The sequence below is a fragment of the Gavia stellata genome, chromosome 7 (assembly GCF_030936135.1).
Source record: "Gavia stellata isolate bGavSte3 chromosome 7, bGavSte3.hap2, whole genome shotgun sequence".
Taxonomy (NCBI): domain Eukaryota; kingdom Metazoa; phylum Chordata; class Aves; order Gaviiformes; family Gaviidae; genus Gavia; species Gavia stellata.
Window position 1 is genome coordinate 6,131,738 of NC_082600.1, and position 125,410 is coordinate 6,257,147.

Consider the following 125,410-nt stretch of genomic DNA (forward strand, 5'->3'; position numbering starts at 1 on the left):
ACGCCTGGCTATATGTAAAGATGAGCAGTGTAAACATGTCAGTGTTTGGGCTTGTTACAACTACTGGACACCCAGCTGAGGGAATTTAGGATGTTACTCATCACAGCCTACGGCCGACACCTACCTCCAGGTAAATGATACCCAAAACATCCCAGGCTGAGGCTCCCCACTGCTTGTATTGCCCCTGCAAGCCCAGCATGGGTCCTTGCACCAACCACCCAGCATGGAGAAAGAAATGCAGCCCTTGAGTCCTCCAAGCAATCGCTTCACAGCTTTCCTGAGAGACAGTGAATGCCATGAACCACAGACCAGGGAGACGAGGTGCTTAACGTCAGATATGATGGACAGCTTTTTATTTCCCAATGTTTTAATTTAACAAAGTGCTACATTCCATAGTTACAGTATGAGGAGTTCTTCTTGTCCGAAATAGAAAACCACAAGAAAGCATGAGGACTGCTAATATCATTCTGTGGAAGCAGTGCAGTCCAGAGAAACCTCACCTAGGGTGAACATCTGGCATAGGAGACACCTTAAAAAATCAGCAGCTGTAGAGTGCAGGTGCATTTCATCAGGGCAAGAGCTGCATGTCAGGCAGGCTGGTTCCTCTCATTAGAAATGGGACTGTAGATGCCGAAGTGGTTGTATGGTGCCTACGATAAATTCTGGCTTGTGCTATCAGGAAAACCCAACACAGAGGTGAGCGACTCGTTTTGTGCCGAGTCAAGAGATTATTATTGCTGCAGCAAAGTCGCCATCGCAGCTGTGCCTTCGCATGGGGCCAAGGCTGCGTTAGCAGTGTCACGATCCAGCTCTACATTCAGGGGCTTGCAGTTCACCTAGCATGGAGGATGAGGAGGGCACTTCTTGGCTGTTTTCCTTGTCCTCTCTCTTTCAAAAGAATCTGCTTGTTTGGCAATGCAGAGGTATAGATTAAATGAGTAGAGCGTTAAGAGATTGAAGACTTGAGCTCCCACCTGAAACCCTCCTCCCCTTCCTGCCTGCAATCTGTTCATTTCAAACTCCAGGAGTTGTATAGAGAATATTTTTAAGAGCCCAATCCAAAGTCTACTAGCCCTGGATGAAAAGGGAAAGAGCTGAATGATGCTTGTGCTTTAAGGACCTGCAGAAATTGTACTGATATTAGGGGCACTGCAGAAAACCCTGTCTGTGCTCCAAAGGATCCTACAGCTTTCACTGCGACCCGAGGCTGGTTTTGACTCCCTCTTGCTTCCACACTAAGAAGAACTAAGCTGAAGACATGGGGAGCCTCCAGGCTCTGGGGCAGGTGCCTAACCAAAACCAACTATTCAACAAACACCTCCACTTCAGATGGACATCAGTTGGGATCTCTGCACTGCTGAGTGGCTCAGTAAGTTGGCCAAAAGTAGTCTTCTACCACCCAGCAGCTCCCAACCAAGGCACCTTGGGTGGTGGTGTTCAGAGCCGGAGACAGGCCTGGGAATGAAGATGGACCACAAGTGAAATTTTTGGGCAGCCCTTCTAGCCCATAAGTCTGGCTCCAGCACAGACCAGAGAGCCAACACTGAACTGTGCATTCAGCTGGACCTCCCTTTTGGCTACAACTCTCCTGCTTGCCCAATTTGTCCCGCCATACCTGCTGTATATCAGCTCCGATATTTGCAATCATTTGTCAGCCCCGCTTACAGCACCGCTGATTTCCAGCATCCCAGCCACCCACTCCATGTCCTCGCTGAGCGAAGCCTGGTTCTTGAGGACACGAGCCAATGCACTAAAACACTGCCTTCGTCATTCTGACCGGGAGCGTTGCCTTTAATTTCTGAAGTTCATTATGTTGGGGAGAGAGAAGAAGAGAGACAGTGAACTGATTGCCACTGTAGAAAGTCAGTGTTTCCCAAACTGTGGATTTATTAGCACAACAGAAGGCTATGGCACCTCCCCGCCAGCCTTCCCAAACCATCAAATTGACAACCCATCCATAAAGTTCTTCCTGTGCAGCTGGAGCTGAGGTACTCACACTTAGACCAGCAGCCTCGCTCAGCCATCCCTCCTCCGACCGACTGACCAGGAGCTCTGCATTTTATCAGTTACTTAACACAACTTGTGCCGTTATCACACACTGCGCAGGCACAGTACCATTAACAGGAAAGCAAGAGGAGCCTGTCCTTCTCAGGCTGCTATCACACAAAACCCTGCTGATCCCCAGCTCTTTGGGTCTTGCTGGTACATCTGCGCTGTTCTGCAGTATCGCTGGCAGCTCCTCTTTTCCAGTGTTATCTCGGGGCTCTCTTTCAGGCTACAGTTGCATGCAAAGGACTCAGCCAGTCCAGCTACCGTCCTTTCTGCTCCAAGATAGGCTCCCTCTTGCGAGAGGCCAATGCCCTTTGTCACTGCTTATTCTCCATGCCTCCCCAGCTGGACCAGGATAAAGCATTTCAAGAACACCTTGCAGCTGCCTAGGTAGTCTTGTTCCCAGCCTGCCTGGCGCTGTACTTAAAAGACAAGCCTTTCTGGAGATGATCTCAAGCAAACTGGAATGGAGGAGAAGTCATTCCACCTTGCAACCCTCATCAAGCCTTGCCAGGAACAAATCAAAGAGCCCAAGGGACAATATTTCCCAATTCCCAAAACTGCAAGACAGACAGCAACGCTCAACTGGACTGTTAACGCCTCCCCACCACCTCCAAGCTCCAAGAGACTTAGGAATGAGAAGGAAATAGGGAGAGATCAGTCCAGAAGGAAAAGTTCTTCTTAGCTTGGACTGATCATTTGTTATGGAAGAAAGAGGTTTTAATTTTGGGTAGGGGCACCTGGACTTAACAGTGGGTTGCCAGTCAGTGCCTGTTAAAGACATGGGGCTGCTTTTAGCAAGGCAAAATTCTCCTGGTCAAAGTTTCAGGAATAAAAAGGGAGAGATACAAGCACTGTGGAGCCCTGGCTGGGAAAGCCTGTCCTAGAGGGATTAGGGTATGAAGACTCCCCAACATGTTGACGGACCGGGTTTTACGGTGCCTCCCCCAACCTGCTTCCCATGCACTCAGCAGGATGAATGTGTGAGGGACCATGCACAGCTCTTAGACTGGAAGACTACCATCAGTAGCAGCATTTTCAAGACAGGTTGTCCTTCGTCAGGTGACTCAGTAGATGTGTGGGTAAGGCCTACAGGAAAGTACCTGGGCTCTGAAGAGCGCTACTTGTTCAGAGATGAACATCCCATCTAATGACCTAATGTCCAGAGGAGGCCCAGACCCTCTTAAGAGAGAACTGAGCTTCAGGAGGGTCTTCTGAATGTCCTCTCTACCTTGCAAACCCACTCACATGCCCACAAGACATTTGCTTACCATCATCTACATCTACCCTTTGCAAACTGACAGGCCTTTTTACCTTTACAAGGAATGAAATCCTGCATGTGGCCCTCAAACTCTCCTCCATTCCACTTCTTCGAAGACTCAGTGGGATTTAGTCTCAGTAGACGTGCGGTCTAGCCTTATTTGTCTAATCAGGTCTCCTCTGGCAACAGTCACTGTTCCTTGTATGAAGGATGATTCCTAACAGAACAGTGATTCCCACCTCAGAAACATGGATGTTTTGCATAAATGTCAGATTGAAGTAATTTCACAACCAGAAGCAAAGACAAAGTAACACAGCCCTTTTTCTAGCTATTTTGACAGCATTTCTGTGCAAAGCAACATTAGTTTCCCCTGCTCGGTTTCCATAACATCTCAGACACTGGCTGTCTCCCTATGCAACCCGGTGCTAGCAGCCCAGGCAGCACAGCAGCTTGCCCTCACCCCATGCCACCCTTGGGCTTCACCTCCACAACCCTCCGCAGCCATCTGTCCTACAGCTTCACCTTCTCCCCCATAGCCAAGGGTTCCCCGTGTGACCATTTCACCTCCCCACAGCAGAAATCTCTCCAGCTGTGGCTGCTGCTGCTTTCCAACTCTTAGCCACAAATCCCTCAACACCGACAGTCACCCGCTCCGCAACCTTTGCCGCCTTTCTGCATTCGGTGGTCTGGAGACAAGACCCATCCAGATCTCCCAAAGGTGCTGCCATTCACGCAGCCTTCAGGGGCTGAAAATGCAATTTCCAGTGGGTAAAGGAGACAGATGCTCCGCTTTCATCTCTATGTGAATGCAGCCTTGTGAAAGAGATGAACCAATAACTACTGTCCTTCAAACAGGAGGCAGAAGCTGAAGAAACCTCTGACCTGCCTCCTCTCTTACCTACTTGCACACCAAACGAAAGCTAAGAGATCCATGCACAACTATCCATCAGTAGGTGAGCGCTGGTATTTATTGTGCTGTAACAGACAGTGCTGGTTGAAAATGGACTAGGATTTTTGTTGTGAATCAAGTGTTGAGGCCATTCCTGTGTGTCTCCAAGAAGTGTGGAGCAGAGCTGAAGGAAGAAAGAAGGGGTGAGAGTGGGGGAATTGAGTGCAGAAATGTGCTTCAAACTGTATCAACAACACTGTACGTGGGCACTTCTCAGGTGGCAAGGGATACAGTTCAAGTGTATAACTCATTAATTAAGCACAGCAGCTAATCTTAGCACTAATGAACTCTAGATCAGGTAATGTAACATTTAAAATTAACAAATTGGACTGAAGTCATTCACAGTAAAGATTTCCATTCCCGGGTTAGGTGAGAGCTATTGTTATGATTAGATTACTGCCAGCCAGGACCAAAACAGTACACCAGGATAATAGGAAAATAATCATCCATATGGATCAGCTCCAGCTGTAACAAGACGCGCTGTGGATCTGAATGAGGCGCCGGGTGCGAATGTGAAATCTCACTACTGTATCAAAACAAACATCACTGCGCGGTACACGTAGAGCATAGCATGCCGTTTCGCCGGGGTGGTACCGACCACTGCTCGGTGGCTCGGGGCGGCGGAGAGCAGCGATGCAGCAGAAAGTCGCTTGTTCTTTCTCTCCCCCTCCCTCTTTTTAAAAGTCACGGGCTATCTCAAGGGCACTGCAGTTCGATTCAAAATTCATCTTCAGAGCTGTCAGCTAAGAGCATGACTCGGTCTTGCATGCTGTTAAATTCCCTCTGCTAGGGGAAGAAAAGAAACATTGAAGAGTTCCACATGCAAAAAGGAAACGATGAGCATTTGGACACCCCCCCCCCCCCCCCCATACTCTAACCGAGAGGTCCCAGGCACTTCAACCCAGACAAAGGATAACCACAACCAGGCTGCGCTCGCTTTACAGCCACAATGGTTAACAGGAGAGTGGGTGGGACTGGGGTTTTCCTTTGCAGTTGCCGTACCTTTCTTTTATGTCTCTTTGAGCCATTTCTCCTTCGGCGATTCATAATCTTAATGCTGTAGAGTGCTCCTAGGATAAAGAGGGCTCCGGCTATTCCGACTCCTACAGGAACCAGCATCCCCGACATGTATCCTGCCTATGTGGAAAAGACAGAAGCAGAGCAGCACTCACAAGACCATTCTTTCAGAGTCATCTTCCACCAGTCTAGGACTGCGATATATCCCTATGCTGCTTTCATCAAAGTTTGTTGTCTTTGAGTCCCTATCACCCGCCTGCATAGGATGAGCCCTGCTTCCAGGATGGCTAAGCAAGCCCCCAACCAGCCCCACTCCAGGACCAAGCTGGTAACCACCACGGCTCACTCACCATCAGCTTTTGCTAACAGACACTGCCTTGTGATAGCTAAGACACTGCAGTGGTTGCCTGCCTTTAGGAGAGGAAACAATTTTGGTGCAGAGTTGCAAGTGCTGGGGTGAAATGTCTGTTAATAAGGGTGCACATGTGAAGGAAAACCTCACCCGCCAAGGGCAGGCAATCCCGAGCCACAGCGAAGACCTGCGAACACCCAAACAGCTTCACTACATACTGTGTAAAGTAGGCTGAGTGCTACTCCGAGCTCCCCCGGTACCGCCAGCACGAATCGAGGCACAGATATATGTCTGGCCATGCTCAGCAGAGCTCAACCCAGACAGCCGAGAGCTGCCGTTACGCTTTTTGTCATGAATCCGGACTAGCAACGTGGCACCAAGTGGTGCGGTGACGAGTGCCTTGGCACCGCGCTGCCCACAGCCCTCTGCACCGTCCCACAGCCCTCCAGGCGGCAGGAGCAGGCAGAGGAGAGCGCAGCGCGGGCAGAGGAACCAGTGTGTAAAAGCCACCAGGCGAGACGGCGGGCACCAGCCGGGGAGATGGCAGAACGGGCGAGGAGCTGCTTTTGGAGAAAGGCTGAGCTGCGAACCAGGGGCACTGACCTCCGTCATGGGAGGTGGATGGGAAGGGGACCCTACATCCTCCTGGCTAGCTCTGATTGCTGGAGCGTGTCTTACAGTGGCCAAACTGCTAAATATACCTCTAGTAAAGGGTATTACACAGCTCCTGTGCTTCCCGGAGGCATGCCGGCATGGGAAAGCAAGTGCCCTGGGACACTAGTGCCATATCTCAGCATGAGGACGGCAGAACCTGCTGCCAGCCGCAGCTGGGTCTCTGAAGGAGCTGAAATGCAAAGCCAGGCTGTGTTCCCTTTTGCAGGAAGAAGCAGCAGTTTGCCCTCTCCCTGCCTAGCCCAGCCTGAGCCTCCTCGGCTTTGTACTCAAAAACTTTGAACCAAAAGCTTTCGCTTTGCATGGGAAGGGGTCACTTGCATGAGCAGGACAGTGACGTAGAGGGAGGGCACGCACACCTTCAGCTGGCCTTAAGGGAAGCACAGCAAACGTAAATCAGCTCTAATTCAATAGCTGTGATCCGTATGTTTGCGTTGCCCAGCAAAAAAATATTAAGCATGAGTAATTTAAACTTACACATTTAAAAATCTGAAATTACACATGTAAACATTTAAAATCCTTTGGAAAATATTCCCAAGTGCTTGTTATTTTATATTTTACTGTTTGAAATTAAAATTAACCCAAGTTTTAAAGTGTCAAATTGCTTCAGCATCCTATTCAGCATCCTCACCTAATTCAGGCTGGGGGGCTCAATGCAGTAAGGGAGGCAGGTACAGCCTGGCTCCCCCTTGTTAGCACTGCCTTCGTTCACGCTGCAGCAACAGTCTTCTCTGTGGCACTGCAGCTTTACCCTTCACCATCTACACCCCCTAAAATAGATTTTAGACCTGCCAAGGGACACATGCACAATTCAGAGCACTATCAGACAGCTCTTAGCAAGCCTCAGTCCATTGCTTACAACCACTCATCTTCATCTGCATTCCCAAACTCCAACACAACTTAACAACACATGCTTACATTGTAATTGCTTTTCTGCCAGAATCCTCTGAGTGCGGGGGAAAAAAAAGCTATTCAGTGTGTGCTGCCCTGGCTTCGTACACTACCTGGAGAATGAAAATAACTGCTTTCATCTAGGGCAGATACAATGCTAACAAGGGCTGTTTTGCTCTCCAAACCCCTCCAGATCCTGCTTGGTGCTTTAAATAGTAACAACTTTGTGCCTGGATCCCAAGGCTTAAGGGATCTTCACTTGCATCATGCAGGTTCCCTGAATGCCGTCCCAGAAAACCCAGCCCCACTCAGCACACGCGCTTGGAGGGGGGCTGTGTGCCTGCACCCCAGTTCCAGAAAAAGGAGGTTAGTGAGAACACAGGTAAGAGAGTGTATCTCTGCAAGGCAATTAAGGTGCCTTAATTGGGTGACCTAATTAATGCAGCGTGGGTTTTTCTATTTCTGGAACTTTGCTGCTGGCGCAGACAGAGCGGGGAGACTGGAAATGGCTTTTTAGCTGCTGCCCAGCTGAGTTTCCGTATCAGAAATCACTGGTTTTAATACGGTGAACTCTCTAGCCCATCACAAGCCTTTATCACGCCTGGCCAGCTCATGCCCTTTTACAGGCTTCCCCCAACAGCTGGACCAATGATTTCGACCCCAAAAGCCTGCAATGTGAAGCAGATCCAGGACTTGTTCTCCCTTCTGTGTCACGCAGCCCAACCCGTGAGGGCTTCTGCACTTGCTTGATAGCAAACCCCATTTCACAGGCAGCTCCGGAGCCGCTTTTTTACCCCTTGCCCATGGGGAAGATGCAGCATCTGTACAGATCCTAGGGATGCTTTTAATACAGCCAATCCATGACCGTGATGTTCCTGGCTCTGCTGGACTTCGAGATAACAGCCACAGAGGACTCAGAGGAACCTCATGTCCATTATTCGGCATGCCAAATGCAACATTTGCACAGTGTTTGCAGAAGACCGGGCATAAATCTGTCCCTGACCCACGCTCCCTGCACCCTTCCCTCTCCCAGCAGGGCAGCCCTGATGGACACAGGACACGTCTCTTAGGGATGGGGCCGTCATGTGCTGGGATCCTCTCCTGGATGGAGGGATTGTAAAATAGAGAGGACAGGGCTTTGCCAAGAGCAAATGAGAGGGGCACATATTATGACTGGTGCTGATAAACTCAACAAGGAAGAGGAAGAAACATGGTGAGCAGGTTTATTTGGGAGTGATTTGCTTCGCCAGCATTTGGTTGGGTGTGGGGGAGTGGTTTTTGTTGGGCTTTTCTAAGGGAAAATGTGAGCAAGGTGAAAGATCTGTTTCCATACATCTGCCTTTCCCCAAAGGAGGGAGGTGGCTCAGGGCTGAGTCTCTCTTTTAAGCGGACGCTAGCAGATCCCTGGTTATACCAATGCTTGTGCTGGGCACTGCCATGCAGTCCGACATCTACCCGCAAGAGGTTCAGACCCTACAGAGCAACTCTGTTGGAGACCAGACCATGCACCCCCGCCTCTGCAATGGGGAAGGACAGAGGTAGCCAACAAGGTGCCAAGAGGAAGGAAGTGAAAACTATGGCTTCAGTGAGAAGACACCTGATGCCCCTGAGCTTGTGTTGTGCCGGCTGGGGTAGGTCTGGCATGAGCAGGTGACCCCTGCATGCTACATTCACTCCAGGCACTCAACCAGTCTTGGTGTCTGCTTTTTACCTTCGTTGGGAAAACCATTCTCTGTCCTTTCAGCATTCGCTCTGGCTGAATCCCAGGCCAAGGTGCTCTGCTATGAGCATAGATGGTACTAGACATGCCTCCTTCCTATTGTGGGCAGAAAAGCAACTCAACAAGGGCTGGGCAGAAACCCACCTTAACCCTTCCACTCCCCAGTCCTGGAAAACAGATACCCAGACCCCATCTCTCTGTTCAGACTTGATGGTAAGGTGCTGCTGAAATTTGGTGGGGATCACGTGGGAAGGCTGGGCTCATTCGGTGACAATCTGCTCAAGTTTAGAGATGTATTTTCAGGGGCTGGAGTTTCCTATCGAGTCATTGTTCCTTGTGGTGGGTTTTTTCTATACTAACTCTGATCATGTTCAAGAATTTGCAAGCCCTCTTGAGTCACAAAATGTTCTTGTCTTAAAACACTACTGTCACCTCATTTCTAGCTTCATGGCTTTGCCGTCATCAACACAACATTTGAAAGGTTTCACAACAGTTTCAAAATGTTAATATTTGCCCTAGGGCAGCAGAGCCTAAAAAGCCATCACTGCCGGTGGCTGGCACGACTCTTGATTTCATGTACCACCACCCTGTAACGCCAGGGAGAAAAGATCAAGGTCTGTTATCTTTTCAGTCTTCCTGTGTTTGCTCTTTTTCCTTCCAGGAATTTGCAGCTCTTCTTGCATGTGGAGGCAGGAAAGGTCTCGTCCAGAGGCTGTGGTGTGGCACAAAGCCTCTCACCAGAAAGGATCACCAGATCTTCTTGACTTGGATCTAGAACCAAGCTTAGGACTTAGAGAAAAGGGGTGGAGGTAAGTTAGAGGGCAATATAAAAAAGTAACTTGGGTGGTTTGAAGAGAAGGCAATTTTCTAATGCAAAGAAGTCTACCAAATAGCCCTCTCCCTCCTCTGCTCTTAGTCACTGCTCATCAGAGATGCACTGTGGGTTTACACCACTATATACAACAGCAGCATCCGGTTCATTTGCCTCCCAGAGAAAATGTTAAGCCCTTTCTCAATTGTCTTTGTAGAGATAATGAACTGCACTGACAAGAGTTTATTTATTCCTGCAAGTAAAAATGTTTTTCCTTTTAAAGTAATTGAAACACTGAGCCTCCTACCTTATCTTTCAGCTTCTCCATCCAGCTTCTCACTGAAAAAAAAGACAAAAAAGCTGTAATCATGTTACTTATGTTTTATTAAATAGTAACGAATGATAATGATAGTATTAAAATAGACACTAATTAACTTGACAAGCTGATAACACTTTCCATTAGATTTCCTCTCTTCTCATTCATGAAAAAGAGCAAATATCACCACGAGAAACTCTTCAAGCGAGTTGGCAGGCAAGAAGCTCACTTTTGCCTGTGCAATTCACATCTTCAGAGTGATTAAAAAAGGAAGATAAAAACAGTATTTCACGTTGTGGGTTTTTAACCAGCACTTCTCATACACACACTGGGATGTCTGAGAAGGAGAAAAACGTTCGGTGTGGCTATCCCCTTCCACTGGCCTCCTCCACGTAGATATTCTTCCCTCTATTTGGCATAGCCTGTAACGACGCCTAAAAAAGTATTATTCCCTGCCTTTTATTCCTCTACTTTTCTGGAAGCAGCCACTGCCTGCTCTGCGAAGTCACCAGATAATATCTGAGGACTGGGTTAGCACTGGAGGTGCTAAATTACTAAACCAAGTAAATTTATACTGCCATCACAGAGACTTTCATTTCTTAACAGTTAATGTAAGTCCCAAGAAATATGACAGCCAAGAATTAAAAGTCTTTCATGGCATGTACTTTGGGATGAAATATTCAGCTAATCTCAAAGAACTGCAAGTGCTTAGCAGCAGGCACACGACTCATTAACTCCGCAGGCGAATGGATGCGTCTGCACTGCACCGAAGACAAAATGCTCAGCCTTTTTGAGATCCACTGGTGTTTTAACAAATTCCTGCTCACAGGTAAGAGGCAAGCAAACAGTTAAATGTTGGGGTTTTTTCAGGGTTCGGCAACTGTGTTTTAAGCCCTGGTCAAGGATCCCCATTTCTCCAGGAGGACAGTGCTACAGTCCCCCTACAAGGGGACTCTTGGATGCACCAACGTCTTTCGGAGGCATATTTCTCCCAGGATGCATTAGATCCCAAATGTAACACACCGTTTATGGAGTGAGACCCTCTTTCCAAGCCTGTTTTCTTAGAGAAGCTCCCTTCAAAGCTTGCATTAGCAGGATTGGAGTCTGCACATGCACATATACCACCCAGGCTAACTGTCCTTCTGAAATGAGAGCCTTACCATGAGTGGGGAGGGTGCAGCAGTCGGGCCATCAGTAAATGACCTTTCTATGTCTCAGATACAATACAGAGAAGCACAGCAGCTAGAAAATAGTAAGACTCAGCCCAGATGTCAGCATCACTGAATTAAACTGCATCATTTTAACAAGTTCGAAGTGATTTGAATACTCCCTTTTTAACTATTAGTAACATAACACTTTCCAAAGAGAAGGATCCCAAATTACCTAGAGGTGAAAAAAGTGTGAAACAGGCACAGGAGCGTACACGTAAACTCACTTATCTCTGATGGGTAGCTAAGAAATAAAATGAGTTACTCAGATGCCCACAGCACGAGAAGAGGACAAGAGGTCTACTTTTATCAACTCTTCCCACCATTAGTCCTGACCCACATGGACAAAGCCGTAGTAAACTCAATTGATGAAGTCACCATCGTCCTCTGCCAGTCCAAGACTGCATGTCTTCAATTTCTGGTATTTCACTCCTGGGGAATACCAGAGAGGAAGGAAACGCATGGTTCCCCTGGGCTAGGTTTCTCAGCTGGGTTTCTAGGTTTAATACTAAAACATTGGGTGTAAACACAGACTTTCAGGGAGAGCCCCTACACCGTTGCCTTGCTGACAGGCATGGGAGAGACCAAACACCCAGAAAATTCCCCTTAAAACCACAAATACTGCAAACCAAAGGAATTCCTCCCAAAATTCTTGCCAAAGAGCCTTCTCATGACTCTTGTGTTTAAAGATCCTAGCGTGTTTTATTTAAGGCTCCCAGGAGGACTGGTGACGGTGACTCCCAGTCGCACAGTAACAGCCACAGCTTCAAAAGCACAGCGCACATTTTGAAGCTTTGGACAGATGTCCTCCTCCATGCACATGCAGACAGCTACACGTGTACACATGGTGTGTGCACACAGCCGGTTAAAGCCGCTGTGCTGCTCGGTTGGCCCCAATGCAAGCTAAGCACAAAGCCTATTTTTACATGTCTATCACAATTATTATATGGGATCAGTGATCTCATCAATAGTCGACCCACTTGCAGCTGAACAACAACGGTACCTCTAAAGCAGCAATGAACTCTGGAGTACTTCTGACAAGTCATAGTCAGGGGCTAATCTAGTAATATCCTACTACCTACTTCCAACGAACACAAATTCTGGCTTCGTTCCCCTCTGATCCACAAAACAACAGCAGCACATCCCTTGGGACCCCAAACACTACAGTTCAAATCTTTATTTGCTATTTATACAATTGCTTATTATTAAATCTGTCCATGTTTTCAGCCATGTAGAGCACATGTCAGACGCCTTCATGAATCAGCCTAAGCCACAGAAAAAACAACACATGATTCTTCCCAGACTGGACACCTCTCCGAGAGATGCTCTAACACAGCCACAAGCTGGCTGGCTGGATGAAAGCTCCTGACCTGTGCCAGAGGAAAATAACGGTCCCAGATTCAAGAGGTTAAGGCAGCAGGAGTTCTGCAGCCGGTCAGGCTGGGGCCATGACAAGTCAAGGAGCACTGGATTACCATGAATTACAAACGCTTTTAATGCCACTAATGCACAAAACTGTTCTAACACCTTTGAGGAAATGACAAGGCACTGTGTCATTAAAACTGAGCGCTTACTGCTCCGATTATTTACCCGTATACGGACACTGAGGGGTGTGGGTAGGAGATAAAGCACTTTTTCAAGTTAGAATTGATATCTATGCTAAATGGCTACCATCAACTAATTCTGGACTTCAGACTCTAATTATGTATCATTATCCATAATTAATATTCTGAACTTGGTCTTGGAGGAGGAACATTGTGGATGGCACCTTCTCATAAAAATGCAACACTCTCTGAGAACACTAGGTGACTTGCCAATGAGACCAAGCAAAGAATTAGTAACAAATACTCTAATCCCTGGTTTTTTCCATCATATCCCTTTTTTTCCTTCCCTGATCGCTCAATGTCCTGAACAAATGACAACAGCCTCTGGGTGTGAAATTACTAACAAGCGTCTGTAGTGCTGGCTCATCTTCCATGGCATTTTAAGGATAGTGACTAGTCCAAACTCTCCGCCTCGGCTTCATTTTGATCCCTTGGTTCCACGGGGATCTGAGTTAGATGAGTGTGGAGCACTTCTGAAAATTACATACATAATCTGACATTTCCTCAGTGATTTATATAATGTCTGCATCTCTGAAAATTAATTTTAAATAACATACAGCTTAAGATTAAGCAGGTCAGGAGCACGGAGGAGGAACACGGTTGTCTGGCATTGGCGTCAGAGCAGCCCAGGATGAATTCAGACAGTTACAGATGCGCCGTGCTATTTTTAGTCATTTTTACCCACCTTTCCCCTTGAAAATGTGCAGCCAGCTATTAAGAAGCCACGGTGCCAACTAAAGAAGTTAGGCTAATTTGCAGAGGTAAGCAGCAGCCCGCGGTGCCTGCCTGGCTCCTCCTTGGAGGAACCTGGTCCTAAAGGAGAGTCAAAAAACCCCATGAGCAAAAACTTTCTGAAGTTTGGGTTTTGCCAGATGCAGGCTGAAGGCTCAGGAGAGGGGCAATAGGTGACATTTGAGGGTCTTAGGTATATGGCACTGGATGGCCCAACATCTTTCACCACTGAACTCTTCAATGCTATAAATCCAAACTAACCCTCATGGGAGACGGCTCTTGTGTTCCCATCCCTCTCCTTTCCACTGTGTCCTACAGCTTTGCATTCCCTACAAGAATAGATTCAGTCAGCTTACCCAAGCTGCTCATTCATTTTTTGCGGAGCTCCTCTTTACAAAGGGGGTGATCAGATATAATTTACAAAGGAGAATCAAAGTAAAAGAGATTTGGAAGCTGCCTCCAAGTTCAGCTGGAAACACCCTCTGACAATGAAGCGTTTGCATGATTTACATCAGGAGAAAATCCAGTATTTGTCACTTCCGACCAAAGAAAATGAAATTAAGGTAGCGTGATAGACCATATTCGCTGCAAGTCTAAACCACAGTCTGACACTGTCCTTCTAGGGAAGAGTCTGACCTCTTGGTGCTCTGCTCAGGGATCTCGCAGCATCCTCAGCTCAGGGCCCTGCAAAGTCTTGCTACAAACAACTCACCTGAAAGGAGAGGGGATGTTAACTGAGGACAAAGATCTGGAAAAAGCACACAAAACATTTACTACACAGTAACTCCCATGGCTACCGTGCATCCTCACCATGGAAAAAAGTGGGTCCACATGTACTGTTATTAACTGCTCTCCTTCCTTGCACCCTTATCGGGGGCCTTCACTCATAATCTCACTTTTTGTTCTCTTCAGAGGACTGTCCACCTTCGGATAAGTTCTTCTTTATTGGTCAGGTCTCCTGAACTCCCTTTTGCTCTGGAAGCTGCAGGGTGCTGGGTGCCACAGCCAGGATCTGCCTTTAAGCCTCACCATAATGCACCGTCAAACAATCTCCAAAGGTTTTTCCCCACTTCCCTCACCACCCGCCTCTGAAATCAGCAGCACAAGTCCTCTGGGCTTCATGCTTTGCCAAATTTTAATAATCCTAATTGCCTAATTATCCACTCCAATGCGATGATAAAGCTGCTTAATAATTCTGTTCACTTCTCGTTCATTCTCGCCCTTCCCAGATAAGAAAACGCAAAGACTTTACCTTCTGGTGGAGATTTCAATCAATAATTCATGCCCTCCTGCCATCAGTTCCGTCTCCCCCTTCCCCTCTTGGATCCCTGCCGCTTTATCTTGTCACTTTAGTTTCATCTTATCAGCTTGTTTTAATCATACTCCCTTTTTCAATCATCTAAAGCAATTCTGGTTTTCCACAGCAAAACCAGCACACTATTCCTCTGCCCTGTGCATCTCACTGTATTTTCAAATCCAGCATTTACACCTTCATTCCAGAACTTCATCTTGATACTGATGAAGGTACATCCAGCACCTTCTCTTTTAATACTTCTCCACCACGACCACCAAAACAGCAGTGAAAATGTGGCACCCAAGCTCCTATACACTCCCCAAAGGGCAGAGAAAAGGGCTGAAGGATGGTTTTATTGTTAAGCTGGAGCTCAGGTAACCTGACCCGACGATTACATCTGTAATTCCTTAAATGCAATAGACTGAGAGAGCTGCAGCAAGCTTCATTCTGAGAAATCAGAAAATATCAGTCACCTCAATACGCTCGGGGCATGAAAAGATTTTGATTTAACAGCTACTGTTAATTTGCTTTCACGTCTGCCTGAAATCAGACATCCCTACCTCAGGAACCAGAGAAGCTGTTTAAGGACAAGGCCCCCACTGCAGCAGATGACAGTCCCCACCCCAAGTCACAGAATCACAGAATCACTAAGGTTGGAAAAGACCTGTAAGATCATCAAGTCCAACCATTAAAACAAAACAAAACAAAACAAAACAAAACAAAACCAAAACAAACAAAAAAAACCCCAAAACCCACCCACAAACCACAAACCACACCACAACCCACACCAAAACAACCCACCCACACCACACAGCACCATGCCCATCAAGCCACATCCCACAATGCCACGTCCACACGTTCCTTGAACACCTCCAGGGATGGTGACTCCACCACCTCCCTGGGCAGCCTCTTCCAATGCTTCACCACTCTCTCAGTAAAGACATTTCTCCTAATATCCAGCCTAAACCTCCCCTGGTGCAACTTGAGGCCATTCCCTCTCATTCTATCACTTGTCACTTGGGAGAAGAGGCCAACACCCACCTCCCCACAACCCCCTTTCAGGCAGTTGTAGAGAGCGATGAGGTCTCCCCTCAGCCTCCTCTTCTCCAGACTGAACAACCCCAGCTCCCTCAGCCGCTCCTCATCAGACTTGTGCTCCAGACCCCTCACCAGCTCCGTCGCCCTTCTCTGGACACGCTCCAGCACCTCCATGTCCTTGTAGTGAGGGGCCCAAAACTGAACACAGTATTCGAGGTGTGGCCTCGAAGTCATCCCTGTGTCAGACAAGATGCAGGAGGCAAAGCCGGATGGAGCCAAGGAGCAAAGAGAGCAGCTCTTCTTGAGCACCAGCAATGCCTGCCGTGGATGTTGGGTTTGCTCTGCCTTCCTCCGGCCAGGACAAGGTCTTCATCCCACCCACGGCTACGGTTGTCGTAAGGCAGGAAAAGGCCGGTTTAGTGTATTTGCAAGAGTGTGGAAATTGTAAATACGTAGTGAGGTGGCTTTGTGTGTGTCATGGTACAGTGAAACGTAACTGCACCTTGCAGCTGATGCAGCTCAGCACAGCTTTGCCATCACCTTTTTCCCAAGAACAATTTGCCCAAGAACAATTTATTCACCTCTTTCATGCCTGGCTGCTACCCTGCTCTCCCCGTTCCCTGTCAGGAAATGGCTGGGGTTTGGCGTTCTTTCTGGCTGAGGCTAACGACTGGTGCTAGTCAGGAGGAGTGAACTTCATCCTTGATGGTTAAACTTTGCTAGAAACCCCGCTGCCAGAGCAACTACCTGTGTAAGCCTCTGCAGCGAGAAAATGGGACGTTACTGCCTTCTAAAGCGCCTGGTTCAACCTCCGTTACACACATTAGAGCAAGAGATTTGCTAAAGTTAGTTCTCCTCTTCCTCCACTTACATGCACAATTTCCAAGCTGTGTTCCTCATTCAAGCAAAGGAGAGCTGGTTAAAGTGTAAAAAATAAAGAAAATATCGATTACTTCAAATCAGTCTATCTACACCAAGCAATCTGCCCCATTACATTAAAGATTTCATCCCTTTCTCTTGGAGGTAAGACTTTCTTTTAAATGAGACTAGCGAGAACAATTTTGCAGAAATTGTCCATGCTTCATCTGCTCAGCTCTGACAAGTTAATGGCACAAGGCTGCATCGGCTCCTTTTCCTTAAAAAACACAATTGCCAATTTACTTACTAGCACAAATAAATAATACAGAAAATGGTATTTGGCTGGAAGGCAGTGTATTTTTAATTCCAGAAGAGAAACTATTTCTGCTCGATGGGAATTTTGATGAATGCATTCCCCCCCATGCCCAACTCAGGAAGACTTGAACAGCCGGATAATCAAACAAACGTCAAACTGACAATTACCATTTAGTTTTCAGAAGAAAATTTTGCTTGGGCAAACGTTGAATTAACCAAGTGAACTTTAACAGTTACCATGCAACTGTCTGGTTTATTAACTGTACAGACTACAGTCTCTTCCCTGTCCGCCCAGCTGCAACCCAAGCCTGGCTGCACACTGCCGCCTGCCACGACCTACCCAAACCTCTTCAGAGGGAAAGGGAGGTGGGGAGGACAATTCACCACACTCACCCAGAAAGCAGAAGCTAAAACAGACTTCTTAACTCCTTCCCTGACCTTATCAATCCTTCTGACGCTGCCTTCCCCATGGCATTAGGTCAGGTTTCTCCTCTTTCTTTTCCCTTGCACTTTTTAAGCTGTTTTCCACTTTGATCTGCCCACTGGTACCGAGTAGCCACTTGCTAAGCTTCTGCCTTTGCATTTCTCTGTAAACTCAGTTCTTCTGCAGTGCCTTGAAAATAATTGTTGGTATAGACAAACTACTTGTTTCTCTGTAAGTGATCCCAGACAGGCACAAGATGTTAAAACAAAGCCAAGGCAGAAAACCTCTTGGTACCCTAAGAGTAAAAGGCATCAGCAGGATGTTGCTGTGAATTGGCTGTTGCAATTTGTTGTATGATTAAACATTTACTGGATCACACCGTGTCCGAAAGCTGCGTGCGCTCTGGGAGAGGAAATGCAAACCTTGCTTATGGAAATGGCGATGTCTCTGCCAGAGCACACGCTGGACCAGGTTCTCCACCGCTCTGCCCTGGCACAGCTCCTAGAGCAACGCACGGACTTACCAGCAGTAAGAGTCCACCCTGCTTTAGGTAATGGGTTTTCTTCTGTGCTGAAAATGTTCATATTCACCAGCTTTCATTCATGATGTGGTCACAGTGCCCATATTGGGAATATAAAGCAGTCCTAAAAATTGAATTGGGATGCCTTAGCAGCTGACCGGCACTGCCACTTGTAGCTAGCCCTCCTCCTCTGTAAAAGGCATGTCATCACCTGAGGGGGAAAAGCTCTTTGCAAGACTTAAGGTATATCCCAGCAAACTTCGGGCACTTATGCAAGGCACCCGAATAAAAAGCCTATCTACCTTCAACTCCCAGAGCCACCGAGGGAGAGACCAGCACCTGCACAATGTCATCCACCCCACACCAGGTCTGATTTTTCCACTGAAGAAGCCCTTCTGCTGGATACAGACATATGAGCAACTCTGATGCTTCACTTAGAGGGGAGGCTCCTGCACCAAATTGCCTGGATGTTTTCAAACGGAAAGTTTCCCTCGGGAGAAGTGCAAAGCATAGAGAGGAGATGGGTGAGGGTGAAGGAGGAAAGGTGGTGAAGCTAGCGGACCTGGAGCAGAGCACATACAATACTGTTATTGACACGTATTGTGATTTATTGCACACAGAAGCTGCCTGATTCCTGCTGACTGTGATACTATCTTCTGTCCTTCCAGACAGAAGGGAGGCCAGCCTCCATACCATTAGCCTTACTGAACCAAGGAGAGAAAGAGAAATACCTTAAAACCTCCTAAAAAGACCTCAAATGCAACAACCACTCTACAACATAAATGTGCCACGGCTGCAAGATCTAATATCCTGAGCCTAAAGGCAAATACAGCATGGTCTCATAGGCAATGGTGAAAATCTCCATTCAAAACTCCAACCCCTAGGTTCCCTTGGCTGAGTCACGACAGAGAGCAAACCCTGATTTGGGTCTCAAGGGCTTCCAAGCCTGCCAGAAGGTCTGCGCGCTGCATTTCTTCTCCAGCTCCTCTCCAAGGGAAGCAGCACCCACAAAGCAGGGTAGCACTTTCACGGCAGTTTTGGGTTCATCTTGTGGCTCTTCGGAGATTTTTAATCCGTTCTCTGGGTCACAGGAGCCCGGGTCAATACCACTCACCTGGTCCTTGCAGCGAGCAATGAGGGCACAAGTCCATCCCAGCCCAGCGTGATTTGGGCTGGGGAAGGGGGAGCCACAGGGGGACTTCAGCTGGGTGGCAGAGGAAAACATCTGTACAGCAAAATTTTACATGAATTCAGAGTGCAGGGATTAGCAAAAGCTCTGAAACGGATATATTAGTGCCCTGAAAAAAGCACTGAAAAAGCACATGAAGGCTTTCTTTCATAGGACACATGGTTCTTCAACTGCTGCTTTTATGTAGTAATATTTGGATAGTGGTACATAAATAAATGACACACAAGACCTATCTTAGAATGGGTATTAAAGCTGCAAAGTCAAGACTCATGAGTAAACAAACACTCCATTTTGCATATTCAGCAGGCTACCGCTTCTAACTGCCCAATATTTTTTTCTCAGAGGATTCCAGTAAAAAAATTATTGATGGTTTATTTTTTTGCCCTCTCTTCATCCACTGGAGCAGGTAAACTCCTCAAGCTCAAAGTTTCTCAAAAAGTCTGGGGCAAGCAGCATGGAAAATTTTGGTCCAAACAGTTAAAATTTGGCAAAGTTATCAAGAACTAGAATATAACAGGAAACATCCGACAAATTTAATGATTGGCACGGCTGTTATCGCCAGGCAAGCCAGACGCATGTGCAGATTTACATGGCAATGCTTTATGGGGGAAGCATTACCCTTCCATAGCAAGCACATCTCAACTTTAATGACAGGTTTTTTAAAATGCCTTAAGGTATGTTGGGATCCTTAGCTGGCCGTTTCCTGATTTACAGCAGCTGAGGACGCGGCCCTAGAACATAAATTCTTCCTACTGTCAATGGGCTCTGTGTTGTGTTTGCAGTCTGCCCAAGTCATCCTGGGGATTAGAGAACACAAAGCGTGATAAATAACGGCGCGGAGCTGCGCCGTGGCGGTTGGGAAGCTGTGCCATCTGACGCCACCGACGCCGAGAGCCAAGCTGCAGAAATGGTTCGGGGATCTTTGTACTTACATTAAGCCAATCTTTTAGCTCTTTCTGGCACCAAGTCGCCCCGAAATTGCCAGTGGTTTTGCCTGAGCTACGACTGTAGGATTTGACCCCCTATATTTGTAGAAAAAGAACATGAAATGGAAATTGGTCCCATGCTACCTTTTAATGCCCATTTTTCAACAAGCCTATTTTCCGCTCCGTAACCCAGCACCCTTTCCCTTAATCTGGGAAAGACAGATACATTTTTGCAAATTAAAACTGAATGTCAAGTCGCTGTGATGGGGGGAGCGAAAAAGGTGGAGAGGCTGCAGATGAAAAACGCCTCACGCATCCCTCTGCTCTAACGGCATCTCATTTCTGCTGCAGGACGGCAGCTAAACAACGGTCGCTGTTATTTGACTAAATACCTTCCAAATCTCCAGCTGAATGAAGGATTTGCCTGCAGCAAGCAAGGCTGAAATAGGGTATTTTCCATTTTTTGTATTTAAGAAAAAGGATGTATTTTTCTTATTTCAAGTTTTGGCCTTTATTTTGGCTGGCAACATGCAGCACTCTTCATGAAATGACATAAAGATCAATAAAGTACTAAATGGTTGGAAATGAAAATGATGGAGTTGACCTTTAAAGGAAAAAAAATAGATATTGAACTGTGTTTTCAGCAAACAATTATTCTAATAATTAAACCACAAAGCCCTGAGCATCGATTAGATGCTAGAAATAAAATCCAATTATCTCAGATACTCATTTTCATGCAAATGCTTAGGAATATGAGCAGACTGAGCACTGCCCAGTGTTAGTTGCAAAAGGAAAATGCACTTGCTTATATTTGGTAACAGGAGTCCGATCCCACGTTCCTCTTGCATCAAGAACTGACCATCGATTCCCACTGTGTTTCGATGCTCTTGTGATGAAACACCAAATGGGCACTTAAGGTTCCTGACGCTGGTTCAATAGCCTTGCAATTGACTTCTTGTATAACCACAGGCAAGTAAATTAATCTCTGTTATTCCATTTCCCATCCTTACCATGGGAATATTAAGGGTATAACACATAATATTTAGTCTGTCTTTTCTGTTTCTCTTGTGAGTTGCTTGTGTCAGAACCTCTTCCTACATATTTTAATAGCCCCTACTGTAACACCTCCATCTGGATGTGATGCTCTAGAAGCTAATACAGTACATATATTAAATCAGAGTAAATGGCTTTATTCAGAAACAAATGCTCTTTAGGAAGCCATTATTTTAAGTATCAAAGTATCTAGGGTGCTAAGGAAAAACAAATATATCCTCTTTTCCCTACCCTCATTAGCATCCACTCAAACTGTATTACCTGTTCTTGAAGACAGGACATGCAGAGAAGTCTTTAACAAACGTTTGCAGGGAGAAGCAAATTGCCAAACAAATATAGGATCAAAGAGGGAAGAACTCTGCTGCTCAGAAAGCTGCTCTGAGCACGTATTTGGGACAGCAATTGAACCTGATCTTACTCCTGCTCCAGGAAGGAACATGAAATGTGGGACTCAGCCTTTCCCTGCATGCTGAAACTCCACTAACTTCAGCAGAGTTCCACCGTTTCTACCAGAAGACGTGCCCTGCCCAGGCACGCTACCACATTATACGCCTGCAGTGTCCACTGATACCATTAATAACATAAGGAAAATCGTGCATGCTGCCAGGAGAAGCCCGGCTCCAGGGGGGAGGCGATACCCAACTGCTACTCATAAACCTGTGCCTGCCTGGACTTCATACTCGGTGCTAATGAAGGGTCCATGAAAAGACGCTGTTTCATTTAATTCACATAAGGCTTTACCTACTGTCCACTAAGGTCAACATGAACCTGGCCAAAGCCTCAGACACACTATATATTAAGCCCAAAATGGTCAATACCCATCTCCACTCACGGTAAAATTCACACCTGTGAAGGCTGAATATCCGTGGAGCAAAGCATCCTTATCCAGCCGGGGAAGAAGAGAAGAAAAATGAAATAGTTTCATTAGGCAGGTGAAGAAAGTGAATGGGTTTTCCCAAAACCTCTCCCAACTACCTGTAATGTTCACAGTAGACCTAGGGGAACAGGCCCTAGGGAAATCACAAAGAGGGGAAAGGGAATGAGCAAAGGGCAAAGCAAACCAGTTGGGAGAGAACATGGTAGGATCTCACCAGGAGTACAGTGATTTTCCAGTGTGCTTACACTTCTCAGTGATTTATTCCTGCTGTTTACAAATGGCCTCTGTCACTGGCAGATTTTATCCCCTAAAAACCAGAAAAACTCCAGAAATTATGGCACGCTTTGGAGGGCAGGTCGCTGAGAATGTCACAGGAGAGCCGGGTACCAGGAGCCTGTTGAGTAGACTCCGAGCTCCAGGAAAGCAATGGCACAAAAATACTTCATGCCTGGAAGTGAGGCAGACAGGGAGGTAATGACAACGCAGCATCATGCCAAGGCAGTGTGAATGATGCCTTCTACTTGCTGTAATGCATTTTGAATGAACATCACCACCCTAAATTTATGGCGTATGAAGTAGGGGAGGGAAGTCCTCTGTGTACACCCCATGAAGTCACGTAAGACCAGGCTAAACTAGAAGCCAAGCGACAGGATCTGATGCGTCAGAAAGTGTTACTACAGCACTGACTAAAACAAAATATAAATCAGAAACATAATTTTCGTCGTACCAGGCCGCTTGGTGCCTACAGGAACTAGGGTGACCGTGGGCAATCATCCATCCACAGGAACCAGGGTGATGGATCCATTCGCAGCAGAAATCAGCCCCTCCAGTGGGAACGTGCTCTGCTCCCCGCTGCTGGCAAGTCCCACACGGAGTCTGGCAGCTGTCTTAAAATGATTTCCCAGTGGAAGGGGCTCAGGTTAAGGAACATTTTGAGGAGATTTCGGAGTTGAACGGTCCCTTCCCGGGTGAAGGCTTTCTGGCTCATTGTACGCTATGCCCAACACTGCAGCAGCCTGAACACCAGACAAGCAGAGTGCCTGGGACGGGATGAAGGTCAGCACTACAAGTCCCATTTTTTTTTGGCATTGTGACATCTGGTAGCTCTTTTCTGACTGGGGACTGCTGTCTCCATGGGACACTATGCTCTTTGGTCTTTTGTCACAACATGGCCTTCACATGAGCGTGGGCTCATGCCATGCCAGTGGTGTGGCGTCAGATCAGATGCTGTGCAGCCTCCCCTGGTCAGAAACCTCTGTCTTCTGATTTATAACTCCAAACCTTGGAAACTGTGCAAGGGAAAAGGCAGCTCCTGGGACATCAGAGGCCTGACTTGCTTGGAGAGTCAGTGCTTGGCAGCAGCGAGATACATTTGTAAAGTGCCACCACATTATAACAGGAATCACATCGCTGCTCCAACAGGCCAAGGCACAGGACAGTATGGTGGGAGGATGCCGAAGGCTGGCTGAGCTTTCATTAGAGCCAACTTTAGCAGCCTCAATGATTCACGTCATATCACCACCTCCCCTTTAGATGCTGTCTTTGGGCCGGAGGAGGGTTGCAGACACCACACTCTTGAGGAGCCAACCTGAGCACACCACGGTGTGCTTGGGGAGATGCATGTCCAGCCGGCTGGCTGGTCCACCCCACCAGACCTCAGACAGCCACTGGATGGACAGTCCCTCTGGGGATGCACGTATTTGGTGAGCCTCAACACACATCCAGTACAGGTCGTCCACTGCAACTAAAGCAGTTTTGTTTCCCAGCACTCTGATCCAAATCTTAGCTCAAGACACCCTGTGAGTTATGATGGACCACATTCCTCATCCACATCGTAAGGCTGGAGTTAAATATAAGGGATTCGTAGTGAAGTGATAGCAAATCCTGATTTGATCCATCACCCACCTTCCCCTGAGATCGACAAGCTCTGAACGAGCAGCAGGTCCACCTCCCACTCCGCAGAGTGAGCTTGCGAGCTGTTTGGCTGATCCTACCAGGCAAACAGTCTGGGAACGGTGAAGCAACAGCATGTTGGGGGGTGGTGTTTCAGACATGGCAGTGTCTAGCTTTGCTTCTTCTGCACTATATTTTTATTGTTGCCCTTTGATAGAATCATAGAATCATTTAGGTTGCAAAATACCTTCAAGATCATCGAGTCCAACCGTAAACCTAACCCTGCCAAGTCCACCACTAAACCAGGTCCCTAAGCACCTCATCCACACGTCTTTTAAACACCTCCAGAGATGGTGACTCAACCACCTCCCTGGGCAGCCTGTTCCAGTGTCTGACAGCCCTTTCAGTGAAGATATTTTTCCTAATATCCAATCTAAACCTCCCCTGGTGCAACTTGAGGCCATTCCCTCTCATTCTATAACTTGTCACTGGGGAGAAGAGACCAACACCCACCTCACTGCAACCCCCTTTCAGGTAGTTGTAGAGAGCGATAAGATCTCCCCTCAGCCTCCTCTTCTCCAGGCTAACCAGAGCGCTCGAAAACATAATACTGACATGCTGCATTGCTAGAGGTTTAGGAATCTGCACTTTCCTTCTGTTTCTCAGCCCTGCACGAGCCGTGGCCAGCAGTGGAGTGAGCACAGGGAAAAGTGGACAGTACTTCTCCGTCAAGGCTCTTGACCATGCTGTGGTTTGCTGGTGAATGCAAACTCACAACTTTATCGAGAGGATGATGCAGTAAGGAAGAAGAACCTGCAATGGGGAGAAAAGGCTCTCAGTGACAGCATGGGGGGCTACGGGGACATGCTGGGGGGAGGGAAGAGGCTGCTCTGATTGTCCCCAAGCACTCGTACAGTGAGGTCCCACTCTCAGCTGGCTCCTAGGTGCTACCACACTGCCAAAGAGTACAAAGGGAGAAGACTTCTTCCTGTTCTTCTCCAGGCTGGGCTGGCCATAGCACAGGTCTCCTCAGCGGACAACTCCACCGAGGCACTTAGGGATGTTCCCATCCAACACTAGGTGGATGTAAGGAAAGATCTGGTCCCAGAAAAGCTGAAAAGCTGATAAACCCTAAATACAGTCTTTCTAAGCTCACCACACTGACATGAGTGGCAATGCTTTCAATTTTGCCAGCTTAAAACTAGCAGCCCAGGACATCTTGTGTTAGACTGAAAAGGCTGAAGTTGCTCTAAGCAATAGCTGCAGAAGCTGCTCGAGGATTTCAGCAATGGCATGCCGGCAGAAGCGCGCTTCAGTGCGCTCCTCCAGCTTCCTCCTCTGCGCTCAGCCTCCCCAAATCAGGGTAGCTGGAGCTGTCCCAGGCAGCGCAGGCAGGGATCGCTGCTTATGGCAGGCACTGTGCTGATGTCTGTCTGCAGATTAGCGTTAATGCTCTGGCAGTGCTCACGCCTTGTCAGTCCTGCCATATTTCACAGGCTGCCTTGTGCAGCGAACAAGCTTGGGTTGGGATAATTGAAAGCGGTGCCCACTGGTTTATTCCACTTCGAACACATTACAAGCCATCCCCTGGGCCCTAAGCACAGTCTATGAAAGGGAGGAACTCAGAGTATGGAGAGGAGTGAAAAAGAAACAGTTTTCCCTGTTTTGAGAGGTTGGAGGAAGGTGAATCTCTAATTTCTGATATATCCTAACACAGAGGATCATAGTCTCATACTCAGCACTAGAACATCTGTCTGTCCCCAAAGCTTAGCACGTGTCTCTGGCCCAGACTACTTACCAGACCCTTAAGATATTTGTAAAGCACCTCCCCATTGCTGGTTTTTTCTCTGAGTTGCATCCACCTTCCCTGACAGGTAATGAAAAGCCACATATAGGAGATGTTCACAACAGACGTGCTCAAACTGTCTCAGTGCTAGGATGCAAAAGCAGAAACTACCTTCAAAAGAAAAGCAAAAGATGCTTGGCTCATTCAGCTATAGCAAAGGCTGAAAGGGAGCAGCACTGCACTCTGTAAGCACGCTCTGGCATGCAAGCACCGGGACAGGAAGAAGAGCTACGGAGAAGAGGTAGTTAAATTAAATAACCACATTGCTCCAGGGACAAAGGGACCATGGACACTTGAGACTGGAAAGCCAAAGCCTTCTCATTATCAGAGCAGCAAGGCTCTTTTCATAGCATTGGCCAAACCTCTAAGTAGCTCTGAGATGGAGCTTGCCGGTGGAGGAGGATGGTATCGTACAGCTGCCCATCACAGAGAAGCGGCGTGTCCACCAGCATCTCAAGTCAATGCGCTAGGACCCCTCCCTCCTACTGCTATGCATCAAACCTTCTCAAAATTGCCTTTTGCTACCCCACGGAGAGCAGCCCACGTTGGGCCACCCCTGTCGTTGGACAGGGCAGGACAACAGGAAGGGATGTAGCTAAAATGCAGAATCGGGAACTATCACGTCTATCAAGGCAACGGAAATCCACAATCACAGCGGGCAGGGGAACTCACAAATATTACACTGCTTTGTTCCAAAACAGCAGTTATGGGCTTCCTATCATTCCAGAACTTTCCAGGCCTTAGATGAGATACTCTTAGAAACCCATGAAACTCTCCCATCGCCACCCACGCGAGTCAAACCCAGCCTTGATCAAGGAAAATCTCTGCAGTATGCCAGTGAATGGGGCTTGGGGATCACCTCCCTGACTATGATAACTAGGACAAATCAGGAAACTTAGTGCCAACCAAAACGGTGGCTCTGGATGTCTTTTGCGTTGTGAGAGTGATGAAGAGAAGATGCTGTCCAGAAGGGATCCGGGTACCAGGAAGGAGCCCTGCCGAGTGCCCTGGGGAAGTTACTTCATGTCTCAGAGTCTCAGCTCCCCAAATGCAGAAAAGGGTTAATGAGATCAGCTGCCTTGGAGAAGCATCTTGCACAAGACCTGGTCTGCAGAGGGAGCTGGACACTATTATTCGTAGAGCCTACCCTGGAGCGGCACAACGAGGATAATTATTCATCTCTTCTATTTCTAAAGAAGCCGGTGCTTCGCAAGCATTGAAAAATGATAATGTGTTGTTTGCCATAAATGCAGTAATTATATCCAAAACTCTTCATTAACATGGAAATGACAAATAACAAATTAGAATCAAGCATCTACAATTAGGCTAAAAAGCCATGGCAATTTATTATTCTTTGCAAGAAATCATTTTTCACATCATTTACTGTGAATGAGGTCTCATTATGTAATGATATTTAGCTCTTGCACTACTTTTCAGCTTTGCAGCTTTATTAATTGCATTCACAACAGTTCTCTAATACGAGCAAGCAATGCTATCTTCATCTATTGACCGGGAATCCAAACCTGAAAGCATCGACGGGATGTATTTACAGCCAAATGGAGGCAGGAAGACCCAAAGCCAGGGGAGAAAGCAAGGACAAAAGCTGCAAATACCTCCAGCACAGATACGATTCTGTTCCAGCTGAGAAGAGGAATTTGCATTTCATCACAAAGAGGTTCAGACCAGCGCTGAGTTCTTCTGCCAATCTCACCCAAAGTCCTATTTTACTGTCATAACAAAAAATATCTACATGACACTTTTCATTCACTTAATAGCAAAGCTTCTTATTGAAAGTTGGGCCATGAGGCAACGAGCGTTCAAAGCCAGTGGGTATTTCTCAGTAATAAGAACTCAGACACCTGAAGGCAATCGAACCAAAATGGTTTCACTAAGTCTCTACTGACTGAGGAGAAAGAGTTTAACAGACAAAAACTCTCCTAGGAGGCAGAACGTGACAGTCTGATACTGGGCTATCCAAACGAAGGAGCCACAAATATATTTGGTGGACAAAAGGTGGAGAAGGCAGCTCCCTTTTTAGCTTGCATAGGGGGAAATGGCTGATCTCAAACACTTAAACACTGAAAAGTCTCTGAAGAGAAATGCTGTGAAGGAGAGGAGCAATTTTGGTTACCGGCTAGATTGGCAACTTCAGTGTATAAGTGTCGTGGTTTAAGCCCAGCCGGACTAATCACCACACAGCTTCTCACTCACTCCCCTTCCTCAGCTGGACAGGGGAGAGAAAATATGAGGAAAAGGCTCGTAGGTCGAGATAAGGACATAGGGAGATCACTCACCAATTACCATCATGGGCAAAATAGACTTGACTTGGGGAAATTAGTTTAATTTATTACCAATCAAAATCAGAGTAGGATAATGAGAAGTAAAACCAAATCTTAAAAAGCAACACCTTCCCCCCACCCCTCCCTTCTTCCCGGGCTCAACTTCACTCCTGAACCTCTTCCCCCCCCCGAGCGGCGCAGGGGGACGGGGAATGGGGGTTGCGGTCAGTTCATCACACGCTGTTTCTGCCGCTCCTTCCTCCTCACACTCTTCCCCTGCTCCAGCGTGGGGTCCCTCCCACAGGAGACAGTTCTCCACGAACTTCTCCAACATGGGTTCTTCCCACGGGCTACAGTTCTTCACGAACTGCTCCAGCATGGGTCCGTTCCACGGGGTGCAGTCCTTCAGGAACAGACTGCTCCAATGTGGGTCCCCCACGGGATCGCAAGTCCTGCCAGCAAACCTGCTCCAGCGTGGGCTCCTCTCTCCACGGCTCCACAGGTCCTGCCAGGAGCCTGCTCCAGCATGGGCTTCCCACAGGACCACAGCCTCCTTCAGGCATCCACCTGCTCCAGCGTGGGGTCCTCCACGGGCTGCAGGTGGATATCTGCTCCACCATGGACCTCCATGGGCTGCAGGGGCACAACCTGCTTCACCATGGTCTTCACCACGGGCTGCAGGGGAATCTCTGCTCCGGCGCCTGGAGCCTCTCCTCCCCCTCCTTCTTCACTGACCTTGGTGTCTGCAGAGTTGTTTCTCTCACATATTCTCACTCCTCTCTTCTCCGGCTGCCTCCTCCTGGTTTTTCAGCCCTTCTTAAATATGTTATCACAGAGGCGCTACCACTGTTGCTGATTAGCTCAGCCTTAGCCAGTGGCAGATCCGTCTTGGAGTCGGCTGGCATTGGCTCTATCAGACATAGGAGAAGCTTCTAGCAGCTTCTCGCAGAAGCCACCCCTGTAGCCCCCCCGCTACCGAAACGCTGCCACGCAAACCCAATACAATAAGCCATGGTAGGACCTAGCTTTTTATGTTCTGCATGAGGCCAAATTCAACCCCCTGCCAGGCAGACCGGGCTCTATGGGGCTGATGGTGTAAAACCGTACCGGTGGGACTCAGCGCTGCGCAGCAACCTGGTATAGTGCCTGGCCATCACCCGGACCCCGCAACTCCTGGTTCCTCCTCAGATTTCATCTACACCCTGGAGAGGTGCCCCTGGCTTGAAAGAGTAAACTCCGAACCAAGCACCAGCCCTACCTCCACATCCCTCTGGCCTTGTACCTTCAACCTGGGTCCTCATACATTAAGTTTAATTGCTGTGGAGTGGCTATTCCAGGGGCTGCAGAGAAGCAAAACCTCTCTTTCCTCTGCAGCGCCTATTACCAATTATAAGTGAGGCTTTGCAGACAAATTAATATCCCAAAATCTTGGTGAAGTTTGCTGCCACCCACTGAACCTTGTACAATCATCATCACCTCCCAGACAGCTCTGCACGGCCCTGCAAGTGAAAGGGTTAATTCATCCTCAGATCGTCTGTTATTTGCATTTTCCATTTATTTCACATATGGCACAGAGCAGTTCCTGCCAGATTAACGTCTGCGTGACTTCAGTCTCCACGGGGTTTGCTGCTGCTGCGCCCAAGCACCCGCGCCTGGTGCTGTGGCATTCTCCATCCCAATCCTCAGGAGTGAATGGATCCGGTGTTTCTCCAAGCAGATTAAGGTAATCTGTAACAATTTGCTTACACTGAAAGGGCATTACCCTGATTGGAACTGGTCAGAGACCACTCTCTGATTAGGATAGTGATATGATGTGGCTCTAAGAAGAAGTTTTGGAATATGAATGTCTCTGAATGAGCTCCTGATTTTGCTGCCATCATCTGTTCAAATAACGAAGAAATGATTTGACATGCGAGAACCTTCCCAAAATTATCTGGATAAAGCTTCAGAGCTTAATCCGCTTTCAAAGCAGCAGCAAATATTTATTATCTAAATGCTGATGGCCACTCTCTACTGCTCAGCTTCCAAAGCTCTTGAAATGCGCCGGAAAGTTTTCTGTTGACTTGACAAGTGTTGTATCAGGTCCTCTGGGAAGACAAGCTCTGCAGAGACAGACATATAAAGAAGGCACTGACAAGCCCCAAGGAAGGAATAAACAGAGGACACTTTTTAAGCTTATTTTTGTAGTGGCCTGATTGCACCGTAGTCTTAAAGGAGATTAGATACACTGAAGAAACGAATTCACATGTCTACTGGGTTTGCGTGCAAGGTTTCGGTAGCAGGGGGAGCTACAGGGGTGGCTTCTGTGAGAAGCTGCTAGAAACTTCCCCTATGTCCGACAGAGCCAATGCCAGCCGGATCCAAGATGGACCTGTCACTGGCCAGGGCCGAGCCCATCAGCGACGGCAGTAGCGCCTCTGGGATAACATAGTTAAGAAGGGGAAAAAAAGAAACCCTGCACAACAGCAGCAGCAATCAGAAGAGAGAGGAGTAAGAACACGTGTGAGAAACAACTCTGCAGACACCAAGGTCAGTGAAGAAGGAGGGGAGGAGGTGCTCCAGGCGCTGGAGCAGAGATTCCCTGGAAGTCCCTGGTGAAGACCGTGGTGAGGCAGGCTGTGCCCCTGCAGCCCATGGAGGTCCACAGAGGAGCAGATATCCCCCTGCAGCCCATGGAGGACCCCACGCCAGAGCAGGTGGATGCCTGAAGGAGGCTGTGATCCTGTGGGAAGCCCATGCTGGAGCAGGCTCCTGGCAGGACCTGTGGAGCCGTGGAGAGAGGAGCCCACGCTGGAGCAGGTTTGCTGGTGGGACTTGCGATCCCGCGGGGACCCACATTGGAGCAGTCTGTTCCTGAAGGACTGCACCCCGTGGAACGGACCCATGCTGGAGCAGTTCGTAAAGAACTGTAGCCCGTGGGAAGGACCCACGTTGGAGAAGTTCGTGGAGAACTGTCTCCCGTGGGAGGGACCCCACGCTGGGGCAGGGGAAGAGTGTGAGGAGGAAGGAGCGGCAGAGACAATGTGTGATGAACTGACTGCAACCCCCATTCCCTGTCCTGTTCTCCTGTGCCCCTCGGGGGGAGGAGGTAGAGAAAATTGGGAGTGCAGTTGAGCCTGGGAAGAAGGGGGGGGGGGGAGAAGGGAGGGGTGGGGGGAAGAAGGGAGGGGTGGGGGGAAGGTGTTTTAAGATTTGGTTTTATTTCTTGCTATCCTACTCTGATTTTGATTCGTGATAAATTAAACTAATTTCCCCAAGTCGAGTCTGTTTTGCCAGTGATGGTAATGGTGAGGGATCTCCCTATCCTTATCTCGACCCATGAGCTTTTCACAGAATCACTAAGGTTGGAAAAGACCTGTAAGATCATCAAGTCCAACCATTACAAAAAAAAAAAGAACCACCGCACAAAAAACACACCACACAAAAAAAACCCACCCACACCACACAACACCATGCCCATCAAGCCACGTCCCACAGTGCCACGTCCACACGCTCCTTGAATACCTCCAGGGAGGGTGACTCCACCACCTCCCTGGGCAGCCTATTCCAGTGTGATACCACTCTCTCAGTAAAGAAATTTTTCCTAATATCCAGTCTGTATCTCCCCTGGTGCAACTTGAGGCCATTTCCTCTTGTCCTGTCCCTCATATTTTCTCTCCCCTGTCCTGGTGAGGAGGGGAGGGATAGAGAAGCTTTGGTGGGCACCTGGCATTCAGCCAGGGTCAGCCCACCACAACATGTAAAGACTTTCCAACCATAAACAACCTGATTTCTTCTTGATGACCACCTCCCCAACATGACTTGATCTTTACATGTCAGCAGATGATTGCATGAGGCTCTCTCCTCCTCCGTGGCCCCACACACCAGGCAGGAGTCATTCACCCCGTACTGACCAGCTGCTTTGTGCCCACCAGGTGAGACACACAACAGGGTCAGAGCTCAAAGAGAGCCTCCCTCAAGGCCCATGCCCAGCTGTGGGGCAGCCACTCCTGAGACCTCTGGGTTCTTGTCAGATGGTGGGATGCATCACACAGAGTCTCATTTGCACCCCAAGCAAATAGGGAGATGGGAGATCTTTGGCCAAACTCACCACAGGTGACTCTCACCTCCAGTCTGGAAGGTTTGTAGGACACAGCATCACCCACAAGGTAGGGGATGCAAGAAAGGTCAAAAAAGACAAGAAGCAGCAGCAGGAGAAGGCACGATGAAATATTTAGAGACCTTTGCCAGGATTTTATATGTCCCAGCGTGCAGATAAATCTCCACATTACACGCTGAAAGTAATCAGCCTGGAGGAAGACACAGGCATCTCATCAGACTTCAAGCAGGGGGCTGGTTGCTTAGCTTCCAACAGGTCTTGCAAAATCTTGCAAACAAGTCAGTGAGCAAGCTCTAATCTCAAAGGCAATGTTAATAGCCTTCCCTGAGAAGGAAATTGTTACCCAACAGCATATTTCAGAAATACACAAAGCCAAGAAAAGGTTGGGAACCAGAAGTTTCTTTTGGCTCTTTCAAAAGTATCACAGTCCATCGGTCAGGAGAGCGCTGTGCCTGAATAAGCTGCATTTTTTTTAGTTTATAACTGCAAATATTCTGCACAGGGAATTCCCTGGGGAAAGGCTGCCTTTTCCACCACACAAACAAAACCTCTACGGGCCACCTAAAATCTACAATTTTTGTAGGTACAGAAAACAGTGAAACTGCAGAGTACTTCCAAAATTTAGTCCTAAACGTGTAAGATAAATTACTGGCCTTATCCTATACTGTTGTGAATCGGTTGACAGATTTAGGCAATTACTGATCAAGCCTAGTTAGGAGTTTGATCGATGGACCAGATGAACTATTGACTCAAACCAGTTCATCACAACCACCCAATTTATATCCTGATTTATAAATCTGTGCCTTGACTGAGAAATGCTATTTGTCCACATTTACTTGATGGGATACAGGAGCTTAAGTTTCATTTTCAAAGTCCATTTCTAAGAGATAACAAACAGATCTACCAACGCCAAAGGAGCAACAAACCATGCATTTCCATATGAGCTGTTGGACCCATAACCCAGGCAGCTTTGGGAATCTACAGCCAATTTGTGCATACAAGAACATTTCCATTCCAGAATCCGTGAACAGCCAACAAGACCCTGTGAAACAGAGCAGAGCAAACCTATCTGGTGCCTTGCTGAAAATGCCGTTACTTTCTATGCTATGCACCAGCTTTTCTGCATTGAGGACTTGAGAGAAGAGCCTGCCTGTGCTGCAAGAGGGAAATTAACTCAACCCAACAGTGACAACAACTGCAGGGCAGACCGACCGCAAAAGAAAATGTGCAGAGTCCTCAGCAAGGGAAGGGGACAATGTAAACTTACACTGCTGTCCGTACTCAGCTGCATGTCTTTGGTCCCTGAGCTAAATTATCAACAGGGTCCCACCTCTGATTTCAGCATAAAAATGTTTTATGTGGAACCTGGTGAACCTGAAAGACACTGCTCAGATAAGCACCTTGGAAGGTACTTTGACTTACTGAGTCACACCTCCCTGCCAGTGCCCAAAACCAGACGGTTTCTGGGGTTTCTGTCCCTGGCATATGGTTAAGGGCTGTGGGGGGAAAGCTTGTGCTGAAGGAAGAGAATGTAAGAATGGCTATACTGGATCAGCTTAGCCCTGCGTCTCATCTCTGAAGGCAGATGCTCACAGAAAAGCCTAAATGCAGGGCAAACACACAGTTGATACTTCCCTGCCTCACTCTCCAGCCTGCGGCAATTACTGATCCAGAGGTCCCAGCTTTCCTCTTTAGCAGGCTTCAATAGGTATTTTTGTCTCAGCAACTGTCAACATTTTGTTCATGAGCAAAATATAATACAGGGAGGAAGGGAAGGAATTTCTTGTGAATTATTTCTGTTACTGCAACAGCTGAAAGCCCATCTGAGATGACACACTCATGGGATAGATGCCTTACAAACATGTAAAGAGAGACAGTATCTGCCCAAAAGAACCTAAACGAATAAACCACCACAAAAGCACCAATATTGTCCCATCTGTGAACACCAGGACTCAGGCACAGGATGGGTAAGTGATTTGCTCAAGGACACATAAGAAAAAAGCAGCACTGTCAGGAATTAAACAGATGAGGAGACCAGGCTCTGCTTACAGCCAGTCTAGGTCAGACCAAAGGTCTGGCTGGCTTAGTAAGGCTGACAGTGGCCAACAGTGACCATCTAGAAAATGCTTATGAACAGGACAATCACAGAGCGATGCTCCCCTCACACACCCCTGGGCACCCGGTGCTCTGCGGCTCAGAGACCCATGGAGCCAGATGCCAGGATTCAGCATTTGAAAGACTGGGATGGATTTTTCCTCTGTGAAATTGCCTACACAAACAGAAAAGCAAAAGCGCAAACTGTGGGCATCCTCAGCATCCTGCGGATAGGTGTTCTTGCACGGTTAGCAATGCACCGAGCGACGTCTCCCATAATTTGTTATGAACCTGCCTCCTCCTGCCTGTTTCATGTGATGCTCCCCAGGTCTGGTATCAGGGGACAGTCACTCGCTGTTCCCCTGCTCAACACCCCTTCTGATTTTACCTGCCTCAGTCAAGGTCTGTGTAGCCATTCCTTGCACAGAATCCCATTTATCCTCAGGTTATTCTTGTTCCTTTATCCTTTTGGTTGTTCTTTGGTTATCCTCCTTCTTCCACACACCTTTTCCAGCTCTGCCGTACCCTTTTTGAGATGGGCAGAATGGCACTGAATATTTACAGTCAAAATGATGGTTGTTATTTTTCTCTCTGTTCCTTTGTTCCCGCACACCCCACCAGATCACTATTCCTAATGTATCATCCTCTCCTTCCTCTCAGAAGGATTTGGAGCAGAGGATTTGCTTTAATTTCTTCTCTTTGTCAACAGACTCCCCAAATTACCATCCAAACTCATTCTCTTGCGGTGATAGGACTAAAAAAAAAAAGACCAAATCTCAGCCTAAATTTCCCCCTGGAATATGAGTGTCCCTAGGATTTCCTCCAGGATCTCTTTCAGAAACATTATCTACGCTTTCCTACTCACCCAGGCATAAATAAGTCCTATTTTCTTCCATGACTCAGCAGGGATATTTACTCTGAGTGTTAACACCCACCCACCCCAAGCTCAGGGTGACTGTAGACAAATCTTCTACATCACTGCCTGGGGCCTGGGACAGGGCAGGATGGTCCAGTACTCACCTGGGAACCCTATTAGTAAAGTCTGGTTTTAAGCACTGCAGAACAGAGGAGGGAAGCACGAAAGCAACTGAGCTGGCAGCCGTGAGGAGGGACTCCAGCACCCTCAGCAGCACCCCAGGTAGCTGCAGACCTCTCCTGGCTCATCCCGAGGGGGTGAGGACAAGGGGACTCTCCTGCCCACCCATGCTATGTAATATATCCAGAGTCACTGTTGGCAGGAACTTGAAGCAGATTCAGAATATATTAAGAATTAAGAGCCCCACTGTTTTTTAAACCCTCATATTCATCTTCAGAGCCCACACAGTAGTGACTAATCAAACCTTAATAACTAATCATCACTGCTGTCGGTTAGTACCGTTGAAGCGTGCTTTCCCTACAGCAGATGACTCGGATTCAGGGATGCCAGCTCTGGTTTGGAGGGATGTCGTTGTAGTACGTGTGCCGGTCCATGTTCATGCACTGTCCCAGGAGCTCCCACCAGCTGCAGTGACGGCTCCGGGAGACATCCCTGGGGACAGGATCCCCTGCAGCACCCTGGGAAGGAGCCATGCAGATGCATCCCAAACCCCACTCTGCTTCTTGAAGGCATTTCTGTGTGCTTGGTGCTGTCAGAGCCCGCCTGCAGCCAGGCCATTACCTCCTCTTGCACAGAGGTGATCTAGCATGGTTTGAGACATTAAACCTGGGCCAAGTTTAACCACTGTGGCTTTTGCTCCGAGCTTGTCAGGATGCAAAGTTTGAAGTCAAACATGAGGGGCCAGTGACATAGCCTTGCTAAGCATGAAACAAAATGGTACACAGTCCCAGATAAGGGTCTTCACAGCTATAGCAGCTCCAAGGCTGTGGGACAAGAGCCTCCACTGGAGCAGTCACAAGGACAATGCTCAGTTTTGCTAGCTGGGATTCTGACTTTATCTGCTCCATTAAGATATGTGCCTTAGCAAAAAAAGCTCCTGGCTTGCCTCTCTCTAGTAGAAGTTAAATTAACTCTCTTTCTCTCCTGCTCCGTGCTGCAATTGTACTAGAGCATGCAACGTGTGGCTGAACAGGGTTGACTCACCATGGAGTCACCGCAAACTGTGACTTAAGAGGTCATCACAAAATACCTGAGCCACATAGACAAGCCACAGGCACATTCCCAGCTGATGGGAAACGTAAGGTGCTCTGACCTAGCTCAGCTCATCTCGCTGTGGCCAGGCGATGGCATGTCGCCTTGAGGTCGCTGCAGACTAAGCCCACGTGCAGAAGCAGCTACCATGCTTCAGCTGATGCTCTGTAACTTGACACAAGCCTGAGGCACAAGACCACGCGAGTCTCCCAGGAAGGCTGCAATCAGGAACGCGTTTGCTGGCTACAGTAAAGACAGCAAAGGATGCAGAAATATGCAGCTGCGTTTTGTCTGGCAAAGAAACCCACCTCCAGCCTAGACATTACACAACTGTACCCATTTACAGGCAGTAGATGTCTACTGGAGGACTATATCCTTGCCTGATAAACCCCAAACCATCTTCTGAATCTATAGCATACTATTTGCACTTAATAAAATCTAGCCTTCATAAACAGAATGCACAGGAACATGTTCTGGCTATGGGAGAGCACATATAACCAGAAAGCATTGCTTCATCGAGGCTATTCATTTGGTCTAATGTTATACTCAACCCTCTACCCAACACCCCCTGCAACTGAAAAATTGAAAGAGACTGTATTTAATCAATTCTTACAGATACAGAAAACAACAAAACACAAGAGGAAGGTATTTTCCTGACAGGATATTTATTCTCAATCCTATCTTATAATTTTCCAAAACTTCCTTACAGACAGTTGCAAGGAAAGCCAGAACTGAGCAGAGCAAAGCAACCACCCCACAAGTCTTGCTCACAGGCAGAAACAGCTTCTGCCCAGACTGGAAGGGCAGATGCTGAGATCTCTCCTCAATCCTAAACCAAAGCAAACGCTCAAGTCTGGGTTTTGGGACAGCTGTGTTAAAAGGAAACAAAATCAGGGCCACTCAAGGGGGGCAATCCCATGCCGGATCGATGGGACGGTATGGGGAGAGAGAAGCCATCGGGGGCCCTTTCAAATCCTCCACTGGCATTAGACCTGTCCTCAAGCGTGCAAAGAGAAATGTCAGCTCAACTTGCATGTGCAGCAAAAGTGCAGAAGGACCATCACGATGCCACGTCTGCCAGGGCCGGGTTCCCGATGGGAACCTCGGAGCAGCATTTGGATCGCCTCGGCATGGGCATCCATAAGCTGGTACGATGGATGCAACAGCATATCCAACTTACGGGGACAGCGACAGGAACACAGTACGTGACACTGCTAAACAAATGGGGGGGTCCCCCAGGGACACACATTGTGGCCGCAGAACGGGCGGCCAAGAAGACAGAGCTCAGCCCCAGTGACTGCATCGAGCTTCTTGCTAAAAACAAGCATAAGCCTCAGCATCCACTACTGCAAAACCGGACTGTGCAAAAGCCTGAGTGAGAAAGTCAGCCTGAGCGGTCAGAGGGAAATGGGGGGGTGTGGGGAAAGCAACCTAGAAAAGGAATAAAACTGGAGAAACTCTTGGCCTCGCTTCATATTACTGAAGCCTCAAGCACAGATGGCTTTGCCGGTATATTAAAATAAATGATAGGCTATCAGGGAGCAGCCTTGCTGAAATCCTTTATTATATCCCAGGTTTGGATGAGGCTGTGATTAGAGTTATTCAAAGACAAGGCAAAAAAAAAAGAAAGCAAAAGCCTCTAGTAATTCCCACCGTATTGACCCCTCTTCTGCGATGAATGCTGATACCCAGCATTTTTGCAAAACAACAATTGCTTGAGGTTTGAGGTAATTACTTATTGTCAGTCAAAATCTAAGCAATTCACTTATTTCCAATACATGTTTGTAACTCACTCTCAGGCAGGGCAGGATTTATATATCTATCAAGAGAGCATCCTTCCAGGAAGGAACCTGGATCTTCTTTGATCCTCAAGTGGTCTTAATTTGAGCAAACACCAGAGGGGAGGAAGGTTTAGCATCAATCATTTGTGGTTTGCACTGCCCAAGCAGAGGGAAAACGTATCTACAGTCTCATTAGAAAGGAATATTTTAAAACCATCTTCTTAATAAAATACCCTCTCTCTCCCTGCTACTTGTCACAATGAGCTCTTCTCCTCTATTTTTCTCTTAGATGCTCTGCAATGGAGCCAACATTTTAACCCAAAAGATCAGCCTCTGACGCAAACCCCCAGAAGGACAGAGGCAATTCAAGGCCGATGAACCTTCGCATTCCCTCTCTCCATTTTTTTTTTTTGAAGGGCTGAAATGCCATGAAAACAGACAGATCTTTTGCACCATAGCATAGATCACTATTAGAAAATAAATGTGATTTCTCCAACATAAGGACAAGTCTCTTTTTACAAGGCAAAGGCCACCCAGACTAGCACGTAAAGGAAAAATTAATAACTCTCACCCAGGGAAAGCTACTGCCCTGCCTGTGTTCTTCAATCAAGCTAAGTGATTAATAAAATCCAAAGGGAGAGAGGGCTGAAAACCATCTCCTCTGTCTAAATGGAGCCAAGTTTTCTGACATGTATAAACTGAAGGATAAAAGAAGAGGCAAAGCACACTGAGATGTGACACAGGCATACACTGAAATTGCAGACATGAGAAAAAAAAAGGATTACTGCAGATTAAAAAGACAGCGAAGACACTACGATTTATATTACATTAGGGCTGACGGACAAGGGGACAGACAGACAGAGCCAAGGCAGCTGACAGTCTAGAAGGATGCCCGCCTCACCACGCTGTGCAGAAACCCAGATGGTGCTTGGTTAGCAGATGCAGTCCAGCCTTTGCAGCACAGAGCTCTGCACAGGCTAATGGACCCTATCCTTTAATCCAGGCGAAAAAACAAGATAAATTACTCGGAGCAGCAAACGCCAAGCCATGCTCCAAGGTAGACACATCCTAAGTCTAAAGGCTGTAGCAAATGGACGGATAGAGCCAGACAGCTGGAGAAGGTCAAAAACGTTCAGCCATGTGCTTGAGTTTTCCAACATTGCTTTCTTGGGCCAACAAGAGCGACTGGAGGTGCAGGCAGAAAGCCTGTTAGGAGGAGGCCTCCTGTGCTGGAAAAGCCCAGGAGCTTGGTGCCGCTGCAGGCTGCCTTTCCGTGCTCCCCACCAAGCCACGAAGGGTGAATTTGCTCAGCTATGGTCTGCCAGGCAAACTGTAGGCAACCAGTGGCCCCGACTTCAATTCCCTTCAGCAAAGCTTTCCTAACACTCTCTACACACAGACGTTACCCAAGGCTCCCCTGCCCCAACCTGGGGAGACAGCCGTTTCCACCACAGAAGCCGTCGCTCCCTCCTTGAGGGTATGTCGGGAGATTTTTGCACGGCAGGGTAGCGAGGACTAGGGCAGGCAGGAGTGACAGCAGCCCTCAGGCTTGGGTTCACCCATGCCTCTCACCATCCATTAGAAACACTCCCTGGTCAGCCAGACCTCAGCTGGGACCTCTCATACCGACCATGTCAGCTACAGTGACCAATGTCCCCTCTCTCCTCCCACGAACCAGCAGACGATTTCTCCGTGGCTTCACACCGCCTCACTTCAAACCGAAGAAAAAGAGGCAGAAATGCTGTGGATGGACACGACCTCTCAATTCCCCCCAGCAATAGCCAGTAACTCCAGTTTAACACCTTGTCAGATGGGATCCCATCTTCTTTGCGGGCAGGGAGAGGGAAGGCAGAGCCAAACCTGAGCAAACACCTCTAAATCCACCCCCAGCTCCTGGAAGTAGCACTTAAGGGCTGGTAACAAATGGGCTTAGCCAGTCTTCCTCCGACATAAGTTTAACTAGATGCATAAACCTCGTGGAAGGGTGCTATTTCAAAGGAATATATCCGAGGATGTTATAGTGCTGCTGTTTCTCAATATACTCCACCAAAAATGTCAAGCTAAAATATCAGCCCAAGTCTTCTGCTGGAGGTTTCCATGTAGAAAGGTCCTTGCTCTCTTCCCCTTCCCTTATGAGAGATTGCAAGCACACACATTTTTTTTTTATGGCAAGCAACAGCTTTATTTCACCTATTTCTGACAGCTGCTTGCTTTCAGAGCTGGGTATCACCAAAACATCCTCCAATCTTCTGTTTTACTCATTGCTCTTCCCTTCTCTCAGTCTTGATTTCTGCTTCAAGGACAAGAGTTGAGGTGCTTCGAAGAGGAAGGACATGGCTCCAACCCACTAGCGGTTCATGCTCCGTGGCTGGGAACTCCTCATCCCAGTTCACCGCAGATCAGACACACTCTCAGCTTCTCCCATTTAAAATGCACGGGCCTCGTTCGTGGGGGCACGGCAGTCTTGTGCTGGATGGAGGAAGGGAAGAGCAGGGTGGTAGGTCAGGACCACGGGGCTCGGACTTGTCCAGTTTTGCGTCTCCCGGAAGGTCCCATTTTCCAAGGTCCCAGCGCGAGGCATGGGGCTGCTTCTCACCACGCCACTGAGCACCACGCTGCAGAGCGTGTGCAGGACGGGTCTGCAAGGCTCATTATCTCAGCTGGCTTCAGAGCAGAAGTAGGAGCAACTCAGGTCAAAGAAAGAAGCAATATTCAAGACGGGAAAGAGACACAGTCCCCAAAACACCTTGGGATAAAATTTGACGGAAAGAAAAAGCCATCTCTGATGCGAATTGTTCCCTCCTGGGAGCTACTCTGTCATCACAACAGCGTATGTCACACCAAGCTGGCAGAGAGGATCGTTATTGTTTACAGGTATGCAGATGCAAAATTTCCTCTGACAAGGCAAACCTGATTAAATATGAGTCTGCTCCAGGATTAAGACGCAACCATGAACAATCTCTTAAAACAGTTAAAGAAATGATTCCAAACAGAGTACACATCCCTCACGAGGAACAGAGACTTGATTTAGGCACAGATAGATGATGGGAGCTTTATTCTGCTTGGGAGAGGGAAGGGGAGCTAGCAAGGAACATATGGAACTGTATAAATTACTTGGAGCACCCAGAAAGACAGGAAAAATAACCATCTATATTTCTGAGACTGCTCTTTTCAGTCTGCAGCCATCTGGAACACAGACCTTGCACGGCCAACGCTTCGTGCGACAAAACTCCCATAAACACATACGGGGCAGAGCTTCAGAGGGCAGGATTGCTGCAGGCAGCTGCACTTCGAACACATCGGGAAGAAAAAATTGCTGGCTGATCCTGGCTGCTGCCAGCCTCTCTCACCTGGGATTTCTATGGACTCAGTCCCTTCCATTGGGGCGGTGGTTTTTTGTGCGATCCTTCGCACCTTTTCCAGGGAGAAACGCAGGTGCACGTCCTTCCTCCAGCAAGAGAAAGGAAATGCCCAAGCACTAACTTAATTCACCTCGTTTGAATCCCTACCCTGCTAAAGGCTCCCTCATGAAACAGATGGGGTCACTTAGCCTCTCTGTGTTTTTGCTTACCACCTGAAAAACACGGATACCCATTCCAGAGTAATTAACAAGACAAATGCATTAAAGATTAAAAGGCACTCTGATGTTCCAATAACGCGAGCTGTAAGAATACTTAAAATAGATCCATTTTGGGCAGCAATTAAAGAACATACTACTAACTTCTGAGTCTCAGCTTCTGTCTTCCTAATGCTGGTTATTTTTGCCCATAAAAGCATTAATCCAAGCTTCCTCTAAAAACGACATTTCAAATATTCGTCATCTTCCACTACTCTGCCTCTGCTACTCTGCCTTACCACCATTAACCAGTGGCATCCGTTATATGGTTTATGCAGTATAATTTGCAACCACAGATCTGCAATACAGCTAGAGCTATTTTCTGTGAAAGTAATTACTCAGAGCTCCAAATATTTTTTATCCATTAAAAAAAACCACATTCCAAAAGTGTGTTTATTATGCAAGTGCTTTGTCATTACCTAAGTGAGAGAGTTATATGACCTTCCATTATTGTAAGAACTAAGATCCTACACACAAAAATACATGAAACGCAGACATGGTATATCTCTTGGAAACTGCATGTTGAGAATTACATTGTCACACTTCGTAACTTCTTTCTAACCTGTCATTTTATCTTTTTTTATCTTTAATTCCCATCTACAGGGATGGTCAAAACTCCAGTGTGTACAATACCTCCATGGGTAGATAGAAACCTATAACCTAATAGAATGCTGTGGAACCAGCCAATTCAGGTGACTTCTTACAAGCTGCAGCATAATCATGTAGCCCTGTAATATGGTATTGCCATTGCCATAAACAGGTGGATATAAACAACACACTGATGGTCAAGTCAAAGAAATGTAGACCTGGTCAAAAATGAGTTTCGGGTAAACAAGGGAACAAAAAATTGTATCTAACCTACATAAAAGCCACCATAGATAGTAAATTCACATGTAATATGGAACTGCAAATCAATGAAGAAAGAGTAAGGTGCAAAAGCATGCTAGCAAACATACAAAAACAACTTCAAGTGGACCCTAAAGTGAGAAAGAAGCAACTATCAACGTGAACATCGTACTCCTCCTGGCAAAGGACTCCAGATGTTGATAAACCCACCCTAATTAACTCACCACAAACCCCTGAACGAACCCACCAGGATAAAGCACAGAAACTAAGAAGTGTGTGTAACAATCCTAACTGCATTATGTTTTCTTTTAATAATTAGATTTGGACTAATAATGATTAGACTCTTAAGATTTCAATGACAGTAGCAATAAATTCTTGGGTTTACAAATATGAGGTGTGCCTCCTCTTTGCCCATAAAACAAGATTTTGAGCATAACAATAGAGTTTCCTCTGTTAAGGTTTATGGTTCAAATCAGTCTCTCCTCTGTTTACTGCTGTTATCTCATATTAGTGGTGGCCTAGGATAAGCAACTGGTGGTTTCAGTCAACATCTTAAAGAATCCTCCACCATAACAACCTCTGCTTAGACAACTTGAGCTATATATTCAAAACGTCACAACCCTATATACCTCAAGATAAAAAACGTCATTGTCACTCCAAATAACTCCATATGTTTTGAATGCACAAAGCAAACTACTGCATGCTCCAAAGCAGCAAAATTAAAGGCTTAGTAAATTGCCCTAGACCTGCTGCTGCTACCTTACTATGGATAGCAGGAGCTCTTCATCCTGGGATGTGGAAAATAGGCAAGCACTATGGGATTAACAAATAGCTTGGGAGCCTGAGGACATTTCCATGCTCTACCACAAAGTTCCCACACCAGTTCAAGCTAAGTTGCTATGTCTTGGCTCACGGTTTGTAAAGTAAGTATTCTCACAGACACTGGGAGAATAAATACTCTTAAGAAGTGGAAGAGCACAGTCACAGTAGCCACCACCAACACAGAAGTAGAGGGCCTTGATCTCCATGGAGGTGTACAACAAAGACCATCTACTTTAACATTCATGAGAAAAAACTAAAGGACCCAGAAACTGTTCACTAGGTTTGAACCCATCTAAACCAACTGCAGCTCTCCTTCTGATGCATAAACACAGTTAATCACAAAAGAGGTAGCAGGGAAAAATTATGTATTTTTATTCATTCCCAGAAAGCCCAAGTTTCCTGCCCCTCTGATGCTCTCTGGACAGTTAGTGTTCACCTACCACACACCACCTACATACAAATCAAGAAACAAGTAGACAAAGGTCAAACTCATCTCACACGCAATGCAGAGAGGTCCCAAAGTACGGCCGTGTCCTTCACTGGCAACCTCTGAAGACAAAGCATTTGAACAGGACACCAAAAGAGATCCCAAAGCATATTCAGACCTTCCTTCTCCAGAGCTGCAGGCCATCAGAACCGCATTTGGAGGATCAAATTCTATTTTATAAAGGCAGAGATGACATCATCTTCTGCTTTACTTTTTGTCTAAATATTGCTGGTTAGAGATGGACTATAAAACTGACAGCCTCATTACTGGCGCATATAAATGGCTTTTGCTCAGCTGGAGTTAATGTAGGACCATCTGACTTCCCAGAATTGACATTTTCAATGATTCTGCTTCTCCAGCACTTTCTCATTGACCACTACAAAAATTTAAACTGTCTTTTGCTCTGCCAAGCTGTTTGTGGATCAAGTTACTCGTTCTCTAGGGATTTGCAGTGTGTCAGCCATCAGACCAAGCAAACGCAATAATAACTGACCTGAGAATAGCCACTCCAATACTTCTGGGCTTTTCTGTACTATACATTTTAATGCTACATGTCAAAATTCTGAAGGCCAGAGGACGGATGCATCCCCAGGAGAAGGACCTACGTGCAAAGTGTTTTAAAGATGGAAAACGCCAACTGTAAAAGTTCGGTGCTTAGACGGTGTACCCTCACCTTGTGCTCCGTTGGGTACTGTTATCTTTCTTCGAGTCTTCCTTTCCTGTGCCATATCCCACATCAAGCAGAACAACTTCCCCCTCTAAACTGTATTTCACTCACACAAGATGGGAAATTCTTCACATCTCAGCACTATTTGGTGAAGGAAGGGAAATGCAGAGCTCTTCCCTGGGAGGCACAAAGATGCACGCCATGGGCTGAGGCAGGCAGGGGCACAGTGCCCCTGACCCAGCTGCATTCAGAACTGCAGCTCCTCTCTCCGGGGACTGCCTCTGGGGACGACCAGCAGTTACGAAGCAGTTTTAAAATTAAAGTCAAGTTAATTTTAGCTTTAGAAGAAAAGCACTTAAAGGAAATGGATTTCAAAGAGGTAGCTTTAGATGAAAAGCACTTAGAGAAAAAGGGTTTCAAAGAGATATAGTCCATGCACACGTCCAGCAGATCTAAAGCTTTACGAGCCCTTCACGGTGAGTCTGGTCTCTCCAGGTGCTCCAGCAGAACAATGTGGGCAGCTCTTCTGGCCTCCTGCCAGGTTTGGGGGATTTCTTCTGTTCTTAACAATCCACCTGCTGACACAAGCTATATGTTTTTTCCACCCTTCCCATTCTCCCTAATACACCCCATAACAAAACACGTAACTAGGATCAGGTACAGACACGGGTATGGACACAGCAGTAGCCCAGTGTGTGCCCACGCGCCCAGGGTCAGGGAACCAGGGCAGAAACGCCCGCCTGGCACAAACTGGGAAGAGGGGAAGGGCTACACTACTGCAGCAACATCTCAGGGAAAAGGAGCCCAGCACCGCCACGGAGATGCGACAGCATCTCCCGTTCCCCACGCACTCCCAGCAAACAAGCCCTTTGAACACCTGGGTTCAACTCCTTGCTTGGCCTCAGATTTTTGGTGTGAGCTCATGCAAGTCCTTGGTTTTCTTTGTGCCTCTAAAACATGAATAATTTCCCTTCCTCTTAGGACTGTTGTGGGCATCAGCACTTTATTGATGGGGAAGGAAGCAATATCAAAGTGCCGTTAAGGTCGTCTAGACAGAAAAAGAATAAATAGCTTTTTACATAAGTGTTTACCTGGTGGAATAAGAGGGGTGAGTCACTAGCAGAGGGCCTGATCCCACCGCATCCCCTCTTCTTGCCTACAACACCACTTATTCCCATCTGACTCCTAAAGATGGACGCAGCTCAGCCCATAGCCTCATCCTCACCCTCATGGCTGGCTAGCACAGACTGCAACAGCTTAAAAATAAAAGGCAATCCAAACCATTTGGATCTGGTGACATGTAACCCAGCCAGGCACTTCCAGAGAACAGGAAAATTGATGTCCACTCAGTCCTTCAGGTGCCCAGACTGGGTGCTCTGCAGCTGACTTACCTTGACAGACTTCACAAGGGCTCCTCCAATTTGCATGAGGGTCAATAAAACATAAGTTAGGGGCAAAAAATCCTGCCTTTGCCACACAGTCAATTTATTCCACATCTAAAACTTTTGGAAAGGTGGCCTTTCCACGTTCTAAAAAAGAGAGAAGGTGGTGGAGGATGAAGGCTGCAGGATGATGCAATATTAAATACCAGAAAATGAACTGGGCCCATATGTTCAGAAGCAGATCTCCGGAAGAGATACGGCAAAGTGCATCCTCCAGCATGGCTCTGCCTAGGGCAAGGGGACCTCATAACAGATGCTATTATGCAAGGCCTGCTTATTTTCTGTACACGATTATTACAGCCTCTCCAGCCAGAGAGGTTTACTGCACACCAGGGACAGCTTCAGCCTCTGGTCACTGCTTTCTCACCTGCCTCATTTACCAACGCATCTCATAGGTATCTCCTACCCTGAACCTCTTCCTCCAGCAGCGAAGACAATAGGGCTGGAAACAGCAGTGAGTCCAGTTCAGACCTGCATCAGCTACGAACAGAGATGCACCTGATGCCTCATGCAGAACGACCTCCTCCATAGCCCCAAAGTTCATGGAAACAGCCTATGTCATATAAAACAGCACCTTCAGCAGACTCTAGGCACCCTTCCAGACAAACTAACCATTGCCTTGCACCATGCTCTGGGAACAGGGCTCCCATCAGAGCCCTCCAGACACCCAAGCCAGATGACATTGCATCAGCCACCCTAGCTGGGATGGTTAAATGTGCCAAGATCCCTGAAGAGATATCAGTGTCATCTTCCTCCATGCTCCACAATGGATGCCTGGCATGTGGGGACACACCTGGGAGTTTGCAAAATGCTGCCTCGCTTGAACGCTTTACAAAGCACTGGCACCCTTAGCTGGGATTGACCGATTCAGAGGCAAAGCTCTGCCAAGCCATCCATCCTGGTGCTTATGGTCCTGAACCAGGCAAATAGCTTTAGATGTTCAACAGCTTAATGCTACCTTCTCACTATGGCTAGCAGTCGTACAGAGCTCGCCAAGCCAGCCCACTGCACCCCTGAGTGCAGAAAATATGCTGCTCCTCTCACGTTTTCTCTTGAGGCACCACAAAGATCCTGCACCAAGGAACTGAGCAAGATGAGAACACAAAGCTGCTGATGCAACCCCCATCATAACCCTATGATTCTTACACACTTTTCCTCCAAGCACTGTCATGTACCTCTTTAATCCAGCTTACCAAAGCCAACCACAAAGCCATTAAACACCTATAATTATTCCCCCACCACAGCTCCTGGCCAGCCTGATGGAATAACTGGATACATGAAACAGATCTGACATGGAAACCATCCAATACGATGTTTTTCAAGCAAGAGTTACTGGGACAGAGAGATATCAGACCCGATGCAAACTCGATCTGCCCTCAAAGAGCAACCCTCCCACAGAGATCTTGAAATACACTCTTTGATTTGATTCAAAGGAAGCTAACAACGCTAAAGCAGGCTGGAAACAACATTACAGGGGAAGAACTGCCACGTTAAATCAGAATTTAACACCTAGGGAAAGTGATAGGTCTTGCAACACAACATACAAAAGAGTTTTGGGGTTTCTTCATTTGATGAGCCTCTCAAACCAGCTAGTTCTCTAACAGTCAGACATAGAGACTTTCCGTATAGATGTGGTTCAGTTCCCACCGATTCGCCTGAAAGGTTCCCACTGCTTTTGATGGAGCTTGGCTTGGAAATTGATCCCAGAGCCCTTACACAAGCTGGGCAAGTCCCCTTCTAAACTCTACCTTGTCCCACACCAGCTTTGACTTGCATCAGATGGACACCACGCATATACACACTGATAAGCTATTCCTAGGTGGAATAAATCAGTCCAGTCACAAAACGCAGGACCTACACATGCAGCAAGAATAAACTGTATAAAGCTTTACAGAGGCCTTGCAGGTCTGTCTTGTTTAACACTGCCACCATAGGGTCCCATGGCTGGACCATACACCCCTTAAAAATGCCAGAAAAGTAGCACTTATAAGAATGCTGCTGAAGTAGCAAATGGGCTGATGAGCAACTACCCTACTCGCTTTGTTGTCACAGGACGTATATCCCTGCACCAACCCATTTCAGGCAAAGGGCACTGAAATTTCCCCACACCTGAGAAGTATTTATTTGTCCATCCTCAGAGCAAGACAACACTAAGCTCTGGGAATGAAGGAGCAGGTCTAGAGTATTCAGAGCAGCTCTCCCCAAAATGAAAACTCAGGTCACGCTGCCTGGGATGCATCCCAGTTCAACCAGTCGTCACTGGGGGATGGGGTTTCCTCAGAAATGAACCTGCTCTGTCTTTAGCTTGAGCGCCAACCCGTGAGACTCCCCGGCACGAGAGCTGTCCCATGCAAAGTGAAGAGCAGGAGACATGTCCTTTCTAAAGGTAAAGGAAGAAGGGGCTTTTTCTCTTACCCAGACCCTGGTTCTGCTGCTCCCACTCGATGGTGTCGGGAACCTGGTAGGACATCCCGGCCAGCTGGGCCACAGGGTTTTCCAGGCCAGCTATGGGCTCCTGAGAGGTCTCTCCTGGAAGCGTGAAACCTGGCAGCTCAGTGTCACCCTCCATGCTTTCATCCATCGAATCTATGTCTTTGTCCTCCTCATCTTCCTCTTCCTCCTCTTCTTCTTCTTCCTCTTCATCCTCTTCCTCTTCCTCACCCTCTGGCCAGGGAGACATAAAAGCAACATCAGGAAAGATCCCACCAGACAGAAGATACATAAATTTCTATAGGTGAGCACCGAGACAGCCAGCTGATACCAATTCTCCAAAGGCAGACCAGTTGGATGAACTTCTGCCTGTTTTCTAACAGGAAAGACACCCAAAGGGGTTCATTTGGAAGAGCTCACCACCATTTGAAGTTGCTAAGTAACAACAAGATGTTGTCTTAGACCGTCAAATGCGTTAGTGGGAAATACTGCTATTTCGCTTCCTAATAGCGGAGTACAAGCAAGCATGTGCACGTGTACAAATACCTGAGTATATATAACTACAGTGCTCTCTGCTCAACTAATTTCAGCTCAAGTGAGAACTATTTCCCTGATTTTCAACCTTGGAGGCAGCAATAAGTTGGTTCTATTTCTAACTTTTATTAAGTTCTGGAAAGGACGCTGCTTTCCAGCCCAATTACACTGATAAGGCCCCTCCTCCAGAAAAAACATCTCGCTTTGATGCACGCTGGCAGATCGGCTCTTGCGTGCGGGAGAACAGTGGTCATGGTAGCGATCCTCAGCAGGATCCTCTGCAGGTTTGTACCGGCACTTCTGTCACAAAAGATTTACACCAGACAAAGGTATGACCAAGGAAGACTTTACTCGGTATTGGAAAGAAGGCAGCGCAGCCAACACTTCACCTGAGAGCAGATAAATGTGATGCCGAGGAAATCCCTGTGGATTCTCCACTACAGCAAATACCCATCTTATGCTGTAGTGGTGGGGTTGGACTAGATGACCCCCTGAGGTCCCTTCCAACCCCTATCATTCTGCGATTCTGCGATTCCAAAGCCAACTGTACTGTTAACATATAGAGAGATAAATATTCAGCCATATTTCATTGCTAGAATCTAAAAGGACAACACAAGAACGACCATACTGGATCAAACCAAAGACCCACATCCTATTTCTGACCACAACCAGCCACAGATGCTGAGGAAAGACTAGAGCAGGGCACACACAGAGCCAGTCTTCCCACAGTCTCTCTTCCCAGCTTTTAGCTATCAAAGACTCAAGGACTTCCTGAGCCAGAATTTTCACACGAGCTATTTAATAGCTATTAATGGAGCTACCCGCCGTGAAAAGATAGTATCTGGAATAATGACATGCTTTGAATTTCTGATGGTTAGTTTTTTCAAAGACGAAAGCTAAAACATAGTGTTTATGCACTTTATCTAATTTACACGAAGCTCTGCTCAGCCCTGAAGAAAAACTTCCTCCTGATGTACTCAGACTGGGAGAGCCCATCACCCTGCATCTGAGCAGCTCGCTTAGCCATGGGGCCTAAGACCATGTTAAAAACCAACAATCCAGCCAAATCAACATTTGTTATCTAGATTTCCCTTTACTTCTGTTGGAGTTGTACCTCGTATAGGTTACGGACACTGCAATAAGATGGAGCAGCGGAGGTAGGACACCTGAGAGGCTGCGCTTATCATACCTGCTGTAACTAAAGCATGTGATGCTTCACCCTTCTCCTTCCTGCCGTGGGATGCAATGGCACTCCAGCACAGCTGTGCCACAAAACACCCCAGAAACAAACTGGGGAACTTTGGGGAAGCTATTTAGTTGGTGGCTATCCGACTTGAATTAACTGGGGAGAGCTGGCCTCCTTCCTTTCGCCTCTACTTCACAGATTGGAATACCTGGAGAAATCAGCGCACGCTATAAAACCACGGCATTCACTGTGCCGTTACATGGCATCACCCTTCCTTCTAATTCAAAGATTTGCTTTAAAACACTGCACGTTTTTTTCCAGCTCACCAGACAAGACAATCGCGCTTGCCAACTTTCAATTCTAGCTCTGCATTTCATACAAATGAGCTGTTGTTTGAATTTAGCTGCATCATCCTGCTATAGCATGGCTTTCAGTACCTGGAAAGGAATGATCAGTCCTGCAAACAATTATACTACACAGAGCATCTAATAGAGCTTACAGGGACATAGTTAGCCCCTTAAATTCCCATTACATTTTACAGGGAGTTTCTGCCTTATAATGTCATTCAAAATCAACATAAGAATTTTCTCTATCGAACCGCGTGTTTTCACACAAAATACACAGCTTCTGTAAACCTGAGAATGGCACCTGGAGAGTGCTTGCGGGAAACCTGCAAAGACAAGTTAACGTAGGTCTTTTGCCTCTGCCGAAAGCAACACAGCAATAAACATTTCCAAACTTTAATAGCAAAGACACTCAACAGCTAGCACACCGGAGAGGAGGAACATGGACAGAGGTTTTCCCTAGACGGACTGGGTGAAAAAGCAGCTAAGAAAAAACAGAGATCAGATATTTATCTCTGAAAAGCTAGTTTGGGACAAGGTTTTTAGAAGCTTCTTGTGATTTTAGCAAGGCAAATCAGAGACACCTGCCAGGATCTAATTTTGAAGCAGCAGATAATCATCTCTGTACCTCCGAAGTCTAGCAGGCAGCCAAGCTGAACACCCAAATTGAAAGCGCCAAGACCACTTATCACATCTGATCATCACCAAGCTACATCAATCATCACGCAGCCACAGCATAAAGATGTGAATAACGTAGTCCTTGTAGCACAACCACTGCAAGGGGAAAAGAAAGGACTCTTGACTTCTTTCCTCCTCCTCTGTAGCTCATTCCTACTTCTGAAAACAGATTTTTAACCCCCCATCCCAAAATGCCAACAGCTTGCCTTGCTGGAAGGTGCAGTGCAGAGCACCACTTGGTGGTCACAAGGAGGAAGGTACACTTCTCCAAATATCACAGACTTCACAAATGTTGGATTTCAGAAGCAAGGGTGCAACAGGAGCCCAGCAGCCGTGGGCAGGACATGTGTAATGCTTGGTAGTCTAATAAGATGGAAAATGGAAGCGAGCATCAAACAGCTGAACCTCAAGCTGGAGGTTTGTGCTTCACACGAGAGCCTTTTACAAAACTCACATAAATTGGAACTTTTTGGCCTTTCAGAGGCCGCAGCAGCAGCTTGAAAGAAAAGAAATAGATAAGACTGAAAGTAGCAAGGACTGAAAGTGCAAAGCCCAGCAGATTCAGAAGGCTTTTGGATTTTCACATGCATTTGCAGCCCATTATGAACTATTTTGTGTATCACGCTTGTATAGTTTTGGCTAAGGTTCGTCTTACAAAAGAAGCAAGATAAACATGCTATGAAATGCTGGTGTCTCATGGTCAAGGCACTAGTCTCCAACCAAAAAAACGGCAAGTGTTATGTTTTATTGGCCACAGACATGAATCTATCCAAATCAGGCACTCACCTAGAGCCCAGCTGTGGGAGCACTTCCAAACATCTGACAGTGGTCACAAGTGCCCCTTGCTCATTGAAGCAGGCAGGTACACGGCACCTATAGCAATTTCTGCTGTGAGCCGTCCTTACTGTATGGATTTTCATATGTTACCTATAAGCTGACCCTGTCACCCTGTTTGCATGCACCGAATCCTGGCTTTTGCTTGTGACGTGCCACATGGAGCTATCAAGGAGGGCTGGTGTCCTGTCTCCTCTCCCAGTCACATCAGGAGACTTCAGCACTGCAACACTTATAGTCCAAGCGGACGTTCGTATTTTCTACTGCAGTTAGGGCAACGCAAGAGTAGTCTAGAGCAGTTAAAGTCTCATCTCCAAGAGTGCAGAAATCCAAAATCTGCCACACTTTGACAGACTAAATAAGCACTGTGTTCTGTAAAGGGGGCTCTGCTTTGCCTTCATTGAAACAGGAAAGCAAAAAAACCCAAGAAATTTAGCACCTCCCTGCTGTGACAACAGTACAACCTAAGAAAGATGCAAGCAGCAGGAATCCCCACGAAAATGAGATTCCCAGCTCATGTATCAAAGATTTTAGTTTTGAAGGACTTGACAACCTTGCAACAGGCATTCAAATTTTCAGGTTTGGAGAGGCTATAGGAGAGCACCAAGAAAACAAGTCTGAGACAAAATAACAATTTTTTAGCTGAGTTTTTGGGGGTTCCCAGATTTATTAATAGTCACCTGAAATGCCAATGCTTGGGCTTTACCATGGGGCTCTGGACCGACCCATTAGCGATATCCGTAGGATGGTATTTGCTATTTCAGGGTGGCAAAAGCTCCCTCTGCTTTTTTTCAAAAAAAGGTTTCTCACTACAAAAACGTACGCACCCGTGATGACTTTTGTGGCTCAGCAGAGACAAATGAGACCACCTCACACCTCCTTCGTGAGGCATTTCCCTGACCCAGTAGGAACCCACAACCAACAGTGTCTGAAGCAGCTGGACAACAGCCAGCATCCCACAAGTAAAACCCTCAGCCCGCGATGGCAGCAGGGCCCTCGCAAATCACAGAATCACTACGGTTGGAAAAGACCTGTAAGGTCATCAAGTCCAACCATCAACCCAACCCCACCATGCCCACTAAACCATGTCCCACAATGCCATGTCCACACGTTCCTTGAACACCTCCAGGGATGGTGACTCCACCACCTCCCTGGGCAGCCTCTTCCAGTGTTTCACCGCTCTCTCAGGAAAGAAATTTCTCCTAATATCCAGCCTAAACCTCCCCTGGTGCAACTTAAGGCCATTTCCTCTTGTCCTGTCGCTAGTCACTTGGGAGAAGAGACCAACACCCACCTCACCACAACCCCCTTTCAGGTAACTGTAGAGAGCGATGAGGTCTCCCCTCAGCCTCCTCTTCTCCAGACTGAACAACCCCAGTTCCCACAGCTGCTCCTCATAAGACTTGTGCTCCAGAACAGCAAAGAGGGACTACGATCCCTCCAGACCATCCCATACTGCAGGCAAGGGGGTCACAGGACAAGCTCTTCCTCCTGACAACTCAAAGTGCCAACAGCCCATTCTCCATAGATGGCTTCTGTTGGACTTCATGCTTCCCTACGAGCTTCACACAGCTGCAGAAACCCACGCTCCTCCCAGGCAGGAGGAAATGCAAATTACTCGCAGCACTGGTGTTTGCACAGGGCTGTAAGCCTACACCATGGGTGAGCAGCACCAGCAAGGCACTCGGTGCAGGGCTTGGTGCAAACGCCATCAGGAACGAGCTACAATGGGCTGCGACAGCAATGAAGAAAGTTGCTTTGGTATAATGGCATGTAATGAGCTGGAGCTGAAGCCACTGTTGTCATAAACTTGCTGAAAGCAACAGAGGTACATCAGGGCCTCTCCTTTCAGTTGAAGAAACCTTCACTGAAGAGGGATATTTCTATCTTTAAATATTTGCCATTAATGTTTGCAAATGTTTTTACTCCTCAGAAGATTCAAGAAACCATCATTTGTCAGGTTTAGCGCACAAGAGAAATAGCTGGCTGTGCCCTGAGCTGAAAGAGTCTCTCATTAGAAGGTGATAGATTCACTCACAGTCACAAACTGAATTCAAACTGAAAAAAACACCTCACCTAAAAAAGGAGGTTGCAGGACAAGACCTGCAGTTTCCATTTTCTCTGTCCTTTCCCTTCCCAGCCTCCCTCACACCAAACTTAGAGGACAGTGATATCTAGACAGTAACGTGGAGCATTGTTGTAATTCATGACAGTCTAAGCTGTCATTTTATATGGTACCCAGCACCGTAGGGTCTGAATGCCTAGGAGCACCTGATGAGTGCCAAGCTGTGATTAACCAGCAGCAGCGCTAATTGGTTTCCAGTGGTGAGCCCATTCTTTGCGTGACTCCAGGGAGATACAGCATGCCAAGACCTCTCCTGTACAAGCACTGAGCAAAGGCTCCTGTGAGCCAAGCAACGGCTGCGGAGAGTGCAGATCTAGAACCTACCTGCATAATGTGCCATAAAGAAAAGGAGAGTGCTATGGAGCATGATGACACCCACCTGCACTGTGGCAGGGGAAGCTTGGTTTCACACACTATTGAGCAAAATTCTACTTTTCAAGAAGTTTTGGCTGGCTAAAACATGGCAGAGAACTCAGGATCTGCTTTGATCTCTGCACCAGCCCCAAAGACACCAAACTAGCTACCGAAGAAGTATCACGATGCTGCCTCCGAGGGTGATGTTTTGGTCAAAGCTACCCCTCTTTCCTCCATCTACAGGTCTTGTCATGCAACAGAGCCAGGGGATTCCTAAGTGTTAAATTACAGACTTCAAAAGGCTGGATAGAGGAAGCTACAGGAGCAGCCATGTAGTAATTTGTGCCCCCACTATAACTGTTCTGCGGTATGAAAACAGGAACAATGCAAAATCAGTCCCACCCTCTCCCAGAGATGCTGCACCCAGGCAAGAAGAGTAACACCCATTTCACAGATGGGCCATGCATCTAACTAAGGAGGCGATTTCTTTTCCTTCTGTGTGTACTGGAGCCACTCACAGGGGAAAAGGGAAGCAGGGGTAGACTGAAGTGTCTTGTCCACCATGCACCCCAAAGCTTATCTTCTTCCACTTCACACCCATATGGCAGCACTGGGCCTTGGTCACCCATGTGTGCATACAGAACAGGAAGCAGAGGAGTGTAAATAACAGCAGGATTAGGGATGGGGGAGTGTCTATGACTACCTTCTTTTGCCATAACAGGAGGAAGAGGCATTAAGAAGTCTCTGCCAAATGCTTTCTTCCAGTGAGGTTCATTTTCTGCATTGCTTTTTACGATCACAGCTGACTATCAAGGCAGGAAGGCCTTTCTAGGACAACTGTCTTATTATTAATCTGCTACTTTCACATGATCAGTAATAATGTCACCATCCGATGTCTCCAAAATGCTGCCAAGAACAATCACTTGTGACAGCTTGGAAGGAGACGGCTGGTAGGAACGTAGATGGGCTCTCATCATGCGCAGACAGCTTTCTGGAGAGGGTACTGTACTGTGGTGGGTCGAGATACCCAAGCAAGCAGTGGGCACAGAAACTATGCAAAATCATCAGGGTAAAACCCCCATACCGCTGAGTTCAGCTAAGTCCAACCATGTTTGCTGCAAAGCTACCTGGGGTGTTTGCAGACCGTGTTGCATGAACGTAGCCTTAAATGCTTTGCTCTGGAAGGGGAGCCAAGTCAAGCATGGCCTCTCATGGGAGGTATCAGCATTTGGTCTATTGCACAGAACCAAGGAAAGACCTGTTGAGTGGGATCCTACCACACAAAGCAAGATAACCCAACTCTACCCCTGTAAGTTTCAAGAGAAGAGAAATTTCATCTCCAAAGCTTTTCTATCACGGAGGAAAATCCTTGCCCCTGGAACATACCCCTGGCAGCAGGGCTGAGCAGATGTTTGAGCTGCAGAAAGTCTTCAGCCTCTGCTTGCCAAAGCCCAAGCGCTGCAGAAGCCGCTTCCCAGCAGAGGGCTCTTCGACATTGCAAAGACAGTACAAGGAGAGATTTGGATTCTGATCCTAACCTACTTCCCCCCCAAATGTGAAAGGATTCACGCTTGCTTTTTCACAGTCCTGGCTCATCAAATGTCACAGGGGATCCGAGGCACTGAAGAGCTTTTGAGAAAAAAACCCCACACCAAAAGATATTCCAGCAGGGACCGTAAGTCTGCTTATTAAGATCAGAAAACAATCATTCCTAAGAGCTGCATTTCCAGCAGCATTCACCAGAAAATTGCTTTCACACTGAGCCAGGCTAGAGAGTAGGTTTAGCAACACGAGGCTATTTTAAAGGAAAAAACCAGAATGCTGCAGAATGGACTATAACAAGTTTGCTCCCTCGTTTGCTGCGGAACAGAGCTCTTCTAACCCCTCCCAAAACCAAAGAGTAAAACAGCTGTGCAGCTCACCTCCGCCCAGAGAGCGGCTGCGCAGGCACGTGCCACTTCCCAGACGTCTGGGAAAGACAATGCAAGGATGCTTTAAACCACTCCTAGAAATTCTTGCAGAAGTTGCTGTTGGAGAGCATAAAGCACAGCAGATATGGTATTTGAGATAAAGCCCTCTTGTTTTGCATACTGGGCCCCTTGAGAGATCGTGTGGTTTTGGTTTTGACAGAGCTGCCAGCACATCCATAGCAGAGGGGGGTGGCCGGACCACGTTCTGCCTCCCCTCGCAGGGAAGCGCTGACAAGGCTGAGCTCAGCACAGTGGCTACATGCAGAAGGAGTTTCCTCACTCCTCTTCTTAGGAAGCCTCTTACCTGTTCCCCTACAAGCTCCCAAAGAATTAAGGGCTTGATCTCCCTCCACACACCTCCCTCCTCAACTCTCAGATTGATTTCATGAAACAAAAGTCACCACCAGATTTAGCAGCAGAGAGGTTGTCTTTGGACAACCACTTTCAGGAAAAGAAAGAAAAAAGCTTGTTTTTGATGCAAAATTCTATCACACTTCCCCCCTCAGTTTTCTGCTATAAAAGGAGGAGAATGTGGGATGAACCACCATATACGGTGAAGAACATGGAGGTCAACCCGCACGGAAGGGACACCAGTTCCCATTTCAGTGGCAGCAATAAACTGGAAGCAAGACAAGAGCATGTACCAAGAACATTTATAATTAATTCATTTCACATGTGCTTTGTTTTAAATCTTCTGCTCCTTGCCAATTTAGCTGATATCCAAAGAGCTGGTGAGGAATTATAGTATCAGGCTAGTTAGCCATGCTGGGCTAAGTGCCTGTCTTATTTATACCCCTGCAACCTCATTTAAATTTTTAATGGGGTTGCAGAGATTTAATGAGGCAGGTCTTAATCCATACAGTCAGGGTCCAAATAGCAATCCCACTCAGAGCCTTGATTTCCAGCAAAAATACTCTTCACATCCAAAAAAAGAAGGCGGCTCCTTGTACTGTGACACAGCTCAGAAGAAAAACATAAGGAGGATTTGAAGGGTCTTTTATAAAATTATGTAAATGGCCACAAGTTCTGAAGTATTTCTGAAAAAAGGCAACGACTGCCTTCACTTCTGAAGCATGACATGCAGCTTAGATGACTCTGTACAAGAACAAGATGCAGGGGAAGCAGGGGAAATAGGCAGAGAACAGGACTCGGAGCTCTTCTCACTGAAATTAGTTAAGTTTACCCTTCCAAGGAAACTGTAGCTTGAGTACGCAGGTCAAAGGGCAATAGGAGCTGTTTAAACCCAAACACAAGTAGGTATTTAAAATATCATTAATATGTTAAGGTTAGAAAGTCTAAAGCTTCGTACTGGCACTGTTCTGGAGCCACCTTTAACGTGGCAGATGAAGCAGACACAGTGAAGTCCACTGAGGGGAGATGCCCCATGGCTGCAGGATGCTGGATTTGCTGATCCCAAGGACACTGCCAGCCATGATTCAGCATCATTAAGGGATTCTCCACAGCCAAGTGCTGCATTAGGTGGGGACACACCAGCTAACCGGACGGAGTACTGGAAACAGCACTGTGCTGTCCTAAGCAGCAGATATCTGACACTGCCTTTCCAACCCACAGATTACTCCTCCACCCTAATGACCAGGATCCTGCCAGCTGCCTGTTGAAAGCCAGCCTGATTAATCCAGGAACACTTCACTTTCAAGAGCTACATGGTTAAGATCTCCTCCCTCTAGAGCAGCTGAGTTTAAGTTGCCCATTTTCAGAGCTATTGACTGTTCCTGACACCATACAACAGGTAGAGCTTTATGAAAGTAGAAGATGCTCCAAGAACCCTCCACATCCAGCCGCCTATATGACATCTGAACTGGGTAAGCAGCTCACCCTCAGCAACAACAGCTTGAAGCAAGCCTAGATGACTGAACAGGAACCAGCCTTAGGGCTTACACACTGTTGCAGAGGGGTTTTGGATTTTTTTGGGGGTGGAAGGGGTGCACATAAATAGGATGGGCAAATTGGAAACATCAAGTAATATCCTCTTTAGTTGTCTTCAAAAATCCTGCAGGGGATTAGGAAGATCCAGATTATTTGTTCCTCCCTCCACCCCAAGAATCACCACCACAAGTAAACAGTTTCTAAATCCCAAGTTAACCCTGAAGTGGGTCAAGCTGGAGCTTACTCAGCTGCAGGGAGTGGGTAGCACTGAGCTTAAACTGTTCTCCTGATGAGTTTGGATGCAGCAAGGGCAGTATGTGGGGGTTTAACAGCTGAAGGGCTTCTATGGACTTGTAGGTTGAAACACAGGTACATCAAGAGGCAGTGTTACTGCTGCATCTGGGCAGCCTTGGAAGGTTAACACAGTGACATCTGCCCTACGTGCCAGAGGTTGATCTTATCATGGTTTGATGAGTGTTGAAACATTCTATCCCATGTGTCTTGCTCCAGAATTACCAGCTGAACTTTTGCTGCCCAGGGAGGGTGGTGACGCACAAGAAAACCAAACCTCGAGTCTGCACGGACAGATACAGACCCACCCTCACCAACAGCCACAGGCAATGGTGCTGTAAGCGTTCGCACCAAGCTGGCCTGTGACCCAGGCTGTGATGGGTGAAGCATCACTCTTGGCAGCAGGCGAGTTCTATACTAACTGCTGGTTTAGGATTAACATGCAAGGATGACATGACCTTCCAGGTCCTCATAGGAAGTGCACTAACCTACTTGCTGCTAAGCCTTAGTGCATCCCTGGATCACATCCCGTGTGGAACAGGAGCTGCTTGAGGAACAGCCAAGAGGAGCCAGCTGCTGTTGTGCTCTGTCCACCAGTTTCAGCTAAACTTGCAAGGATCTCGCAGAAGAGGAAACATGGCAGGCTGCCTGCCACTTTGGGAAGTTATACCTGCCAAATGTTGCCATGCTTGAGGAATGCAGCCATCTCTGCCCATACCTACCAGGGCAGGTGTTATAGCAAAGGAATCTAGTCCAAAAGGCACATAGTTTCTTTTAAAAGAGCCACTTTTTAAAATGTGTTGGGAGGTTTACACTGTGGTCCTGAGTAGGCAAGCGGAACAAGATTATATCTCTTTGGACCCTAGGAGTCCTACAGAGAAAGCTGCAGTGTTTAGCTTGCTAGAGAGACACCTGAATTCTGGGCACAGGAACAAAATTTGTAATTAAGTCTCCCAGACAAGTAAGCCTCATCCTCTGCTGTGCCCTGCCCCCATATCCTATAATCCCTTTATAGGATTTCTCTGGCTAGAAAGGGCAAGTAGAACCAGTATTGCCACAGAGTCAAGGTAAGAGGATATTCGTTACCCAGCTAATCTCTCCAGAGTCCACTACAGAGGAGGATAAGCTCGTCTAGAGATATATTCAAAGCACCTCATGTTTGTCTGTGCAATTTGATTTTTAAAACAGTTTTTGCATCCAAGCCACATAGGTGAATATATTGATGCAATTAACTGCAGGCAGTTTGGCACAGATGGTCCCTGAGAAACATAGCTAGCTGAACAGCAAGGGTTTATATTTAATGATGAGCCAGGTCCCCAGTGAGGCAAGTCAGCAAGACCCCACTGAAGGCAACGGAGACCAGCCGAGCTCACTCAGCTCCTTGCAATTCTTCCACTGGTGAGCAAGGCACAGCCTCCCTGCAAAGGGCCAGGATCCCTCATTAGGGACTCCAGCATATGCCTGCAACAGCAGTTATGTCTGACCTTGCAACCCCCAAGAGCTTGAGCACCCTGGGCTGGAGCTCAGTGTGGCTTTGTAGCAAAGCACTCTCAAATGTCTTATATCTGGCACCATCTAGATATTCTGAGAGAAAGCACTAGGAACTGTAGTTTTGGGGGAACAGAAACCAAGCTTCTAAGTGCCGCTCACCACAAGGATGTGGTACCCCCTAATTGCCATTACACAGAGAAAAAGATATTAGAAAGCAGAGTCACAGCTCAAAAGCTTCCATTGTTCTTAACTGGGGCAGTAGCATCCCCAGGCAGAAAAACCTATCCTCAAGTGGTATTTGTCCCACTTTACAAGATGTGGATTGGTGATCCCTAATACCAGAGAAAATTCTGGCTCACTCCACTGAGGTCTAGGTTGATCAGAAGAGATTTAGACCACAAAAGCTGTGCCAGTTGTCAAAACCACACGGCACACCAGAGAGCACCATGTCCCTTGGACAACGGGCACCTGCAGAGCCATACACCGGAGCCAAGAAACCCACAGCCTCCTGGCTGAGTCATCATTTAGACAAGCTGGTCCTAGCTACAGCCCACATTTGCCCTTAGAGGAGCTCAGAGCATATTCAAGAGCAGAGAAAACAGGCCTGTAGTGCGTAAGAGAGCTCAGTAGGAACCCAAGAAAGTTGCAGCAGTCCTGCCAGAGCAGAAAGATGTTTTTAAATGCCTGTGCAGAAAGTCTCATTAAATAAGGAGAGACCAATGCTCAGTTGAAACAGAAATCCCTCTTATCTTCCTGTGCAGAAAACCAGGCTTCTAAAGGAGATCCCAGAGGGCTCAGAAACAGTTTAACCTCCTGAATCACACAGCTCTTGCTAAGCAGGGACCTTATTTCCCAGCCTGAAAGATCAGGTTTTCCCCCCCCACATGCCATTCTTCCCCTGCTGCCACTCTCCCATCATCAGCACCACAGCCTTGCGTTGCCAGATACATGCAAGATTCATCCTGGCAAGGGGAGAGGGCTGCAGCTGGGGGCCCAGAGGGCTCATGGCAGCCTTCAAAGCAAGCAGCAAGCCTGACAGAGGGCAGGAGCTGCAGCACCTCATGCATGCAGCGGGGAGGGCTCCCAGCTTCTGCTGCCCTCCAAACTTAACAGGAGTGAGTTATTGCTTCATGCAGAGAAAAGATGCTGATTAGCTGTTGTCTATGGCACCCCACCTCTAATCAGAAGAAAAATACCATCTGGCATGCCACCCCTGGAGGGCTGCCAACCTTTGCAGTAAAACACGAAGGCAAGAGAAGGTCAAGATAAAGGAAGGGGAGCAAAACAGGCAGAGAGATTAATCCCTGCCAGGTGGTGTCAGTCCAGACACTGGAGTACAAAACTGGATGGATGAGCAAGCAGAGAAGAGTTTAAGTAGGAGAAAGATCAAGAAGCAGAAGTGAAAATTGTCTGCAGGAAAATCATGAGATGAGCTGAAGAGATCTCAGATCTGAACTGCAGACCAACTCGAGAGTAGGATCCACTTCACCTAAACCTCTCTTGATGGGCATTTGCCCAGGCAGAATTTGCATCAGCAGGTTTCAACTGCCTGAAAACAGTCAGGGAGCAGAGACTCCAAGACTGGCAGTAAGCAAAAGCAGTTTAAGAGAAGGGAGCCCAGAGGATGAGGCAAGGCTGGGGGAGGCAGTGATGGGAGAACAGCTTAGCAGGTAGCATTGAGTTGGAAGGCCATCTCAAAGGGGATGCATCCTTTGTCTCTCCCAGTAGCATCACACAGGGAGTGTAAATAGGGCATCAATTGTCCTGGCAAGGCTTCAGCCAGCTGGACACAGAGGTAGCCACCTCATGCTGAACATCCCCCTGCGTTGCATGTGGTGAGGATTTCAGCAGTAGGGCGGCAAGGGCTCTCCAGCTGTCTGAACACCTTCTCATGAGTGTTACCCAGTACAGAGGCACTGCAATCCACACACACACCAGCAGTTACAGGTGCACAGAGCCAGCCAACTGCCACTCCCTTCTCCAAGGGAAAATCCCATCCCTCCCACCACAGCCACCTGAATTTCAAGCATCCCCTGTGACACTGTTCACTGCTTGCTTCCTGTACCTCCTGGAAGGGGACAGGTTGTTCAACTTTATTAGCAACAGTAACATATGCACATAGCTGTGTGCCAAACAGACAAATTAGGGAGCTCAGTGTCAAGGGAAGCGTGCCACTCCACATGAAACTGCCTGCCTCTTAGTCTTGAGATCAGGGGTACCTTCTGACTCCAGGCGGTCCAGCCCATAGGTCACAGCTGTACTGATCTTCCTCACAGATGGAAGAGCTGTCCTCCTGACAGAAGATGCCATTGATGCTGGAGTTACCAGGACCACAGTACTGCTGGATGGCTCCTCTGTCTGTCCAGACTGGGTAGCAGACAACCCACCAGGAGCTTGAACAGCCTTCTCACTGGTGACCAGGACCACATCTGCGAGATCTACAGAAGACATGAAGCAGCAGCAGTTTGGCACAACAATATTTAAAAACCCACCATTTAAGAACAAACCCCTTAATAAACACTTAGAGTAGAAGAAGTTATTAAACTCTTGCCTCTTTCAAGATGTGAAAGTGACTCTGATGTAATGAAAGCTTCTCCTCCAGGACAGCCATCACAAGATGTTCCCCTTAATGAGAACTCAGCTAGGTTTTACTTCCATTGCTTTGAGGACTGCTAGTCACCGCCCCATAGCAAGATCAGAGCACTGAGACACTGGCTGAGATCTGAACCAAGTAACACATCTAACTGTTTATTGCAAAGACAAAAATTAGTTGAATTTATAATTAAATCCCAGAAGCAAATTAATTAGTGGAAACTACCGGAAGAGCCTTCTCCCCCCTACAAAGGGACCTTAATTTAAGAGAGACGATGCAAATAGTTTTTCTTTTGATGCCCTGTGTAAGAATTACCAGAAAAGGTGCCCAGCAGCAGTTTCATTACAGTGGTACCTACTACTACAGAAATACACTCAAGCTCAAAGTCAGCTTTGTGCTAAGGGAACCCTTGCTTCACTCCTGTCAAGAGGACAGGCTCCTACGTGTACCTGCCAAGGTGACATTGAGCCAGTAGGCAGCAGCTGGATGAACACGACTGCTTAAAGCATTTCCGTATGAGCTACATCAACCCAAGAAGCAAGAACTCACCATTCCTCAATGGAAGCGAATATCAGTGCAGGCTTCCACACCCAATGGATTGCCAAGAGGGTCACACACACCCCCCACAATTCCCCCCCACCTTACACTGCTCCATGTTACCCCAATGAAACTTTTTGGTCCTTCACACTGAGCATCAGCAATCTGTGACTGCCTTTGGCCCCAGTATAAGAGTTCTCCCTCCATAAACAGGAACTGGCTTAAACGTGTAAGACCAAAAGTCAACTTGCTAGCAAGGATGGATGTGGGGGGGTTGGTTTGGTTTTTTAAATCTCTATTCTACTGTATTTGGGGCAAAACACATACTGGCGTGTTTCTACATGGTGGATTGGTAGCACAGGCAGAAAGCAGTGGTGGCCAAGGCTAGAGGCAGCCTGCAGAAGGCTAGAAAAAAGTAACTTAGAATATGGACGCCTTGCCTTGAGACTTCAGTGTCCAAGCATTGATATTGGTTTCAGATGTATTATCTCATCTCATGCAGAAATGAGCCCCCAAGTCCTTGAAGCAGAACCCTACCTTCTATATCTGGAGCATTTTCCATAGAGGAAGTACCAGCTGCCACCAGCATCTGGGTGGCACTAGGAGCAGTTGGCATCTGGGTGTCCTCCCCGCTGTTTTCCTGTGGAAGGCTTGCAGCTCCTGTTCCCTGGGTAGCACCAGGCACCCGTGTCACAACTGACAGAGCAGCATCAACCTCCTGGGCAACTGTTGTCACCTCCTGAGTAACACCTACAGCAAGAACGTATGTCAGTCACAACTCACAGGACAGTGACAGCAACAAAACAGACATTCAAAGTACTATAATTCCATGCATTAGCATTTCCAGAGCCACAGTGCAAGCAGCAGGTCCAGCCAAGTATCATCAGGGCAGTGCATAAAGACAAACATGAGAGTGTGCGTAACAGGAATGAAAGCAGCAGAATGAGTCCTCATTTTCTTAATTGTCCCTTAGGAACAAGTGGACCCATGGGGGAGCAATGCCATGGGAGCACAGCACTGCAGGTCTGTGGTACAAAATACCATTCACAGCAAGTGATGCTGCCAGAGCAGCGCTTTTAGTGACCAGCTCTCATGGCTACGAGACTTCAGCTTTGTAGAAAGCTTTATTTTTGTTGCACAAGTCTTATTGATAGCGTTGTTTCCCCAACATCTGGGAAACAGCAGAGAGGGAACCTGCTGACAAGTTAAGTGCTTATAAATTAATCTAGAAATTAGTCAGTCAGGTTTCAGCACCAGCATGCAATTAGCCTTCCTTCTTTTACAGCAAAAGCTAGATCTTTTGGATGCAGTGGGGCAAAGTTGTCCTTTTGCCCCTGCAGACAAAGGTAGAAGATTAAAGATGCCCAGCAATTAAAGTCTTAAACCCCAGCTCATGTTTCTCATCAGCCTAGGAACACATCATTGCCCAACACCTGACCAGAACTCCCCCCCACACACATTTCTACCAGTTTTTTTTAAATACCAAGTGGGTACATTGCCAGGGGGCTGAAGGTGCCATCTCTGCAGGTAAGACAGCACAGGGTGACACCACCAGCCTGGGGCAGGCTGTCCAGGAGGAGGATTTCTGCCTGCCAGTAACAGAGCTGGCACAAACACTAGACAGTCAGAGCCTGGCCACAGCTTCACTCTAGGGTGGGGAGACAACACCAGGAGCTTTTGTTACAAAGGACACAGAGCTCCAGACAGATCTTTTGATCCGAGCATCCTTGTAAAGTCATGGAATATGTCAGTTGCTCACAGGCTACCAGGGCAGCGTGCCTATTCCTGCATTTAGGAAGCATTTACAGCCATCCATTGTCTCTGCATCTTCTGCACTGACTGCAAGTGTGCATAACTAGCAGTTGAGAGCCAGGTGATCCCAGATGCTAATTAATTTAAACCCCCAGGAACTATTTCGCCCTCTTTTGCAGAGCTTCAGAATGAACCTTTGGGTCCTTGCACTTGCCATATCAAAGGGACACTTGCAGGAGTGTTATCCTCCTTGAAATAAAGTGTTTAACCAGTGGGTCAGAGGCTGAGCTCCCTCCCTGGTCACAGGAGAGGCACACCAGAGGGTTATTCAAAGCAGATTTACATATCTCTGGTCAAGGCAAGATGCGTACAACCAGACTACAGCTATCCCCTTCAACTGCTATGTGAGCACCAAAACTGAAGCCCCTGCTCTGGTAGCACACCACACACACAGAACATTAACAAAGCAAGTTTTTTAACTAGCACCAAGTCTCTGCTGATGAGACTCCAATTCTCTACAGAGTGTATTCAAGTACCCTTCAGCCCCAGGCTCAGCTGCCACAGCCCTTCCAGTCTCCGCTTTCCTGGTGCTACTACAGCCACCCTCTCTCAGCTCGAGGAGCAGAAGAGGCGGCTCAATACAGTTGCTCCACCTAACAGCCAGGACAGGGTACACCCAACAGACTGTGCCTAACTGTACCCAGGGACATCGTGTCTAGGAACAGCCAACCTAGGCGGTACTTTATGGATGTGAATTACCTGTTTAGGCTGTTACTCCTCCACAAAGCCATTCCTGGGGGGGAGAGGTGTCCTACTTCTATCGCAGGTATCAAGATCACACCTTTCTCCACTTTATCTCCCTGAGAGGAACACAGGTTCCAAGAGTCTCCCTCCCAAACCTACACCTAGAGGGCAAGTGTCTGTTACAGGCAAGCTTTACCTTTCCACGAGCTTTCCAGAGTAGGAGAGAGATCAGACTGTGTGTCTGTCACCACAGCAGCCTCCGGCTGTGATGGCAGGATGCTTTTCCCCTCCTCTGCTGTGACTGTGTTTACATTTTCCAGCGAGCCGAGATCAGCCGTGCCGACACCCGTCAGGTTCGCAGTGGGGAGTGCCTCACTGCTGTCTGTGGAAGCTGCCGGCAACTCCTCCCCTCGGACCGGCGCCGTGCAGTTGGTCTCCTCAGCAAGCTCAGGAGTTGGCGGAGGGGACGCTGGGGATGGCAGCACTCTTGTTGCATCCTCTTCCTCCCCCACACCTTGCTGTGGGGTCTGGGATGGTTCTGTCACCCCCAGGTCCTCTGTCACCTCCTGATGAGACATGCTTCCCCCTTGATTTACATCCCCCAGTTTTGTGTCATCCCAGTCTGGTGGCACAGTGTCCATAGGGTGGATGGTGACAGTGCCAGCCATGGCAGGCAGCTCCCCTTGCCTGACACCCGTCCCTGCTTCCAGGGGGAGGGAGGCCTCAGTCACCACAACGGGACGTTCTGCAGCCGCAGATGCTCGCACAGCCAGGGACTTCAGAGGGCTCCATGTGCGGGCCCTCGGCATTCCCACCTCAGGGGTCATGCCATGAGCTGGGGGAGTCGGGATGACAGGGTGCTCGCTTGCCATTTCCCAGCTGGGAGAGTTGGGGTACAGTGTGGGCTGGGGTGCAGCTGAGGGGTGTGAGTTGCTCTCTGCCTCCTCCTCTACCGCCGTCCCAGAAAGGGGGTTTGCTGAGAGGCCAGCAGAGCTGTGCTCTACTTCAACCCCACCCTCCGTGGTGGTCTCGCTAACGGGGCCACCGACAGACCCCTCCGGAACAGCAGGATTCAGCGTGGTCACAGCCGTGGTCAGCATGGCCTTGAATGCATCGTCCTCCTCCAGCTCTGACTTCATGGGACCAAGCTCCTCCTCACCTCTGGCAGCCATCGCCACAGCAGAGGTGCGAGCACCCAGGCCCCGGCTGCCCGGGATGACATGGCTCGGGCTTACAGGCAGCGCTGCTCCTTCTGCAGCGACAGCTTCATTTAGGGGTGTCCCCGATGGCTTTGCTGACACTCCGCACGGCTCTTCAGTGACAGTCTGCTCAGAAGGGCCCAGGTTATTTAAGTTCAGCATGCTTGTCCTTTCATCTTCTACCCCATTCCCTGTCCAGGGGCCATGCGGGACCTTTGTCACGTCCCTCTCCTCCAGCAGCTGAGACGCAAGGCATGGCAGACTGGAGGACAAGAGCAGGATGCTGCAGGTGACCACACAGATGTTAAATCCTATTGATCTATTCATAGCGAGAGGAGATGTGCCCAGAAGCCTGCAAGGCTGACAAGTCCAGAGTGCAAGACCTAGAAAGGGAAAAAGGAACCAAGATTATACATACCCATAACCACCTATTGAGCCAGGGCCCTAAATAACCGGGTGACAAGTTCCATGCATGCTAGTCTATGGCCAGCTCTGAGCAGACCCCTCCTACACATCCCAAGCAATGGATCCCTCCATCTATTTTACTGTTCTTAGCCCACCCAATCTGAAGTCTCATGCCAGACAAAACCAAATCTTGATCAGAAGCCTAAGGCAGACCTTGCCAAGCTCTCGCCCCAGCGGTAGAGTGCTATGCTCTACCCAGCAGGCATCAGACCTGCAAGCATATAATGAGGATCAACCTGTTTGTCCTTTACCAAGTCCAGGACTGATGCTCATCAGGGCCAATGGGACTGAAGTCTCAGGCCTGTTGTGGCAAGCCCTGTCCTGTGCATTGACACAGAAGGAAACCAAGGAACTTGCACAGAGAACAAGGTGGGTCTATAGGGCACAATACAGGACTAGAACCAAAACAGGAGGAGGCTTTAGGGCTGCATTAGTATCATGTCCTGTATGAGCTCCTTGGCCCCATGGAGAAGGGCTACAGCCCAGACAGCAGCACCACTGCACTAGCACAGTGTTTATGCTGCACTGCACCACGGAGGCACTTCCAGAAAGTTTCATGGGTATAACCATGGTCTGGAGGCACTTCCAGAAAGTTTCATGGGTATAACCATGGTCTGGAGGCACTTCCAGAAAGTTTCATGGGTATAACCATGGTCTGCTTCAAGAGTTTCCAAGACAGCGCTGAACCAGTAGCACAGCAATGATCCAGCCAGCTGATAGCCTGCTCTTGGCAGGTTCTGATGCCTCCAGTAACACAGCTCAGGCTGCCAGACAGATTGTGGACCTCACAGCAGCAGCCTGCTCTCAGCCACCGCCCTCCAGGCAGATGCCTCTCAGTCCTGGGCTTGCTGCACCATCACACAACAGCAGAGAACCATCCCATTCAAGGTCCCACGCATCCCATGCAGGACAGCTGGTCACACAAGTCTCACGCACGCAGCAGACCATGCTCCATCACACAGCAGATCTGGTAAGGTCCTCCTTCCAGGTCCAGGAGGCAGCTTGTCAGTGGCACAGTCAAGCCCTGCTGCAAGAAGCCTCCAACCATCAACAGCTTCACCTGCTTTGGCTGGTATGTTCTCAGTTTCACAAGTGAACTGCTTGTACCTTCAAGCCACAGGATTAATGAATATTAGTAAGGAAGGAGAGTGCAGTTGTCAGAACCACCCCTCAGTCTTCCAAAGAAGAACAAAGATCACCCTCTGCTTTCTTGCTCTTGGGCACCAGGATGAGTCCCCCAGCTTGCTAGACTCCTCGTTTCCCCCACCCAATATTGTGACAGATGTAGATAAAGATTACTTGCATTTGCACACACACAGTGCAGCAGCAAGATGCATAGCACTACATGTTACACAAGGTTGTATCACTGCTCCACATCTTCTCATGCACCCATGTGATGCTGTGCAAGGGGTAACCGCTGTTGTGGGGAAAGGGATCTCAGTAACACCACATTTGTGCTAGTCCATCTAACTCAAAGGCCCTGTGTCCTGCTGCTCTGCACATTTGTCTCTTTTTGGAAAGTGTTATCACATGTCCAGTCAGCTAAACACAACATCAGAAAGCTTATATTATATTTGGTCTGCTCACACACAGCTATGTGTATGTCCATTATAAAACATGCCTCTTACACCACTCAGGAGAGAAAGACTTCTCTAGCTGAAGACCCTTATGATCTGCAGGGCTGCCTGTAGCACAGAAGACAACCTCAGCATTACCAGCTTAGAGAGACACAGGTCAGAGTCAACTACTGCAGGCTCCATTATCTGGTTGAGCCTCCAGGCACACCGAGTCACTTTTTCCACTCCCTGCAGCCTTGGCCCTCAGCTGTTTGAGCTGCTGGAATAATTCCCTGTCACAGGCCACACACACATGTACCAGGTGCTCAGGGACTAACAGAAGCCACCAAAAAGCTGTTCACCAGCAACAGCCTAGATACCTTCCACTTTATTTTTAGCACCTCCTTTCTCTAGAGGATGGGTGGCCACCCATCCTCTCTCTTCTACCCTCCCTGACAAAAAAAATAGTTGAAAACTGACAGTATTCAGCTATTCTTCCAGGCTAATCCTTTAGTGCTTTTTAATTAAAAAGCACTGAGAGTATATTACGCAAGTTAAATTCATACTGCCCAATGACATGCATCTGCCCTGCCATGCTGATGAATATAATTACGTTCACCTCACACCCCTTCAGCAAGTGCCAGTTAAGATCAGACACACTGAACATCAAGAGGTTTTTTTTAAAAGAGCAGTTCGGATCCAAATACAGTTCCTCTAGAAGCCAGGAGTCTTTTTAGGCTATGCAAGTAGTTTTAGCAATGGTTAAACCTAAACAGAACTCCAGCTGCACTTGAAAGACAGCTATAGCATTTCTCTTGCAGTCATATACATTATGCATATATACACACATATGTATATACATTTCTAGGTTTTTAGCTCTAGGTTCTCAAATAGCCTAAGAAATTCAGGAGGTGGTTAGCAGAAGTACTGAAACATTAATCTCCCTCTTCCTGACAAGCTTATTCCATCTTTCCTAGGATCTGAAGTGTCAGTGACTAAGAGGGAAAGCTGTTCCCTAAAAGGCTAGCTTTTAGGGATCCATTAATTAAAAATATTGAAAAAGTATTAAGAGCCTTTCCTCCTCCTGGCTAGTAGGTAACTTGAACAGTCAGTACTAGCCCGATACAAGAGTTCCCAGGGTATTTTGGGCAGCCTCATACCATCTCCCCCAGTCTGAAAAGCACTGTTGGCCACAGTCCTACATTTGTAAAGGGTGACAATAATGTTGCAGAGTTATTTGCTCAGGAAATCCACAACAACTAGATCTAAGCTAACCTAGACCTCTACATTCAATGAAAGCTGGAGATAGTGGCACGGAGCTTGCTGCAGGATAATGGCACAAGTTCGCACTTCAAAGAAGATTAGTCAGAGCTTAAGATCCACTTAGCTTTAGGAAGAGGCTGGATTAGACACTGTATGAACAGCGCTGACCTGGCTATCTTCTTAAGCAGAGTTTGACACCTCACTGTAGCACTTCCACTTCATGCAAAAGCGATCCAGGTTTTAGCAGGTAGCCGGCTGCAGGGCAGTTTGTTACTCAAGCTGCATTGGCTATACGTTTACCCTCTTGTCTGGCTATCTTTACAGTCAGTCTGCTCTACAGCCTTAGCCAAGTGCTAAAAACAAGCTGGAGCATGCTGCTCTGACCAAGCACTTCCTCTGTAGTAAGCTTAAGCTTTTTTGTTACTAGCTTGAAGCTGTAGAGTAACTCGGTATTTCGTGCCGCAGGAACTCCTTGTCCCCAGATTTCACCTGGCATTCTCCGAGCCAAAGCCGTGGAGGACAGCTCTGTGCCAGGCTCTCGGGAGAAAACTAATCCTTGCTTCAAAAAGGAAGAGCGCACAGAGGGCAAGAGACAACACCAGCTACTTCCCCTGCACTTAATAACAACAAATCCCAAGAGATGCAGCTCCCTGAGCCACAGAGGCAGCACAACTGCAGACACCCAAGGAGCTTTATCTTTAGCATGGAAAAAAATGAGTTTTCTTTTACCACCTGGTAGGCTGGAAAGACACACAAAAGCCTGCTAGGCTAAAGACAGGAGCCAAAACCAGGCACCTCCAGAAGCTGCCCATCAGAATAAGAACCATCTACTACTGTGGGCAAGTCACTAAGCCCAGGGACAATAAAGACAAATTGGTCACAGGCTAAAGCAGTCTTGCAGACTCAGTTGGATCTTCCGAACCAGGCTCCTTCCTTGCTCTATACAATTAGCACTCGCAATAGCTATTAAACCATTAACCTCCTCTGTGAATTTGAGACCTGTTTGAAGAGTCAGCTCTTGGGAGGTCTGACAAAAGCCACTCAGAAGGAACCCCGGCCTGCTATGGTCACTCCAACATGGCAGGCTTGAAGGGGACAAGCACAGAACAGGCCAGATTTCTCTCATTCAATAGCTGTTCCTTACACGGACCAGAGGTCCGCAGATGCATGCTGCAAAGGATGAAACTCCCCCCTGTCCCAGTTGTATGCAGCTACTCCCCAGGATGGCTTTTTAGAGCTCTGCCCAGACAGTTTACTTAGAGAAAACTCCCAAGAAAACCGTTTGCTGTTATTTTCTGCCTTGGGCAAGTTCCGGCTGTATTTTTCCTGACTTGTTGAAACAGCAAGAAAAAAGCATCAAGCTTTTAACTCACTTGAATTAATAACCCCGTTTTAACAATCCCTCTCCCACACAGAGAGGACACTTGTACTCCAGAGCTGAAGTGGCTGCATGCATCATATAGCAGAGAGCACAGGAGATTAACAGGTCAGCTTCAGACAAATCACTGTCTAGCCTTTGCAGAACAGAGCTTTTCGCACCTCCACGTACAAGCTTGATTATGCCAGCTTTGACTGGCCAAACAGTCCTGGATGTGCTCAGCTCTGCAATTCATCCACTGATTGATAAGGGAAATGGACAAAGACACTGCAAATCTTTTAATGTGAAGATTTAGCCAAAACATAGAAGTCAAGCAACTACCAGCAATCAAATGCTATGTTATCAGACTGCTAACGTATGCTACCCAAGCCTTATTACTTGTGCTGAATACAAGAGCCAGCAGATACACTGCAGAGCTCCAACTCCTACTTTTGCACACAAGCTGAGAAAAATGCCTTCATTTCATCCTACATCTCCATCCTTGCCCAGTTCAATCAAGTGAATTGTAGAGCTGATGCTTTTACAGCACATGCTTCAGATAAACAGACCTCAACCAGTAAAGGCATCTCCAACAGCGACACAACTCCACGCCAGCCACCAATACAGCCCAAGCTGGATGAGCAAAACTATGTAGACACAACCACACATCAGAGGGGCACATCTTCCTCCACCTTTGAGGATGGATCCTTACGAGCAAACAAATGAGATACTAATATTCTGTAAGGCCAGCATCCTACCGAGGCACCTTAATACATAATATATCACCTCCACTTCCAGTACTGGTGTTCCAGCAGTAGTTCTTTGAGAAAAAAGAGACATGACATAGTTTTGGCATTATTCCCCCAACCACTAAGCAATCTCTTGCTTTGTTCAGAACAGCACAGACCACCTACGGAAACCCCTACTCAGATTTGCAACTAAAAGCCACATAGTTCTTCATGGCTTCTGACCTGTGCCAGGTCCCCAGTCAGAAGGCTGCCAAATTCCTGAGGGATTAAAAAGATTGGGGGGGTGGGGGTGGTGTTTAAGAGTGAGGCCAAAGGGTGCAGCAGTTTTCAAACACCAGAAGGATGGCAGTACCGTTCTCCAGCCTGGCTGGGAGCAGAGCAGTAGCGTTCAGATTCCAATCAGCGAGAAACACTCAGAAATTTCAGCGCCTCGCCCAACACAGCCAGCGACCCCGCGCAGCAGATCTCCTGGAGGATCATAAGTCTCTGTAGGTTTAAGATCAGATTAAACACACCTTGTCAGGCCTTTTTAGCTTGGGTAGAAGCTGCTTGGTGGCAAGGGAATGGGATTGGGGATGGCCGGAGGCTCGATTACACCCAGCGCGCCTGCTTGCGGGGCACAGATCCAGCCCCCCTGTCCTCCTTAGTCATATTTACAGGTGAGCTTAAAGACCCAGAAGTGCATCCTACAGCCACCCACCGCCCCAAGGGATCAAGTGCAACCAGCCACCCGCGGATTTCTCCAGCCCAGGCCCGCAGCAGGATGGAGGGACAGCGGTGGTCACCCCCCCCATAATAACAGGAGAAGAAAACCAACACACACACATCCCCCCCAGCATTTTCCGAGGGGCCACCCCCAACCCCACGGGGACCAGCCCGCTCGCCGGGAACAAAGAGCGGCGCCGAGGATGCGCTGCCCCGCAGGCAGCGGAGCATCATTATCCAAAAAAAAAAAAAAAAAACCCCAAAATTAAATAAAAATGAATAAACACGGGGAAAATTCGGCTTGGGGGTGGGTCGTTTACACCCCCCTCCCCCAGGTCGCAGCATCCTCACCTGCCTCCCGCCGCCTCCACCCGGTACCTCGGCGGCGCGCCCCGCTCGCCCCCAGCGCCCCGCGGCCGCACGGGCGGAGCGGGCCGGCCCCCGACACCGCCCCGACGGGGCGGTGTCGGGGGCCGGCCCGCTCCGCCCGTGCGGCGGCTCCCGCCTTCCCATGGTGGGTTTTCTACCCAACACCACCCGCATCGCTGGGGAGAGCTCACCCGCAGCCAGGTTCCCCCCCTCCCCTTTTTTTCCTCCAAAAAAGTTGTTTTACCATCCAAGTCGGAGCCTCAGCCCATGCACCCAACTCTTCTCACAAGCCTTGATGGGAGCCTAAGCCAACAGGCTCCCTCTCTTTGCTTACAAGAGGATGCGAAAGCAAGGCCTGCAGCACCGTTAGTAGTTTTCCATCAATTATAGATTCTCCTCCAGCATTTTCAGCTGTAGAGGTCACCTTCCCCTAATACTCTCCCTGCAAAGGAGGAGGACTTCTTAAATAGTATCCCACACATGTATTAAAAGAGCTTATTTCAGTTTCTTTTTTTGGGGTCTTCATTTTAAGCACCTGTTTGGTCAGGGAGAAAAAAAAAATAAACACTTTTACTCCCAGTTTCCTTCTCCCACCCGGAACCCCGCAGCTAGTCTAACAGAAATAGCAAACCTTTACACCATCAAGCCCCTGAGTACGTATCAACTCATTTCATCAAACAGCAGCTCAGAAGCCCACCCTTCACCTCCAAAACCCAAAGAAGAGACCAGCTTAGCATCCTCTCACCTTCCCCTTCAGCCTGGTGTCAGGGACACCATGAGGTCTCAGCTGCGCACTCGGGGTTTTATACCCGTCTTGGGCAGTGACTCGTTCAGAGCGGTGCTGCAGCAGATGCAAAGGGTTTGTGGTGAGCAGGGACAGGTGAGAAGAGACCAAAAATAATGCTCTTTCAAAGGAGGAAACAGTTGGAGAGGACAGATTTTTGGGGGGAATTGCTAGGAGGGAATAGAGGAATGATACAGGGGAGGGAGAGGAGAGTCAAAATCTTGACTTTGCTGTGAATATGCTCTACCACGTGAGGCAAATCAGTGAATCTCTCTGTACTTCCAGTTATAATAATCTATAAAATGAGGCTCCTTTTTTTTTTACTTAAGAGAGTAAGATTTAACCTGCTCGTACCTGTCAAACACTGGGCTCTCTAAATAAACAACATCCATTTGCTAGGACAAGGGGTAATGATTTTAAACTAAAAGAGGGGAGATTCAGACTAGATCTAAGGAAGAAATTTTTTACGCTGAGGGTGGTGAAACCCTGGCCCAGGTTGCCCAGAGAGGTGGGAGATGTGCCATCCCTGGAAACCTTCAAGGTCGAGTTGGACGGGGCTCTGAGCAACCTGGTCTGGTTGAAGATGCTCACTGCAGGGGGGTTGGACTAGATGACCCTTCCAACACAAGCTATTCCATGGATTCTATGAACATAAAAGAACTGATTGAAGAAAACTGAGATATTCCTCATTAAGAAATTGTTCATTATTTTTTTCTGTTTGTTGTGCTACTGGAAATATCGTTTATGCTAGTGGTTTGTTCTCGTTGCTAGACTTACCCCAATGTTTTCCCTGTCTAATTTTAAAGAAATAGAGTGTTTTCTACTGGATTTCAACCAAACTGGAACCAACCCAGTTCATTTTGGTAGCATTCTGCATCCAATATTAAAACTTTTAAAAGACAGATTTGTTGTAGGTCAGGGCGATTTCTTTCAGGGTAATATTGCTAACCTCTGCATAAGTTGAAAATAAAGTGTAAAAATGCCTGTATCAGCAGTAAAGACAGTCATTGGCAAAAGACATGGGAAAGAACTTCAGAGTTAGGCTTGGCAGAGCAAACGGTCAGACAAAATGATGAGAATAGTCCCTCCTGCCTTTGCATCTATGAATTGTAAAATCTGGGAAATTATTAATGAATCAATATTTCTAGTGCTGCAACATCTTTCTAAAATAAATACAAAAGCGTGAAAAGAAAGGATGTTTACTCTCTCCTGTAAGGGAGACAGAGCAGGGGGGGGAAAGGAAGAGCTACGAGCTGCATTTTTGTGGCCATTTTAAACACCATTAACTCCCAGATTAGGGACCCAAAACTCTCCGCAGGTTCATCTTTGGTTCCGCCCGTTTCATTTTGGCGGAGGGCTCTGACTGAGAAGAGGGGATGGCTCAGCCACGGAGGAGGTGCCACCTCTGGTGTTAACAGTGGAGCCGGATTTTACAGCAAACCGAAATCAATGAGGGCTTGTTTTCCAATGCAGCACTGCACGTTGTGGCGGGGCAGGGATTGATTCCCAAGCTGCTCAGTCATCCGTGTGCGGGGGGGAGAGGGGAAGGACAACAGAGACACCCCCCCGCCAGAAATCAGAGCTGTCGGCGATGAGTCCACCAGGCTTGAGCCAGAGGCTTGGCTGCAGTAGCTGCAAAATTCGCCCCTAACATTTGACTTGGGATTCAGAATGAGGGATACTGTTTTCAACCCCTTTTCTATCTAACCTTTAAAATTATCTGGAAAGTTATGTGAAATGTAAAGCATGTGTAACTGATGCTCTGCTGTTCTCTAAGGCACGCAGAGCACTTAATAGATTGGAGAGGTTTTCACTTCCCCCTTGTCGTTGGCTGACTCTGAACCCAGATTGGCACTGTATACTCTCAAGGTTAAATATTTCACTGATAATCACTGTAACCAAAATAGCCAGTTATCTATGGTTTTTTTCGCCATCTGAAATTGCAAATTCCCCATACGCTGCAAGTTTCTCTACCCCGCATAACCTGCCAAAAGCACGGGCTTCTGCGTTATCAACAAAAAAGATCTGCAGACTGAAAACTGATAGAAGGAGGCATGATGAAACAGGCAGAAATCAGAAATCACCAGAGCGCACTGTTTTGTTATTCATTTCTATGGTTTATTTATTGGAAATACTAATTTTCAACTCAGGTCAGTATGTTGCAGAGCATATATGTAACCAAGCAAAACCAGCCCCACTTCCACAGCGAGTTAAGAAACACCCGTTCCTTTCCCTTCTTACCAATGCTCTGGTTCGAGACATTGCAGGGCAATCCTCTACTGGTCTTGTCCTTCAAAGAATTCCCACCCTCTCAGGTGAAATTCAAAGATTAAATTCAGATGCAAGCTGGTTTATTCTTCCATGCAGGTAGCGTGGCTGATAAAAAGAGCATGGGACTCACGTCCCATTCCGGGCTCTGGCTTGTTTCCAAACCAAACTTCACTGCTCTCTGCCTTCATTTCCCCTTCTGTAAAATGGAAATAACGATACCTAATTTTTGTCAGAGTCCCTTATAAGATCTGTGCATTATTATAACAGCAAACTGTTGTATAGAGTAATAATGTAATACAGTGGATTTCTTTAAAAGGTGATATTCCTGTTGCAGCCTTATTGCACAAACCAGAAAGTACACATAACATGTCCTAGATAAGAGACTGGGTCACTTAAAAATTTACATGAAGACACATTTTGTATGTATAAAATGAACTAAAAAATGATTGTCCTGACATCAGAATACTGCATCTTACGATGCTACTCCTGGCACCTGTGATGAGATGATATCAGCTATCCTAAGTATGTCAGGACATGCCACAGAAGGTAAAGGCAATTTTAAAATAGTTACCACTAATTTCGCTGCTGAATGACTTTCCCAAATTGAACATTGGGGACGCCCAGCACATAAATCAGTGTACATCGCCATCACACAATTCACCTTTACATCAGCTGGTAGCATCTGTTTTAAGGGGACATGCCCGTCCCATTAAACAGCAGTCACTGGGATGGAGTAGCAATGAGTCTAATTCCGGGAAAGTGAGAACAGCATCCCCTGTTACAGAGAGGGAAGTATGTTTAAAAGAAGTCCACTTCGAAAAAGTTTATGGCCAATGAATTATTTCAAAAGTAATCATGTTACAGATGAAGGGATTTCTTTTTCCTCCAACTGCAAACCCGATAAATGCCACCTGCAATTAAAACTCAATCAAGAGAATCAACTCGGATTCCTTTCTTCCATGTTTCTCACCGCTGGCACTAACAGAAAAGCTGTGCAAGGCCAAGTGGTGCCAGCGCAGCCCCACTGCTGGCTGTGATTTATAGTAATTAGCCCTACAAGGAGGCACAGGAGCAGCTTCTGCTTTCCCAGCTCTCGTGATTCTGCAGTGCTCACAGAGCAGGAAAGCCATAAAAACTTATTTTTGTCGCTAAAGTCAGCAGATGTGACTTGGAGAGCACACAGCGACCAGATCTGCTGAGTAGGAAAGTGCCATTTTTACACAGCCACTTTTCAGAGTAGAACCGGGCTTTTGCTGAGTGGTCCAAGGTCACGGGAATCAGTTGCAGTTGCTCTGGGAATACAGCCCAGGAGGACCAATGCTCACCTCCGTAACTCAATCACGGTACAGCCTTCGCTCTTCTTCATATCCTTTAACAAAATCAATGCAGTTTATATCAAAGTACACCACATATTACAATTTTCCCAGAAATAAAGTGCCGAGGAAGCTATCCCCATGCATACTGGAGTCTCAGCTAAAACGTGAACCATCTGTCAATTCCCTGTAGCGCTTGGATATTTTTTCCCCCCGTCCTACATACTCCACTACAAAATTAGGCTGACAATAAAAAAAGCACTTGACACACCACCCCAAAGCAAGCTAACCTTAAGGACCGTTCTGACATTAAACCCTCTGCTTCTCCATCATCTTAAATATAGTTGCTCAGATAATACCCAGAGGGACTTTGAAAACTTCAGCTTTCTTTTGCTTCTCAAAACTTGAGGTTAAACCAAACCCTTGAATCCACAGGTTTTAAAGAAGGGCAGTTTCAGTACTGCCGCTCCATCACTCACGGTATAGCCCTCTACTAAACTACCGCAGAGGGCCTGAAAGCCCCCAACCACGGGGACGAACGGGGTCTTTGCCACGGGTAACACGCGGTATCGGGGCGCCTGGGTGGGAGGCGGACTGTGTTTTAGTGTGAAACAGCGATGCTCTCCACCCAGACACCACCAGTGTTTTCCCCCCTTTGGGGGGATTTTTAGGGCAGTACAGACAACTTTTTGGCGGGTTATGAGTGGAGAAATACACCTTTTTGTGTTGGAAATATGCAAATCGATTAAGCTGAAATCCTACAGCAGGAACCAGGTCCAGCTGACAACAGAACCGTAAGCAGTAGAAAGGCTGTGGGCTTTCTTCCTCTTTCTCCTTTTGGAGAGCTGGTAAGTGGATCCCCTTGAATCCATGTGCTGGGAAAAGGTGAGGACACGCTCTGTGAGCTCCAGAAGCTACAACAGATCTCTGAGCAATTGCTTTTTTATTATGACTAAAGCTGGCCCTAAGTAAGCAACTATCTGATTTTGTGAGAAAAAATGGGTGCATGCCTCAGTTAGCCTGTATATAGGGATTAAGGAGGCTTAAAAGCGAGTACGCAGACAAAGCCATCCAATGTAGGGACACAAAAGACTGTTTATTTTATGACCAAGAAAAAAATAACAATGCTTTGCTGTTGAAATACGCATAGGGTTCAGCTGAAATCCGGGTGTCTGCAGGGGTCCAGATAGGCATTTTGGCATTGAAGGGAACAGAATATTAGCTGGGCATGATGCCTCCTTGCCGTACCCAGTCGGGCCTCCAGTGTTTACGCTGCAGGACACATTCTTTTATGCTTTCAATGTTTGCAAGCTCACTGCCGGGATTAATTCAACTGAGAGCTGCCGTATTTCAGGACTCGTACAGAAAAGTCATTTTCTTTATGAAAAGCTTTCCCTTCTAACCCTCCGGGACAGTTCTGTAGCTGCCACCTCGAGGCACCAGCATGGCTTTCACCACCACTCCTCGCAGAGGAGCGCACGGTGCTGCTCTGTGACAATAAGGCGTCTGCATGAGATTCGAAAAGATTTTTTGCTGCCAGTGGCTTGAATACCAACAGGGTCTTGAAAAAAAAAGGAAAAAAAGAAAAGGACTGCATTAGCCAAAAGGAACTGTCTTATAAATTTGATATAAATCAGAGAGTTTTCACTGATTTCAATGGGCTACTGTAAATTTCTTGGATTTTTATATACTTTTGCGACCTCTTCCTTGCTTGTCAGAGGATACTACCACTGCCAAGAGTTGCAGGAACTGGCTGTATTCAGGGAATAATTTTTTATTGTGTTAGGGAGATCCTGCTTTTTACTCCCCTCAGTCTTCTGCTCACTAGCTGGCTTAATTGTCCTACCATCTCCTCAGACCGTGAATCATTATCTTCATCTATATTGTTACCTTGAACGCATTTATAGTCTGATTCTTACGGGTTAGGATCACCATCTGTTTCTTCAACAGTTACATATTCGGGAGAGCACGAGCGCTTTCCACATTATGCAAGCAGCTTCCTTGATTAAACCAGCACGGCGTGGATGGATTTTGTTATGAAACCCTGGCACATTTCTAAGTCTCTGGCTTCTGTTATTGATAACTGCTAGGCTCTGGAAAGACCATCCATTAAATTAAGCCACTTTTAAGCTGCAGCTTGCATTTCAGAACTCAGGTTAACTGTGATTGATTAATGTAATTTAAGAAAAGATTTCCAAAGGACTATAAAGACGGGGATGTGATTAGCAGTAAACTCTGATCTTTCCTAACCCAGCAAAAATAGGTTTAGGAGGAAGCGATGGGCTACGTATTCCAAGTAGGGACTGTGATTTTTGTAAAACATATCTAAGTAATTATTTTTACCTAAAAGGTTGAATTTAAAGCATAAGCACAGTGTTGTAAATATGTAATTGTGGCATGGTAAGATATCATAAACAAGTGAGATTTGGGGATGAAACAGGTGATGAAAACATTATGCTTAGACTTTAAATTAATCATACATTATCTAAACTTTTATTCCAATTTTTAGACTGCAAGTATTTCAAAAGCATCAACATTATTATATTATGCCTTTATGAGACCCCTATCACAGAGAGATTTGGGAGCATTTTACAGAGTTTAAGAGAAAGAAAATTCACACGTCAGCGAGAGCGTATTCTCCCCAGGCACAGTAACCACACGGCTTTCCTCCTGCTGTCCTTGAAAGAACCAGCGATGGCAGACAGCACTCCAGGTAGTAACTTGGGGAATTCTGGGATCATTTCCCCGACATAAAGCCCAAACGGAGAAAAGCTTCTTGAGTATAATTCCCAGCTCAGTCAGGCGTAATTCTAACTGAGTGTGTATTCTTGGTACACGGGGCTATTGCTCAAACATGGCAAAGTTAAGGCTCTGTTGTGAGAATGACATTTAAACATATTTTCAGGCATCGTTGTTTTCACATGCTTTAAAGTTCAGCTGCATTTCCAAGTTCTGGAAGGGCATAAAATACTAACCATAAAAAAATAATTAAAAAACCCATTAAAAACATAAAACCACACAAAATCATAAGGCAATTTGAACTCTGTGTCGGAGCGTTTAATTGCTACAGGCTTTTGTTTGTTTATTTTTTCATGTGTCGGCATCCTCCACTGCTGCCTTGGCAATGATTCCTCCTCCTCCAGAACCCACTGGTTGCGTGCTGGTCCCGTCACTGTTTCTCCATCTCACATCACCACTACAGCCTTGTTCTTGCTCCTCAGTTTTCCCTTCCGAGAGGATGGGAAGCTGGCGATGGGTCATATGAAGAATGCATGGACTTATATTGAGTTGTGGGATAGCATCTGAAGGACAGATATGAGATATAAGGGCTTCATGAGGGATACAAGGGCTTTGCGAGGAGCATCCCCTGAGTTTGTCACTGCAGAGTTCCCCTTCTTCACACCTTCCTTGCATTCCCTCTGCACTGCCTGGATTCCTCACGTGTCCTCCGGATATAGAGAGCCCTTCCAGGATGCCCCGTCTGCTTCAGCTCCCCCAGTCTGCACTCCTGCTCTGCATACACATGGACCTTCTCTTCTCAGCTCCACACTCTTGACCCCGCTTTGTGACCCAGGTGACTTTAGGGAGACCAGAAGTGGGGAAGGTGACAAGGCTCTAACAGGAGCAGAAGAGCAAGTGGTTTTGTGGAGCCCCTAGTCCCAATGGGCTAGTGCAGAGGTTTACTCAGGCGACAGAGCAGATGGTGGCAGCGACAGCTTTTGGTGTCTCACATCACTCCCACTCATCGTCCGACTCCCACACACCTCCACCCTCACAGATCTTAAATAGAAAGCGTGGATTTGGGACAAACAGCACCGCCACAGACTACGTGAAAAGCATAGCATCTACGAACTGCTACAGCGGCTCACAGCTCGGGGAGTTTGGGTTCAGTGGCAACAGAGCACACCAGAGCGACAACAGCCTACCCTGATACCCTCTTGCTCTATCAGAGCCCTTGTCCTCCTGCGCGTATGCACCTCAGGCTCTTTGGCTTGCCTGCCTGGCACTGAGCAAATGTCTAGACCCAACTCACCAGTTAAGAGCTTTTTCAATATTTATTTTGCTTCCTTGAAGAATAAATAGGTCCCGTGCACTCTGCTGATATAAATACCCTGGGACAGATCTTTTGGGGACATGATCAGGGCTGTAGTTACACTCCTGGGTCTGCATAAAAAAATGCCTGAAGAGCAGCTGATTTTACAGCTGTGGTTATTGTGGGGAAAGGAGAAGGGGAAGATCGGTAGGGGAAAGGAGGTGGTTGTTGGGAGTGGGATAAGCATTACCTTAGGAGTCTCTCAAGTGATCCCAAATTTTCGTTACACTAGCCAACATCTGTTATAAACTCCCTTTTCCCAGCTGGAGGATCAGGTCACAGGGAGACACATATCACAAACAGTATTCACTAGAACACCTTTTATTGATTAAGCTCTTACTATTAATAGAGTCCAGCTGTTATTATTAATAGCAGATAACTAATTACACACTTTACTCACGCACACATGCTCTCTCTCAGTTTTCCAGCCGGAGCAGCAGTTGTAAGGCCAACCTCAGCTGTTTACCCAGAAATGGAGGCTCGTATTGATGTGCCAATGGCTTCTAGGTGAGTGTTCACATCATCCCTCAAAGGGTGCCTTGTCTCATTGGGTGTATGGATAATCCTCTTGTCTCTCTCAGCATAGCGCAGCCTCTGCCTTTGTGGATGCAGTCGGAGTTAGATAACCCATTGCTGATGCTGGGGGCCTGGCACAGATGCAGCAAAGTCTTGGCATCCCAAGTTTATTTCTGGCAGATTCAGCAGGATTGCTAGCCTGTGGGGCTTACTAATTCTCGGGGGACTTTCACGTGCTGCCTTTCGGAACATACTTCTCTCTCCAGTCTGTTTTTGGATAACTGTCTCTCCATCCACACCCTGAGGTACTTCTAGAACCCATTCCCACAAACTCACGGTAAGGGGCTTTCATGACACGACAGTTATAGATCAGAAATACCACGACCATCTAAGCAAGACTGCATATTTCAGACACTTTGAATAACTTACTTGTAAACAAGTGGTGACTGACCTCACCTATAGCTATTTAGCTATAATGCAGAGATGAAGATTATTTAGAAAAACTTAACATTTCCTAACCTTGATGAGGTTAAAACCTCAGCACTGAGTTAGTCTTTCGTTATAGTATGTGGGCACATACACGCTTGCATACAAACACAGCTTTTTCTTTGCTCCAAAACTGAGTAAGATCTTGGTTTTGACAGCCTGTTACTTCATGAGGGTTTGAGATAGTACAGCGTTCTCACGCACTTTGCAAAGTATGTCTTGTGGTGTGGCTCCATGACTATGGAAGTCCGAACAGCAATGAATTTCCCCCTTCAAAAAAAGGCAGATGAAGGCAAAACCCAGCTGTATTGACACAACAATACGCTTTCATGAAAGCTAAAATTGAACTAATTCAAATTAGATTTTTAGCACTTGTATCCTACCAGTTGACTCCCACCATAGCTGATCTTCTACCACCTGCCTACCAGACGCAGGCAACCCAGTCTTGAAAGTGCAGGTTACCATGGTGGGGTTTATTTATTCCTACCCTCACTGTATTTGCAAACTCCTGTCTTCACTCCTAATCACCACTGTCTCGGAGCCATGAGGAGATCGGGTTTTTTTGCCCACTAAGACGTTGGATTTGTTGGAGAGGAAGGATACTGTACCCTAAGGGTACCTACGCATTCAGCCTCATATTAAATGGCTCTCGCATTAAATGTCGCTGCAGCCAGAGCATGCACTGCAGGGCCCACGGTGGGTTGAAGCTTTTGCGAGGGCTTTGGGAGGACACAAGAGACTGTTTCACGCACGGTTGGATGGTGCAGACAGGCGAGGCCTGGCCCCTCCGAAACGAGCCGTGCGGTATAAATTAACGCGTCCCTACAGCACGGCTGCTTTGGTATGGCTTTACACTTCACAGAATCACAGAATCACTACGGTTGGAAAAGACCTGTAAGATCATCAAGTCCAACCTGAAAAAAAAAAAAACCCAAACAAAAAACAACCACCTCACAACAACAACAAGCCACAACACACCAAAAACCAACCCACCCAACACCACACAGCACCATGTCCATCAAGCTACATCCCACAATGCCACATCCACACGCTCCTTGAACATCTCCAGTGATGGTGACTCCACCACCTCCCTGGGCAGCCTCTTCCAGTGTTTCACTACTCTCTCAGTAAAGAACTTTTTCCTAATATCCAGCCTGAACCTCCCCTGGCGCAACTTGAGGCCATTTCCTCTAGTCCTGTCACTCATCACTTGGGAGAAGAGACCAACACCCACCTCTCTGCAACCCCCTTTCAGGTAGTTGTAGAGAGCGATAAGGTCTCCCCTCAGCCTCCTCTTAACCAGCTCTCGGCGCCGCTGCCATTTCTCTCTGGCAGGAGCGGCCCCAGGCCTGGCTCCCCTCACAGGAGCGAGGCCGCCCTCACACCCGGCGCCCCCGCCCCGCCTTCGCGCCGGCACCCGCATCACCCGCCTGCGCCTCAGGGGACTCATCCAGCGGGACAACCGCCCTTCTCCCTGGCAGAGGCCCTGTCCGCCGCCTGGGAGGAGCTGAGGGAAGGCCGCGCCGCACCGCGCACGCCGCCGCCGGGGCGGTCCCGGGTGCGGCGGGTGTGCGGACAGGCGCCGCGGGCAGCCCGAGGCGCCGGGCGGGAGGAAGGCCCCGTCGCGCCGCGTCGGGCGGGAGAAAGGCCCCGTCGCGCCGCCGCCGCCTGAGGTGAAGGGAGGCCGCGATGCCGCTCTACGAGGGCCTGGGCAGCGGCGGGGAGAAGACCGCTGTGGTGATAGACCTGGGCGAGGCCTTCACCAAGTGAGTGGCGCCGGGCTCCCCGCCTGCCCCCTTTCTGTCGCGACAGGCTTCGCCGGGGAGTCAGTGTCGCGGCTGAGGGGCGGGCGGGTCTGCCTGCCTTCGGGATGAATAATTCTGTGGGGTTTTTCCCCTCACCCCCTTTCTATGGTGATTTGCGTGGTACAAAGCTGACAATAACAGCCTCATTTTTTAGGCTTGTGTTTTAGATTAAAAAAGGGGTGTAACTCGAGGCGGAAGCAGAAATGCTCAGTATTTAGTAATTTACGTCGTTGGCCAAAAATGTAGCCGTGCCTCTGCCTGCCCCATGTTAAAACCCCCGCTGTGTTAGAAACCCCCAACTCCCCCCAGGCTCGTGTCCCAGGTGTGCACAGCCCGCATGGAAAAGGGGCTGTTTAAGCAATCCATCCCCACGTTCGGAGTTAAAATACTCTGGAAATGTTCCCTGGGTTTCAATGTCCTGCTCAGAGAGGCAGCCTGCACACAGAAAAAAAGATTATCTTGCAACAAAAGCACCTTTTCAGCTGTATGCTGCTCTTACTGGGCTAGGCCCACATCTGCCGTTGCATCCATGTGGTTGTGTTTACCTGCTTGAAGCCCTAAGGGTGTCTCTGTTTCTCTGAAGAAGCAGGAGCTGCAGGAACAGGGCTTCTTGTCCAAACTTGTTTTTGTATTAAGTTGTACTTGCTTTTTTTCAAGTGACTGTGTAATTGCAGACCAGCAGGCAGGCTTCGTTACCTGGAAATCACTGCAGTGTGGTTATGGAGAGGACTTAACAAAGGCTTCATGGATGGAAATAAGTGATTCCATGAGTGGCTTTTTGTGGATTCATGTTGTGTTGCTGATGGCAAGCTTTTCCCAAATTTGGGGCGCTTGTGAGGTTCTATCCCATGGGCATTATTTGTCTAATAAAATACACTCATGGAAGAGCATTCCCCCTGAGTAGTGTCTTTTTAGGGTCTGTTTCCAGCCTTCGTCATTGTAGAAGAGATCGCAACTTAATTATATGAGAGGCATCTGTCCTTTTCCAAATGAGGCTGAAACTAACCAGAAGTTGAGACGTTGTCAGGGTGACAGGCAAGAAGAACTGTGTCTCCACACTGGGACCACACAAGTCTGTCTTTGGGAGACCAAAGAAAAAAATTACGTTCTGAATTATGTCTGTTTTTAGAATTTTTCTGAAATAATCTGAATAAGCATGTTGCCAGTTACCAAAATAAGGCATTAATTGACCATTTGCATTAAAAGTACTTGAACTCCAGCAGCTTTATAGTTTTCTACTAGTGTTTTCTACCATAGTTTTCTTCTGATGTTTGTACTTTAATGGGTGTGGCACTGAGTTTCTTAAAATCAAATCTTGAATTTCTTTTGTTTTTCGTTTGCTTTCTTCAGTCCCTGGTTCTTGCGTCTTTTAAGGTGCAGTCTCTTAATGAAAACCAGACAGGTTTCCGAAAAGTTTTGTTTTGGAGTTGCTGATATTTTTACTATGTTGCGTCTAAGTTGGATGCAGAAGTCTCATGTTTCATCAGGAGTCCCGCTGTAGTAACCAGTCATCTTGAGGCGGTAATGCCTTAAATCACCCAGGATGCTTGTGAAGGGAATGCATTTCAAAGAATGAAACAAGCTGGAAATAGAAAGAAATTGTCAATGGAGTGGTGCTGGTCAGCAGTGAAATAGGCCACAGGACCTGCATGATCATGGTCATTAAGTCTTTTGTCTTTTGTTTCTTCTAAATAAATGTCACAGAAAATGAGGCTTTAAAGAGGACACGATAACTTAATCATGCCTGTGTTTACTGAGAGCTTCAGTAAAACTGTGGGCCTGCATGGAGGACACAGACAGGTATTTCTTTGGAAATTTAAAAGGCGGTAAGGAAGGTTGCAGGTGAATGATGTAAACGGAAAACTGTACTCAGTGGAAAGTAGGAGGCACGTCAGAGCTGGGCATTACAATCCTTATAGAAGTGAAGAAAACTTGTTCTGTTTAATGCAGCTGAGAGGGAGTCAATAAAAAGATACAAAATCTTTCTCATTCAAAATGGCTAGATAGAAAAGCTGTGTGCAAAACACCTCTTTGCAGTCACAGAAAAATCCCTAATTAATGACTCTTTGATAATTCCTAGGCCCAGTATGTTAAATAGTGACTTCAAATTATAAGGTTTTCAACATTGTCTTTTAGGTGTGGTTTTGCAGGAGAAACAGGACCAAGATGCATTATTCCTAGTGAAATAAAGAAACCCGATGTCGCAAAGGTAAACTATTTTACCTGAACTCTTTTACCTTTACAATGTTTGGCATGTTATAGTATAGGAAGAATTTGCAGATACGTTTTCTGTCCATCATAAGCTATTTTTCATTATCTTGCAACTGCTGCTATTAAAAGATTGTAACTAGATACAAGTAAGTGTTATACCAATGCTGATGTTAATTGGTACTCATCACCCATGCAGCTTATGTTTCAGTCGTTTATATAGAAATTTCTTTGCCTAGCAATGCTTTTTTTTCAGTAGAGGCTGGCAGCTTTGGAAAACTAATGTTGAGATTAGTTACCAGTACAAAAAATTAGCATTAATAAACTCTAGAGGTTTGGTTATAGGGTGAGTTTGAGATGCTTTGTTAAGGACATAGAGCAAATCAGGCAAGAGTGAGTATTTCTTTATATATGTCAGATTATATATGTTCAGATATAATATATTTTCATATATATCTCTCATATATATTTCTTTATATATAATCACTGCCTAGTATTTAAGCTGACTGGATATTTTTACTTTACAGCCTGTCAAAGTTGTTCAGTATAACATTAATACAGAAGAACTATATTCGTATCTGAAGGAATTTATCCATATGCTGTATTTCAGGTAAGAGGTACTTGGATGTTAGTTATTCAAGCCTTCTGCGGCTCTTCTCCGAGTACATTGGGAGGTATTACACATGTGACTGGAGGCTGTTCTCTAGCAGAGTAAGAAAACAGAAACAAGATTTTGCAGGTGGCTGCCTGGCTGTGTTCTTGCAGGAGAAATTCAGTGGTGCTGAGATTCAGGTTGTATGACAAAGACTTAACGCCCTGCAGCATCAGTTGCTCTCTAGAAATGAGTAGTATTCAATAAGTTGCCTTTTAACTGTGGCACTCTTAAAGGACTTGATAGGGGAAAGTCATTACCTAAGCAGTTGTACTGATTTTGGTAGGGCTGAAGCACTTATATTAGTGCAAAACCCTGTCTGCGTGACAGTGGTTTGGAAGGAGGAATCTTAACCTGTGGAATATTTTTACTTCAGTAATACATCTTTAATGGTACTAAAAATACAATAAAAAGAATAATGAAGTTGGACTTAGTCTTTTCTCTTTACTTGCAGTCCTTATTTTTACACAGTAAAAATCATCGCTTGACACAGGGAAACGAGTACTTAATTTCTGTGCCTCAGATCTTCTGGTGTGGATTGTTCTTTTTTTTTTCCCCCCCTCTCTTTTATCATCGCTTTGTAATTGAAATCAGGACAATTCCATCCTCTCCCACTGAAATCAGGCCATCTGTATTGTCATTCTTCCTCTTTTATGGACACGCTGTATGACACTGGACAAGCCATTAATGGCATGCCTATTTTTGTATTTCTTTATATTGATTTAGAAATCTATAACAGATACTCAGAACTACAGCCTGCCGGCAGATAGCTCTATGACTTGTTTTCTGTAACTCCGTTTCCTACCTTTCTTTTAGGAAAGTGTTGGGTTTTTTTAAATTTGGGAAAAAGACTTTGGGATCTGCTGTAGAAAATGCTATCTAAACACAAATCTTTAGGATTTTTGAGGAGAATGGAATATGAAAATAAGGTAGGTCTCATAATACATGCTTAAACTTACCGGTTTTGTTTTACACGTCTTGCCTTTTTTAGACATCTGCTGGTGAATCCCAGAGATCGCCGTGTTGTGATCATAGAATCTGTCTTGTGCCCTTCACACTTCAGAGACACGCTCACAAGAGTCCTTTTCAAGCATTTTGAGGTACGTGCTTTACATAACTACTGTATGTACTTAGGGTAGCATTTGCTGGTAGAAATTTTACTTACAATCACTACCAGATACGGACAAAGAAATTAAAGTAATGCCAAAAGAATGAGAGAGGCAGAAAGAAGATGAAAAAACGCTGATGGTTGTCTGGGGAAGTAGGGCTTGGAGACTGGCCTAAAGGCCATTTTTACTCCATTCTGGCTCTTCATGAGGACACAAAACAGGAGCTATTAACAAGAATCCAAAAGGTTTCTCTGGCTTGTACAAAAATACAGCTCGCATCACACTGTTCCAGACAGATCCAATAATCCCCACTGAGCACTGCCTGAAGCCAGAATTTATATTTAAACACTTTTTAGTGCTCTGTCAGCAAATCTCATGACTTCTACCAGAGTCAATATCTTTGCCTAGCATGTGATCTAATCTCTGGCTGTACTAATTTAGATAAGAGCTTAGCTGAAATTTATTATCTTCTCTGCTTAATCAGTCTTTCTGAAGAAAAGCCTGAACCTAATTCTTGCTTAGTTCTAACGGAAAATGTTTTGGAAAGTGAATTCATACTTGAATTCAGATAGAACAAAGGTTTAGGTTCTTCTATAAAAAGTGGTGAAAACAGTTTGTCTGCAGTACTTCTTCGCTGCTTCCACAACACAGTTTACCAACTAATCTTAAACTTCCGCATAATTCTTTCCTACTATTGGTAAAATCTTCTTTATGTCTTGAAATTGCTGAAAGAGTGGAGTGATTTGGGGTTTTCTTTCCTAAACCCCTTACAGGAAAAAAAATACGTCTCGGACAAAGCACTCCTATGCAAAATTGGTTGTTGAAAATGACTCAGGAGTTGGAAAGTCGTATTTTGATGGAGAGGCTTTGTAACTTGTTAAGAAGCCAGCTAATACTGATGTGAGGTTAATTCTCTCTGGCTAGTATTTCCATTGGGTGCAAAGAATAGAAGTGGCATGTTAATGCAGGGTCAATATTATAACTTGTGTCTCTGGGCAAGGTATCAGTAATGTTGCCCTTAAATGCAGGATTTATTGAAATCGCTCATTTAATTCACACTTCAAGATATTCCATTAAAGGAATTGTTGCTATCTAGGAAACTTGATTTATGGAATTCCGGGAGAAGGAAGAAATTCTTGTGTAATTTTGACTTGAGTTTCCACATTGCTTTGGGAAGAATGTTTTAAATAGCCTCTGCTGTGAGGTTGTCTGCAACAGTGTGTTGTCATAAGGCACACTTTTACGGGTTTTCTGGCACCTTTGTTCACATCTTCAAGTGTTTATACAATGTTTCAAGTAGCCATGTTTTAGTTTCTTTAATTTCTTTTCAATGACAATGTCAATGAGAAACCAGATCTATGACTTAAAATGAGTTAACACTTACTTTTCTTGCAAGCCCATTCCAAGATTCATTATTACTGAAGTCACTGGTGTGTAGCACAGATGAGATGAACGTAGAATTTAGAATCCCATTGTATTTTGTTCATTACTACACTACCTTAAAAACTAAATTAAAAATGGATACCTCAAGATACAGTTGTTCGGGTTTTGCTTTCAATATGACATTCGGGGAAAGCAGCAGTGTTTTGGGTGGTTTGTTTCTTTTCCCCACCTTCTGTCAGTTGTCCTTTTCGTTTCCATGTAGGTACCTTCTGTTTTGTTTGCTCCAAGTCATCTAATGTCTCTCCTGACACTTGGGATCAATTCTGCCATGGTGCTAGACTGCGGATATGCAGAAAGCTTGGTGCTGCCTGTATCCTTTAATAATACACAAACAAAATTTTCAGCAAGAAGGCTGTTGTGACAAGATGGTATTTTTATAGACTTCAAGTGTGCTAAAAAGTAATAGGAACAGATCAGCCAGTTCAGCTTTTGACTATAAGATACCATGACTTGGGGAATCTCTTCACAGCTGACATGCTAAACCTGCGTTCCCTCGGAACTTGGGAAGGGTGGTTCATAACTCCAGCCTTTATATACTAGAAATTAGTATTGGAGAAAAGCAGTTAGAAAGTTTTTCAAATAGCTAATGCAAGGGAATGTTGAGGGGGAAAAAGCATTTGGTTCCATCAGACTGAAAACTTATAACAAAAAAGGACAATTTCCTGATCTTCACATAGATATATGAGGGAATTCCGATTCTGAGCTGCTGGGGTTCTCTTCCTCTGGGAGGAAGGGCTATCCACAAGTGAGTTCAGTTACATGTTCCAAGTTATTGATGATTTATTTGTCAAAGTGCGTCTTTGACTAATGACCAAAGATGCCTATTGAACATGACTTAAATCATAACTGTTGCTGTGACAGCATCCAATTTTTAAAGTTGCCACTGTTTGGCTTGTGTTGATGTAGTAAAAGCTGTGGAAATCAGACCTGCTTTGGTTTATATTTAGAAGAATGTAACTGAAGGGAATAAATACTTAAGCATAATACAGAGAATCAGTCTGAGTTAACAGCTATCTTTAACTAACTTAATGTGTGATATTTTAGGGAGCTGGAATATCAGTTGTTGGAACAGTGCACAGTTGATACAGGATTAGCCAAAGGACAAAGCCTGCCGTCTGTGATGGGTAAGGTCTGCTGGATGTAGCGTATGTGCTGTGAACTTGCAGTGGGGAAAGTGGATTAATACTAACAGTGAATAAAATGAGTTTAGTATTGACCACATCTTATGTGATCTACTTTCGTGATTTCTTTCTCAGTATTTAAGAAGTATATTATTTTTGTGATAAGCTACTCATAACAGCAGGTTTGAATGAAGGCTGAGATAAAAGTTCTGTAGTAGTTTTTCAGTATGTTTTGAGAGAAGACAAACTTTTTATTTCTGTTCTTAATATTCTTTCTTCCTTAGAAATCTTTAAAAGCTGCTGTCAAAGTGACTGTAATGTACTAAATGTAATTCAAACTTAGTTTCATTCTCAAATTCTCTTCCTACTTAAAAAGCTTTTGTTCTAAGTTATTTTTGTATTTCAGGCTCAGTTCCAGAAGACATAGTAGAGGATATAAAAGGTAAAATTCTCTGCTTCGTGAAACTCTAGTTTATTAAATTGTGCAGTAGAGGAGAGTATGATAATAACAAGCATGCAATACTTTATGGTTAGGAAACCATTTTATCTTCTCTGTTTATCATATTTCTTACCTACTGGAAGAACTTGCAGGGCTCTTTGAAAGCAAAACCATGTTGAACTCCTCTTTCGGGTTTAGCTGATGTGTTGTTAAGACGTAGCTCGTAGATACATTTGGTAGACTATCACAGGAAGAGTATTACGCTATTGTGTACATCCTATGATTAGCGGGTCAGGTTAACTTTTTGTGTTGCGTTTTTTAACTAATGACATTTTGTTTGCTGCATATGGGTGTGTACAGTGTGTACTCTACGTGGGACTTAAAGTTAGCAGATCTAATGTAGCAGATCTAGTGTTCAAACCCTGTTATCATAGATGTGTTTTGGTCGCAAATGCAGCATTTAAGCCGTCTTAACATCGTGGCATAAGAATATTTTAAGTTAATTTTGTTTATAAGTTAACTAGGAAGGCTTAATTTGCCTGAAAGTCAATTTTGTAAAAAAAAAAAAAAAGTACGTGTAAAAGACATTTTGGCATGTTAATCAGGTAGGCAAGATGAGTCAAGGACTACGTTTGCACCAGAAAAAACAGAGCCTATCTTTGGGCAAAACTTGGATGAATTCCTGTGTAATGTTTCATGTGCAACAGGTATAAAAATATGCGTAATTGTAGACAATAGCAACTAGTATATATCTCTTGGTCCAAATTAGGAAGAAATCGATCAGTCAAATGCAAAATAACTTAAATGCAGCTGGTGCTCTGTCAAATGGAAGTTGCTTTTCTAATTCCTGGACTTGAACATAATTTTCTGACCAGTTCCGGTTTTTATGCAGTTTTTTGGAACCAGATATAATGTGCTAGGGTTGAAATTACAATTGCCTGTGTATTGAAGGGTTGTTTCTTTGTGACAGCCATTTATGAAGAAGATACTCATTTGTGCCAGATATAAATAAGTATATAACAACACTAACAGCTGGGATACAAATGAAATTGTGCTCTGTCAGTGTTGCCTGTAGAACAAAAAACCCTCTGAAATTCTTAGGGTGCTGAAGCACTAGGAAAAATATTGCATGATTACAGCTTGTTTAGAAAATAAACAATGTCTCATTTGAAACCATGGTGCAAGACCCGCAATGGTGTGTTTGACAGCAGAATACAACTCCTGGCACCTTGTGGTAACCAAAGGCACGATTAGTAACGTCCCTGTGTCTTTCAATCTTATGTAGCTTGTCTGAGAAAGAAATCTTGCCTGTCCTAGCATAGTTTTGATGTCAGCTTCGTTTAAACTTACAGTCTCGATAGCATCTGAACTCTGCTGAAGTGTAAAGACCGTTTGCTTTGCATTTATTTGATAGTGTCTTGGACCAGCAAGGGCCTGAAGTGTGTGTTCTTCTCTAAATTAAATTAAGCAAATTTATTGTATTTATTGGTGATGAAAGGATCCAACGAAGTCTCTCTTCTGCTTTCTTTTCTTTTATGAAGTCCGCACTTGTTTTGTGAGTGATCTCCAACGTGGACTGAAAATCCAAGCAGCCAAGTTCAACATTGATGGCAGTGCTGAGGTGGGTGGAGAATGAAGCTTACCCTGGTCTTGTGAAGTGGATGTAGCCTTTTTGGCCTCTAAAATAATGCACGTATTTCTTTACTTCTAGCGTCCTTCACCACCTCCAGACGTGGACTATCCTTTAGATGGAGAAAAGATTCTCCACGTAGTTGGCCCCATCAGGTGAGAAATATCATAGCAGAGTATTTATCTTTAGGAGGATATATTTTCAACTCTAAAAGCACATAAATTTTCATAAAATTGAATTTTAATGAAACACTTGCATATGCTTTTCATGTCTCTTAAATTAAGGCTTTGTGCTGGGCACAGTGCAAGCCCATAATAAGCGGTGACAGCTCTTTTCTAGAGAGCTCACAGTTGAAGATGAGAGCAAACAGATTGGAGGGATGGGGGGAAACAGAAATGGAGTATGATGATGAGACAGGTTTAGTGAAGTGAATGGGGCGGGATGTTGTCTCCTCCCCGTTGGCACGGCCTGGTGCAGGGACTGTATGACAGAAGAAGTAGAGATGATGTGTTGTCAGCAGGAAGTCTGTAGTTATTTCCAGCCCTGCTGTTTGTGAGTGTTAGCTCATAGTGTAGTATTGCTTCTCATTAACACTCATTTCCTGTCTTTTCAACAGAGACTCCGTTGTCGAAATACTGTTTGAACAGGATAATGAAGAGACATCTGTTGCCACTTTGATCTTAGATTCACTCATTCAGGTATCTTTATATTAGAAACAATTTATTGAATGCCTCCAGCCTTAGAGAACCTCCTGTTGTAAATGACTCTTTCTAGAGTAATGACTGCAGGTTGCAATTGGGCTAAAAGGTTAGGCACAGCATGATTCGTAGCGTTCTGCCACATGATGAATTTCTGTGGGGTAGCAAGTCACCATGTGTCATCCACTCTGATTGTTTTCTTACTCTTTGATATACTGTGATGTGTCTAGGACAGTCTTCTAAGAAACGCAGTGCTCACCCCTCAGCAAAAGTAATAAATGCAAATTAGATTATTTGGGGGTGAGGCTCTACATATGTAATGACAAAGAAGTAGCTAATACTTGGTGTTAAAGGAATTACACTGCTTAAACTGAAATGACACATGTATTCTGTTTCTTCTTTTTCCAGGGTGTTTTGCTCAGAGTTAGACTGAGTCCTGCAGACTGCTTGTTTACCTAAGATAGACATGTCCAAATTAATTTTATTCTATTACAGGCAGTATATTAGGTTTATTGTGGAAAATTTTCTTGGCATATACAAATGCTTCATTTCTTATTTTATTTAGGAAAAAAAATGCATTAGAAAACCACTATAAATGGAAATTTTCATTATGTGGTGGTGTATGTATGTTAATTAAAGTTGACTCCCTGTAGTTATTGATGCCATTTAAATTAGTTTGCTGAGACATAATTTATTGGAGAGCCATAGGCTTGGATGACATGACAAACATTGCAATTAGAATTCCTTATGAAAACAAATTGTTTGACGAGATCTGTGCCTGGACCCCTCACCTCTGTACCTCTAGGCATTTACCTCGCATCACTCTTTGGCCGGAGAAAAGACAAACGTTAAATTTACAAGTGTTAAATAGCATCCAGTTACTTCTTCAAGACAAGAGGACCACAGCAGCCTGGAATTTTTTTCAAAGGGATGGCGCAGATCTGTTTGTGAGGGGCAGAACTGACAAAGCTTGGTCTTCTCATGCCTTTGTGTCTTCTGGTTGGATTATCTCATGCCTAAGGCAAGCTCCAGCAGAAACCTGTTGTGCCACTGAGACTCTTGTAGCACCTTTCTCCCACATAAAGCTAAAAAGAGTCGGTCTCATATGTAACAGTTTTCCCTCTCTGCGAGCACTGGTTGAGGCTTCACCTCTCTCTGGCACACCTTCTCCCAGAACTCACAGGAATTACTGTCACTGATACCTCTGTCCTCTGTTGTCTTGGCCTGTCTTAGCTGAAGGGCTTTACAGGGACCCATGTCAGCCTCAGCTGGGCAGTTCCTGAAGCGTGGTTTTCTTGGGAAGTCTGGGATAAAAATTACATCAGTTATGTTTCAGCCAAGTAAGAGAAAACAGCAATTGAAGTGCATAGAAAGACCTTGGAATGCTCGTACATGCAACTTTAACTAAAGTGGTTTTTTATTCCTGTTTGCATTAGTGTCCCATAGACACCAGGAAGCAGTTGGCAGAGAACTTGGTAGTTATTGGTGGCACTGCTATGTTGCCAGGATTCCTTCACAGGCTCATGGCTGAAATCAGATACCTGGTAGAGAAACCGAAATACAAAGAAGCGCTTGCCACTAAAACCTTCAGAATTCACACTCCACCTGCCAAACCCAACTGTGTGGCCTGGCTGGGAGGTAAGAATGGAAACAACTGTTACGCAAAGGTACAAAGTGGAAAAACAAACCTTCCAAGTGGGGTTTGTAATGAATGAGTAGCAATAAAACTTAAACGAACTATTGAAATTAAGCGGCATTGGAGCTCTGTGGAATTGTTACGCCCTCCTGGAAGAAATCTTGCGGAGTAAAGCTCCCTTGGGAACATTTAGAGGGCAGAATAGCACTGCAGGTTATGGGGGCTTTAAACAGGTGACAAGCAATTTGAAACGGAGGTGTGGAAGATGAGGTGTTGACTCAAGTGCAGTACAGGGCTACCGCCATATGGTGGCACTGGTAAAGTGATTAGACAGAGCAGAGACCTGCTGCGTGTAGGGAGCTCTGCTTATTGGAAAAACAACTTTAATTACTGACTGCGGAGCTGTGAGTTATGGAGAGGCCGGAGGCTGCTAAATCCCTGTGCTTTCCCAAGTGCCAATAACAGATACAGCAACTCTGCGATGGATTTTGGATGCTGTTAGGGAAAAAGAAGGGCTTACCATTGCTAGCAACTCTTTTAAGGAAGGTTCTGAAGTTGATAAGAATTTATGCTTTTCTAGGCTTTCAGTTAATAAGCTGAGCCCATGTGGTATGTATGAGGAACTCACTTTAACTGTAAAGTAGATTATTATTTCCCTATGCTTTGAACTGTAAATGTTTATCAAATTTTAGTTTTAAACCTTTTGAGTCTACTTTTAGGGTTAGCAAACAAGAATGATTTATATGCACCAAGTTCTCTGATACTTTTCTTCACTGGCAGTGCTAGTCAGCTGCTGCGGTCTGAATCTTCTCACAACTTGTGTAAATTTTGTATGGGTATTGTGTGACACCCTTTTTGGGGAGAGGAAATTTCCTTAAACACAAGGTGGTTTGTTTAAAGTGCTTAAATCAAAACTTCTAGGAAACTTTGTTGTAAGAAGCAGGTCAGCTAGGCCAGTTTTGCTCTCAGCAGAGACTAGATGATTCTTTGCTTTCAGTTACTTTCAGGGGACATAAATGGAAGCAGTTTGGGACTAGCTGGGCTACTGAAAAGGAAAGCAGCTAGATTCTTTCATACCTTTTAATTTTTGGGACAGAGCTGAAAAAGCCTAGTGGAGATTCTTGATGGGAAGAAGTAGATAGAGAAACTCAGTACATCAAATTAATGCAACATATTTTTTTTTTTTCCCCCAATAACGTAGGAGCCATTTTTGGAGCACTTCAGGACATACTTGGGAGCCGGTCTGTGTCCAAAGAGTATTACAGCCAGACAGGCCGCATACCCGACTGGTGCTGTCTTAATAATCCTCCACTGGAAATGATGTTCGATGTTGGAAAAGCACCCCCACCATTGATGAAGAGGGCTTTTTCTACTGAGAAATAAGCACCTAAATGCTACACAAGGATTCTCCTCATCTATTTCAAGTAGATATATATGCATTGGCTTTTTTTTTTTTGTATTAAGTAATCTGTGTGTAAAACTATTAAATATGAACAATGTGGATGTTTTGGGGGGGTATGGTGGTAGGTACTAACACTATTTAAAACCATGTCCAGTTATAGTTTAAAAACTTAACTCTGGCAACTACTATGCTATTTTGTCCTCTTCTGAAGAAATTCTGTACTGGCATGACTTGTAGCCTGCTGCATTGTTTGTTATTTATCTGTACAGTAAATGACATTCTTGAGAGAATTTGTTTTAAGATATTTTGATTTTTTTAAATATGCTTAGAAGAATGAAGGACAGTCTACTATGGGAAACATCTATGAAAGCTTTTCTGCCAAATTCTGTATTAAAATATTCCACCCTTGAATCATGTGTGAGGAAATGGTTTGAGTCTGTTTAGCAAAGGTGCTGGAGCAGTATTTCCTCTGGACACAGTCCTCTTTTGAGAGTTTTCGCAGAAAACTCCTCTGCCTGTAATTCTCAAATAGCGCTGAGCTAACACCTCTCCCAGTATCTCTCCTCCAAGAAAGAATTCAACCATGTAAGAATTATAAATGAGTGCAAGGAAATCTTGAGTCTCTGACTGAGACGTCAACCTCAGAAGTCACTTCTTTGCCCTCCTTCCCCCCCATTAGAAATATTAAACTTCATTGTCCCCCAGCGACATGTATTAAATAAAAATGCAATACAAAGTTCATGGCTTAAGGAAAAAAAACAATGTACATTTGGATATTAACTCTATATTTAGGAACTGTTGGCTAATTAATAGGCTCTGAGCAATGCTGTAACTTTACAAATTGAAGGAGCACTCCTGTGGGAAAACAAACACATACACTTCCCTCATGCTGCTGGTTTTGGTTTGTCATGATCCTTGCTATCCTTCCGTAATGCTGCTGTGAATTCACTTTGCCCGCAGAGCTGCAGCTCCTGGTGGGCGCTCCGGCCTGCCGCTGTGTCTCAGCAGCATTGTGTCTTGGGAGAGGCGTTTCCCCTGGCCTCAAATACCACTAAACTTGACGGCGATGTGCCAAACTTGATTCGCCGACTAAAAGATGACCCTGCTAGTATCTGTTGATTACTGAGGTTTAAATCATACGCTGAGGAGTAATTGTTTATCTCAAATTTGGGGAGATGCGTATTTATAAAGTTATTGGGGGTGGTGGGGTCTTTTATTGCCATGAACATGCTTTTTGTGACTGATTTCTCGTGCTGTCTGCTAACTACCTGCTGTGGTTCCTGAAGCATGTTTCTTGAAGTTAAGCATGTATTTAAAGAAACATTCTTGTGGTGAAACTTAACACGGGCCAGTGTGCTGTGGCATTTAAGTAAGCTTCTGCACAATTTTTATATTCCGTTTCATACATGCTTTACCTTAACATATGGTGTTAGTTGGCACATGGTAGGACATACTCCATTTTATCTTGATGGTTTTCAGGTAAAAAAACTAACAAAAACCAGGAATCGCTGCTTAAAGTGTTAGTCTGTCATAGGCGAGACTTTGCTGGTTGATAACACTGATCTGATAGTATTACCATGGATGATTTCTCTCCAGAGGTGCTGGCAGGTGTATTTTAAAATTGCCTTTTTCCTACTTCAAATGAGCTGCGTGGCTGTTACATGGACAGCATAGAAAAATAAACAGGCATGGTTATGAGTCGTTATTAACGGTTCGTTTATAGTCCTGGGATGAGGTTGGTCTTTCAGAGATCATTTCTTAGTCCTCAAAGCACGATGGGGCCTGGCCAGTCCCTCTTTCACTGATGTGACAGTCTCCAGTCCCGACACTTTCTGGGTTTCCAGGTCAAACAAGTTGCAATTACAATGCGCAAGAGCTTTTCTGCAGCAGCCTGAGGATGAGCATAGTATGCCATGACACAGAAACAGGTTCTTCAAAATGTACTGTGTTGTGTTCTATCTGTCAGGCCTGGACTTGGAAAAATGGATTAAACGCTATAGCTAGATACATGTATTCCCATTGCGTCTGGTATTCAGCATGCTTCTACATCTTAGGGTTCTTCTCTTGCTTACTTCTATAAGCCTACAATCTTTGAATGGCTTAATATCCTTGGGGATGTTTCATTCCCCAGCAGATTCCTCAAATACCAGCATTCCCTTTGTTTTCTTGAGCATTTGGGACCTTCACTCCAATTTGTTCCCTCTTCCCAAGCCCTTTCTATCTCCCCCGCAGTGAGACCAAGGACTACGGGGTTGCATGGAAGTCAAGAGCGTCCCCTCCAGCGCAGCCCCGCTATGCGGTACGCTGCTCAGCTGCACTGCCCCGCCACAGCCTTTCTCCCAAGGCGTAACAGCTAAGGGGCCGGGCAGGAGGCTCGAGGATCCAGCTATTTCCGGCAAAAAAAACGGTGGGTGAGGTCTGGTTCTCCTTACAGGGTTGCACAGGGGTGGAGCAATGGAGTTCAATGCTTAGTGCATGAGGCTGATCTGTCTGGAGCAGTCTTTGGCAAGGATTGGGGTTGTCAGTAGCTTTCTGAGTGGCTTCAGAAAGTATATATGATTGCAACAGTTATGTCTAATAAAGCAAAATGGATAAAAATGCAGTTTTTGGAGACCAGCCTACTACATCCCTGTTCTTAACTTGTTCCCAATCTGGGATGCGATTACAGGCTTGCTAAATAGAGGCTGTTTCATTGCAAGGCGCAGAGAGCCATCCTTACGCCTCGTAAAGAACATTCAGACCCAAGCTCTGCTGCTCATTTTCATTTATAATTTGAATAATTGGGATGCAGCTCTGTGACCCAGATTGTGTCTTGCCTCAGTAAGAACTGAGCCAGAGCCTACCGAGGCTTGCTCCTGAGAGAAGAGTTTGCCATCGGCATGAGTCCTGTGGAGCTGGGAGGAATTACTCATGTCCGTAAGTAGTTCTCAGTAGGAAGGATATGCAGGGGAGATGAAACTCCTACAGAGCCTGTGTTCATGGTGGTGCAATGATGTTATTTTCCTGAACTGCAGCAGACTGCAGCTGAGGAAATTCAGAATATTCTTAGCCCTTCCCTTTTCAGGGGTATTTCTGTACTGCTGTGCGCTTGTACTCTGGGACCTTTCACAAGCCCGGCATGTTCTGCCACCTTGTCTTCGTTCTGCCTGCTCTGCTCTTCTCCTGTGGGGTTTCTGCATCACTGAACAGCTTCAACAGCTGCTGTTTCACACGGCACAACCAGAAATCCTAACTCCTATGTTACTGGCAGGTTTAAGTGCAGAGTCCCATGACCCATTAAGGACAGAAATAGGATTCGTATTTCATCGAAGGGGTGAGGAAAGACTATTATCTGCTTTACAGAATGACTAGCCCTGGAGAGCCCTTAGAGATCACACCTCAAATGTGTTATCACGTAGAAAGGGATTTGGCTTTTTTTTTCCCAGCCTAAATGTTGCAGTTTTTCCCTCTCTGGCATGGCAGGGGTCCGTGGATCCTCGCAGCAGACAAATTCACAGTGAACTCAAGTGTTTTATCAGGAAGGACAGTGACAGACACAAACCCCTGCAGTAACTGGTAACTGGAGGTTTTTCCTCTGAAGTTGCCCATCCTGGACTGGATACCGTTCCTGAAGGTTGGTGTTAGCCAAGCAAACAGCCCCAGCCGTGCTGAGTCCTGCTGACAGGAGGAATATTTTGGAATATTCACGAGCGTGGCCTGTTGCAGCCTGCCCAGTGTCCGTGCTGCAACTGTGGGAGCTGGTCTCTGGGGGAAGGGGCTTCAACTCATTCCCCTCATCTCCCTTTTCATAGACTCATAGAATATCTCAAGTTGGATGGGACCCATAAGCATCATTGAGTCTGAGTCCCTGCTCCTTGCAGGACTATCTAAAACTATATCATATGACTAAGAGCATCATCCAGAGGCTCCTTGAACTCTGACAGGCTTAGTGCCATGACCGCTTCCCTGGGGAGCCTGTTCCAGTGACCAACCACCCTCTTAGGGAAGAACCTTTTCCTAAGGCCCAGTCTGAATTTCCCCTGACACAGCATTATTCTATTTCCTCGTGTCCTGTCGCTGGTCACCAGAGAGAGGAGATCAGCACCTGCCTCTCTGCTGCCCGCCTTGGGGAAGTTGTAGACTGCGATGAGGTCACCCCTCAGCCTTCTCTTCTCCAAGCTGATCAAGCCAAGCGACCTCAGCTGCTCCTCCTAAGCCCTACCCTCGAGGTCTTTCACCATCTTGGTCGCCCTCCTCTAGACACCTAGACACACTCTAATAGTCTGATGTCCTTCTTACATTGAGGCGCCCAAAACTGCACACAGTACTCGAGGTGGGGCTGCACCAGTGCAGTGTCGAGTGGGACAATCTCCTCCCTCAACCAGCTAGCTATGCTGTGCTCGATGCAGCCCAGGACCCAGTTGGCCCTTTGGGCTGCCAGGGCACGCTGTTGACTCCTATTAAATTTGCATTCAACCCAAACCCCCAGATCTCATTCTGCAGCGCTGCTCTCCAGCCTCTCATCCCCCGATTTGATTACCCCATTCCAGGTGGAGAATCGCGCACTTGCTCTTGTTACATTTCACACGGCTGGTGATTGCCCAGCTCTCTAGTCTATCCAGATCTCTCTGTAAGGCCTCTCTACCCTTGAGGGAGTCCACAGCTCCTCCTAGTTCAGTATCATCAGCAAACTTAATTAATGTACATTCGATTCCTGCATCCAGATCATTTATAAAAACGTGTTTTGTTGCAGCAATATTTATTAAAGTTTATTAAGGTCGCTGCCAAAGCTGTCTCGGCTGTAGCCGCACCAGGGACGTTTCCTTCAGGGGTCCCTCGGGGTGAATTCCCCTCAGAGTCGCGCAGGTGGATGGCGCTGAGGTGGCGTTTTCCCGCGCAGAGCCCTACAAAAGGGGAGTGCGGGGACAAAAAGCACTGCGCCCAACGTGGGGCTCGAACCCACGACCCTGGGATTAAGAGTCCCATGCTCTACCGACTGAGCTAGCCGGGCGCTGTTTTGGGTTTTCCCGCCACGTGCCCTTCACCATAGGACGGGCTGATGTCAGCGCCCCGCCGCGCCGCCCCGCCCCCGGGGCCCCGCACCGCCCGGCCCGGGAAGCGCTGAGGATTGCGTCCCGCTCTCGGCCGGCGCTGGTTGGCCGGTGCGGGAGCCAATGGGAGCGCTTGTTGTTGGACGGTCGGGAGCGTGAGCGAGGCCGGGGCGGGAGGGGGGCTCCGTCCGGCTGTGGCTGAGCGCGCCGCCGCCATGAGCTCCATCGGCACCGGGGTGAGTGCGGCCCAGTGGGCCTTGGCGGCAGCGCGGTCAGCCCGCCGCGCCCGGCCCAGCGCCGGCGTGGGGGTCCGCTTTGTGCTGGCGGCGAGCAGGGCGGGGGGCGGGGGGGCCGGCCCGGGGCGAGCAGCCGCCGCCTGCGCTCGCCCCCGCCGGCGAGCGCGGCCGCCGCGGGGACTGGCGGGGCGCGGGCGGTCCGTCAGCTCGGCCGCCTTCCCGCAGCGGGGCCCGGGCCGGAGCCGCTGCTGAGTCACTGCGGCCCGTGAGGCCGAGGAAACCGACGGCGAGGGGCGGGGCCGCCGCCGGGGGCCCGGGGAGGGGCCGGGCGGGGATCGGGTCTCCCCTGACTCGGGCGGTGCGGGAGTGAAGCAGGCCCGGAGGGGTCTGCCGCCGCAGGAGCGGCCCCGGGGTGGCGAGCCCCTGCTCCTGGCGGGGGGGGGGGGGGGGGGGCCGGCCGCGCTTCGGGCGAAGCTGCCGCGGAGGGGCCGCTTTGTTCTGCTCTCGGGGTTACGGCACAGGTCTCGCCCAGGGCTACCCGGGCTGGCGGGGGGCTGGCCGAGCCGCCTTGGTGGCCCTCGGGTCGGCTGTTGGCTGTCACCTGGGGCCTGCGAGGGGGGCTGCTGAGCCACGGCCTCCCACCACCTTCCGCCGCGGGCGCGGGCTCCTTTAGCGTGCACAGAGCGGGGCTGCGCTTTGGGTTTGGCCGCGGGTCCCTCGGCAGGAGTTCACGGGGCTCCTGCGCTCCCTTACCTTTGGTCCCGACCCCACAGCTCTGCACTCGTGTGGGGCTCCGCCAGCAGGGAGTGAGCCTGCCGCTGTGCCTAATACACTTCTAAGCATTTCAAATATGTTCCCGTTATTAAATGTCTGTTTTTTCAAAAGTTGTGAACTTAAATGGCAAAGTTCCCATAGCTTTTAAGTATTGCGTAATGCACGGTGATTGCAGACCAGTGCAACGTCTGGATTGACGGGATTTGAAGTGTGGGTATATCTGGCACTGATGCGATGACTTCTTGCAGTTGTTAGTGTTTGCTTGCTGCTGTTCGTGCGTCTTATGTAAGGGGGCAGTCTGCTTCTGATACGTCATAGCCATCAATGTCATGCGGGTGACAGTCTTGCATTTTTAAGTAAATAAACTTCTTCTGAAAATACTGGGATAGGATTATTTTTTTTTTCTGAGTAGTGTGTTTTCTTCTTCAGTACGACCTGTCAGCTTCCACGTTTTCTCCAGATGGCAGAGTATTTCAAGTTGAATATGCTATGAAAGCTGTGGAGAATAGTAGGTAAGATACAAATATCTGCATCTCTATCTGTTGGTTGGCCTTTTTTTAAAGCAGTGTAATTGGATTAGGCAAGCATGATGGCATTGCAGATAAAATTATGTTGTTAAAATTAGTTCTGAGCAACTGTGTCCCTAGGTTCAGTTTAGGCGGCTTCAGATTGAGTGTAATAGGAGTATAATCACTTTTGCTTGCTAGAAATCGCTTTTCGTGCTGGCTAGGAATTACTTTTGCTTGCTAGAAATAGATAGGTTGTGGAGAATGCAAAGGAAGGCAGTAAACTTATTCACGTGTGTTAAGAGCAATAAAAATCTTATGCTTTGGGCCAAAATCTGATTGCAGGTCTCATTAATATGTGTAAGGTGCTTAGCTGTTATGGTAGTAGAGCTGTAGCAGTATCTAAAAGCCCATTTCATGGATGTGAATTGAGGCACTGAAAGACTCACGTGCTCAGGGCCTCATAAATTTGTAACAACTTCAAATGTATTCCTCAAGATACTGAGGACATCCAAGTTCTGCTAAAGCTGCATCAGCTTCTCTGCAAGTATCTGTCTTCCCTCAAGTATATGGAAAGGAGTGCTGTACAGCGAAAATCCCAGCTGTGCTCTAGCAGCAGCGAGATGATTGATTAGCAAGGCGTGGACTGGATCACCCAAGTGTCTCATCGTAGCCACAGGCTACCAAATAAAGATCAGTGAAGTATTTTGTGTATGCCATGGTTGGTAATTTATGCCTGATGATGCACTTTTTAAAGGTTAGAGAAAGAATCATAGAATCATTTAAGTTGGAAAAGACCTTTAAGATCATCAGGTCCAAACTTAACACTGTCAGGTCCACCATTAAACCATGTCCCCAAGTGCAACAAGAGTTGTCACATCTCCTAGGTCAACAGTGAATTTACTACAAGGAGAGGTTAAATAGTCCATGGTTTTCATACTAGTATCGTTCAGCCCAGTGACAGGGCAGCGGCTGTGCCATCGTTTGAAACAATGCCACCACTGCATATAGTCTGTTCAAAACTAGTTGGGTAGGGACTTTTGGCAGCCCCCTCCTCCTTTGTTTAAGAAAATGTTTGTAGGTTTAGTGAGCTTGGCTTTTTTTCTCCCTTGTTGTCTTCAGTGCTAAAGTGGAGTTGTACCAAATCTACTTCTTTGGAAATTATGTCATTGTTTCTCGTATTTTGTTAATTCGTTGTTATGTATTTTACCCTACGGTTCTGTTTCTGTGTGAGAAACTTATATTTATCTTGTCTTTCAGTACAGCGATTGGGATAAGATGCAAAGACGGTGTTGTCTTTGGAGTAGAAAAACTAGTTCTGTCCAAGCTTTATGAAGAGGGTTCCAATAAACGTCTCTTTAATGTCGATCGGCATGTTGGAATGGTAAGGTGCTATTTCATTTTAGTTTTTCATAAATTGAAAGGGACCCCCCTCAAAAGTAGAAATCTACGAATCAGAGAATCAATAATAAGTAGATAAAGAAAGTAATGTTAATGTTTCTGTGTACAGAGTCTGAAATGCCAGTAGGGTTTTTGGACTGTTTTCTGTAATTTATTCTTGATTGTACACACGTACATAAATAAAATCCAAATTTAAAATAGAAGATATACATATTCTGAGGCTTTTTAAAGTTTTTTTGAAATGCTTTTCAGCATTCCAGTTGTCCAAACTTGACTGTAAATAGAAACACAAGTGTTAAAGTGGTACTTTTTTACCCAGTTAACAAATAAAGTGTGTTAAGGGGAGAAGATGCTGTACATAAGATTCTCTTCTCAGCAGTGTGGGAGTCGTCTGAATTCTGTAAAGACTGGCGTATAGATTACTGGCTAATCCCTACTGGCGATGTCAGGATGATATCAAGTAGTGGTTACTGTGTGACGGAAATGCCTGAAACTCTCTGCTGGTGGCATGGCCAGTATCAGGGAGAGAGCTGGATTTGCTTTGAATCCAAGTAGTCATACAAAACAGGAAAAAAAATAGTATATTGCTATGGTTGTCTTTTTTTGAAGTGTGAATAATATACTATATAATATACTAATATATAATAATACAAATATTTATATTATGAAGTATTGATTGGGTTAGTGTAGTACTTGCAAATCATAAGACACTATTTAACATGAAGATAATTTTGGTTATTGATTTTTTTTCCTACAGAAAAATTCTCTACTGTATTAATATATAATCATATTGACATGTTTTAAGCTTGCTAGCAGATGAATAACTTGATTGAATTCACTTGTAATCGTACATAGAATTCAGTAAAGATCACAGTTAAGTCACATAATTAGACTTTCATCTATTGATTTTATTAATAAGTTACTGCAAGGTATGTTTGGCCTGGCTGATGACAATTCTCATTTCAGGCAGTAGCGGGACTTCTGGCAGATGCTCGTTCTTTGGCGGACATAGCTAGAGAAGAGGCTTCTAACTTTAGATCTAACTATGGCTACGATATTCCACTGAAGGTAAGAAATTGGCGCAGTTCACTCAGGTTTTCTGGCTTGCTTCATCTTGACACGGAGAATTAAATTTTATTAGTTGAGGTTTACTTATTTCTGTAAATAAAGCTTTCAATTTTTGTTTTCTTTTTCCACCTAGCATCTTGCAGACAGAGTGGCTATGTATGTGCATGCATACACGCTATACAGTGCTGTCAGACCTTTTGGTTGCAGGTAAGTCTTTCAAACACATCCTTATTTGTAAGGATCTTTTGTTCCACAATTGTTGGAACTCTTTAGGTTGTCTAAGGTCTTTTTTTAAACTTGGAATTAGTAACCTACAGTTCATCTCATAAACAGATTCCCTTCCCCTTCCTTTTTTTGTCTGTGTAGAACCCTTAGGTGAAGAATTCACATTTGCATAATGGTACGCCAAGCTTCTACATAGCTTGCCAGTTTGTCCCTGAATTTTAAAGTTGAACAGTTGATGCTATTAAGTCTGTGAGTGACGAAAGCAGAACTTTCCTCTGCAACCACCCTGCCTGCCCTGGTAGCTAAAGAGCAGGTTACAACTACTATACAGTTATAGTACAACGGGACTAATAAACTGAGATCTGCTGTCTAGGTACCGATAAGTAAAATATTTCTGGCAACTTGCAGGTGCTGGGCTGTCATGGTAACACTAAACAGTTCAGGCAAATTGCGTAGTAGAATGTAGCAGGATAGTAGGAGTTTCGCTCCAAGAAGAATATAGGAAACCTGAATTGCTGTAATCTCTCTCATTCTGTGGGTTGGTAGAAGAAATGTTTGTAATTTCACTTCTCCCCTCCAGTTTCATGTTGGGGTCCTATGATGATGATGATGGTGCACAACTGTACATGATTGATCCATCAGGAGTTTCATACGTGAGTGCATCAAAAATATTTCTGTCTTGGCATAAGTTCCCCTTTTAAAAGTTCCTAGTTAGGAAAATAGTTAAGTGCCATTCCAAAAGAGCTGTTAATTTTTTCTCTTTTTGTCTGGGAAGATCTCTGGTGAATCACTGCTTTAAATGAACAGAGCTGGTTTTTGCTCATTTGCATGTCCTTGTTAAACACATGTTGTGTATTTCTTAGACGTACAGTCTCCGTGAAACTAGTTTTAAAGCTTGTCTCTCAGAAATTTGGGAGTTCATTCCACCTGGCTATATCCAGTGAAAAGTCCCATCCACTGCCCAAAAAGGGGCAAGTTTTGTCGTGATACCCTGTTCACTAAATATGTCAGGTAAGAGAGGGCTGCTACTCTGACACTTGCTGCTAACAGCAAGTCAAATCAAAATAGATACTTCTTAGTGCTGCCTCTTCAGCTGTGTATTACACACAGGATGATACACACTCATACTGTTCGGATTTTTTTACGGATTTTTTTAAATTTTCTTTCAGTATATCCAATGCCATTGTTGTTGAGGGCAATAGAAGTGCTTGATTTTTATGTGCTTACACTTCAATATATTTTCATGGTAGGTGGGTTTGGGTTTTTTTGATCCTGTAGAACTTCTCTAATTCTAGTGTGCTCTTCCATTTACCGTAATAACAATAAAAACATTGTCTATTGCAACAAATAGAGCAGGTATGTTTCTGTCCAGGAACTACTGAGCTCTCCTCTTTTCTATCAACAGTGGTAGTAGTTAATCTACTAATTGGGTTCTAGTCAACAATTTGGGAATGTGCCCCGAGGGAGGCCAATACCAAGGTTTACTGTGTATTCGCCTCTCACTATGTGAGTAGGGTGAGGGTTGTCATATGCTAAGTGACAGTAAGAACTGTAGAGGGCTCAGTATTTAATTACATTTGCATATTTTTTGTTTCTTTTTTTTAGGGTTATTGGGGGTGTGCCATTGGTAAAGCCAGGCAGGCTGCAAAAACAGAGATAGAAAAACTTCAGGTATGATGTTACAGTTTTGTGCTGTTTCAAGACAAATATTCCTAGCTTATTATGATACCCTTTTGGATGCCTAAAATATATAAAATACAGGAGAAGCAGATGGAATATTTCCATGTATGTTCTAGGAGATGTTTTAGCCTCTGTAATAGCAGTATTTCTCAAGTCTTGCCCCTGGGCAGTGGGTAGTTCATAGGGAATGCACATGTTTAACACAGGAAGCATAAATATACACTCCCGTGCATGCCAGCGCACAAAGTAATTGAGTGAATATAAAAGTCTAACTAAGTTTTTAGTTGTGTATGAAAACCTTAGGGCAGCATTGTACAGGGTGGTATATCTATTTTTTTCCAAAGGTTTTAGATGATCCTTTTGTTTAAAAAGTTGAAAAAAGCTGGTCCTGTTAAGGACAATGAGTGGAACTGCAGAATACTGAATGACCACTGGAATATTATGACTCTGAAAATGTAATGGAGAAAATAAAATCCTTGCCAGGTAAGACAGTGTTTCCTAGCTGGCTAGTGTTGAGGCACTGCCTTTTTTCAAAAGATGTGTTGAAGTAGCTTGTTGTTGCTGACTGTAATATACCTTTCAAAACATCTTTACGTGTCTGATGAAAAGGATTTTAGTGCTGTGAACACTAGGAAGAGTACAACTATATGGCACACTATCATTGATACCAAAAAAAGCTGTTTCTGTTCAGCATTTCCTGCTTGCACAGTACTATAACTTGTCAAGTGTTACAAGGAGGTTCTGTGTGTGCACACCGAGAAGTTGTTTTGTAGCCTTCTGAATAAGCATGCAAACAGTTGGCTGTGTAAAATGAGTCTGTGGAGAGAAGACTGCTGAAATGTACCGAAGGGTGCCTTAAGCCAATTTAGAACTATGTTAGAATCCTAAAAGACATCTGTCCTTCTCTTGAGTTTTAATGGGACAACCCTACTCCTGGTCTGCCTCAAGTAATTCTTACTTGATAACTCTGCTTGCATCTTACAGTTTTGGTCTGCAGAAGTACATCACAGCTGTTCATGGAAAGGTTCAAAGTTCATATGGTTGTCATGCTTTTAAGAATAGTCTGGTTATGGTGCTGTAGCATCATAACTGAAAAATTACAGGAAAAATTACAGTGTTCCTAGACTTGCTTCATTCCGTCTTGAATCTGGTCAGATGCTTGAATACCAAATTAAAAGTCAGAAGCCTACAAGATCGTCTGATCTTGATACAGGAATCTTGGCATCTGAGAAATCATAATTTCAATTTCCGTATCTGCAAATTGGCAGAAAGATAATGTTGGGTAATATATAATCTACCCCCAAAAATTTCATTTTCTGTGCAGTGCTAGGATTTTCAAAAACTTCTCTTTTATTGACTGAGTTTTTGTACAGCTAATAGGTGTGTGTATTGCTTGAACTTTACAGTAGAGCCTGTAAAATTTAGTACATGGGAACAGTGGTGTGCCGTATGGCCTAACTACATTTATTTATTTAATGGCTCATTTGCAGAATGTCTTCAGGAGTGCGTATGATCTTGTCACAGCAATGTGAAGCAAGTCCAGTCTTGCATGCCGATGCTTTTTGTTAACCGTAGACTGGGCAGGGTTCCAGGTCAGAGTTAATTTTGACAAGATGAATTTGTCAAAACTGAAATGGGAAGAAGACAGAAGTACAAAAGCTTTTGTGGGATGATACCACCTACAGTAGCCTGTCAACTAAGATTTCTTCTTGTGGAAGAGATGACTACAGGTGGAAAGTAAGAGGCAAGCAGGTACTCAAAACTTTAAACCTGCCTTACAGGTACTGCAGAGCAGATACTGTATCAGGGAGGGGACACAGTGTGCGAAACCCTCTTATGTAGCTGAGGGTGCAAGCAGAAGACCCTGCGTTGATCACATCTGTTGCATCTTATGCAAATGTCTGGTATCTTCAGCTGTGGGAAAACTTGTAGTTACGTGGAGAGTACTTGAATCTCTTGATCTTTTCTACAGGGCTTCTCATGCAGCTCCGATGCTACAACTTTTTGATATATAGACATAAACATAATTGACTCCGGTGATAAACTCTTGCAGTGTTTATTCTTACTGTCTGCAGAATTAACATACTTGGGATGGGAAAAGAATAATGACAAAAAATAAATTTACTTCCATTTTCTCTCTTGTAAATACGTGTGATAGTAGTAGACATTTGGGTTTTCCTGTTCCACTACTAACTTTATATGCATAAACACATAGTAATTTACATGTGTTTGTGATACATTTGTACACAGCAGCCACTGCTGTGTGTGTTATGGATCGAGTGTCACAAATGTAAGGGCATGGGCAACGGGTCTCTCTCTGTTTAGGAAACTTTGTAGGATGGGACTGCGGTGGCATGTCTGTCTAACTAGGTGTGGGCATTTCTTCTCTGGCCTATTGCTTCCGTGGGTGTGCGCTTCACCCCAGAAAGTGCTGTGACACTCAACATGAATGAAGGACTGTTGTCATCTTAATTCCTTCACCAGTGTCTCAAAACTAGCTTCCATGCTATGGTTTTGAAAACATTTTGAGAATCGAAAGAGGTGATAAATTGCATTAATGAAATACAGTAGAAAATATTACTACTTCATAATCCAGAAGAGTTAACTGGCAAAAGATTTGACCTTCAAAACATAAGTTTATTATGTCATGGAAATTGGCATGAGACTTTGTTTTGATTAACTGTGAAACCGTCAGAAGACTGTGATGTAACAGTGAGAAAATACAAAATGAGATGCTGATGCCTTGCTCAGGCATGCAGTTGGTTGTTAACACTGGAACAATATTCTCCTCTTAAGGTATTACTTATAAGTCAAAACTGCTTGCATAAAATGTTGGTAAGACTGAAAGTATTACTATACTAGCTGGAAAGAATATGAATATTATGCGTGAAAACATGGTGTCTCCCCCATATTGTACATGTAGTTGTCTTATGTCAGTTGATCGTAAAGCATTTAAGAACAAGTCAAGCTTTTACGATGCTAAGGTTTATCTGTTCAGCTTCTAACCTTCCAGCCGATGAGCACTTTAAACTGGGGAAGTTTCCACGTAACAGGTTTTTTTCATAGAATCTTTCAGTTGTAAAACTCTTCACTGGAAGAATGACTTGCATATAGCAGGCTGAAAGATGCATCGCAGAGAACAAATTTGGTTCTTCTCTTAACTTTTTGTCACTTTTATCACTACTGAACAGTAAGCTCATTAGGCATGTGCAAAGCCACTCATGTTCTGGCCTTGTGGAAATGGAAAACAGTATTTTCTCTTAAGCTGTGGTTTGTTTTTTTTTTATCTACAGATGAAGGAAATGACCTGCCGTGATGTTGTTAAAGAGGTTGCGAAAATGTAAGTCTCCAACCTGTTTTTCCACCTCAACAAAAATTCGTACTGGTGAGCTCACTGTGGTTTCAAACTGAAGCTATTCCTGTTAAGTTGGGTACCAGGTCTCATTTCTACTCGATGAGTGCTCATGCTGACTCTAGTACCTTCCGCTATTCGTATTTTTTTCTATTCTTGTGAGATGGGGTATGCTATTTAACACTGAAAAATGCCAAAGGATGTGAAAAATATGCCTTTTGATCTCATCTGCTACTTTTTATAGGTGCAACTTGTAGCAGCAGTGGATTAAAGGTTAAACTGTTTGAATATAGTTACTGGTTTTAAAATACATAAACCAGGTGACAGATGGGGGAGACTCCTTGGTATCCTGATTCTGAAGAAAGAGCTGTATGCTGTGTTACATAGAAGCATATTTATTACTTAATCTATCAGTGGTGTTGCAGTATATGAGCTTATTTCAGAGTTTGTGTCTGAGGCTGTCATGGCAGCAGCTAGAGGAAAGAATTTGGGGCGTCTCTGTTCTTAAAACTTCGCAAAGACCTCAAAGCAGTTCTAAAATGGCACACATAAGGCATGGATTTTCAAATAATGGAAAGAATTCTTTAATTCTGCCTCAGCTCAAAACTTAACAGCAGCTCTAGATATAGTTCTGGTTTTCAGCTCAAATTTAGCTCCTTAGCATTTAGCAACATAGCAAAGACTTTAATAATTTTTTTAACCCTAAAATACTAGCTAGAGTACAGAGTAATGATTTCTTCAAGAGTTTGTAATGGTACACTTTGTTGCAAAAGGCTTGTAACCAGCTGAACATGTAAGAAAGGCCTATAGCTCATCTTAGGCAATGATCAGTAAGTTTTACAGGGGAGATATAGGACACTCCTAACTGTATTATACCTAATCTAGCAGAAGTGGGCAATAATGACGTAGCCTTGGTTCTGCAGTATTTGACTCGATACTTGTTCTAATTAGGATAACTTGAGCATCTCAACCTGCATCTTAGCTGTAATCATTTAATGTAGTTATACTAGCAATTAAGCCTGGAAAATTCTCTAAATTTTTTTTTTGTGTGTGGGCAGGGGAAAAAGCATGGGGAGAGCTTCTATTAACTGTAAGAAGAGTACTTCAGCAGAAGAAATCTGTGAAAGGAAGAAAGTATATTTAGTCTATTAATCAATCTGTTCTAATTTGTACTTTCTCTGTTCCTTCCAGAATCTACATAGTTCATGATGAAGTAAAGGATAAAGCTTTTGAGCTGGAACTCAGCTGGGTTGGAGAAAGTAATGCATTTCTGTAGTTTCTATGATCACTATAGAAAATTTATAACTTTCTGTAACTGAGTAAAACACTGCTTCTTAACTTCACTCTGTATGTCAAGGTCTTTGTGTGACTTCTACTTAAGATGTACTCTTTTTATTGGCAGTAACCAATGGAAAACACGAAATTGTTCCCAAAGACATCAGGGAAGAAGCAGAAAAATATGCCAAGGTAAGGTCCAACTTTTGTGTCGTCTCAGTGCTTCACTTGACAAACAAGTCTAGAGAAGGAACTAACTGCAGGTTAGGCTTCTACTGTTGTGATTGCTGGAAAACGTATAGTTACAACACACATTGCTTCAGTGTTAGCTGATGTTATTCTGAAGGGAGAATAGTGAAGTTTACAGTGTAACCCAGGGATAGTTCTTACTTTCAAAACCAGTGTAATTTACCAGGCTTGCACAGGTCACTTGTTAATACATTTATGTTTGAAGGAGAAACTCTTCAACAATGGTGTAAGTGAGTAGGAGGGGTAGTAATGTTGCCTAGAACAGTTTTTAAAGATAACCAGCTGGATAAAGTTGAAGACTTCCAGCATTTATCAGCTTTGCTTTTGTTCTAAAAGTAATGACGGTGCTCAGTGTTACCTTTAAAGATATGAATAGCCTGCAGAATAGAAGGCTTTGGACAGATTGACAGGATTGTGAAGCTACAGCAAAACTCGTTTTGCTTATTATAGGCCAAATTATAAAATTACTGTTAAACTATTACTTAATTGAACTTTTTTTTTAAATAGGAATCTTTGAAAGAGGAAGATGAATCAGATGATGACAATATGTAACACATTGTTACTTCAAGACAAGTTCAACTTTTCTTATCTTAGAACAGGTTTGTTTATAATGTATTAAGCATGGGATGCTCTTATGTACTTGTTGAAAGAAACTGAGTGACCAACTTGCACTAATAAATTTTCCATTTTACTGTCTGTTAGCTTTTATTTCAAAAGAGTGTAGGCCAGCATCATAAAGAAGCAACTGTACTCTGTACCAAAACAGACATTAAGAAGGAAAGATACTATCAGGCTGGTATTGCTTCCTCTTACTACAGTGCTCTATTTGAGCCAGGCTAAGTACAGAAAAACAATCTGCTTAGCAATTTGACAAGTCTCTTGTTTATATGCATAGTTTAATATTAAAAACTAGTACTTGGTTATTCCTTGATTAACCAGTATCATGATTTGGAGTTCATTCATAGCCACAGTCTGTGACAGCTCTTGGCAGAAGAGATGAGAACATACCTAACTGTAAAACAGCTGGTTACAAGTTAAGGTAATGTGCACAGCTGACAACTCCAAACAGCCTACATAACAAGCAGGAGTTCAGGAAGAGGAATTTTAGTCTAAAGTATTAAGCCTAGGCTTATTTGAAGAGTAGGAGAAATTAAATACTAATAGTGCTTGTGTTAAGTTCTAAAGCCGTGAGATCTATTAAGCAGTGTAACTGGAATTAATGCTTGAAGAGCTAAATTATTTTTAAACTGCTTCATTCAGCTGTAGTTCCTTAAATCACTTCTGAGTCAGCTTTATCAATTGTGGACCTTCCCAGAAGTTGAAAACAAGCTTTCCTGCTTTCTTTCCCCACTTCCTAGGAAAAGAGGCTCTCTATTCTAGTCACTTCAAAGTCTTGAAAGACAAGGTAACAAACTGTTCTGTTCACCACCTTAAAACTCAGTTAAAATTGAAGTCTTGTTTGTACATGCAGTTAAAATTCTAATGGTCATCTCAATCTAAAATGCATACTTTTCTCATGAATCAAACTCCTCAGCTTTAGTACTACACACTAATGATCACCAGCCCTTAAAACAAAAGCTTTCCCTTACAGGTTTATTTTTATACAGTTGTTTTCCTTTTGAAAAAATACCTGGCCTTCCACAGTCCTTTTTGTGACAAGAGAAAGTCAATAGAGATGGATGGGTCTGTCTCAATACTTAGGGACTGTCTCAGGCTTAAGCTTTTGCTGGAGTCAAGCTGCCTGACCTCCTGCCTCTCCAGCTGGGGATAGCCTGCAGAGGCTGCTGGAGCCCTTGATCAGGCCTGCCTGAGCCAACATTAATCATGGCTGTGACAGGCAGCCTCCTTCAGTATCTCCTCTTCAGGCAATAGAATAGCTGTTACACTGAGTCAGCCTTTAGTTCTGCATTGCATTTCTCCAAACTGAATTTACTACTGAAGTTTACTGCTGATTCAGCTGTTTGGTTCATTAGTGAGTGCCAGTCAGGAAACTGTAATTGGCACTCTAAAGCATGAGGTGAGGGCTGATCTTCTGCTCACTGTATATGACAGCAGAGGGTCTACTTGATTCTCTTGTCTTTATTCTATACCTAAAAAGTGTTGCTGACAAGCTGCTAAATGGAAATTAAAAGCCATCCTCATCTGTGGCTACACACATCCATCCAGTCCTTTCAGTGACAGCCATTCAGAGCGTTAACAATCATCCAAGTCAAGTTTCAGGGTTAAGTGAGCAGAACAAAAATCAGTTGTGTATATTTGCAGGGTAAGTACAAGGAAGGTGTTCTACAATATGTGAAAAGATACAGGTAGGAACAGAGACGCCTACTTGCTTATTCAAAATTTCCAAATGGCTACTTATTAGAGAACATGGCAATCTAAAAAGCTCCTTTGAGGAACCATGCTCTAATTTTTTTTGCTTGTTGTGGAAAGGTATATAGTAAAGTCCAATAAGAAGCAATTCACAAGTCTGGGGATAGCAGTACATACCAAGTGCTGCATACCAGTGTTGCCTGTTATGGCAACAAGTAGTTAGATAAACAATACCAAGGTGATTATTAGTGTCAGGTTCTTTGCCAAATTAAATCACTAAGTTATCAGGGTATAGGCTCAACCTGTTTGTGAGAATTGATCTTTATCTATGGTAAGGAAAAAACCCCTATTACTTCATTTCCATTGACTGCAGACAGGGAAAGAGGAAAAAAATGAGCATTAGAAGGTAAAGAAAAAAATATTTGCATTTATTCAGGAGAGGGGGGTCAAGGAGGAAAAAAACAGGAAAATACTGAATAAGCTATTTTAGTATTGAAATTTCCCTTAACTTCAGAAACAAAAAGCTAGCAAGCTTCTATTTGATCTGAAAATAAGCATTGCTACCTTTTAACAGTAAGGCCCAGGGAACATCAGAATAAATTTCTAGTCCAGAAGGACTATCATTTCAGCAGAAAAACTACTGCAAACTCCCCATTACAGCTATTTTTGTCGCCTTAACCTAGTTACAGTTCCAACTGGGATAACCAATGAGACAACCACATTGCATTTAACAAGTAACTTACTAATTTGAAGCTAGTTACTTAAGAATGCTTAATCATACAGTAGTGCAGTAGCCATCATAATGTTTCACTAATTTAGTCCACACCTGATAGGCTGCATGCCAACTTTAACGAATTTTGCTACTGAGAATTAGTATTTACTTGTTGCTGTGTCAAACAGTGGAAGCTGAGCAGGGGAAGAAATCTTCCAAAAAGGAGAAAGTGGCAACTCATGGCAACACTGACCACATAAATATGCAGTGGGACAGCACAGCATCATTAAACTTTGATTAAATGTTGAAGACCATGGGTTTTTTCCTAAATACATAGAGCTGTCTGAGGCAAATCACGTGGTGAAAGTTAAGCTCTAGAAGAGCTCAAGCTGGATCTGAGATTATTATTTAAGTGAGGACTAGATCTGTTACAGAACAAGAGAAAAGAATATTAAATCTCAACCAAAAAAAAAAAAGCATACTTTTAGCAGAGGCTCTGTTTTATGTACAGGACTAGGAAAAAAAATAAACTAGCTGTATTGTAGATACTCCCTTACCCTCCAGGCTTAAACAATATCTAGGGGGAAGAGTGTGATTTAATCCCGGAGAACAACAGCTCATCAGGTAGCTAAAACAAAGATTTGAAAGCTTCCACCAGTCAGTCTCCTGCAGCTTCAGCTGTGGGGCATGTCTGGAGAAAGTACGTATGCTCAGAGTCTGCAGAGCTGAAGCTCCAGAAGAGCTGCTGCTGCAGCAAAGGATAGCACATGCTCCTACTTAAATCTTACTACTTTTGAGTAAGCTTGCTGTGAGAGCAGTGAGGCTTGTAACATGCCAAGGGACCAGCGCAGCCCCATGGGCTGACTTGATTCAGAGCTGCTTGCAACACATGCAAGCCCAATATGCTAGACCTAACAGCAGCGGTCTGTGACAGTGACCTCTGAAGGCCCCCAGAACCAGCCTTCAGCAGGAAGGCAGTGTGCTTTCCTACAAAAGTAGGGCTGGGATCCCCTTCCCTAAAATGAAAGTTAGCTTTTATAATTGGCTTGAAAATGGTCAATTATAACTTCAGTGTAACATTCAAATGTGAAAATGCATTGCAAGGCTAACAAATGAGCAGGGTAAAAGTTTCTGAATCGGAGATTTGAGCAAGAGGTGATTCTTAACAGTCTCATTAGGGGTATTTCTGCCCAAAGCACTGCGACGTTTCACTTCTGAAGGTATCAGAAAGAGCATAATTAGCCCATACCAAGCAGCACTTCAGGCTCCGCAAGTAACTTAGTCCAGACTCTGGCCATTTATGGGAATACATAATACAGCAGAAAGTCCAATACCCACTTGGAATGCATAACTGCAGTTCTTGCCATGCTGAAACATTTCACGTTCAGAGTTTTAATGGCATGTGCTGTTGCTTAAGACCCAAAGCACAGGCTTCAACACAACACCAGAACGCAAGACTGTATAGACCAACTCATCTCTTAGCTTAAAGTCATCCCTCCTCCACCAAGGAATATTTTAGAAATACATAGGTCCAACAATGACACAAGAGTAGGATGTACAGCAAGATGCTTCCTCTCCCTTTAAGGCTCATACAGCCACTGACTGTTACTCAGCACCTGATGAATCACTACTCTGATATTTAATAGGACTGGATGTGTCACATTCCCTGTTATAATTATTTAGTCAGCAACTCCATATACAGGAGCCTTGTTAAAGAGAATTAAGAAGGGGACTATGGTGAACTGCAGATGACAAATTAAAAAAAAAATAGGCTCTAGTATCTAGTTTACTTGCATGCATCTCCATGCCTGCACCAGGACATATTTTAGAATATGCAAGTGGACTTGCTGGGTTCAAAAATCAAGTTTAGGCTATTGCATCAGGATAATCAATTTTCATTGTTTGTACCACCTTTACATGGCCATAAAAAATACTGGTTTGGATAGTATCTTCATTACAACTGACTAGTACTGCTGCTGCTGATAGATTGAGCTGTTAGAAGCTCACAGAAGCAATCCAGATACAAAGTTTCCTGTGTGGCAGATAATCCATAAGGGTATCTCCATAAGAAATACTACTAATTTGTATTTGGTACTGACTCTCAGAAAGGAAACATTTCCAACAGAATTTGTCTCATGCGATCTGAAGTACGCAAAGCATCGGGTCATTTGTTGCTTCCTTCTCATCACCAAAAATAGTTTGATGGCCTGAGGTTAAAAGCCCCACATGCTGCAAGTGTGACTGTCCATACGGATGCAATACTGATTGAGATGCTATCTGGCTATATAGTCCAAGTCACCCTTAAGGAAGGAGATTCAGAATAACTACATAAGCTGTTTTGCAAGTCTCTTCCTTAAGATAAAACTGTAACCATAGAAGGGAACACAAAACAGTGAATTCAGCAATGCATCTTAAGCGTTTATCAGCTGAAAGGCAAGATAATCATGACCTTAAAATAAAGTGCACAGTTTCAAGATTCTGAAGAGAAAAATAGTATTAGTTGTCATGACAATTTTGAGACTGTAATAACACCAAAAATGCAGTACAGAGACTGTTCTCTCCCCCTCATTTTCTTCCTTCAGTTGCGTATGCCTACAAGACAAGGACTAGCTTTTCCTCCACCCACCAGCTTTTCAAGTTACATGCAGCAAGGAAGTTACTTTTACTTAAGAACTGAGGGCTATTTTGAGACACCAACTGCTTGTAACTTTCCATCATAGAAGAGCTTGCTACCTGTTATGTCTACCCATACAGAGTTGCAGAAAACAGGTGGTAGAAGAGGTAAGAGTGTAGCCCTACTGTGTGTCCAGTAAATACATTCTAGTATTTGAGAACATGGAATCTATAGCCAAACTCAAACCAAGTCTCCTATTTCCAGATGGACTGAGCAACCACCACGCAGTGCTCTTTCATCTTCAGCACATTGCTATTAAAGGACTCTGAAACAGTTGTTTAAAAATGGTTCTTAACAAGTTGCTGTGCCAACCAAAAATGGACTAGAATAAAGCAGGCAGCAGCATCACATAATTTATAGTGCAAACACGTGCATATAATCAGATACAGGAAAAACTGAAATTCCGTGAAGTCTTCCCTAAAGGCAGTGTAAGAACTGCCCGCTGAAATTACCATTTTAGGTGATGTGGTAAGACAAGCCACGTAAGATTTTAGAAAGAACACAGGGTGGGTTTATTGCTGCATAAAGTTAGATATCATTTGGTGTATGTATCATCTGCATATCCAAAATGCATTCGTTAAGATTCCAATTTCAGCAGATTAGTAGTAGGTTCAATTACAGTAAATTCACCCAGAAGCCGATACTTTCCAAACACACACACAAAACCCAAAACCCCACCCAAGTGATGCCTAAGTTTTGGAATTGAAATTTATCTTGTTTGCAGGGCTTTTAGAAATGCAAGAAATCTGCTAATTTTATTATTCTGGGGAAGGACAGAGACCTGTATTACATTAGACTGCACTAACAGGTGTCAAGAGTAGCAAAGGAAGTGCTAGACGACCTTAACAGAATGCTTACATAAAGCTCAATTTCAGCTCTAATTCTAGGTGTTTCCACAGTCTACAAAGCACACTTGAGAGGCTTTTTATCCCCAAATACTTTTCTATATGCATCAGCAATAGAAAAAAATCTGAAATACTGTTTTAGGAGGCAGAATCAAAATGTAGCCTAACATGTTTCCTGTCAGTCGGTTTAACGAGCAACTAATTCCTCCAGCCAAACGCTTGTTTCTACGCTCATACCAGTTTGTCCCCTGTTGTGCTGCTTGCAAGGAGGAGATCACTCCCACACTAATAAAAGATCTTTCATTGATTCAGAATAATTAAACTCTCCAAAAAGACATGTATTTTGTTCTTTCAGAGTTCTGGTTGTCACACAACACAGCTCATTTCAGTCGTTCTGTTCACAGCTGTACTTGTGTAACTAATGGGGTGACAGACTACACAGACAAAACATATCCCTGAAGGTACAAACCTCCTGCAAACAGTACAGTCTTGCAATTAATTCACAGGTTAAGTGTGCATTACACTGTGTTGATCGGTCAGCTAACTCCCTAGCCACCTGGAAATTAGCTACGTGTAATAATACCCTCCAAACAATATACACCAATAAAAAGTATCTTCTGAAAAAAGCAGCTAAGTAGGAAAAATTCAGAATTTAATCATTGGCCGAACTGTAGATTCTCACTAACAGCAGCTACTTATAGCTAAAAACATTTAATTCAAAAGACTGAGGGTATGACTACTTTCAAAAAAGAATCAATACTGACCATCTGCAGTGTTGTTAGCTGAGGCTGAAAAGTAAATTAACCCTAAGTGATTAAAGTACTTTGGACAAGCAAAAGCCTTAGAAGAAAGGCCACGTAACCACTGCCTTCCCAAGCTTTCTTCTGCTGAGCACCCATGCTTTGCAGAAGCAGTGCTTGCTTCTTTGTGCGAGGCTGCATGCAATCAGTGACATATGCATTGCTTTCTGGAGACTAGTTACAAGGAAGGACTGTGCATCTACAGTCCCGATTCAGTTGGATCATGCTGCATCTGTAACAATCTGTTATTTTAATCAACAGCTTATCAGTGCTGACAAGCTTGAGAGTGACACCTATGCTGGCAGGTGGACCACATCCAAGGACTCACCATCAGTATTAGAATCCTATTTTTTTATCTCTACAAGTATGGAAAGATATATTTTAGTAAAAATCCAAACTGAGCAAGCCACTTACCAGTGTCTGAAAAAGCCTGTGTATATGAGAACATAGCTCCCAACAGCTTTATTTCCTTCTTGTACTTTTTAACATGGCTACTTCTGCACCAAGAAGTCTTATCTGGAGGGGGCGAAAAGAAAAAAAGCCTTCCAAGATATAAACTAGCAACAGCTAGCATAAATGAGGAAGATTCTTACTTCAGATTGGCCATGACAGATCACTCAAAACTACTTCTGAAAAACAAGAAAACTCTGAATCTACTAAAACAGGTATTGTCGAAGTAATCCAACCAGAGTTCTCTTTGCCAAAGCAAAACAACAGCCTATTTCAGTTCTCCAACGTCAGCAGCAATCGACATCTTAGATATGGATAACATTAGACACCTATTCAGTATACATTTACACCCAGTCTGGTATCACAAAAAGCTGAAAAAGTGGCCGCACTGTTGCTCCAAAGTAGGTATCAGAAGTTAAATATTTAAGGAGGAATACCTCCTATTTCAGAAGCTTAACTTACTCAGAAAATTGCTGGAAGGTTCTTCAAATATAACATGCAACCTCATTTAAATGTTAAAAGACTTTCTCCTGTTAGTTTTCATAGCAATGAAATATGTAATTGCCACTCCCAAAAACACACGGGTTTTGCAGTCGAGTTTTACCCTGCGTGTTTGATTTAGATGGGAGGTTACTCAAGCAGTAGTATTTATACACAAGATTTGACTCTGTTCGGAAGAACAGAGACTATTTAGAGATTCAGATGCAAGTTTAAATGTTTTCAACTGAAGTTTATTTCAGGAACACTAAAACCGTATTTGCTCTGTAGACTGGTGACGGACTATATTTACACAGAAAACCACTCGTCCAATCCTGTAGAAAAAACATCTCACCTTGAAAGATCAAAACTTTCACAGATAAAATGTTTACATCAGTAATAATATCTACAGCTTGGCCGCCAGGGAAAAAAGCTGCATGCTGTAGAGATAATTTGGAAGCCAGTTAAAAAGTACAGAGAGTTTTAAAAATTAAAGTCGCGTGAAGTAACATTACCAGCCAGAAGGGTAACTAAATTCTCATTTGACTTCAAGCATCTACTTCAGGTTTTGAAAGACAGACTGATCACTTGATTGCAGACGATGACAACCAAAGTCCTTTGCTACATCTAAATTAAAGGCGCTTTTCTCTGTAGTACTGTGCGCTATTGTTTTGCAACACTACACGCCTTCCCCAGTGTAGTTGTTATAGCTTCACTATTGTCACCGATGCGAACTTGTAGTGCTCAGAAATAATACAAGAAATTAAGTAGATTTGTAATCAAATTCTGTATCTTGCATCCCTTTGCTAGGCAACAAGAAAAATTAAACATCTATATTCAGATAATTTAACAGCACATGACAAAACATGCAGAAACTGGCTTTAGAATCCAATCCCAACTAAACCCTGGCAATGGACACCCTTCTTCCATAGCTGACAAATTAGCTAACGTTAACATGTGATACAAGTATGTTAGCTATCATACTAGAAAATTACATACCAGAAAGAATAAAAATAGTCTCTCACAACACAGCTCTTATTCTGTCCAAACACAAGATCACCAAATCAGTCTTAAAAAAAGGAACGTTTTATGTTTGGAAGTTAAAGATTTCATGATACATGCCAAAACACCCACACATACCCACACACAGCTAACAGGCTAGGATGAAAGCAGCACTTACACCAGCTGAGAACTAAAACCTCTTCTCTTGCTGCTGGGCTGCTAATAAAACACATCAGGTAATGCATCACTGATTTCTGCACACATTTTACAACACATGGGATTGTAGTTAAGATCCGCAGCCGCAAAGCACAACAAAGTCTGCACAGAGTTTATTTAGTAAAAATGGGACTACTTCTCCCTGGAGATCTCTGATGCTGCTAACAAGAGCTACTGTGACAAGCTGAGCACGTAACATCATTTTACCAGTGTTACTGGAAAAAGCAACTACAAAGCGACTATTATTGTTAGCCACAGAGCTGACAGGAAACCCAGTTCCGAGATTTTTCTCACACAAATATTTACGACAGAGTACTCTATGTCATAAATATTTTCATGATTACTCATGTCCAGAGGAGATACTGCACTGCCGCAAAACATACCCATACCAGCTTCAAGAAACCGCTACTAAACTTCAGTGGATATAATGCGCTAATTCAGGTTTCCTAAGGGTTGCTAAACTTAGTGGCTTCTCCAGCAGCAACACTCACAATGAAATTATTGAAAACAGCATGCACAGTTACGTTTGAATAACTGAATATCCATTTTTCTGAACATGGGGACAGGAATGTGCCAGAGCTGGGGAAACTAGGTAAGCATTTAGCATTACCAGGTGTTTATGTTTGGGTTTTTTTTTTGTTCTCTCTCTCACACACACTAATAAATATGAAGGAACTTATTGCTGATTGTTAACAGTAAAGCACAATTTTCTCCATGACTAGGAAAGGTTTGACCTTTCATTTTTATAGTCCAGCTATTACTGAGTGAACTTTTCTGTGGTCAACTTCACATGCATTGAGATTTTCTTCCTTTATACCTGCACACTAAGTACTTCACACCTCCTTAACGCACTCTTGTCTGAGCAGTTTGTAATCACTTAGATAATAAAGGTCTATAGGAAACATACATCTGACCTTCATTTGTACAGAAATACAGCACTTCCACAGAGGCAGAGGTTCTGAACTGCAAGACAGATGCTTGCTCAACCACCACCAGAGAGATGTTGCTTATTTACTTACAGAACAGAAACACTAAGGGGAAGAGCATTTGAAAAAAGGAGAACTAAACACCTGAGACAAAAATAAAAGCAGCTAAAAATCTCCTCAACATCTGCAAAGTCTGACATAAAGTAGCATAGTATTTCATTCCATACAAAGAAGCTAAATGTTAGAACAACAGTATTTCTAGTATTTCTAGAGTATTTTGGCTGTGATTGTATTCCGAGTTCTTTTATCTACCCGTAAATGCAGTATGTCAAGAGCAATACGTGAACAGAATTAAAACATCTTACTTATTCCAGAAATATCTCTTCTCGTTATTTTGTCTCTCTTCTCAATGAAGAGTTTTATTTGGCTGCTACTTAGTCTCCTGTTCTTATAAAGAACACTAAGATACGCACATTCCTCTACTTGCCTTTTCCTACTGAGTGCCACGCATATGGAAGGCTTTGGGCAAAATTTCTGTACATTCTCCAACTAACACACCAAAAACGTTTTAAAGCACATTATTACTTGCAGCCATCGCCGAAGCTCTAGAATTATATATGACCAAAGACTAGTGTCATGCTTAAAGTGCCTTGATGCTTTTGTGTTAACTGTTTTTAAAGGAAGAAACCTTGTGCCAATTTGCACAAGCTAACACCAAAATGCGTATCCCCAGGTGAATCTCCTATACTGCATCTGCAAGACCTTTGGTACTAACAAACCACACATAATACAAGTACTGCTGCTTTGAACAATGATGTTAAAAATTCTTCTACCTTATAGCACATTGATTTACAGAGAGCTTAGATACTAAAAGGACTTACTATGATTGTCTCATTCTAGAGCTTCTCAAGTCTTAACTTTGTAAAGTTAACGGTGTGGCTCATGATAAAGTGGCTCACAGCAGAAAAGTCCGCTGCTCATCTCTTCCACTCATTTCAACTGTTTCCCTATAAGGGATCGTGCTGGGTGATGGGGCACAGCTGCAGGGATCCAGTATAGCCAAGCTGTCTTGAAGTCTCAGGGTTAGGTTAACACTGACATAACATTTTGGTTGTAAAATTTCAGTATCACAGCATAACTCCGAGTCCTGAATTTCATATCCAATGAAAAGTTACTTCAAACCAAAATTAGACCCTTTCTCTGGCTTGCCAAAAGCACAGCTTTTTCATTCCATTATACTAGACATCATCCCTAAGTTGTGTGAGAATGTTTATTCTCTCTGTTGAGCTGCCTAGCTAGGCATTCTTAGGTGCTTTAAATACCATAAAAGAACAAGTGACCTCTCCTGCTGACTGGCTATATAGAAAGAGAGTCCTTTTGCTCATGATAGCTAGACGGGTGATGTGCCATGAACTTCCTAAGCATGTCGGCTGTAACAGATAGGTCCAGGTGGACAGGATTTTTCTGCTAGAAATCAAAAACAAGACTGATTAGTTTTGTCACAAACTTATTTATTGAATGGTACTATACTTAGTACAGAAATACAAACCGTGCCTCAAGAAAAGCTCACAATCTAAGTCATGATTTGGCCAATACATTCCACAGAGAGATCAGAAGTTCACAAAGTGAATTTTTGAAGTTTTGTTAACATTTGGGTTAGATTTAATATATTCTAAACAATAATTTTGCTCTTCAGTTTATCCGCTGCATAAAGTGGAACTACAGCACAGAATCAAAGTTCCCTCAGCACTAAAAGAAATGCCTCAAACCTTTATGTTTTGTATACAACCTCAAGCATCTTTGTATTTACAATGCAGATCCAAACACCAGAACTACCCTTCCCCCATGTTAGACATCTCCTGCAGACAATTCTAAACATGCCTCGTGCATTAAGCCTTACTGACCCTTCAGAGCTTACCTATACTATACACCACTGCTCAGTAAACTCCCTAGAGAACTGTCCCTTTGCTTGCCGCTCTCCAAAGCATCAAATAAAATAAAACAAAAAAACCCCCACCCAAAACCCACCTTCAAAACAGAACTTACATGGAAACTACACCTAAACTAACAATCCATTTCTGTCAAATTAGCACAATGGTTCTCTTAA

The 125,410-nt window shown here is 45.3% G+C and overlaps 3 protein-coding genes and 1 non-coding gene across 7 annotated transcripts; 2 read left to right on the forward strand and 2 right to left on the reverse strand.

Moving 5' to 3' along the window:
- Window positions 1-331: 331 nt before the first annotated feature.
- ARMH4 (armadillo like helical domain containing 4) lies at window positions 332-73,513 on the reverse strand. 4 transcript variants are annotated; one of them, XM_059819616.1, is made up of 9 exons: window positions 73,472-73,513; window positions 66,023-67,408; window positions 63,868-64,080; window positions 62,420-62,638; window positions 48,492-48,740; window positions 10,030-10,061; window positions 8,903-9,007; window positions 5,262-5,396; window positions 332-5,045 (listed from the first exon to the last, which is right to left on the reverse strand). In XM_059819616.1, the coding sequence occupies exons 2-9, from the start codon at window positions 67,350-67,352 to the stop codon at window positions 4,977-4,979; spliced, it is 2,352 nt and encodes a 783-aa protein (XP_059675599.1). In that variant the 5' UTR covers window positions 67,353-67,408; window positions 73,472-73,513; the 3' UTR covers window positions 332-4,976. The 4 variants fall into 4 exon arrangements, with proteins under 4 accessions (XP_059675599.1, XP_059675598.1, XP_059675596.1 ...); XM_059819615.1 differs by lacking the exon at window positions 73,472-73,513 and adding an exon at window positions 72,768-72,827; XM_059819613.1 differs by lacking the exon at window positions 73,472-73,513 and having other exon boundaries at window positions 332-5,042; window positions 66,023-67,385.
- An 11,097-nt stretch (window positions 73,514-84,610) lies between these two features.
- ACTR10 (actin related protein 10) lies at window positions 84,611-97,506 on the forward strand. The gene is made up of 13 exons (XM_059819547.1): window positions 84,611-84,718; window positions 86,894-86,966; window positions 87,493-87,575; window positions 88,609-88,717; window positions 90,372-90,479; window positions 90,847-90,914; window positions 91,214-91,293; window positions 91,697-91,732; window positions 93,271-93,350; window positions 93,441-93,514; window positions 93,976-94,057; window positions 95,494-95,695; window positions 96,895-97,506. The coding sequence occupies exons 1-13, from the start codon at window positions 84,642-84,644 to the stop codon at window positions 97,074-97,076; spliced, it is 1,254 nt and encodes a 417-aa protein (XP_059675530.1). The 5' UTR covers window positions 84,611-84,641; the 3' UTR covers window positions 97,077-97,506.
- A 4,506-nt stretch (window positions 97,507-102,012) lies between these two features.
- On the reverse strand, window positions 102,013-102,085 carry TRNAK-CUU (transfer RNA lysine (anticodon CUU)). The gene has a single exon. It is a non-coding gene; the product is annotated as a tRNA-Lys (tRNA).
- Window positions 102,086-102,303: 218 nt separating this feature from the next.
- Window positions 102,304-113,587, forward strand: PSMA3 (proteasome 20S subunit alpha 3). The gene is made up of 11 exons (XM_059819363.1): window positions 102,304-102,361; window positions 103,565-103,647; window positions 104,902-105,025; window positions 106,009-106,110; window positions 106,244-106,317; window positions 106,916-106,988; window positions 107,941-108,006; window positions 111,309-111,355; window positions 112,559-112,626; window positions 112,770-112,834; window positions 113,399-113,587. The coding sequence occupies exons 1-11, from the start codon at window positions 102,341-102,343 to the stop codon at window positions 113,441-113,443; spliced, it is 768 nt and encodes a 255-aa protein (XP_059675346.1). The 5' UTR covers window positions 102,304-102,340; the 3' UTR covers window positions 113,444-113,587.
- The last annotated feature ends 11,823 nt before the right edge of the window (window positions 113,588-125,410 follow it).

What these genes read in the sequence shown, in the direction of transcription:
- ARMH4 (XM_059819616.1), bottom strand. Translation starts at nt 67,352, where the DNA reads ATGAATAGATCAATAGGATTTAACATCTGTGTGGTCACCTGCAGCATC. An exon ending in GAATGGTTTTCCCAACGAAG is followed by an intron (nt 5,397 to 8,902) that starts GTAAAAAGCAGA and finishes TTTTCCACATAG; the next exon opens with GCAGGATACATGTCGGGGAT. An exon ending in CAAAGAGACATAAAAGAAAG is followed by an intron (nt 5,046 to 5,261) that starts GTACGGCAACTG and finishes TTCTTCCCCTAG; the next exon opens with CAGAGGGAATTTAACAGCAT.
- ACTR10 (XM_059819547.1), top strand. Translation starts at nt 84,642, where the DNA reads ATGCCGCTCTACGAGGGCCTGGGCAGCGGCGGGGAGAAGACCGCTGTG. An exon ending in GGAGGAAGGGCTATCCACAA is followed by an intron (nt 90,915 to 91,213) that starts GTGAGTTCAGTT and finishes GTGATATTTTAG; the next exon opens with GGAGCTGGAATATCAGTTGT. An exon ending in TCTTAGATTCACTCATTCAG is followed by an intron (nt 94,058 to 95,493) that starts GTATCTTTATAT and finishes TGTTTGCATTAG; the next exon opens with TGTCCCATAGACACCAGGAA.
- PSMA3 (XM_059819363.1), top strand. Translation starts at nt 102,341, where the DNA reads ATGAGCTCCATCGGCACCGGG. An exon ending in GCTACGATATTCCACTGAAG is followed by an intron (nt 106,111 to 106,243) that starts GTAAGAAATTGG and finishes TTTTCCACCTAG; the next exon opens with CATCTTGCAGACAGAGTGGC. An exon ending in ATCCATCAGGAGTTTCATAC is followed by an intron (nt 106,989 to 107,940) that starts GTGAGTGCATCA and finishes TCTTTTTTTTAG; the next exon opens with GGTTATTGGGGGTGTGCCAT.